Here is a 144,179-nt window from a genome sequence, read left to right as displayed (position 1 = left end):
GCCGTACATTACGATAAAGTTAGAAACCTATGCAAGAAGTCATTTACTAGCTTTCTGAAGGCCCCCAACATTTGGCATTAACCGTAAAAGCGCCCCAGAGTTCCTAGCAGCTTTAGTGGCGGCCCTCTTGATCTGCTCTCACAAAGTAAGCCATGAGTCGATCCACACTCCTAGTTAACACACCATTGGACTCGTGCAGATGTCCATATCCACAACGTTCAGGTGGAGGTGCCATACAAATTATCTCTGACTGGTAGGAACGACCGTCCCCGTCTTTGAGATTGCCAGTTTGAAGCCGTGATCTTAAAACCCCTCCAACACAATCATGACCACTTCCCGTATTTTGCCCACTCTTGAAATTTCACTGTGACATACAATGCTGTGTAATCAACAAAGCTCATCAGCTTGACCCCTGAAGGCATTTCAAGTTAGAGAAGTTCCTCGTTGACCAGGCTCCAGTCGTCAGGACTGATGGCAGACCCTTGTGCTACTCCTAACGTCAGACACCTTTTTCTTGGTCCGTCTTTCGCGATGTACTGGAGTACTGGATCCTGGAGGTAACTGTCCAGAATCTATTTTAGGTAGTTAGGTACATTTCAGTACTCTTAGGCCCTTATGACATCAGACCATTTGGCTTAGTTAAATGCATTCTTGACGTCAAGAGTGACCAGGACACAGACGCTCCTCGTTTTATTAGAGAATTTTCATGCCTCATTAACTGACTTAAGAACCTTAGACACAGTAATAACCGTCGAACGTCCTTTTCAGAACCCATACCTGAATTATTCAAGAGGCTGACTTCTTCTCTCAATCAAGTTCTTCTCAATCTATAAGGCATTTTTTAGGAGTTGTCTAACATATGTAAGAGTCAAAAAAACGACGAAATCAGAGAGAATAGTTTCCCCTGGTCTTAACAAACAAGCCTTTGAGTCCTCTACTGGTCATCGAACAGTTCAACGTGCAGTGATCTTAAAGACATCTGACAACACCCCGTTTGGACTAGGGGCCTTTTGCCCCGGCGTCTGCAAACCCCCCGACTTCAATACATTGTAGGTAAAGAAAGGTACTTGACCTGTAATTATGTCCTCCTTCCTCATATGAGGATGCTTTAAAAAAGAGACAAGAGACCATATTCTCCAAGGATAAAGGTTTTTTGGGGGTGTCGTGTCCAAATGACACAGTCTTTTTAACGCAATCTTGCAGCCTGGGCCTCACGTGTCCTTATCAACTTCAGCGATGAGATTACGCTAGCATTGGTTCTGGCTCACCTTGATCGCATTTATCAAGGCCTTTTTTGCTTATCTATACGTGGCAACAGCTATCTTCGCATTTTTGCAAGTTTTGTGTTACTGTGCGAGATGTAGTTGCAGCGCCTCTCCACGCAGGTTTATTATTTTCTTGACATCTTCTTATAGTACTGCTTCGACCTTCACTGAGTTTGTGACCTTATTCAGATCAGGCGAAGAGGGCGTGCTTACTTTGGTGCCCTGCAAAAAAACTTGATTAAGTTTTGCCATGTTTTACCCAGCAACGCGTCTTTGAATTACTTCTTGCTAGTTTGCACTATGATTCTCGCCACTGCAACTATCACGTAAAAATATGAAAAATGTCACCTTTAAAAAGACTGCAAGTACATTACAAGTTAAGGGCTTGGGCCTCCTTGAACCGTATGTAAAAAAGTTCTAGACGACCTTGAAAAAAGGACAAAGAAAAAATAAAATAATAATAATGAAAAAAAAAAAAAAACAATAATTTAAAGTTTATAGATTTAAGAACTGTAACAAGTTTTATTGATTTATTCCTCATCGCATTAATTAGTGCATATGAAGATGGTAGACTTTTTATAATAGCACTCCTTAAAACCGTCTATGCTCTATTTAATAACAGATAAACTTAAAAATTAAAAGTAAAATTTACTTTGTTTTCTAATTTTAAAACAAATTTCTCAAGAAATAAGTAAGAATAAGGAAAAAATTCTTCCCATTTGTGAAACAAACGCACAATGTCCTATTTGCTAGACAGTTGATCTCCCACTTGAAATATTACAGAGCTGTGCGCTCACTTGCATCCCAGGCTTGCATGAGTTAAAATTCATAATTTTATGAGCTATTTCTCACCTCTAGCTAGATATATCGATCATTTGACTCTAATACTCTTAAGTGAGCTTAAAGTTCAACGACCCGAAGAAGTGTTATAACTGGTTATATGGATGCATTATCATCGTATAAATAGGCGCATATGTTGATATAGTTACTTATAATATAAAAACGTTTTGAAACCATTTATGATGTTTAAAGGAGAGCTTATATAAGAAATCTACATATGCGCCAACTGATACAATGATAAATGTCTTAATATGACCTGTTACAACTCTGAAACTAATTAAATTTCTGACTCACCTACTGGTCTTGAATTTACTTTTTAATTAATCAAGCTAGAGATGAAAAACAGCTCATAAGAACAGGAACTTATATCAACCTACGATGCTAGTGAGTGCACAGTTCCTCGGTAGCTTAAGTGGTAGAGAAATTGTCTAGCAAAGAGGCTAATGTGCGTTGAATTTGCTCCTGAACAGGATATTTTACTTATTCTTACTCATTTCTTACAAATTTTTTCTAAAAATATGAAATAAACAGAATTTCAATTTTAATTTTTTGTACAATTGGTATTTAAAAGGACATAGATGGTTTTAAAGGATGCTTATTTTATAACTTCTATCATCTAGATATGCACTAATTGATACAATGACAAATGTTCGATACATGTACATTAGCTAAGAACTTAATGATGTAAGAGTTAAAACAGGCAATATTAAAACATTCAGTCATATATGCAACAATAATTAAAGTACTAAGTGTATTGATAAAAATATAACCATGCATAATAGTAATAGTAACAATAATAACAATAATAACAATAATAATAATAAAAATTACAATAAAGGTAATAATAAGGATCATAATGATGTTGATAACGATGATAATAAGTAAAATGATAACAGTAATATTAAAAATTAAAAACAACGTCCAATGGTGGTACTGTCAAATTTTGAATTTATTAAAAAACAAAACGACGCTTCGGCCGTTTGGACAACCTCCCGGCCCTCATCAGGTACAAAAATCTATGAGTAATAAAATTCTTTGCAATACAAATTTAAGTAAAATATAATAAACGCAAATTAAGTTACATGTATAACATACCTCTGACTCTTACGAAAGGGATTTAAGATCGTAATGTAGCCAAAGTTTCAAGCTAAGTTGCTTTTATACCCTGCACATACACAAATAACATAGTGCACGCACGTAATACAATCGAATAAGAATCGCAAGCAGTTCCTTGAGACGCACATAAACAGTTCATGTTTTCTTAATACTATGAATGAAAGGGGTCCTCGAATCATGTATATAAAGTTAGTCACCTTTCTTAATTGACAAAACAAAAGACCTATAACGATCTTTCAATTTTTCTGTATCTTGTTGTCTGTTAATATTATTATTAAAGTAGTGTATATTTAGCATTTCGGAAAAAAGGCGCTTTTTGTAATTTTGTTCTATGTCTAAAATTTTAATATTATCAAAATTAAAATTATGTGTGAATTCAATGCTATGTTGTGATAGTACCGATGTATTCTTTTTTTTCTCGATGTCTCTTTTGTGTTCTGTCATTCTTAACTTTACAGCTCTCGATGTTTGACCAACATAACAGCAGTTGCAATTCGCACATGGTATGTGGTAAACAACATTTTTTTTATCGAGTGGCTCAGTTACATCTTTTCCAAGTGAAAAGATCGATTTTAATTTATTGTTTAAACTGTATATAAGACCAATGTGAAGCTTCTTACAATAATATTTAATATGACTATGCAAGTGGGGAATATACGGTAATGATAAGATTAATTTATAATTATTTTTATTTCTGTTGTTATTGTCAATCATATTCATGTTTTTCAAGGTATTTAATCTTTTATTCACAAATTTGTCAATAAATCTTTGAGGATAGTTGTTAGCTAATAAAAATTTATTAATCAATTTTAAATTATAATTATGAAATTGTGTGTCTGCTAATTTAATAGAAAAGTCTACAAGTGTGTAAATGATACCTATTTTATGTTGTATTGGATGGTGAGAAAGAAAATTCAAGTATCAGCCTGAGTGTGACCGGGTTTTTGGTACCAATTAGTTAGTACTGTGTTATTTTTTTGAATAATAATCTCCAAATCTAAGAAACTGATGCTGTTGTTATTGTTACATGTCTCAACAGTGAATTGTAATTCAGGACAATAGCTATTAAAAATGTTTTTGGTATAGTAGATATATTTAGTAGGCACGCATATGAGGATATCATCCACATACCGTACGTACAATGGAACATCAAAACATAACTTATCTAAACATGAAATTTCAAGTAAACGCATTACGAGATCACACATTACTGGACTACAGGGACTGCCCATTGGAGAGCCGAAAACTTGTTCGTAAAATTTTTTGTTAAATTGAAAAAAAGTTGAATTCAAAACCAATGACACTCCTGCGCAAAATTCATTTAAAGAAACATTGATCTTGTTATTCAAGAATTTCCAAAAATGTTTGATTGCATTTGTGATTAAGGTTTCACTAGTATTAGTGAATAGACTAACTACATCTAGACTAATAAAAGTGTAACCAGGTGAAATGATAACTTCTTTCAATTTATTTTTTAATTCATAGCTATTTTTTATGTGAAATTTTGCCAGCGGAATATTCTTAATCAAAAAATCAGAAAGAAATTTAGAAAAACTATATGTGGGTGAATTCAATGTTGAGACAATGATACGGAGAGGAAAGTCTTTTTTGTGTATTTTTATCAGTCCATAGCATTTAGATAAGTCTTTTTTATGAATATCTTTATTAAATTTACTTAATTCATCAAATTCATCAAAAACACCGTATTTATCCCACTTGCTTACAAAATTCTTAGTATGTTTCATTAATTAGTATAAAGGATTTTTCTCTATTTGTAAATAATATTTATCATCACTTAACAATTCTTTTACTTTATTAATGTTAGTTTTTTTTTCAATGACAACAGTGGCATTACCTTTGTCTGCTTTAGTAATTAAAATGTGTTCATTATATTTAAGGAAGGCTCGTGTTCGCTTTAAATTGTCTTGAAGAACTCCATCATTTAAAGAAAGACGAGTAGATACATTATGTTTATTGTAATTGATAATGTTAAGAAGTTCCTTTCTAACAGTCTCAAATTCTCCAGAATATTTAAGTGAATGTTCAACATTCTTAAAAAGATGAAAATAATCAGATTTTTTAATATTAGAAACAAAATTAAACTTATCGCCTAATTCTAATATGCTTGATACACAATCTGGCAGCGGTGTATTAGAAAGGTTACATAGCCAGTTTTCTTTTATTTCACTTGTGCCTTCATTATTGACAATTTCAGGGCACCGAACCGGGCCAGGGTCACTGACACTTGTAGCTGGAAGTGTATCGTATACCCTTTCGCGCTCGGATTCTTCGTGTGACAAAAGGGCATCAAACTTTCTATCCAACTTACAACGATATTCGCGAAAACTGCTATTCAACTTTAATTCATAATAATCAATAAATAAGTTTATTACAACAGATTCACAGCCATTACTTTAAATCTTATTTCGTATTAGTTGAATTTTATTTCTTAAATAATTAGTTTTTGTGTAAAAGTCCGAAATTTCATTATTCAAAATTGATTTATGTAATTTAGATATAGTTGATTTATGTTTTATGTTCGATCGGAAGTTAAAGAAGGTAATATATTTAAGCTTGTTAGTACTTTGTGTAATATGTTTTGGGAAAATGCCATAAGCCCTACATTTAATTAAAAATTTGCACTTTAACTCACTGCTCTTAAATTTCCTCTGAACACAACTAAGCTTATAAAAAATAAAACTTACATTTCTACCAAAGCGTTGACTTATGGAGTCCAGCACCCTTGAAAGAGATTCGAACTTTCTACTCGTAAGGATGGTTAGTAGTTGTTGCAGTTTGGTGTTCTCCATAAGAGCGTAGTGCAGATGCAGATGTAGATTGAAAGGACGTACAGCTTCCACCAGCGTCCAAAAATATTCAAATAAATAATATACAGTTTAAACAATAAATTAAAATCGATCTTTTCACTTGGAAAAAATGTAACTGAGCCACTCGATAAAAAAAATGTTGTTTACCACATACCATGTGCGAATTGCAACTGCTGTTATGTTGGTCAAACATCGAGAGCTGTAAAGTTAAGAATGACAGAACACAAAAGAGACATCGAGAAAAAAAAGAATACATCGGTACTATCACAACATAGCATTAAATTCACACATAATTTTAATTTTGATAATATTAAAATTTTAGACATAGAACAAAATTACAAAAAGCGCCTTTTTTCCGAAATGCCAAATATACACTACTTTAATAATAATATTAACCGACAACAAGATACAGAAAAATGGAAAGATTGTTATAGGTCTCTCGTTATGTCAATTAAGAAAGGTGACTAACTTTATATACATGATTCGAGGACCCCTTTCTTTCATAGTATTAAGAAAACATGAACTGTTTATGTGCATCTCAAGGAACTGCTTGCGATTGTTATTCGATTGTATAACGTGCGTGTACTATGTCATTTGTGTATGTGCAGGGTATAAAAGCAACTTAGCTTGAAACTCTGACTACATTACGATTTTACATCCCTTTCGTAAGAGTCAAAGGTATGTTATACATGTAACTTAATTTGCGTTTATTATATTTTACTTAAATTTGTATTGCAAAGAATTTTATTACTCATAGATTTTTGTACCTGTTGAGAACCGGGACGTTGTCCAAACGGCCAAAACGTCGTTTTGTTTTTTAATAAATTCAAAATTTGACAGTACCACCATTGGACGTTGTTATTAATTATTTACCAACTGTCAATGGACGTTTTATTTGAATATTTTTGGACGCTGGTGGAAGCTGTACGTCCTTTCAATCTACATCTGCATCTGCACTACGCTACTATGGAGAACACCAGACTGCAACAACTACTAACCATCCTTACGAGTAGAAAGTTCGAATCTCTTGCAAGGGTGCTGGACTTCATAAGTACACGCTTTGGTAGAAATGTAAGTTTTATTTTTTATAAGCTTAGTTGTGTTCAGAGGGAATTGAAGAGCAGTGAGTTGAAGTGCAAATTTTTAATTAAATGTAGGGCTTATGGCGTTTTCCCAAAACATATTACACAAAGTACTAACAAGCTTAAATATATTACCTTCTTTAACTTCCGATCGAACATAAAACATAAATCAACTATATCTAAATTACATAAATCAATTTTGAATACTGAAATTTCGGACTTTTACACAAAAACTAATTATTTAAGAAATAAAATTCAACTAATACGAAATAAGATTTAAAGTAATGGCTGTGAATCTGTTGTAATAAATTTATTTATTAATTATTATGAATTAAAGTTGAATAGCATTTTTCGCGAATATCGTTGTAAGTTGGATAGAAAGTTTGATGCCCTTTTGTCACACGAAGAATCCAAGCGCGAAGGGGTATACGATACACTTCCAGCTACAAGTGTCAGTGACCCTGGCCCGGTTCGGTGCCCTGAAATTGTCAACAATGAAGGCACAAGTGAAATAAAAGAAAACTGGCTATGTAACCTTTCTAATACACCGCTGCCAGATTGTGTATCAAGCATATTAGAATTAGGCGATAAGTTTAATTTTGTTTCTAATATTAAAAAATCTGATTATTTTCATCTTTTTAAGAATGTTGAACATTAACTTAAATATTCTGGAGAATTTGAGACTGTTAGAAAGGAACTTCTTAACATTATCAATAACAATAAACATAATGTATCTACTCGTCTTTCTTTAAATGATGGAGTTCTCTAAGACAATTTAAAGCGAAGACGAGCCTTCCTTAAAAATAATGAACACATTTTAATTACTAAAGCAGACAAAGGTTATGCCACTGTTGTCATTAAAAAAGAAACTTACATTAATGAAGTAGAAGAATTGTTAAGTGATGATAAATATTATTTACAAATAGAGAAAAATCCTTTATACCAATTAATAAAACATACTAAGAATTTTGTAAGCAAGTGGGATAAATACAGTGTTTTTGATGAATTTAATGAATTAAGTAAATTTAATAAAGATATTTATAAAAAAAAATTATCTAAATGCTATGGACTGATAAAAATACACAAAAAAGACTTTCCTATCCGTATTATTGTCTCAACATTGAATTCACCCACATATAGTTTTTCTAAATTTCTTTCTGATTTTTTGATTAAGAATATTCCGCTGGCAAAATTACACATAAAAAATAGCTATGAATTAAAAAATAAATTAAAAGAAGTTATCATTCCACCTGGTTACACTCTTATTAGTCTAGATGAAGTTAGTCTATTCACTAATACTAGTGAAACCTTAATCACAAATGCAATCAAACATTTTTGGAAATTCTTGAATAATAAGATCAATGTTTCTTTAACTGAATTTTGCGCAGGAGTGTCATTGGTTTTGAATTCAACTTTTTTTCAATTTAACAAAAAATTTTACAAACAAGTTTTCGGCTCTCCAATGGGCAGTCCCTGTAGTCCAGTAATGTGTGATCTCGTAATGCGTTTACTCGAAATTTCATGTTTAGATAAGTTATGTTTTGATGTTCCATTGTACGTACGGTATGTGGATGATATCCTCATATGCGTGCCTACTAAATATATCTCCTATACCAAAAACATTTTTAATAGCTATTGTCCTGAATTACAATTCACTGTTGAGACATGTAACAATAACAACAGCATCAGTTTCTTAGATTTGGAGATTATTATTCAAAAAAATAACACAGTACTAACTAATTGGTACCATAAACCTGGTCACACTCAGGCTGATACTTGAATTTTCTTTCCCACCATCCAATACAACATAAAATAGGTATCATTTACACACTTGTAGACTTTTCTATTAAATTAGCAGACACACAATTTCATAATTATAATTTAAAATTGATTAATAAATTTTTATTAGCTAACAACTATCCTTAAAGATTTATTGACAAATTTGTGAATAAAAGATTAAATACCTTGAAAAACATGAATATGATTGACAATAACAACAGAAATAAAAATAATTATAAATTAATCTTATCATTACCGTATATTCCCCACTTGCATAGTCATATTAAATATTATTGTAAGAAGCTTCACATTTGTCTTATATACAGTTTAAACAATAAATTAAAATCGATCTTTTCACTTGGAAAAGATGTAACTGAGCCACTCGATAAAAAAAATATTGTTTACCACATACCATGTGCGAATTGCAACTGCTGTTATGTTGGTCAAACATCGAGAGCTTTAAAGTTAAGAATGACAGAACACAAAAGAGACATGAGAAAAAAAAGAATACATCGGTACTATCACAACATAGCATTGAATTCACACATAATTTTAATTTTTAAAATATTAAAATTTTAGACATAGAACAAAATTACAAAAAGCGCCTTTTTTCCGAAATGCTAAATATACACTACTTTAATAATAATATTAACAGACAACAAGATACAGAAAAATTGAAAACTTGTTATAGGTCTCTCGTTTTGTCAATTAAGAAAGGGGACTAACTTTATATACATGATTCGAGGACCCCTTTCATTCATAGTATTAAGAAAACATGAACTGTTTATGTGCGTCTCAAGGAACTGCTTGCGATTCTTATTCGATTGTATTACGTGCGTGTACTATATTATTTGTGTATGTGCAGGGTATAAAAGCAACTTAGCTTGAAACTTTGGCTACATTACGATTTTACATCCCTTTCGTAAGAGTCAGAGGTATGTTATACATGTAACTTAATTTGCGTTTATTATATTTTACTTAAATTTGTATTGCAAAGAATTTTATTACTCATAGATTTTTGTACCTGATGAGGGCCGGGACGTTGTCCAAACGGCCGAAACGTCGTTTTGTTTTTTAATAAATTCAAAATTTGACAGTACCACCATTGGACGTTGTTTTTAATTATTTACCAACTGTCATTGGACGTTTTATTTGAGTAATATTAACATTAGTAACAATATTAAATAAAATAAGAATAATAACAAATATCATGGTAAAAATAATAATAGTGATCACAATAATTATAATGGAAATATTTATAATAAAAGTAATTAGCCCTAAGCTCAGGCTGTCAGCGTGTCAGGCATGTTCCTTCGGGTAGAGAAAAGAGGAGACCTTTCCACGAGTAGATGGCTCTGAGTTGCTGCAGTTATATTATAGCTTGTGCCTGTGAGTGGTGAAAACAAAATAAAATAGTTTTCGTAGACGTAATTACCAACAAAAAACCTCCTGAAAAGTCTCGGGGAGAATTCCTTTGAAGCCTACAATAAGTAATGCTAATGAAAACTCAGTACCCTAAGTAATGATCTCTTAGAGGAAGCCTACTGCTAGCTCTGACTTCGGTAAAGTCCAGGTTACAGGTAGTAAGGTACAATAGCAACAACAGCAACAACAACCCTTAGAATACAGTAATGATGATAATAGAACGTATTAAAATGGAGTTAAACCTACTGTTTGAGTTTAAAGGTAGCTATAAGGAGATAAAAAGGGAGATGGAAAATGTCATAGAAAAAGCTGATTATTATGTGATGAGAAAGACGGTAGTATCGGGAGGGAAGAAATTACATACTCTATTTAATCTAGATTTTTAAAAAGCGCGCTGACAGCCATGCATATTAGGAATCCAAAAGATTCAAAGAAAACTCCTAATTCCTCTTTAAAAGAAGTAAAAAACACCCAGAAAATTTAAGAGCTTATCTTCAAGATAAAACGAATGGCAGTGACAGTGGCAAACGAGATAATGACAGAAAAAAGACGGAAAAAATTCTCGTTATAGTAACGGAAGGGCAAAGCTTTGTTGAGGTCCTAAAGAAGATGAAGATTGATTTCAAGCAAGAATAGGTTGAGATCACGGTTGAAGGAGTCACTACAACTAAAAAGAAGGATGCTGTCAACCTTGCATTACGTAGAATCCTTCATTATCCACCATAGATAATAAAAGCGATGCTACTAGAAGCAAATCAATGTATATATTATAGTTTTATAGCAGGATGACTTCAGGAAGTATAACCACAGTTATATGACTGACCATTTTTTCAACCTGGCTTTAGTGTTTTTTTCGGGTATTACGCTTATTTTTCTAATTTAACTAACCTTTCTGCTTCAATTTTTATACGGACTATTAACATGCAATGAAAATACGAACAATAAATTAATATTAACGTATAACAGCTCAAGAAAATTTTTTAAAAATCATAGACAAAAATGATTATAGGCGTACTGACAATTTTATTTATCCTAGTAGTCTGTAACTTAATTAACTATCATTTTACTGTTTCTATATTTAAAAAACATTTTATGATAAAAAAAAATAATTCACAATATTGTCATATTTTAAGTAATGAAAAATTTTTGTCAACATAAATTAGAATTTTTATACATGTATTGAGTACTTATTCGAAGGTGACAGCCTATAACTGAAATAATTTTGATATTCCTGCACCTATTTTCTAATTAAAAAGAATTTATAAAATAACTAGTAGTACTTCACCAATTAATGAACGTCGAACTTGTAAAACATTTTTGACGTTATCATTAGCTACACTTTTTCGACCCAAATAAGTTAGTTATCACGACAATCAGTAGTATGTTACTCTTGTAAAGTAAATTTTTCTGTACCCAAGTTAGCATCTTCTTTTCGATAATGTAATAAGTATAAATGTGTTAAAATTGAATTTTAAGTTAAGTTTAGTAAAAATAACGATAGTGATATTAGTTACTATTTTTCTGAACTGACTTTAGTGTTTTTTGGGATGCTCAGCTTATTCTAATATAACACATTTTTCCGCTGTAATTTCCATTCGAACTATTAATTTTTAATGTAACCAAAATATGCATGTATAATATGAAGGTTTTCGAAGCCGAGAAAAATTTTTCACAATGATAGACAAAAATGGTAAAAAGCGTATACTGACCTTTTCATCAATTATAGTAGCCTATAAGTTAAATAATTTTAATTTTTCTGCATTCATATTGAAAGAACTATGTTTTCACAACACCAACAATAATAATTTAGAATATTATCGTATATGGCATCATCAAAAATTATGAAATTCATAAATAGGATATTTAAATGCCAGATGATCATTTTATCATTTCTAGTAGTCAACATTTAAAATATATTCCAATTTTCTGGTCCCATTCTTCACTTACTACTTATGAACATTGACAATAAAAATAATTTACAATGATATCGTTATTAAAGCAAAGAAAAGAGTTAAACAATCATAGTTGAAAGCAAGTAAGAAATAAATTAGCGATTTTTTAGTTAACGGGAAATTAATGATGTTTTTTAAAAAAAACAAGTTTCAGTATACTGTTGCGTAGAATTCTATGGTCTTGGGGTGCGCACTAAGTAAATAGTCAAGTAACTAGTATCAACGTCTTTATTAATGCAAAAACGAGAGAAGAGCGCATCGCGTGTGTACGACCTTCATCCTTGACGGTTTCAGCCAGAGAGAGTGCTGCTCTCAGCATCCTATCTGCTTATCGCTTTACTCTCTACCACTACAATCATCTGTAGTAGGCCCCAAAAAAAGAGGGCGCTCGTACGTGTAGCTATGATATCGTACGTGACACGTCCGAAGCCGCGCCGCTATCGTCCTCAATGGCGATTTCCCTTTTTAATTTACATGTTTGTGCTAGAGTAATGTTCGTGTGATGTTGTTTATATTTTATGTAAGATTTCTAACATAGGAGTAAAGAGGTGGAGAGAAAAAAAATCTGTCCTTGTTCCTCCTTTACACAAATTCGCTAAACTGTTTTTTTTGTGTAAACATTTATTGTTTTTGTTTACGCTCTTTTCCCTTTATAATGTAGTGCATCATTGAAAAATTCTCATTTGTTAATTCATGGATTGTAATAATCTTAAAGTTATTTCTACTAGTTATTAACTAATTATTTAATCCTACTGTAAGTTATTCATGTTAAATTTGTAAAATATGGCATTACAGTATGTTATAAAGTATTGTTTAATATTACTTATTATCCTACTATGGATTCGACCATTCCTTTAATGTTTTTATGCGTGTTGTTGTTACAGTTGGCTGGGCTACGAGCCTATTAGATATTTTTACATAATGCATTTTTTTTGTTTGTAAATATGGTAACTAAATTATAACTAACCAACGTAACCTAGATTTATTTATGTACCCATTATTTAATTAAAATTTTTTTTTTTTTTTTCATCCTCTTATGCGCGAGGACGTTTCATTTTGTCAGTTGCCGACGGTGCACTTCTGACCACTACGCGTACTTGGTTTTGCAACGCGACTGGTCTTTATATGGTCTGTAGCATTGTTGGTTGCACTGTCACTGCACTCGCTGCTGCGCCTTCACTTTCAGAACGGTTTCTTCTACCTTTAGGCATTCTAGCCAAATTTAGTATTAAGGGGCTCCCCCATTTTTGAAAATCCAAATGACTTTACCGCCGTGCATAATAATATTTCCGCCACCGTCCACGGTTAACCCGTGCAGCCTGACAGTTCTCCTTGTATTTGTACTTCCTCGTATTCGTATACTGGTTGATACACTCCACCGTAATGGTTTCTTATTCCGTATATCCTCCTCTGTTCCCGCGGGTATATTCTTGTCTTTGACATCTTGTAAGAACTGCAGTAGAGAGAGTGAGGGACGAGAAAAAAGAGTGGTTGGCTGTGTTGTCTTTGTTAACGTTCTATTTTCCTATATCTACGCTCATGCACATATCTGTACCTTGAAGGTGCTTTACTCGAATATGACGCTACCCAATGCATTATACCGTTCAAGAACCGTGTGCTTATTTTCAGTTGCGAGTGTGGCACTCTCTTTACAGATATCTGTTTTCTCACACGCTATACAGTGTACATAAATCTGTTTCTCGCTATTTTACTACGACTACGCTTCCTTGTTGCCACATGCCTAATGTTTTCTTACTCTGTCTTTATTTTTATGATTTTTTTTCTTTTATATTTTTCATTTTTGTTAGTAATACAATAAGTACACTTTATTAACACATTTAATTATTATTATACTCCAACAGAGGCAAGTCCACGAAGATTGTCAGTCTTCTGCCCGAGGCTCAATTGGCTTACATTAGTCTGTCCAATTTTCTGTTCATAAAATTTTCCCGCTCCCTTCCTTCTGTTCTTGTGTGTCATGTATGGAAAGGGAATTATGATGGAGCCTTATAGATTTCGATAATCCGACAGTGCTTGTGCCCATTCACTGCAACTATTATTTTCCACTTTCCCTTTTTGCTAGCTTGTATTGTGACTTTTTATAGATTCATACACTTCATTTTGCGTGACGTAGCCACTATGTTTGCCCGGGTTGGTAACTACTTAATTATTATTCCCTTTTTTTTTTATTTTTTTTTTTTTTGTTTATTTTTTTCTGCTTTTTTTTCTTCTTTTTTCTGCAGTTCCTAGTAGTTCTCCGTCACCGTAATCCCCGCGGGTCTTTGGTATGCCCCATGCCATGAGGTACTGGACGGGTTCATTTTAGCAGAAATCGTTGGGGTTGTTTTCAGCAGCATTGCTAGTTATTTCTCTAACATTATTCTCGTATCTAAGTAATCCGTTTTGTTGATTTTTTTTGTTAATTTTAATGCATTACTTGCTTGTGCTCTCCCAGATACTAGCGTCAGCTAAGGGAGTTCACTGTGCAGTCTATGGGCCTCTGTCGTTCACGAAAATTATTTTCAATAGCTCCAGGTACCTGCTGGAAGGATCTTTGTGGAATTGCTGGGAGTAGTGGGATATTTTAGGATATCTTCGAGGAAGGAAGGGGTGGTCTTAAACGCCGCGAATGTGATTGCTTTAAGGGATCACACTGTTCAGCAACAACAACAATAAGTCGTGTTACCTAAAATCTGATTAACATTCTTTTCGGACTCTTCTCTGCCTTTTAATTTGTTTTTCTTTGTCTATTTTACCCTGTATCTTCCATGCTTGCAGCCTAATGTTAATATTTTTATACGTGTTATATAATTTTTTGTTGATTGTAGCTCCTCGCTTTTGTTTTGGTAATGATACCTGTTAATTACCTTATTGTTATTTTCATCGTTATTATTACATAACTCTTCTTTCTATTATTATTATTCTTATTATACATTTTTTTTGTTACATTTTTCGTTAGAGAATGCTACGTGCCCATCTTGTATGCTTTATTTTTTGTTCTCATATCGGTCGTATGTTACTTTTATAACTCCCTGCCTTTACCAGTGTGCATATATGTGTTTCCGTTTTTCCTCGGTTCTAACGTTATTGTTTATCTACCTGCCTCCGTCAGCTTATTTTTTTTCACGGCGCGTCTGGGGGACACGAAAATTTAAGAAAACTAAATTTTTGTAAGTATTTTATCAATATTCTTTCTTTACAAGGGGGTTGGTTGATTGTACAAAATATCTGTTGGTTACGCAGATGTCAGTAATTTTATATTTTTTCAATTATATTTCAATAATCAATTGTTATTTACTCGTGGCTCGTCTAAGGGCCACAAATTAATAAGAACTCACGTTTTTCCCCATATGTATTTATACACGTATGCTTCTGTTCATTCTGTCTTCTATACAATATACTATATCAGTGTACTAGCTTTATTATTCTTACATTCTGTATTGCTTCTGTCGTCATTATTATTCTTAATATTACAATTATTATTTTTAACATTATCAATATTGTTATTACTATCGTCGTTGTACTCTTTTCAGTCAATGGCTTACAGTGGCTTTAAGGGTCTGGTGAGGGTTGTGGTTCAGATGGGGGCCTTATGCGCTTTTTGTTGGGTTCTTACACGTCAATCCTTATTCCCGGCCTTTCGTCTATATCTCACCTTCTTACGTTGATCATAACTTGCGCCCGCAGTTCGTCTGATCTTCTCTCTAACAAATTGTGTATATCCGGTTCCTTGTCTGCCTCTGTTGTTGGAGCGAAATTCGTTTCTGCACTCACTGAGAGCTCCGCTGACCTACGTTCTTCTTCTTCCGTGTTTTGTGCCGTTGTACTATTTGACGTTTGTGGCGTATCACAATTAGCTATTATTATTTCCTTCGAAGGGCTCATTATTGTCGGCGTAATCGAAAAATTTGGCTTTGGTCTGTTTAATATATCCAGTTCTCTCTTGCGCAATTTTCGTTTTCTCCTCGATTAGTACTGCTACTGGTGTACTCGTCGTTTATAGTCCCCTTCAAAACCCCAGATCTTTCATAATATAACCTTATTTCCCGTCCGTCATTCCTTGGGTAATAGGATCATCCCCTGCCGTATCAATTGGTCTCGTCATTTTTTCAACTTCATCATCCAATGCATCCAAACCTTTGCCTTCTTTTTTTACATCGAGCTTATTTTTATTCTGTCCCTCATTTAATTGTTTTTTTTCCTCCCTTTTATTACATTCATAAGTAACGTCAGTGAGCGGCTCATTTGCTGTATGCTCGTACTTAGGTGTCTCTCCTTCGCTTTTTTCTTCCTTCGATCTTTCTCGTGCTTGATTCGCTCTCTCCGACGCTTCAACACCTGCCTTCAAAAACACCTTTCTCAAATGTTACGGTGCTTCCAGCTACCTTGTTTGCTTCCGTTAACTTTCGGGTGCCTTTCACTCTCCTCGCCTCTTCGGCCGCCAAGCTTGCTTGTATCAGCTGCCAGCCCCAATCATCGAGTTCCGTACCGTGATTTTCTGATTCGCTATTCATTATTATTGGTGTTCCGCAATTTGCAACAATAACGTCTTTTGACGGAATCTCGTTGCGTTCCGTATCTGTTTCTGTTTTTAAATTGCTAACTATAATATTCTTTCTTAGGCGACCTCTTTTTCCCACTGTTTTCTTTATTTTCCTGTTTAATTTTTCATTTATTCCTACTTTTTCCTTGGATTTAGAATCTCCCTCATCATCAGCTTGACCATCTATTTTCGTTTCATATTGATTTCCTTTCCGTCCATCAAAATTTTGTATTTTTCTCTGTACTTTCTTATCCGAATCCTCTGAATCAAAGTAAATAATTTTCCTCTTTTTAGTATTTCTCTAAATACGCTGTTTACGGGTCGCTCGTATTTTAAAAAAACGCGCTGGAGGCCCATCGCTATCGGCTAGTCCTTCTTTCTCCTGTTCGTCTGCCAGCTGATACTGTTCTTGGCGTGGCCGCTCAGTGTTTATTTCGCCCTCTTCTATCACTAGATTTCCAGAAAGTGCGCCGGGTGCTTTGTTTAAAATGCCTGGCCGATATACAACGTCAAATTCGTAGCCTCGTAGCTCCGCTTTTAGCCTATTAAATCTTGTGTCGGGCTTCTTTGACGTATGATAATGTTTTAATGGCTTATTATCCGTGATCACTGTAAATTTGCGCCCAAGTTAGTACGGCCAAAACTGTTCTTTTGCAAACACTATAGCCAGCAGTTCCTTATCATACGTTGGATAGCGTAATTCGCTCCCTCGAAGGCATCGTGAAGCATATTCACACGGTCTATCTTTCCCCAATTCGCCTTGGCATAATATTCCTTTTTTTACGTAGTCTGATGCATCTGTTGTGACTATAAAAGGCTTGTCTAGATTAGGTGCAATAAGTACCGGCTCACTACATAATGCGTCAACTAATGTTTTGAAAGCTTGCTCCTGCTGCTCTTCCCATTTCAACTCTGTTTTTTTTCTGAAGAGTTTGGAGAGCGGCTGAGCAATTTTTGCATAATTCTGGATAAATCGTCTATTTTTTTTTTTTTTGGATCTGTTTTCATTTGTCCGTTTCCTACTACGTGTCCAAGTACTTTCGCTTTGCGTTTTAAAAATTGGCATTTTTTTGGCTCAATTGTAAAGTTTGCTTCCGAAAGCCGCTTTAAAAGTCTCATAAAACGCCTCTCATGATCTTCGAGGTTTGGAGCAAACACCATGATATCATCCGAATACACTTCGATTTCATGACCTCGTAGACCCGCCAACGCAAGTGACATCGCTCTTAAAAATGTACTTGGCGAGTCCGTACGCCCCATTATCATTCTCTTATACTGATAATGACCGTCTGGCCCAGACAATGCTGTTTTGTGTGCGTCATCCTCATAAATTTCTATTTGAAAAAATCCCTGTTTTAGATCGACTACTGTAATGTATAGAGCTGACACTAAATGCTCGAGTATATCACTTTGGAATGGTAAGGGATGGCAACTTCCTACAGTAATTTCGTTATGCTGCCTAAAATCAGTTACCACGCGCCAACGCTTCTCCCCGTCCAGCCCCGCATGCTTGGGTACAATCCACATGTAAGAATTGTACGGCGATTTCGAAGGCTCGACGATTCCTCGCTCGAGCCATTTCTCTATCTCTTTTTTTATCTGTTCCCTTAGTACTGGTGGGTACCTATAGCGCTTTGCCATCACGGGCTTGTCCGTCGTAGTTATGATGCGGTGTTTTAATATATGAGTTGCTTTCAGTGGTTCTCCATCTAGGCCAAAAACAAACAGATTATACTCTATGAGTTTCTAATCGTGTGATCTTTCTTCTTCGTTGCAACTTGGAACATCAATAACCTGCATTATTTTATCAATTCTCACTTTTTTTCCTCTATCCGACAATCTACCTAAATTGTCAGTGTTCTTGAAATCACTATTGTTCCCGCTACTTGTATGATTATTTGTAACGCCATATTCAACTATGTTCATTTTTCTCCTTTCTCGGCCATCTGCCTCAAAAAGTCTTATAATTGCCTCATTAACGCCCCGAGCGTCGTCCCTTTCGACGCTAAATGGATCGGCCTCTTGCATCACTTCGCATTCTAATAACTCTATTTCCGGTACAAGTATGCTTACTGTTTTATTTAGTGTGTTTATACACTCAGCATAAACTTTTCCACCATTATTTGTGGCTATGAAATTTCCGAATAAAACTCCTTCCCTTGTTCTTTGCAAAGGAACCCACCCTACTTTTATTTTTTCGCTATTTACCCCGACGCGGGCATATATAACTTGCCTTGACCTAGCAAGAATCTTGAGCATGTCTGGCTCGATTAAATTAATTTTCATTCCTCCTAATTCAAAAATATCTTCTGCCGCGCTTATGCGACCTTTATATAACTTGAAAATGTCCCATCCAACAATACCTTCCCCATCTATTGGGAAGTCGTGTGGGACCACATGCAACCTACACATAATGCCATTCAGTGGTATTTCAACTACACCTAAAGTGCTACGCTCTCCGTGCGTAACACTAACAATTCTTACTTGGTTCCTCACGTCAAAGAATGCATTTGGAAGAATACTGTCTTCCTTATCTAATAGAAATTTTAGCTCCTGTGTCCACGTAGAATTTTGCTTCCTTACCTCTAAGTTGAGTGCTTATCATAAATACCGAAGGGGGTGTCCTACCTGCTAGAAATATATATTTATTTTTGCTTTACGCTGAGGCTCGCTTCCGTTATTTTTTCGTTCTACTTCCATTTAAAAGCTGTTTCGAGACAAATTATCTCTCCTTGTCATTATATCAACCCTCGCACTCGCAGCTAGCGACTCTCTTACCTCCACGCTTGCCATTTTTCTGCTGTCAAGTGTTTTTGTTATCTTCCTATCTACTGGGGGATGCCTGACGCTTGCAGAGCGCAACGAGCATCCTGGAAGTTTAAATTTTCTGCGCGTGACCCATCTGTTCTCGTATTTTTCTTATGATTGTATTGATTATTTTGGTTTCCTCTCTGATTATAGAGGTTGTAATTGTTGTCCCTGGGTCTATAGTTATTATAATTATTTTCCCGTCGCTGATAATAATTGTTGTAATTGTTAATGCCAGGTGCGTGATTATAATTGTTATTTCGTCGCTCATACTAATAATTATAATTATTACTGGGTGCATAATTATTTCCCCTATTTCGACCATTGAAATTCCTGTTCTCTTTGAATGGCCTTTTATTGTTCCTGTTATTATTCACCGGAGGGTGACTGTTGTTGCCATTGAAGTTTCTATTATTATTGTTATAATTATTATAATTGGATGTGTAGCTATTATGTTTGTTATGGTAATTTCTAGGGTCAGGGTTACTGTACTGCACATTAGGTGCCTGATCATCGTACGCAGGTCTTCCTTCATTTTTGTCCCTTATCTCCGTTAGTCTCTTGGGTGGTTCTGTTTCAGGCCTATCAGGGTCTTTTATTCTTCCGTTTTTTGCGTCCCTCCATAGCTTTTGCACCCGCTCCTAGAGTGCAGACAGTGCTCCTGACAATATGAGCACCACTTAACATCTTTGATGCCATCCCATCCGTCCGTATCGCTCTTTTCCTTTGGGGCATCGCTGGTTACCATGCCTATCTTTGGATTCCTCTTACCAAAACAGCTCTCCCGTGTTGCATATGTGCTAAAATCATTAGGTGCCATTTGACGTAAACCTAACTCATTATCTACATCTATAGCCGCTTCAATGGCCTCCTCCAGTGTTACAGGTCTTACCCCAGCCACGTTCCAATTGTATGGCGCTTTCAACCCATACATAAACTGTTTCGCTGACTCTCTATCCGCGGATTGTTTTGGGGCAGTTTTCTGAATCTGGGACAGCTGTGGGTTGGCGTCATGATTCATCATTATTCTATTATGCAACTGTTGCACCCGGCTGCAGTACTAAATAACTGACTCGCTGTTCAGTTGAGTCAGTGACTTAAGTTGGGCTAGATGTGTATCTATGCCTCCCATGCTCCCGAATCACCGTGACAGCGTGAGTAAAAATGCCTCTACGGTATTAAAAAGTGATAAACGGGTGCAAAATTGATCTGCCGCCATCCCCCTAAGTTTACCGCCTAATGTACCTATTAAGTATTTTCCATATTGCGGTGGAACTGCTAGATTTTCTGTCCTTACCATCTCTTCAAAAAGCGGAAAGCTTATTGGATCTTCGTTGAATATAGGGATGCCACTCGCCGCGCTGTTGACATGGGACAGTGCATGCTGACAGGGTACGTGTTTTCCACTTGCCGTTGACTCATGATAGGGTTTATGTAAGTCGGATTTGGCTGTGCTTGATATTGCTGCTCTCGCAAAATGTATTCCCCGTGCATGTTATTATCCCGAAACGGCCAGTCAGATGACGGTGCTATCGGTTGGCCTCTCACCCTTTCATTTATTGGGCCTGTGGGTTCGTAGCTGGGTCCAGCGTCATGCATCCTTGCGTTCAAAAAATTTGGGAGTCCCGTTAGCTGCCCCCCATATATTCTTATCTCTTCCGACGTCTTTGACGGTAAGTTCCAATTGTTTTTATGGCCAAATACTAATTCCCTACAATTTTGTGTAAGTGCTTCCTCTGAAAACTGTGTCACACATTGTTGTGCTGTTTGCTGCGCTGCTTGTTTTTTTCCTCGTCTGAACGCATGTTAAAGCGTATCCTGTGTATCTTTACTGTCGAACCTATCTTTCGAGTACGAGTTTACGTCCCTCGAAATTTCGCTTATCCCATTTCTGGCTGTATAATCTGCATTCTTTAAAGGTGACGTACTCGCTGCGTTTTTTCTTACGGTGTTTGAATATTCTGCACCCGCCCCAATTATGCATGACGTTGTTTGTAAAACTTTCTCCCTTATCACCCCTGGTTTCATTTTTTTCAAAAACTTCAACATTAGCATACGCTGTTTCTTACCCATTTTTTCCCATTCCATTTGAGTTTTGGAGCTGTGCTCTAAAAATACGGTCAGTATTTCTGACTCCGACTCGTTTTCCGGATACAAGGTAATTTCGTCCTCCCTAACACTTACTACATCACTGTGTGCTTCATCAAAGTTTTCCATCGTAGATTCTTTATCATTTTTTTTTTTTGAAATTCTTTATTTCTTGTCTGTATGAAAGCGCTTAAACACTTATAAGTAAATTTCTGTACGATTCTTTGCGTTCCTATCTCACGATGACAAAACCGCTTCACGTTAACATATACCGTGTGTCTAATTTATTATTTATTTATTATTTCCTCACTTTCAATCTGGCCAATTTATTTTCACGGTCCAAAATTTTTCTGACTCACGATAAATTACCCAAATGACGCACCGCCGATACTATGAGGAGGATACTGAACGCAAAACCGATGTAGCAAAAAAATAAATTTATAACGCACTAAAAAAAATTTAACAGGACTCCTAGGACAGTTAAATATATTTATTTATTCATAAATCTCAAGTACTTACCATATGCTCCCAGCTAGAATAATGGCAACTAAGATCTTTATTATCCTTGTTTGCTTGATTTCTATCGTAGTCCCGGGTATCCTCTGCCTTGGTCCTTGATTGAAGCTGCTTTTTTTTCGTACTTCAGCAACTCCTCGCTCCGCTAATTTCTCTCGTAGCAGTTCCTAGTTCACTTTGTGGCACGACACTATGTGAGTTACCCCAAAATCGCAAGAGTCGATACTTTATCGTCGACAAAAACAAAAAAAAAAATTTATTTTTATTTAATCGCGATGACCATCCCACTTCTGATACCAAAACTGTTGTGTAGGATTCTATGGTCTTGGGGTGCGCAAGAAGTAAATAGTCGAGGAACTAGTATCAACGTCTTTATTAATGCAAAAACGAGAGAAGAGTGCGTCACGTGTGTACGACCTTCGTCCTTGACGGTTCCAGCCAGAGAGAGTGCTGCTTTCAGCATCCTATCTGCTTATCGCTTTACTCTCTCCCACTACAATCATCTGTAGTAGGCCCAAAAAGAGGGGGCGCACGTACGTGTAGCTATAATATCGTACGTGACAATACGTTACAGTATTGATAACTTGTTTAATAAAATAAATGGATTAGTAGGAAGTGCTCATGAAATTATAGAAATAACAGTGGTGGAAGTAAGAGCAGCATATATAAATATCAAAAAAAAATGTATTACCACTTGCAATATAGTGGTTGACAAAAAAGATAATAAAGAATATAAAGAGGTGTTTCTCATGAGAATTTTTTTAAAAATAGAATAAGAAGTAAAGCGTAACCTAATTAAACGTTTACATTTAAGTTCTTTGGATGCATACAAACCTCAAAGAGTAACCATGGCTTATAAAAATTTCTTAATCATTAATTTAATATTTTTTGAATGCATTAACTCCAAGTATCAATATTGCTCGAAAAAATTCCCATAATTAAAAATCACCACACAATTTTGTACGTGATTTTTTGACAAACAATGGCATGAAAAACGTTTGTTTATGTATGGGTGGACTTTTAATTGAATAAACAGCAGAAATGCTTAACAGTCAAAGTTTTCGTATCTTAGACGTACGTTTATCGTCTGTTGTTTTTTTTTTTGATGTATGTAAAAGTAAATGGTTGCAATTAATGTCAACGCAAAACTAGTGTTTAAAAGTGTGCTATGGTACTTCTTTTTAAGTGAATCAATAACAAACAAGTATTTGACATGGTGAAAAAAACAAATAATACATTTCATAATAACAAGAGACTGTTAGATGTATTCATAACAGTACCACTTTATGCCTTATAAAACTATACAATTATACATGCGATATATCATATTCATGTTGTTTTAACGGGTAAATAGTTAAATTTATTTATAGAAGTCTTGGTAATCTAAAAATACGTATGAAATTTTTCTGATTTTCTTAACCATCTTGATTTTTTAAGGCATAGTCCCATGATGAAGTAAGTCTTCTTTGAAATGCCATCTAAAATATGATAAGAATCGTGAACTTCAGAAATAATAAGGATCAATTTTTTTTCCTCTTTTTTTTTTTAAATAGATGGTCTGCAAGAAACCCTTGTAAGGTACTCACCTTGGATTTTCATGGAACTTCAATGATAGTTGAAGTATTGAGCGGAACTTATTAAAAACTAAATTATACTTGTTACACACGCTTGCATTTAAAGATCTATAATTTTAAAATCTGAAAATTGTAAGAATAGTTTACTTAAAAAAATTAAGGGTTAAAATCTTTCAAGGTTAAATTAATTATCGTATCTAAGCTGTAGACTACGAAAATCAATAAAATGGTCAATAAGCCTTCAACAATTTTTGTCTATGATTCTTGAAAATTTCTTTGGAATCCAAATACGTTTACATTATAAATTTGCTTTGTTTACATTGTAAATTAGCAGTTAGTAAAAAGTGGGGCTGGAAAAATAACTGGTTTTCAAGTTTTAGGCTACTAGAATCAATAAAATAGTAAACTGGCATCTAAGAATCATAGTTTTTGATTTTCAAAATTTGTCTTGAATACTTATTCAATAACATTATAAAAAAATTGTGTCTACATTGTGAATACACAGATTGTAAAAACGAAAAGTAGAAAAATTGGAATATTTTAAGTTGCAGACCACTAAAATCCAGAAAATAGTCAATACGCCCGTAACAACTATTGACTATGATTCTAAACGATTTTTCCTGACTTTCAATATGTTAAAAGTGTACGCATCTTTTATGTACATTGTAAATAAAAAATTTGTATAAAACTAACAGTGGGAAAATTTGTATGATTAAAATCTAATAAATATATTTACAGTTACTAAAATCAAGTCTGAAAATCAGTGAATTATCTCTTTGCCGTTTTTTTTTTTTTTTTAAATTAGATTGTAATCTAATTATATCATCTTAATCTTAACAAACCAGCTTAAAATGAATGCAGTGTAGGGGTTAAAAAGCCAAAGAATTTGGTGTTACATACTAAATATTATAAAAACTAACGGATTAAGGTAAGAAAAGAGTGGATGTTAATTGTGTCAAGTATTTTTCTGAAGCTCGATATGTATGAAATGGTAACGTAACATTTAAAATTTTATAAGCCTTCCATAATAACTTATAAGCACGGAATTAGCCAATTGTACTAAGTTATAGGATGTTATGTTTAATTGAATATTCAATGAGCACATAAAAATTATATTTTATGTTGCCAGAAGTTTCCCTCAACTTAAAATACAATAATATTGTAATTTTTTGTTTCTTATTATAAATAATTAGTTTGTAGAGTATGAGAATAAGAAAATCACAAATATTCAAGTTGCAGACTATTAGGATCAATGAATGGTTGATTCAACTATAACTGCTTTTGTCTAAGATCCTTATAAGAACTTCTTTGACTCTTAATATGTTATTATTGTTAGTATTTCTTAAGAACTACTTATTGCAGGTTAAAAAGCAAACAGTTATGTATCTGCAAATAAATTTTTTTCGACTAAAAATGCAATTTAACTACAGCGGTACAACATTTCTTCCATCAAATTAAAGACTATGCGATTTGTGCGTCATAAAATCGATAAAATATAAGTATTATAATAATTAATTAAAAACTTATAAAAAAAAATTTAAGAACCATAGAAAAATGTACGCATAGCCCAAAGCTGCAAAAAAAATAAAACAGTCAAACCTGTTGTATGGATGCAGCAGTTATGATTAACACAAAAAAATTTCAAGTTTCTGGCCCCATGTGTTGTTATAAATAAAAATACAAATAAAAACATTGAAGAGAAAATTAACAACAATAAAAATGCTAAAAATAAAAATTGTTATGAAAATGACACTCAAAATGATAAATCTAAAAATGTAAACCATAAAAGCTGTACAAAAAGACACTGCTAGTAAAAAAGAGATGGTGAAAAAATGTTATAATTATGATGATGAAAATGCTAATGACAGTACTGATAATAAAAAATAGATAAGGAATGATAATAATTGTAATAATAGGACTGACTGTCAAGATGACAATAATAACAAAATAATAATGGTCATGCTAAGAATGAAAATCATAATAATGACTGTTAAAATAACGATAACGACGATGATGATAATGATGATAATAGTAATGATGAAAACAGCAATGAAAATGGTAATAAAAAAAATAATTAGGTTAATAGTGACAATCATCTTAATAATAATCAAACATTAAATTACAGAGTTACATGTAACATTGATGAACATAATTAACATTAAAAAAATGATGATAATGATAACAAGGGTGATAACAATAATTATGATAAATTTTGATCCAAACAATATAAAAAAAAATGTTAATTATTTACAAAACCCATTCTCACAATGGTAAAAAAAATTATAATAACGCAAAGAAAATAATAACAGTTACAGAGATAGGAGTGATAATAATAATAATAATAAAAATAAAAACTGTAACAATACTAAGAACAATGATTGTTTGAATAAGAAAATGACAGTAACAAAATAATAGTTATAATCATAATAATAATAATAATATGATAGTAATAGCAATAATGATAATACAAATATGATGGTAATGATAATGATAATATAAATGACAATGATGAAAATGATAACAAGAGAAGCGATAATGATGACAATAATGATAATAATAATAATGACGAAAATGATTACAATAGTAACAATAATACTCATTTAAAAATAGCAATGATAACAATAATTATAGGCATAAGAATAATTTTTAATTTATTATAGTAATAATAATAATAATTTCAATTATAGTAAAAATAATAATAATAATTATGGTGGTAATAATAATAAAAACAATAATAATAACAATAATATTCATATCTATAATTACCATAGTAAAAATAATAATAATTATAATAATAATAATAATAATAATAATAAGTCCCAGGCAAAGGCAGTCAGCTTGTAGTAGGGCACGTGCTCTTTGGGTAGCAAATGGAAGAAAGCTTACCACAGGCGTACGGTTTCAAGGCACTGCAGTGCTCGAAGGTTGTATTTACGGGTGGTTGGAACGAAATAGAATAGTTTCCATACACCAAAATTCTGAAGAAAAGATCTTGTAAAAAATCTAGGATTGGTTTCCAGATGTAACCAAACATGGGTGATGCTATAGATAACAACGTACCCCAGGAGGTAACCTGTTAGAGAAAATCCACCGCCAGTTTCAACCTAGTGAAAGCCTGGGTAGCTGGTATTGGCCTTACGTATTTTGGGAAAGGCCACAAAGGCGTCCAGCACAAAAGTGCTGTGCTTTCTAACATCCACAAGCAAAAACAACTGAAAGTTGGTTAATCGATTAGACCAACGAATTACAGGATATAGACCAGAATAGCCAAAATAAACATCAGCTGGCACTGGCTAAATCAACGATATTCGCTTACCTACAGAAAAACCTAAGTAGCACTGAAGAGAAGAAGAAAAAATACTAGTTAGGATGACAGACATCTTACAAAGTATCAAAAAGCAATTGACAGGCAGCTAAGCGTTAACAGTACAGTCAAGGAAGCCAGAGCTCACCTGGAAGTAATCTGTATTCTTTTGAAGAACCTTGAAGGCCACTGCCAAAGAACTGGGGGAGAGATGTTAGTGTTGAGGATACCTTTGCTAGCTTGTGTGATTAGACAGCCTCCGAAAAAAAAGGTAGAGACCATGGCACTGCCAAGGATCAGAGTGCATAGAAAAAAAGTGAGAACGACGATGACGACGAACTGTGAAGGAAAGTCGTGAACAAAAGAAAGCAGGCCCTTGCGAACCGCAAGGAGCAAGTAGCTGCTAGTAAGAAGCCATATGTGGAAGAACTGGAAGCATTTCGTAACGCTGTCGACTAAAAAGACTGTGATGCAGAAGTAACCCAAATATGCAACACAAAGGCTGGTGGTATTCTAGTAGAGCTCATCAAAAACACCAAAGACAAGAAGAAGTTGTCGCAGGCCATCACACTGGCTAATGGTACCGCAGGAAAGGTACAATCAAGAAAATCCAAAGTTACCGTGGAGGTACTAGACTTAGACGTAATCACTGATAAAAGGAAAGTAATAGCAGCTATCAAAGAGGCTGCTCAAACTGGACAAGACCCAGGTGAAATTAAAGTGGCTATGCTACCGCCAAATCAATGGCAAGAGAGAATGGCGCTGTTTGAAATAGATGAGGCTGGCGCTTTATCCCTTAGACCCAGGCAATTATGTGCCTGGATCTGAAGCGTGAAGGGCCTTTCGATAGGCTCTTAATATAAGAAAAAGAAATCTGGCGTAATGCCAAGAATTCTCAAAGAAAACATGAACAGGGCAATTGATGCAGACGCCCTTCTGCCAAAAATACTATGTGAAAGAAGAGTAAACATAGCGCCCATGAACAAGCAATACAGAAACTGTAAGCCGACCAAGTGGCTCAGCAACGTGGCAAATATGTCGGCAATTTTAGTTCCTAGACCAGACAAAATCTACCAAGATGCAAGTGGATCAGAAAGATACTTTGTTTGCTTAAAAAAGGAAGGCATTTTATATGTAAGCTGCTACTTTCAACTAAACACTAGCGTAGAGAAATACAGAAGAAAAATCAATTTCCTTGACAATACCATCAGGAATGGCATGGAAGTCAATCTTACAGTTTCTGGAAACTTCAATGCAATAGCAGTTGAATGTGGAATGCCTGCAACAATTTCTAAAAGGCTTGGCTGTCCTAGATATGGCAGCAAGGCTAGTACTAGTCGTTGTAAACGAAAGAAGGACCATGACTTTCCGAAGGCCGAGATTTGGTGAATCAATACCAGACAATACTCTAGCTTCGCAAAGCCTTGCACCAAAAGTGAAGAAATGAAAGGTAATTAAGGACGAAAATGGTAGCAATCACCAACATATCGTCTTCAAAATCACCGATACAATGTACAAAAGATGCATTGCACGCAAAACTGTAACGAGGTAAAATTAGTGCTGCTAATTTTCCCTACGACCCTGTGACGCCTCTTTGCTCTGCTAAAACTCAGGCATGCTTAGCTATCTTTGTCTAATTACATCATGTAATTGTTGTTTTGCGGGCCCGTGCGAGCTGGACGTGACGACGAAGACGCCAAGCCGGATTGGTGGAAACGACAGCGGCTGCAGTGGAAGAAGTAGAGAAAGGCGTGAAAAGTCAGCGTAGTGCAGTGGAAGTCAGAGAAAGGGCCGTCCCGAGAGCTTGGGAGGGGAGGCAGTCTTGCTCGAGCCTGGCAGCGTAGCAGTCGAAGCGAGAGCGTGTCGCGAGTTCTTTCTTTTTTTTTGAATTCTTGGATAGAGTAGAGAACGCGTTCGATATCGTTGAGTTGAGAGAAAAAGAGTACGAAAACATTGGAGAATCGAGGTGCAAGAGTTAGAACGTGGGGAAGAGCGTGAGTCAAGGACAGAGGCCAGGGTCAGCATCGAGAGGAGTCAGCTAGGGGAGGTCGAGCGAGCCAGCCAAGGAAGTCAAGAGAGGGAGCCGGACGGTGGACGAGGGCCGACCCGTGAGAGAGAGAGGAGAGATCCATCCAGAGGCCGAGGGTCAAGGAGCCACTCTAGAGGCCGTAATAACGTCGGAACAAGGTAGGGTGTTCTTATATTTGGGAGCAGGTGAGAAATAGGGGACTGAGTGTGCCAGGGCTGGAACCGGTCGAGAATCGTGCAGGAGAGTGAGAGTGAGTAGAGCTGGGGGACTTGAGGAGCTGGTCCGAGTAGTGTGGGCGCGTATGTGAGAGCTGTGAGAGAGGGATAGAGAAAGGAAAGTGCGAAGCTGGGCACGAGCTGGGAAGGGCATAGTGACTAGGTATAGGTAGGAAGAACCCGGATGCGGGAGCAGAGAGATCGAGAGAGAAAGACTGTTGACCTAAGGGCAGAGTGCGATGGTGGTGGGACTAAAGGCGTGTGGACTTATACTGTAGGACGTGGGTGTCAGTCCGCTAAAAAAGCGTACGTGCTCACGCAATCGTGGTTGACGTCGTTGCCGTGGCCACTGAATCGCCAGCATCCTCGATTGGTGTTTTGTAACAAAAGAAAAGAAGAATATAGTGCTTAATTAAACCTTGATCCCGCGTTAAATCTATTAATCCTAATTGTTTTTCCCCCTTCCTCCCAGAGCGAGAGGAGCTTGGCGTGTACCTCCTTTTGGTTAAGAGATGGTGGTGAGGAGAGGTACAACAGCGAGAGAGCAGGAGAAAAAACTTAGTCACCTGTTTCCGGGCCGTGAAACTCCTTCATGGAAAGCAGTTTGTGACAAAACAGTGTGGAACGTTAAAAATCTGGACACAGAACGATCAGCAGAAAAAGTCAAGAATGGCATTGCTGCTATTTAAAACAATGAAAAAAACCTGAACTTAGTGAAAGAAGTACAAAAGCTCACCAAGGCAACCATGCAACTACTAAAAACCGCATGTGAGGCCTCCATGCCCAGGAAAAAAAGATAAAATGGCAAACGCTCAACTTACTGGTGGAACAAGGAAATTGCGAAATTAAGGCGCTCATGTTTCAAACACAGACGCCTCTATCAAAGTGCTAGAAACAGACCAGAGACCAGACTAAGGTACGCCGAGTACGAGCTTACAAGAAAGACAATCCAAGCTGCTATTAGGAACAGCAAAAAACAGTGCTTGTAGACTCTATACCAGGAAGTAAATAACGATTCTTGGGGCAGAGCACACCAGATAGTGATGAAAAAACTGGAAAGACTGGCACCAACTACAAATAAAGACGTGGAAACCATGGGGTATATTGTGGATGCGCTAATCCCAACGCATCCAAAAGTCAAAGATCAAGCAGACTTAGAGCTCATAGAAGATGTACCCCTATTTATCCAGAAAGAACTGTAGCTAGCAGCTGGACCGCTTCAAAATGAAAAAGCCTCTAGACCAGATGGCATACCAGCAAAAATCATTCAGACTTATGGAGGATACGACGATAAAAGCACCTTATAGAGCAGGACTCAGAAAGAATGGAGGCCAAAAAAACGCCCAGAAAATTACCTGGGAACACTGGCAATATAGGTGGCAAGAGAAAACTAGAAGAAGATAAAAGGCATACCTGATAAAAGATGTCAAGAAATAGATTGAGCAAAAACGCAGGGAAGTAGATTACTATCTTACCTTATTCCTCTCAAATCGCGGATAATTCTGCTCGTTTCTCAACAAGATGCAAAAAACACAGACGGCTGCTCGTAAGTACTGCGACTACGACAAAGATGACGCAGACCATTCTTTCTTTTACTTCACCAAGAGGCAAGCCAAACGAAACGTGTTGCAGGAAAGGATCAGAACTTTGAACCCTGACAACGTCATAGACAAAATGCTACTCAATGAAAAAAGATGGGCTGCAGTAGCCCAACACATACATACAGTTCTCTGGACCAAAGAGGAGGACGATTTTCTTGACAACTGAGTGGAAGTGGTGCTCGCGTGGATCTGGTGCCATCGTGAGGGAGCGGGGTAATATTTTTGCTGCGGCACTCGAGGTGTTTAAGATGGGTGGTGGTGTGGGATTGGGGGTTGGGCCGGTGGGGCATGGACGTGGGGTAGTTGGTGAGCTATATGGGGGCCTGCGTGGGTGCTTTAGGGGATGTAAACTACCTTAGACTACTTCGCTCTATCACCTTTCTTCTAAAAATTGGCTGCGGCTTGGTGACCCATGTTCTTGGGTGCTTCGCTTGCACTACCCTACTTTTTTTTTTTTTCTTCTTATGTGGCTGAGCTTCCAAGGTGTGGCTGCAGAGAGGTTGGTGTGCGGTATGGAAGCTGGCGTAAGTGCTTAAATGTGGTAAGGCTCCTGTGAACCACTTAGTTATATTACATTTCTACTTATAATGGGCTGTACTTAGCAGCCTAAGTTTCTGCCCCACAGATTCTGCGGTGGGTGCGCTCCTCACGCCTTTGTCGAGGGTGGCCAGGTCTGGGCTGATGCTAGGAAGCGTTTGCTTATTATTTTGCTCCTTCTATTTAACTAAATGAAGTGGAGAAGCTTAAGTGCATGACGAAAACGAGAAAATTTTCTATACTACGCTAAAGTTACGAGAGGTATTATTATTGAAGCACTTAAAAAAGCCTCTATCATGGGCTAAGTCTTCATGGTCTGGCTTAAAATTTAAATGCGAAAACAGATTCCGAGCCACGTGTCCCACGAAAATATCATGCCAGTTAAATAGGTATGGTTAAAACGAGTCCCCTTACAGAGAAAGGTTTGTACACCCTTTTATCGTGCATATAGCCATTCTAGACGACTACGTAAGAAAAAAAGAAATGAAAAAAAACATAAAAATAAGAATAACAATAATATAGTTATCATAAAAATTTTGATAGTAATAATAATAATGACGATGATAGAAATAAGAATACTGATGGTTACGGCAATAACGATAATAATACGCAAAGTGATGGTGATAATGATGATGATTTAATGTATAATAATCCGGAGGATAGTTATATTTATAATAGTAATAACAATAATTATAGAAATTATGACAATAAATGTAATAATGAGAATAATAAAAATAAGAACTAAGTTAATGATAATAAGCAGAATGAAAGAGATAAAATTAAAAAAAACTCATTATAAAAATAATGGAAAATTATCAAAACATAATAAGAAGAATAATTACGATGATATAAAAAATAGTTATTATTACAATGATAATAATGATAATAAAAATAACAATTATGATAATTGTCGAAATAACAAGAATCAGAACCATCTGCGTTTCAAATATCATACAATTTATAATAAACGTAATAAAAATAATAATTGTTTCAAGTATACTGTTAATTTCATAAATAATGATAGCAATAATTATGATAAAAATACTTATTACCATAATTATATTGATGAAAATCATTGAAAAAATAATGTTTAAAGTATAATGATGTCAATAACGATGACAGTGATGATGACAACGATAATGATGACGATAATGATAGTAATTTTAGTGGTACAAGTAATAATAATAATGATAAAAAAGATTATTATGGTAATAATGATGATAATAATATAAATAATGATAATAATGATAATTATTGTATTGATAATGATAATGTTAATAACAATAATAATTATAATTATTAAAACAATAATAATTAAAAGAATAATGATGATGACAATGACAAGAATGATGATGATTATATTGATAATGATTCTGATAACAATAATGATAATCATGATAATAATAAGGCTAATGATAATAATCATAATAATGATGACAATTGATACGATAACAGTAATGATAGTAAGGACTTTTATAACATTAACGATGATAATAAAATTATGAATAATAATAATAAATAAAATGGTCAAAATGATAATGATATTGATTATGATAATCATAATAATAATAATGGCAAAGATGATGATGATGATAATAATAGTAATAATAATAATAATAATAATAATGTGGATGATTAGAATAATGATGATGATAATGATAACAATAGTGATAGTAATAATGATAATAATAATGCCCTGGGCTGAGGCAGTCAGCCTATGGGGCGCGTGCTCTGTGGGAGGTGAAAGGAGGCAAGCTTTCCGCAAATGCATGGCTTTAGGGTAGCGGTTAAAGCTTATACCTGCGGGTAGTTGGAACGGAATGAAAAAGAACTTGTGGACCAAAACGCGGAAAAGATAACCTCGTGAAAAAAATCAAGGGTTGGTTCCCGAATAAAATAAAACATTGGTGACTTTAATAAAAATAAACATACCTCAGGCGGTATCCTCTGAGAAGAAATAGGAAATCCGCAGCCAGTTCCAACCTGGTGAAAGTTCAGGTGACTGGTGTTGGCCTCATGGATTCTGGGGAAGACCACAAAGACGTCTAGCACAAAAGTGCTTTGCTTTTTAACATCCGAAAGAAAATGACAACTGGTGGTTGGTTCAAAGATCGAACCAATGAATCACGGGATGTAGACCAGTATAGCCAGAATAAATATCAGCTGACACTGGCTGAATCAACGGTAGTTGCTCAACTACAAAAAACCTTGAACGATACAGAAACGGAGAAGGAAAAAGTTTTAGGTAGGATAACAGACGTCCTACAAAGTATTAAAAAAGCAATTGACAGGTAGCGGAACGTCAGCAGCACAGTCAAGGAAGCCAGAGATCATCTGAAAAAAACCTATGGGATCTTGAAGGACCTTTAAGGCCGCTGCCAGAAGACTGTGGGGGAGATGTTCGTGTTGAGGACATTTCTGCCAGCTCGAGTCATTAGACAGCCTCCAAAAAAAAAGATAGATGTTGCTACCAAGAATTAAGGTGTATCATTAAAAACAAGAACAACGACAACGATGACGAACTGCGGAGAGAAGTTGTAATTAAAAGAAAGCAGGCACTTGCGAACCACAAGAAGCAAGTGGCTGCTAGAAAGATGCTGGCAGGTAGCACACCAACTTTAAACAAAGGTTAGCCAGAAAAGAAAACAAAGAAGCAGAGAAAGGCAAAGAAAAGGAACGAGGCCATCCTCGTAAGGTCAGCAGAAGGAAAGTCATACGTAACAGTACTGGGAGCATTCCGTAACGCGGTTGACCCGAGAGACTGCAGCGCAGAAGTTACCAGAATACGCAGCATAGAGGCTGCTTGTATTCTGGTGGAGATTGCCAAAAGCAGCAAAGACAAGGAGAAATGGATGCAGGCTATCACACTGGCTATTGGTACCACAGGAAAAGTACAATCAAGAAAACCTGTAGTTACCTTGGAGGTACTAGACTTAGAGGCAGTCACCGAAAAAGAGGAAGTTTTAGCAGCTATTCAAGAGGCTGCTAAAACTGGACGAGAGCCAGGCCAAATTAAAGTAGCTATGTTACCACCAACCTGACGGCAGGAAAACAAGGCGCTGGCTAAAATGGACAAGGCTGGCACTTTGTCCCTGCTAAGAAAAGGGACGATAGCAGTGGGTTGAATCCAGTGCTGACTAAGGCGCACAACTATCGTTCAGCGATGCTTCAGGTGTCTCGGATACATGCACACAAGGTGCGACTGTAGAGACCTGTACTGATCAGGCCATTGCTAAAGATGCGGTAAAAATAAACACAAGCTAAGGACTGCAAGGCCAAACCACGATGTGTCCTATGCAGTGAATCCCCGCACACAAAAAAGAGCACTAATCATGTTCCTGGATCTGAAGCGGGCAGGGTGCTAGACAGGTCTTGGACAAAATAAAAAGAAGCCCAAGGTCATGAATAGAGTTCTCCAAGAAAACATAAACAGTAAAATTTACACAAATGTCTTTCTACCACAAATATAATGTAAAAATAGGATAAACGTAGCGCTTATGAGCAAGCAGTACAAGAACTATTAGCCACCTAAATGGCTTAGCAACGCAACAAATATGTCAGCTATTTCAGTTTCTAGACCAGATAAAATTTGCTAAGATGCAAGTGGATCAGAAACACATTTTGTTTGGTTAAAAACTGGGGGCATCACGTATGTCGGCTACTATTTTTCACTAAACACTTGTATTGAGGAAAACAGGATAGAATAAATAACCTCACAGAAACCATCAGGGATGGCATAGAAGGTAACTTATTAGTCGCTGAAGACTTCGAAGCTCGAGCAGTAAAATGGAAAATGCCTATAACAAACTCTAAGAGCCAGGCAGTCCTAGATATAGCGGCAAAGCTAGGACTGGTATTAATAATATCGATGAAAATAATAAACGATAGTTATAAGAATAAAAATTATAAAGATAATAATAATAACGATGGTAAGAATCATTATAATGGTGATAATAATAATTATAACAATAGTGATAATGACAATAACCATGATAATAACGATGATAATAATGATGATTATGATGATAATCATGATAATTACAATGATAATAATAATAATGATAATAATTATTTAATAATAATGATAATAATAATGATAATAGTGATAATAAAAATGATGAGAGTGACGATAATACTAAAAATAATAATAATAATAATCAAAATAATAATGATGATTATAGCTCAAATAGAAATAGTTACAAAAATAATAAGAATAAGAATTCCAATAGTAATAATATACAGATAGTAAAAATTATTATGATAGTAATAATGATGGTAATAATAATAATAATGATGATAATATTAATGATATTGTTGACGATCATGACAAAAGTAAAGATTATAATAATGATGATGACAATAATACTGATGAGTATACTGATAATAGTTATGATAATTTTGACGATGATAATGGTGGAGATGAAAATGACGATGATAATGATGTAGACAACAATAATAGTGATAATGATGATACTCATTATGATTATGATGATAATAATAATCATAAAGATGCTCATGATATTAATGGTTAAAATGAAAGTAGTGATAATAAAGATTATTATAATGATAATACTAATGATAATAGAAATTTTGGTAATAATCCCGATAATAATGATAAAAATTATTATAATAATAAGAATCTTAATAATATTTATAAAAAACAATAATAATTGTCGAGATAACAATAATAATAGTTAAAATTATTATAATTTTAATAATGATACTTATATTATAATTAATAATAAATAAAAAAAGTCATTATAAGAATGACAATAATTATAATAGTAATAATAATAATAATGGTTATGATAAAAATAATAATGATTATGATAATGATAAAAATAAATATATTGATGTTAATAATTATGTTGATAATAATAATAATACCAATGATAATAATAATAAAGATAATAATTATGATGCTAATCATAAGAATGATAATGATGATCATAAAGACGATAATGAGAATGATGATGACTATAATGATAATAATCATAATGGTATTCATGATGACAATAATAATGATAATAATAATAGTAACCATAATAATGATAATCATGATGATAACAACAATGATGAAAATGATCATAACGGTTATAATGATATTAATGATAATAATGATGGTAGTTATGATATTGATAATAATGGTTTTGATAATATCGATGTTAATAATGATGATTATGATGATGAGGACGATGATAATGATGATAATGATAATGATGATGATGATAATTATGATGATGATAATGATGATTATAATAATGATGATGATAATGATGATAATGATAATGATAATGATAATGATTACGATGATGATGATGATAGATACCATCATTCTTCTAAAGGTACAAGAAAAAGAAGTAATGACGAAGGTTTTAATGAAATACCTAGCGGTGACGCTAGATAAAAACCTTACTTTGGAGCTTATTTTGAAGCTATCTTAGGCAAAAAGCAGACAAGGTGGTGGCGAGAGTAGCAGCATAAGGCCGAATCATGCCGAACGTTAGGGGACCAAAGCCTGCAAAACGCAGGCTTTTTATGTCTACGGCCCAGTCTATTATTTCTTATGGGGCTGAGATATGGAGAGAGGAGATAAACGTTGGAAAGAAGAGGGTTAAAATCAGTCAAGTTTAAAGAATAGGAGCGTTGAGGATACCCTGCACCTATTACACAATCTCAGAGTCTGCGGTAATGGTGATAGCGGGCGTTATCTTTATAGTCCTTTTTGCAAGGGAGAGACGATTAAAGCTCTTAACGAAGCAGGACCTAGGGAAGATGAAAGATGTCAAGGAATAACTGATCGAAAACCTGGGGAAGTAGATTACTACCTTACCCAATTTTTCTTAAATCTCGTGTACTTCTGCTCTTACCTTAACAAGATGCGGAGAACACAGACAGCTGCTTGAAATTACTGTGGCTATGAGAGAGATGACACAAAACTTTTGGTTTCTGACTGCATCAAGTGTCAAGCCAAACAAAATGTGCTAAAGAAAAGGATCGGAACTTTTAATCTTGACAACGTTATAAATAAAATGCTACTCAACAAAAAAAAACTGCAGTATCCCAATACATACATACAGTTTTTCGGGTGAAAAAGAAGGATGGTTTTCTGGACAAATGAGCGGAGGTGGTGCGAGCGTGGATCCAGTGCCATTGGGGGGGGGGTATGAGGTAGTGTTATCTGCTGTTGTGCTGGAGGGGTTCAACAAGAGGATGATGGCCAGTTTTCAAGAATGGGGCGTGGCCACTGGCGTTAAGTGTGCAAGATAAAGGCCTGCGTGAATGCTTGAGCGCGTCCAGACTTTTCTTAGCCACTTGGCTCTATTACCTTTCTACCAATAAGTGGCTGAGGCCTAGCGGCCCATGTTTTTAAGTGCTTTGCTTTTACTGCCTTTTTTTTTTTTTTTTTTTTTCATGGGGCTAGCCTTTTTGAGGTGTGGTCGTGGGGAAGTTGGTGTGCAGTATGGGGGCTTTCGTCCATGCTTGAATGTAGGCAGGCTCCTAAGAGCCACTTTGCTACATCACCTATCTTACAATGATTGACTGTACTTCGGTGACCTAGGTCTTCGCCCAACGGGCTCTGCGGTGGGTGCGTTCCTTGCACCTACATTCGAGTTGGCTGGGTTTGGGTTAACGTTAAGGAGCATCTGGTTATTATTTTGCTCTATCCCTCGAAGTAAACAGAAAAGAGCAGCTCGTATGCATGACAGGAACTAGTAAATACTCTAGAGGACGCAAAAGTTATAAGACGCGTTAGTAACAAAACACTAAGAAAGCCCATATCAGGGGCTAAGCCTCCAGGGTTCCTGCTTGAAGAGCAAATGCGAGAGCAGTTTCCAAGCCAGGTGTCTTAGGAGAAAAGTCTTGCCAGTTTAGTAGGTATTGTTTTAAAGAGTCCCACACAGGGGAGAGTTTGTCCACCCATTTATCGTGCATGAAGGCACTCTGGACGACCTCGGAAAAAAAAAAATAAATGTTAAATTTAGCATAAGAATTCGATCATGATCATTATTTTTTTGATTAGTGTTAATATAGCTTTTTTAAAATTAACATATTTGTCATTATTATTGTCGTCAAAATAAAAGTTTTTCTTGTCATTATAACTCTTATTCCTAGCGTTATAATTACTATCACTATTATGTGCTTCATTATTTTTATCATTATTATTATTATTATTTTTGTCAGAAACATCATTATCAGTACAATGATTATAGCTATTTTCATCCTCATAATCACTTCTTCTTTGCGAATCTTGATCATAATCATAACCATAATTATCACCTTCTTAATAATTATTATTGCAATCATTATGACCATTATTAACTCTATTATTATAATAATAACAGCAAAGAATTATATTAGCAGTATGACATAACCTTTTATTACCATATCTTATACAATTGTTGTAATTATTTCATCTACTTTTAGCATCATCAACTTTATCCTTATAATCATAATTAGTGTTATTATCATCATTATTATCATCACTGTCATCGTCATCGGCATTATCATCATTATCATTATCATCATTCTTGTCATCATCATTTTTGCAACCATATTTATTCCTACACTCAATAACTAAAGCATAATAAATACTGTCATTATTATCTTTATTATTTTTATTATTATGAGCATCATTATCATTCAAATCATTTTCATATTTACTTTAATCATTATCATTGTTATTGCCATGATCATTGATAACATCATGGTCATCATTATATTAACTTTTATCATTAAAAATCATTAGTATTACATTTATTCTGTGCATAATCAAGGTCATTATCATTGTCTCTCTTGTAATGTACACTTTTGTCAACGCTAAAAAGAAAATTATTTTTGAAATCATCATCACTTTATTCATGAGACTTTCAAATTCATTTAAACCTTAATTCAATATGCTATTTATATTATCATAGTCATTTTAATTACAGTTTAAAACATTGTTGTTAGTATCTTTATTATCGTCATTATTAGCATTATAATTACAGATATCAGTATCTGTTTTTAAATAAACATTATTGTTTACATAATTTTTATCCCAAATATCACTATTATCCTTATTATAAACATTATTTTTGATATTATCATAGTCATCATGATAAAAAATATATTAATTGACTTATTCTTATTATTTTTAACATTTGTATTATTATTGTTATAATTATCATTATTATCACCTTGTTATTATCATTATTGTTCTTAAAACTATCATAATTACTATTATTGTCATTATAATAATAACTATTATTAAGGACATTATCATGATTCTTACGATCATTAGCATTATTTTTATAAGTAACATAACCTGTTTTATTATCATTATTATTATTATTATTTTTATTAATAATATTCATATTATGATTATTTTTTTTATCACAACGATTAGCATAGTTATTATCATGACTATTATCGTTGTTGTCTTCACTATTGTATGAATAATTATAGTTACTTAAATCCTTATAATTTTTTTGTTGTCCTAAATATAATCGTTATCAGCATCAATATTATTATAATTATCATTATTATAATAATTATTATCAGGATCCTGATCGTCATCATAGTCATTATAATAACAATCTCTATCATTGTTACCATTATTAATATTATTATCAAGATCATCATCATAATTATTATTATAATGTTACAATTTTTTATAATTCTCATTACTATCAGTAGCTCGATGTTTATTGTTATTATTACCATTATAACTATTGCTATCACATTTATCAACAGCATTATGATCGTTATTTTTGTTATGATTGTTGCTTTTTTTATAAATATCATTATTAAAATCATCCTTAATATTATTATTATTATATTTGTTATTATTACTGTCACTAAAAAATACTATTATTATTATCACAATTATTACCCTTATTGTCATTCTCGTCATTGTTATTATTTTTTATATGATAGTCAATCTCATAATAATAATTGTTAAAAATATCTTCATCGTAACTTCTATTATTGCTATAATGATTATTTTTATTATACGTATATCCATCAATCTTATACTTATTATTATTTTCATTATTATAATGAGCATTATCGTTGTGGTCATTATTATGATTATAATTTTCATCATCTACTTTAATACTATCGTCAGGATTATAACTGTTTTCATCACAATTGTTTTTTTTTTATCAGCAATTTTAATTTTATTATTACTATGATGATTTTTATTTATATTACTATTATATTAACTACTCAAAGTGACATTAACATTTTTTTTTTTTTCGAAGTCGTCCAGAATGCCTTTATGAACGATAGGAGGGTGTAAGAACCCTGCCCTGTGTAAAACTCGTTATAACCATACCCACTTAACTGGCAAGACCTTTTTCCTGAGACAGCCGGCTCAGAATCTGCTCTCGCATTTACACTTTTAGCCAGGGCCATGGAAGCTTAGCCCCTGATACGGGCTTTCTTCAGTATTTCGTTACTAAGGCGTCTTGTAACTTTTGCGTCATCTAGAATATTTTCTAGTTTCCATCATGCATCTTAACAGCTCTTTTTTGTCTACTTAGAGAAAAGAAGCAAAATGATAAGCAGATGCTTTTTAGTGCGAGCCCCAACCCGGCAACCCCAACAAAAGCGCAAGGAGCGCACCCGACGCAGAACCTGTGGGGTGGAAACCTAGTCCACCAAGGTACAGCTGTTCATCGGTAGGAACGTGATATAGCAAATCAGTCCTCAGTAATCTACCTGCATTTAAGCACCCATGCAAGCCCCGAAAAAAAAAAGAAAAATACTGCAGCGGAAGCGAAGCACTCACAAGCATAGGCCTCAAGGCCGCAGCCGCTTATCGCTCGGAAGGTGATAGAGCAAAGTGGTTTAACGGAGCCTGCATGCGCTTAGGAACCTACACAGGCATCCAACTTGCACACTGACTGCCCAGCAGCCACGCCTCAGTGGCCCCATCCCCAAAACCCCACCACTACCCTTTTTTGGACCCCTCGAGCGCTGCAGAAAAAACACTACCCCACGCCCCCACAATGGCATTGGATCCACGCACGCACTTTCTACTCAGTCGTCTAGGGAGTCGTCCTTCTTTTTGGCTTGGTAAACTGTATGTATGTATTAGGCTTTTGCAGTCCATCTTTTTTCGTTGAGTAGCACTTTATCTATGACGTGGTCAAGATTTAAAGTTCCGACCCTTTCTTGTAGCACGCTTCGTTCGGCTTGCCACCTGATGCAGTCAAAAAACGAATGTTCTACGTCATCTTTGTCGTAGCCTCAGTACTTGCAATCAGCCATCTGTGCTTTTCCCATATTGTTAACGTACAAGCACAAATACCTATGATTTAAGAGAAATTGGGTAACATGGTTATCTCATTTTGCGTGTGTTCGCTCAGTCCACTTCTTAACATCTTTTACTATGCATGCCGTCCATCTATCTATAGTTTTCTCTTGCCATATACGTTGCCAGCGATCTCAGATAATTTTCTGAGCAGTTGTCTTGGCCTCCATTCTTCCTAAGTTCTGCTCCATAAGGTACTTTAATCGTCATTTCCTTGCAAGGAGGTCAATGGGTATTACGCCTGCTATCACCATTATCGCATACTCTGAGACAGTGCGATAGTTGCGGGCTATCCTCAAAGATCCTATACTTTGAGCTTGGGTGATTTTCACTCTTTTCTTTTCGATGTTCATCTTATCACTCCATATCACAGCCCCGTACAAGATAATAGACTGAGCCGTAGGTATAAAAAACCTGCACTTTGCAGGTTTTAAGCCTCTAATGTTTAGCATGATTCAGCTTAATGCCACTACTCTTGCCACCACCTTGTCTGCTGCTTGCCTGAAGTTGATCCTAAACGTAAGCTTTTCATCCAACGTCATCCCTAGGTGATTTACAGCATCCTTCGTCATGACTCTTACTTCTTATACCTTAAGAGGGATGATGGTATCTATTTTTTTTTCGCCAAAAGTACCGTCTTCGTCTTCCCTGCTGCAACTTCGAGTCAATGGTTCTTCATCTTTGGGGCCACTTTTCGCATAACCTGGTTGAGTCGTATCCGGACAAGTTTCATCGTGCGTTTAACGATCACTACAGCAGCATCGTCCGCGTATCCAACCAAGAACGTTTCCTCTGGCATTTTCTGACAGAGCAGTCCGTTGTATCACTCGCTTTAGAGATTGGGTCCAAGTATGGATCCCTGTAATGCCCCTGCAGATATTTTCTTCTTTGTTTTGCCTTCTGTTTTCGTATAGGTCAAGAAGTTGTCCTTGACATAATCTCTTAAAACTCTTAAGAGATGGTCTGGTGTTTTGAATGTGTGTTTCAGAGCGTGAAGCATGTCCTTTCATCTTGCTGAGTTAAAAGCGTTATTTACATTTAAGGTCACCAAAAGAACGGGGTCCTGCTCCATAGAATATGTCTCAAGTGCTCTTAAGAGCTTTTACTACTTCTTCTACTGCTCTTATGGTAGACCCTGCTTTCCTGAATCTGTACTGCCGGTCATAAGAGCCTTCTGCGTTTTGTATGGCCTGTAGAAGATGGGCCTTAAGCAGCTTTTCGTAGAACTTTTCAGGCGTGTCCAGCATGCATAACGACCTAAAAGATGACGGAGAGTTAGGCTCTCCCTTGCCCTTATTAATAAGTACCAGCCGGACTTTTTGTCAGGGGACTGGGAACAACTTCTTCTGCAAACATGCGTTGTATAGGTTTAAAAGCAGCTGTGGGTATTTTGCCACCACTGTCTTACTGACTCTTGCCTGTATAACATTTTGTCAAGGTGCTCCACCATTTTTAAGCGATTCAGCTACTAGCTCCAGTTTATTCTGGGTAAACAAAGGTGCATCTTATATGAGCTTCAAGTCTGCTTGATCCTCGAGTTCTGGATTCGTCGGGAATACCGTTTCCACGATATGCTTTATGGTATCCACGTCTTTGTTTGCAGTTGGTGCCAGTCTTCTCAAATTTTCCATTACTATCTGGTATGCTCTGCCTCAGGGATCGTCATTTACTTCCCAGCACAGAGTCTGTTAGCACTGCTTCTTGCTGTTCTGAATAGCAGCTCTTATCGTCTTTCTTGTAAGCTGGTACTAGAAGTACCTTTGTCCTGCCCCCGGTCTGTTTCTGGCCCTTTGTTAGATGCGTCTACGTTTTATACATTAGTGCCTTCTATCCGCAATTTCCTTATTCTACCAGTAAGTTGAGCTATTGCTGCTTTATTTTTTTTTCTGTGCATGGAAGACTTGCATGTGGTTTTTAGGAATCGCATAATGGCCTTGGTGAGCTTTTGTACTCAGTGATGCCATTCTTCACTTTTTCCGCTAGTCGTTCTGTGTCCAGCTTCTTAACATTTCATTCTGTTTCACGTTTTATGCCTATTCTGTCTAGTTGTATAACTGGTTTTGAAGACGATGTATTGGTAATTGTTACCATTTTTGTCCTTAATTATCTGTTATTCCTTCACTCTTGGCCCAAGGCTCTCCAATGCCAGTGTAATTTCGGGGTTTTTTTTTGCCAAATTCCGGCCTTCGGGAAGTTGCGATCCTTTTTTCGTTAATAACGACCAGTTCTAGGCTTGCCACCATCTCTAGGACGGCCCGGCCCTTAGAATTTTTTCTAGACATCTCCCATTCTACGACTATATTGCATTGAAGACTCCAGCGACTATAAGGTTACCTTTCATATTATCTCTAATGGTATCTTCAAGGTAATTTCTTTTTCTTTTGTAGTTCTCAATACAAGAGTTAAGTGAAAAGTAGCAACTGGCATACGTAATGCATTCACCTTTCGACTAAACAAATTGACTGTATTACTATTACTTATATTACTGTCATCATCATGATCATTATCATTTTTATTTTTGTTACGATTATCTGTCTTGAAATTGTTAATATTATTATGAACGTGTCTATTATCAAGACTTTTACTCTTATCTTCATTATTACCTTTATTATCATAAAAGTTACTTATATCATTGTACTTTACATCATCATTTTTAAGAATATTATCTTTTTTATTACCATTCATGTTATCATCATCAATAATATCATTATTAGTATTATCATGATCATCATCAACATTATTACAATTGTCATTCGAACCAACATCATTATCATCGTTATAACTATTTTCATTATCATTAACATTAATACAATTATTACTTTATTATTATTATCATCATTGTCCATATCGATAATATCACTATCATTATAATCGTTACTAAAATTATTAATACAATTGTAACCGTCACTATCATTTTTATTATTATTTGCATTATGAACAACGTTATTATTTTGATTCTTGTTAACGTTATCGTTATCATCCTTCTTACTATCATTATACATATAATTATAGACATCACTATCACTACTATTATCAACATCATCATTTTTTTTATCTTTAAGTTTATTACTATTATTATTCTGTTTTTAATCGCCATTATTAGTTTTACCAGGTTAAAAATTATTATTATAATATTTTATATAATTATTATAATTACAACTCTTATTACTGTCGCAATTAACATCGATATAATTATTATTTTTATTATCATCATCATTTTCGTCGTAATTAAAATAATTATAATTGTCATTATTATTATCATCATTATCATTATAGTAATTATTATTCTTATCATTATTATTATAATTATTACTACTATTATTATTGTTATTATCATTAGGATTTTTATTTACATTATTATTATGAACAGTACCATTATAACTACTACCATTTTTAATAATATTAGTATACTCTTCACCATTATGATTATCTTAGGCATGATCATAGTCGTCAATATTATAATGTTTGTTATTTTTAATATCATTATTGATAATAGTATTTTAATTATTTCTATTATTAACATCGTTATTATTATTATTATAATTTTAGTTATTAACATTACAATAATCATGTTCACTATTAATATTTTTATCATAATTATTATAAAAATTTTCATAATTATCAGCATCTTTATTATCAAAATCATAATTATTATTGATGCCATCATCATAATTAATTTTATCGTCATTAAAATCATGACTACCAACATCTTTATTCTCCTATTAGGAGCCCTATCACCACTACCATACTATTTTTACTCGTATTATTCGTAATGTCGTAACCAATTATGTCGTTCTTTTTAATATTGTTATAATTGACGTTGTCATTAGTGTTATTTTTATTATGACGATTATAATTTTTATCATTAGCATAACCATTATCATCATTATCATTATCGTTGTTTTTATTGTCGTATAAAATCATTTCCTTAATTAATATCATAATCGTCTTTATTATCTTCCTTATTATTCTTAACATTTTTACTTATATTAATATCATTAGTTTAACTATCATTGTTATTATTATTATTATTATTATTATTATTATTATTATTATCGTTATAGTGTTAATCACTATTATTTTTATTTTTATTATTATGATAAAAATAATATCAGCATTATAATTTTGGCTTTTGTTATCCTAATTATTATTATCACGACATTACTTAAACTGTCATTCAAAATCTCTAATATTATTGTTTTAACGATAATCATCATCTTTACCATCATTGACATCTTTATTATTATCATTTTTATCATTTGTGTCACCATAATCATTATCATATTTAATATTATTGTCGTTAATATTGATGATAATATCATTGTTAATAACAATGACAACGTACATATAGCATGATAGTTATTCTCATTGTTATTAACAATATTATTATCCTCAATATTAACGTTATTATCGTTATTATTAGAATTATTATCATATTTATTTTAGTTACCATTATCATTATTGCCATGATACACATTCTCATTATTATTATCTTTTTAAACGTTACATTATTATCACTATTACTGTTATTATGCGCATTATTATCGCCTTATTATTATGATTATTATTCTCATTATCAACCTACTTACTGTTGCCAGGATAAAAAACATTCTCTAATTATTGTTCAGAAGCACTTTTTATTGTATTATAACTGTTATCTTTATTATGATTAGTGAAATTATAGGCATTATTACTACTAAAATTTACTTTAGTATGATCAACATTATTATTATTATCATTTTTAACGGTATTTTCATCATAATTTTTGCTATTGATATTACTATCATAATCACAGAAAACATATTTATCATTTTATTAACATTATTATTTTTATCATTATTTACTTCATTATTTTTAGTATAATTATAACCAGTATAATTTTAATCATTATTATCGTAATTTTCATTATTATCAACACCACTAAAATTATTATCATCACAATCATGTTTATCAATAAAACCCTTACTATTGGTATCATCATTACCTTTACTCTTTACATCATGATAATTCAAATCCACAATTTCTTTTTTACTATACAAACCATCATCTCTATCATTAAAATAATGTTTATCAGTATTACTATTATTATGATCATTGTAATTATCTTCAATAATATCATCAATAAAATCCTTACTATCACCTTCCTTCTTTCTAACAACATTATTATTTTACTAGGATAATGATGACTTTATTACTATCATTGTTTTTATTATTATTATTTTTATTCTTTTTGTTATTATTATTATAACCATCATCAACATCATTATTTTCATCACAATTAATACCATCATTGGTTTTATCATTATTATAATTATGATCATCATAATCAGATTGTTATGATAATCATTATCATTATTATTATTTACATTGATTTTACTCCAATTGTAGTTATTATCATGAATATTATTATTTTTACTATTATTATCATCATTATTATCATCATTAGTATCCCTATTATCGTTATTATAAATAACTTCATCTTAATCATACTTGTCACTATTATTATCATTTTATTTGCAATTATCATTTGTATCATAACTTTTACTATTATTACTTTTTTTACTTTCATTATCATTATCACGAAATTTATTTTTATCAGTTGGACCATTATCATAAGTACAATATTCATAGTTATCATTATTATTGTTATTATTATTATCATTAATATGATAATTAATTTTATCATCATTGTAATTAGCAATTTTATCAGCGCTTTTCTTATTATAATAGTTATTACTACCATTATAATTACCATTGCCTCCTTTTTTGACATTACATTCATTATTTTTTAATTCTAAGGTCGTCCAGAATGCCTTTATGCATGATAAAAGGTGTACGAACTCCCTTCTGTGTAGGACTGGTTAAAACCGTATCCACTTAACTGGGAAGACCTTTTTTTTAAGACACCCGGCTAGAAATTTGCTCTCGTATTTCTCCTTTAAGCTGGAGCCATAAAGGCTGAGCCCATAGTACGGGTTTCCTTCAGTGTCACTTTTTTAGGGCGTCTTGTTACTTTCACGTCGTCTAGGATATTTTTTAGTTTGCGTCATGTATCCAAGCTGCCTTTCTCTATGAAGTTGGAAAGAAGAAGCGAAATAATAAGCAGATGCTTCTCAGCACAAGCCCAGGCGTAGCCACCCCCAACAAAGGCGCAAGGAGCACACCCACCGCAAAGCTCGTAGGATGGCAGCTTAGGCCACCGAGGTATAGCCACTATCGGCAGGAAGGTGACATAGCAAAGCGGTTCACAGAAACCTGCCTGCGTTTAACCACTCCCGCTTGCCCTAATTCCGCACACCAACGACCCCGCTGCCACATCCTGGAAGCTCAGCCCTGAGAAAACAGAAAACAGAAAAAAAAAAAAAAAAAAGTAGAGCAGTGGAAGCCAAGGACCCAAAAGGATAGGCCACCAAGCCACAGTCACTTATTAGCATTACAATTATCATTAGTACCATAATAATGATTGTTACTTACATTATAATAACTATTTTTAATCTTATTATAGTTAGTCTTGTTATTTTTATAATTATTATAATATCTTTGATACTATTATTATTACCGTATTGAGTGCAATTATCATTATACTTTTTATTAACATTATCTTAATTATTAGTTACTGCAATACTCTTACTATTGTAACTATTATGAATTATATTATTATTATTATAGTTATCAAGACTATTGATTATCATCATTATAATTGTAATTAATTTGGTTTTTATCATTGCCAAAATAATTATTATAATTATCATTTTTGTCTTCATTATAAAAATCATCATAATCAATATGAATATTACTTTTATCATTATCATCATTAGAATTATCATGATTATTTAGATCATTATTATTATTACGATTCTTATTACTATTAGAATTACCATCATCTTACTCAACATTATCCTTATAACTATTTTTCTAACTACTAGAGTCTCCGACATCCTTTTTATAATATTTTTTATTGTAATTATTATTATTACTATCTTAAGCATGTTTTTCATTATAATTATAGTTTTTTTTTTTTAAGCACCATTATTATCATCCTTATCAAAAATTAATTTAATTCATGTAGGTTTTGTAGACTGTCAAAAAAAAGGTCTGAGCATCTCGTTTTTAATGCTGAGTGGCCTTTATATTAAGGCAACATTTCAGATTTAATATGGCTGCCTAAACACCCATGTAACACACAAATTTTCTTTAATAAAACTACTTTAAATCTCGTAACATGGACTCTGCACGGGTAAAAAAAGGCTAAAATTAAAAATTTCAAGCTTCTTTATCAAAATAAGTACAGAAAAATTTTTTTTGCTATAAGATCTAAAATGGCGTCGATAACACTTAACCAACAGCTTTAAATCTCACAGCATAATTCCTACAAGAGTCTAAAAAAGTTTAAATAAAATGTCTTGAGCTCTTCTATCAGAAGATGTATAAAAGAAGTTTTTTGTCTGCTATAAAATCTAAAAGGGCGACAATAACTCGTGACCAAGAGCTTTTTTTCAAGAAAACTCCTATCAATCTCGTAGTAAAACCCTACAGGGGTCTAAAAAGGCTGGAATGAAAAGTCTTTAGCTTATCAATCAAAAGATGTATAAATGGAATCTTTTTGTCTGCTTAAAATTGCAAAATTAACCATTCATTATTTAAAAACTGTTTCTAGTTTTATGTTTAAAAACATAAGTTCTGTTTTATATTAATATAGAAATATCTGACAACAGTTAATAAATTGGTCAAGGAATTTCAAATACAACTCGTTTTTGGCCATGATTTTGTTTGAAAGACTATTCAATAATACTTTTTATTTTGAATAATATTGTATGTCCTCCTCCTGCTACTATTCATATTAATAACTTTGAAAAAATGTTTGTGGAAACGCGTTTTATACCAAAAGTACTAGTATAACGTGGTTAATGCCACTATATTAACAATGAATGATATATTACACCATAAAACTATACCATACTTGGAGAATACATCTATTTGTCCGTAATAAAGCTTTAATACATCATTGCAGACTAGTAACGACATGTCAAGTTTGAGATCACAGGAATTATATATTTTTAAAGCTTACATTATTGTCATACATAATGAATATACATAATAACCCAATGACCCCTGCAGGCTCCGTGCCACAAGATTTATAGTAGTTTTTTCAAAGAAAATCTGTAGGTCACGTGGTTCAGGCAGCCAGATTGGATCAGGAATGTTTAATCAATGTCTAAGCCACTTGGCATTAAAAACAAGATTTTCAGCCCTTTCTTTTGACTACTTACATAACCTAAATAAATTAAACCAATTTCGAAGAGGGGTCATTTGTTCCCAAAGAAAACTTTGTATATATATTTCTTCTACCAGGTAATTACAACAGCCTACTGGCCTAGTCACCGAAGCAACTCACTCATCACCTATGTGTGAGGGTGTTACCGCACTCACTTCCAACCCTTTTTCCTGATATCATACCTGAAACCATGGGTACAGTGTGAGTATCTCTAGTGGTCCTTGCCAGTTAACTTAAGAAGTATTGGATCCCGGTTTATTAGCATTCCCGGAGAAGCATCATGCTCCAGGGACCACTCCTTGCTAGTAAGGCCAACGATATCTGTCCAACGTCTGGCATAGAATCCACTTATCCCTACCTATAGCTCTAAAACTGTTTCGCATTCACTTAGGCCCGAAGACCTGTAAGAAAAAAAAAACCCTTAAAACAGTTTTTAAAAAAAAATTTGCATTAACCGGGAATGAAACCCTCAACCCCTAGAACAGCGTTGCATTAGTCACAAGCACGCTTACCACTATTTGTATTGTTATTATTATCATTATCACCATTCTCATCATCATAAATACTATCAACATTATTGTTATCGCCACCATCAAAATTATCGTCATGACCGTCATAAATATTGTTATTATAACTATCATCACTATGAGGATTAATATTATCGTGATTAATCTTATCACTATTGTTTTTTTAATCATAACTATGATTATCACTATTATTATCGTCAGTTTCATCATTCTCATTATCATAATCAGAATTAGATTAATCGTTCTTGTTATTATTATTAACTTTGTAATCATTGTTATTATTACTACCATTATTTTTGGCAATTTTAATAATGACATAAATAAAAAATTTTTATTCATAACACAATAACCACAAAAACTCAGAAATAAAGCAACGTGTTAATTAAAAGAACTCAATCTCATTTTTAACATAAAAATATAATTATCATTATACGTTTTATTATGCGCATTATTATTGTCCTTATCATTATCATCACAATTTTTATCATTAACATCACTATTATCGCTAGGATAAAAAACTATTTCTATAAATAAAATTACTCTTTTTATCACAATTTTTGATTTTATTACCACAACTATCATCTTCTTCAATATTATTCTTACAGCCATTATTATTATCAACTTGAACATCATTACCGTTGGCATTGGTTTAATGATCATGATTGTTACCACTAAAGTTATAAGTATTAGCATTAAAATAAACATTATTATTCATAAATCAACTATTATCGTAATCATAGATATTGTTTTTAACTTTAACATTACTATTAACATTGTCATCATCATCATTTTTCTTGTTATTCTAATGTTAATTATACTTATCATTTTTATCACCATTTTTGTTATAATCATTCTCAAATAAATTACTTTTATTATAATCATCGTTATTGTTATTGTTGAGATCATTATTATAATTATAAACATTATAAATATTCTTACTATCATTACTATGATTATTATTATTCATCTCATTATCGTTATCAATGATATCATTATCATCATTTTAATCAACATAATTAACATCATTATTATGATAAATATAATTATTATTATTATTATTATTAATATCATTGTTATTATAGTTTTTATCGTTATTATCCCCATTATAACCATTGTCATTAAAACTATTATTACCATTACAACCATTACTTCTATGAATATTATAATTTACATTACTTACATCATTAACATATATATCCTCATCATCGTTAAAATAAAAATTTTTATTGCTACTACTATCTAAAATTTCATCATAGACACTACAACTGTTACTTTTATCATTGATCTCATTACTATCATCATCATTGTTAGTACTTTTGTTTTTATAATCACAATTATTTTAATCATGATTATGATTATTATTTTTATTCTCATTATTATTATTATTATTATTATTATTATTATTATTATAATTCTTATTTTCATTAATATTATCATTATGATCATAATTCTTATCATCATTAGCACCATTATTATTAAAATGATTAGGATCATTATCATTATTATTAATATCAATATCATAATAATTATAAGAACTATATTTATTATCTTTATTATTATAAATTCCTACTATCATTATAGAAATCATTGTCATCCTTACCGTTATAACTCTCATTACTATTTTCGTCATAAAAATTATTGTAATCAAAAAAATAATAATTGTGTTAATCCATATCATAAACTGTCTTATGAACACCTATACAATTATCATTACCATAATCATCATGATTTTTATTAGTATCATTGCTATTATCATCATCAGAATAATTATTATTGTATTATTATTATTCGTCTTGATATTATTATTATCAACCTTATAATCATTATTATTTTTAATTATTATAATCTTAAAAAAAAATTTTCATCACAATTTTTACTAGTATAACCATAAAAATTATCAGTAGTATACATGTTGTACATAATTGTATCACTTTTAACATCATTATAATCATTACTATTATCACTATCTATAGTGTCCTTATAATCATGATCACTTATATAATTATTTTTGTCATCTTACCTTTTATCTGTAACATAATATTCATTATGATTTTTTTTTTTTTTTTTTTTTTTCAATCGTCAAGAATGCCTTTATACACGATAGAAGGAAGTTCGAACCTTCCCCTGTGTGGGACTCCTAATGACCCACTAAACTGGCAAGACCTTTCTTCTGGGACACCTGGCTCAGAATCTGCTCTCGCATTTACACTTTAAGCTGGTGCCACGGAGGCTTAGTTTCTGGTTAAGGCTTCCTTTAGTGCTTCGTTACTAACTTGTCTTGTAACTTTTGCGTCCTCTAGGATATTTTTTAGTTTCCGTCATCCGAGCTGCTTTTCTCTGTTAACTTTAAGGGATAAAGCAAAATAATAGGCAGATGCTCCCCAGCGTGGAGCCTAAACCTGGCTACCCCCAACAAAGAAGCAAGGAGCGCACCCACCGCAGAGCCCGAGGTGCAGCGATCCGGGCCACCGAAGTACAGCCACTCATCGGTAGGACGGTGATATAGCGAAGCGGTTCTCAGGAGCTTGCCCGCATTCAAGCACCCACGCAAGCCCCTATGCTGCACACCGACCGCCCCGCAACCACACCTCAGAAGCCCAGTCAAAAAAAAAAGAAAAGAAAAAAAAAAAAAAGTGGAAGCGAAGCACCCAAAAGCATTAGCTACCAGGCCGCAGCCACTCATTAGTAGAAAGGTGATAGAGCGAAGCGATTTAAGGGAGTCTGCAAGTGCTTAAGCACCCTCTGAGACCCTTATCCCACACACCAACCACCCCGCGGCCACGCCCCAGTGGCTCTCCCCCTAAGGCCCTGCCACCCCTCTCTAAGCCCCCAGGAGCCGCAGCAAAAAACACAACCCGACGTCCCTCCCAATGGCACTGGATCCACGCTTGCACCACCTCAGCTCAGTCATCCCGAAAACCATCCTCTTTTTTGGCCCGGAGAATTTTTGTATGTATGTTTTGGGCTACTGCAGTCCACCTTTTATCGTTAAGTAGCATTTCATCTATGACGTTGTCGGGATCAAAGGTTCTAATCCTTTCCTGCAGCACGTTTCGTTCGGCTTGCCACTTGATGCAGTCAAAGAATAAATGTTGTGCGTCATCTTTGTCGTAGCCATAGTACTTGCAAGCAGCTGTCAGTGTTTTTCACATCTTGTTGAGGTACGAGCAGAAATACCCGTGATTTAAGAGAAATTAGGTAAGATACTGATCTCATTTCTCATGTGTTCGCTCAGTTCATTTCTTGACATCTTTTACTATGCGTGCTGTCCATCTATCTTTAATTTTTTCTTGCCATCTACGTTACCAGCGTTCTTAGGTAATTTTCCGGGCAGTTTTCTTGGCCTCTATTCTTCCATCATTATTATTATATTTATTATCATAATCATTATAGTTTTTATGATTATTATTATTATTATTATTATTATTATTATCATTAACATCATTATTACCATCTTTATCAAAATTAACATAAATATCTTCGTCACAAACATAGTCCTTAATATCATCATCATTATTCTTATTGTTATCATTACTATCATTTTGTTCATTATTATCCTTACCATTATTATTATCATGGTAATGATTATTATTCCTAATAATATTATTTTCATCATTGTCAGCATCATTATCATCATTATCCGCGTCATTTTTTTTTAAATCATTATAATTATTATCAATATCACCATTATTTTTTTTCTTGTTATTGTAATAATCAATATAACTATCATAATCATCGTTGGTAACATTATTATCATTTATTTGAAGGTCATTATTATCGGCGTTATTAATATTACTGATATTCAATTTATCTTTATTACCATTATCATCACTGTATTAAATGTCAGTATCATCATACATAAGTGTCGTTAAAATTTGTAATATTTTTGTTAGAAGTACAAATTCAAATTTAGTTCTTATTTGTGGTATTAGAAATAGCTCAAGTTATTTGTATTTAACAATTTTTTATGGTGTTGATGATAGCAGGCACCAGTTTTCATAACACCATAATATAATCGGGATTGAAGAAGCACTAAAGAGAATTTTAAACAAAAATTAATTTTTTTTAATAAAAAAAGTTCCAAGATACTATAAGCATTACAACTTCTGATAAAAAACAGAAAATTGTTAGTATTAGATATTTTGAAATATAGTTCAATATAAGTAGATTAGACAAAAATGTGCTAATAATTGAAACAGATTTTTTTTAAAAGTTAATAACGAAAAACAATAATTTATAAGAACAAATTGTTTTGGCTAAATGAATGTTGAATATGAGTTTTGTTTCGTAAAATTTTAGCAAAGTAAAAGACAAAAAACAAATCGTTGTAAACGTGGAAGAATATTTTTTGCGGCTGTCAGTCTGTATCACAAAAAATTACAGCAACTATTGGTAAGCAGGGAAAATTTAAGATATTTTATTAGATACAACAATAATCTATTCTTTTTTGCATTATTAAGTTTAAATGTCTCCCTACTATGTTCTTAATATTTGATTTATTTGTAAAACCATTGCATATACGTATCTTACTGGAAAAATTTTTTTTGTAATTTTCTTGTATAATTAATCTTTTTATATACTTATATTTTCAATGGTTTATTCATTTTTAGAATTATTTTGTATACGTATGTTATTGGGACTCTTCCATTTCAAAGGCAATACGTTAATGTAATTGTCACAAAATAAGGATATTTTATAAAAGATTTTACTTATTTAAACTATGGCTGTGTGATTTATTGTTATAAAAAGAGTTTAAATCAAATTAAATTACTTTCTCATATAATACAAACGGCTAAAATAAAATATTATCCGTATTTAATGTAATTGTTAGTAAAGAATTTATTGCTTGATTCTTTTCCAGTTATAATTTTTTCTTCAATGTTACATTTGAATAATTTACTTACGCTATGTTAAGTTGCATTGCACAAGCCATCAAATGAACTTTAGTTTTTTAGTAACATAATACTTTCACCCAACTTTAAATTTAAAATATGTGGTGCTTCTTTCTATATCATTATAAGTTCTTCTTGTAAAATTTATATTGATATTTGTAAGTGTGCAATTACTACCTTCATACTTCACATAATTTATTCTACGAGGTAACTTTGATAAGGTCATTAGTAATACCATCTTGATCTTCGTACATTTTTCACAAAATATTAATAATTTTTTATTGCTCATCAGTATTAAGAGATTTTATTAGACAAGAAGCCAATAATCCAAGAATAATTTTTTTTAAATATAGTTAAATTACATTCAATAAACTTTCTTAGACAGTTCTTTGTACAAACATTTTGATGACTTATAAAACAAGGACTATATTTATTGTAAGGTGCAAAAATTATGTGTTTAATAACAGGTTTTCTCATGTTATACTTATGTAGAATTTCTGCCAAAATGTAGTCGTCAATATCGGTAGCCGTGAATAGTTTATTATAAGGACGTAACGTAACAATAATGTGAGCATGGAGTTGTCCTCTTGTTTTAAATTTGACAAAGTAAACTTAAGAAATAGCTTTTTTCAAAATATTTTGCTTGCTTTCATTACCTTAGGTTTGTACATTTTATGATCAATTATTTGGATACATACATAAGTTATAATTTTTAATATTTTTTAATTTTAAAGCAGTAAAAGCTCTACATTCTGCTGTTCCAGGTTTATCGTACAGATGGTTTTTATTGTTATGTTTCAGTTAAAAACCAGTTCAAAAGTTTTAAATTGTTCTCTATGATTTGCAATTTTTCTTACATGTTTAATTTTTTTGCATTGGAATTTTGTTACATTATTTATGTTAGTAATTTATAGCTTTTCTTATTTCTAGCTTTTTTTACTTGTGACATTTGCACTCAATCATGCAAAAAAAAAAAAAAATTAATCTTGTATCAAATAAAATACCTTCAATTTTTACTGCTAAGCAAAAGTTGTTATAGTTTATTATGATACAGACTCATAGCAGTTAAAAATAGTATTCCATGTCAACATCGATTAATTTCTTATCTTTTACTTTGCTGAAATATTAAAGAACAAAACTTACATTCAACATTCATTTTGCCAGAACAACTTGTTTTTATACATTTTGTTTTTTTTGTTATTAACTTTTTCTATTGTTTCTGTTTTAATTATTGACATATTTTTATTCCGATCTACTGTTATTCAATTTTATTTCACTACATGTAATACTACAAATTTTTTGGTTTTCAATCAAAAATTGTTATGGTCATAGTGGCTTCCAACTTTTTTTATTAAATTAAACTAATTTTTATTAAAAACTTTCTTTATTGTTTTCTTAATCTTGATATTATTATGGTGCTCAAAATACTAGTGCCCACTGTCATCAATACAAGAAAAAATTATTGAATAAAAATCACTTGAGTTATTTCTAATACTATAAGTTAAATTTAGATTTTAATATCTAGTTGTAACAAAAACATTGTAAGTATTAACATAACTCTTTAATTTAACTTCTCATCTTAAAAATTTTATTTCTGAAGAGGTAATTATGGTTGAAAAAATGACCTAACTACCGTGCGTTGAAAATTTTGACTGTTTTTTTGTTTTGTTTTTAAGTGGGAGTTGTTTAACTTCATTTTCAAGCGATAAATTTGTGTTACTTCCTTATACTATTCCTGATTAAAAGAACAATCAGAATAGGATATATTCCAGATTCATGCATGGCTAATTAGAAAGGAAATGGATTAATTATAGGGATCAGCACATGGACTTTCAAGCAATAGCATATCATCTTTAACAATAAATATAATGCTTTTCATTGTATATTGTAATACAAAATACTTAATTGCAATAAAAATTACCTTTTAAAGTATGAGATCACATGATTTAATATTAAAGTTTTAAAATAAATTAGTTATATTAAATCGCACAACGCTTGTTTTTAGTATTGAAAGTTAGCATGCAAAGTGAGCAGAACGTAAAGCCATATATATATACATATATACCCGTATACAAATTCTTTTGTGTTCCATAAAATTAATAAAGAAATATTAAATTGCATTTTAAGCAATAGGTGGACGCCTAATTAAAGACTAATCAAGTCCTTTACGCATACCATATTTCCCTTATTTGATTTCGTTCTGTGTTACAGATTAATATGTAGCTCACTACTATTTTAGAGACTGAAATTATTAAAGTGTAAGTTTATATCTGTACAACTTTTAAATGATTCTTTATGTTGTGCTGAATAAGGTAAGTTAACATCCGTACCGTACTCTGTTCATTTAGGTACTGCACGTCAGTTTCATATCATTACGTTACCTAAGCATGGTCCATAGCCATACCCAGAAAGAACTGCAGAATTGTTGGGAAATCACTATACAATATTTTGATTTCGATTTGCATTTGCTGTAACAAGTTTGTTAAACTTTTTTAATCTTTTTCCTTAGTTTTTGTTGTTGGGCTTAGAATTAGAATATTATTGTCAAACTTTTGTGAAACTTTTATTGTTTATGTAAGAAACTTTTGCAGTTTTATACCTAAATTTTTTGTACTTTAAAAAAAATTTTGAAACAAATTTCTTAACTATAAATAACTATCCATATTGTATAAAAACAAAACGAAATTTTAAAATAAACTGTTTTTCAGTAATTTTTAATGTAATTTTTCGTAGTTGCAAGAACATCAAGTACACGTCTGACAAACGAATGCTTTATCTGTACATATAAGTAAGTAACGGTTGGTCAGTGACAAAGAAAAGTGTCTCAAAATAAAATACAAGTGACTTAGTTGTACATCATGTTTTTTGGTGAAAACGTTGTGGTATTTATAAATTTCTGTAGTTTTAGTGTTATTAATAAAAACGTTGTATCCATGTTACTATTGAAGTTGCCAAAAGCCGCATGGAAAGGACCCCGCACAAATTTTTGCGCAAAATTTGTGTGGGGTCCTTTTGACGTTGGAAAGGAAACTACGAATAACTTTCTAAAGATAGTATTTTAAATTATGTTATAATTTAATAATTAGTTGGCAAACATAATAATTTAAAATTTTTTAAATAATTTTTTAAATAAATATGTAAAACTTGTGAATTTCATTTATAACATCAGCTAAATATGTGCCTTCTAAGATTATTTTTTTGAAAAAATTTACAATTGACAGTTATCAAACTAAAAGTAAAAAAGGGAAACAATTTATTGAGTATGCACGTTTTTTTTGGTGACAAATAATTAATCCCTAAAATAGTTGTCTTTTCGAAGAAAGTTTCTTTATAGACTTAGATCTAGTGGTTCTTTTGATGCGTTAAAAAACTTTTTAAATGTAACTTCACTACACATGCAGCATGCTGTAAGTAAAGTGACTGTTTGCACATCCAGCGGTGTTTTTATGGTTAGCATAGATGAAAAATTGCACTTAGCTAATATCCAATCTTCTTGTAGACACTCATACATCTTCTCCGTAGTGTCAGCAATGTAGTGCTGACGATATGCTTTGTTTAAGGGATTTATACACACATCACCGTGCTTAATGCACTTTGATAAATTTTGGATTCTTATTTTGTGATTTTGATTTATCGTCATCGTTGTCAAGCAGTAATTTTAATACTCGGGTGTTTTGACAATATTTGACTGTTGCATACCATCTCTATCAATGATAACGGTATGTGTCTTCTCCAAATTATTAGAAGCGCTTAATCATCGTACAATAACACCAGCTTTTTGACAAAACTTTTTCGGTACGCTTTTAATAACCTTGGCTTCCTGTCTCTCCTTTTTACGACTTTCTTTGTCCTCGTTGACGTCGTCGTTAGAGATATCGCTTTTTTATGTTGGGAAATGTGCTTTACAATTTTTTCCAGCTTTCTTGAGGCACAAAAATATTTTTTTGCGTGCTGTATGTTTATTACAGCATCAACAACAACGTGATAAATAGTGAGCCAAATGAAGGAGGTAAAAAAACAACGCAGTTAGCAGAACGCTTCCTTCAAGAATGTTGAACGCGCAATTGCAAATGAACTTAACTACCATCGTATCAGCTTTGCGTTACAGGGCCCTCTGTTCTTTCGTAACGAGATAAGGAAGAACTTTCTAAATGGCAACGTACTTTCAACGTAACAGAAAACATAATTTTTACACCGTTACAACGATATGATTAGAACTTGGCTTACTAAGTTGCTTCCTTTTATCTATTTTTAGCCACTCATACGCACAGATACTTATTGTTCGAAAAAATACTAGTTCAAAATTGATCAATATCTTAAGAATTTTGCTTAAGATCCAAGAAAAGATAGCCAAATGGTTACAAAGTAGCATCCTAATAGCTTCTTACTAGAACCAAGGACTTTTCTGAGACACATGTGTTGAAAGATGTTGTATTGGTCCAGGAACTCATAAATCTCGAAAGATGACAATATATTGAAAGGTTAGTACTGTATCATGCTGGCCCTTACTTTGATAAATAATATTTTGCGAGATAAAGATCATGCTTAAATTGTTATGATGACTGCTTTTGGTAAATAAGTCAACGATACCGCCACTACCAGATGATTCGTGCATCAAATCGTCAATGATGACCCATTTTGGTCTGTGGGTGCTACTTTATGCATGCATCGCTATTGTTATAGCAACATGTACGACAAAGTGAAAAAATTCACTTGTTACACATTCTTACTGGTACCACGGGATGATATTAATTTTTCTATAGTAGCACATCATACATGATTAAGCCATTTTTAAGGGATAAAGTATTACTGTCACTAATAATTCTTTGATACTCTTTTTCAACCACGTACATCAATGGGTGACCAACGGAAAAGTTACCACGTTTATGAATATACGGGTAGAACAAATAAAGTTCGACGAACTTTTTTTTTGTATCCCTAGACATTCGTACTTTATAACTGTATTTTTAGTATGTCCTCTAAAAAGCGCATTACTTGGGTTGATAGATTTTTGTCTTCGATAAGTGTCACTTTCTTGAATAAAATTTTGAAGGTCCTTGTTGTCACAAATTTTACCATTAAAAAGACATTTCTGTTTTCAATCAGCTGATGTGATGATTGCATGCTGCGATTTTTTGACTGTTGGCACAGATCCATTTGTATTTTGTATCAATTACATCGCAAGTTATTTAAGGAAAGTCCTTATACTAGGTATATTTCATTTAAAACATCGTTAACAACTATTGCAGAAGTAACTATGAAACTATCATATAATATCTCGATGGTAATCTACACCAATTTGTGGAACGCAGTAGCCATCAACAATGATACCATCTAGTCATTGCTTTTCTTCGTGTCGTACAGTATGTTTGATGAGTCAATTGGATACATGTTTTTTTATCTGACACTGTCGATTCCGTGCTTCTTTAGACTAATAATTCACTGATCTGTAACCTCTTGGTGGTATATTACCAATGTGACTTATCCTTAAAATTTTTTGTTGTTGACGCGCACACATGTCGAGGCTATTATTGTAGATTCAATGAAAGGATCTACTTAGAATTTTGTAAAATTTTTTCGATGAGCTACACAAGCTAGTCTTTAAATTGTTACATTTTGCTTACACTGTTCAACTATTTTCCGTTAAAAATTAAATGTATGGTTGTTTTCTAATTGTTTATTGTACCATTTCAGAAAATGTTCTTGCCGTACTTTGAGGTGTAGAAAACAAATTATGCTTTCTGCTGGGTGTAATAAAATTTATGAGTATTTTGTAAGTTGTTTTCATCCTGCACCTACCTGTAGTCAACAATAATTCGTGCAGATTTCTCTTGATGATTACTCTAATTTCTCCCATGTTAAACGAGATAGCCTGTTTAAGGTAGTTGCCATGGCTAAATCTAATACTGTTGACCCAGATAGTATACCTATGAAAAGCTTCAAGGACTGTCTTCCAACGATACTTCTATATCTGTTGCATATATTTTACTGCTCTCTGTGGATTGGTGTGCCTCTTAAAGCGTGAAAAATGATATTTGCACGTGTGGGTGCAATGCAATGGCAAGCTTAGGCAATTAATGAACTGAAGCAATCATCGACCTACTGGTATTTTGTTGGCTACTCCTAATGTCCTGAAAACTATTACTGCCAAGCAAATCACGGCATACATTTAGTGTCATGGCCTTATCAATCCTTTACAATCTGGTTTGAGAAGACATTATAGTACAGACACTGCACTTATAAGAACCGTTGATGACATGAAAAAGGCTGCGGATGGTCAGCTAATACTCTACTTTTTGCTGTTGATTTTTCGCAAGCATTCGATCTGGTTGAGATCAACTTACTTGTGGAGAAGATAAAAACTGGCATTGTCGGAGAATGACGTGAACAGCAGGTGGTGATAGACGATAGAGGTAACAGGTTGACTCCATTGTATCTAAGAACAGGGGCCCCCCAGGGTAGTGTGTTGGGCTTTTCTCTATTCTCGTTGTACATTAATGATGCACCTTCTGTGCTAAGGCACTGCAAACACAAAATCTATGATGATAATTTTACTTTATATTTACAGGGACACTACAGTGCCACGCCTCGTTTACTTGAAAATACGAATAAGAACCTTTGCACGCTTGATCTGTAGGGCTTTAAATGTGCTCTAGAAATTTAGTCGAGAATAACACAGGCTGGGTGATGTGGCTCACATGGAACTGTCAGCTTTTTTCGGGATTGAGATCCTCAAAAAGTTTGGGTATGTGGTGTTTTTTTTGAAAATAATGATATTGTTCAGGTCCTGGAGGTTGTCCTAAACGGACCTATAACTATAGCGCAGCATAATACTAAAACTGGCAGTAAGTTTTTCGCTGCTCTTTCTCCACTACGTAAGTGTTAAGACTCTCTTGTGCCTGTATTGCGCTTACATTTTGTGAGATCGTTCACTTTTTTTATACTACGACGATGCAGCGTGCTTGTACCTTTGTTTATCGTAGGTACACATTCAACGTCCTCTGAATGCAGCTGTTTGGTTTGGGACAATACAAAGTGACATGTTCATGTTAGACAGCCTACGTTAATTTAGTTAGACATGAATACATAATTGATAATTGATTCTAGAGTAAATCAAGGGTGCTCTTTGCATTGGCACTAAAAAAAAAATTATTGGAAGCCTTGTTTTGAAAATAAAAAAATTATATTTAAGAATATGGACTGAATCATAAAGAGGTTATTTTGATGACGTTTTTCGTCAGATTTTAAGGCAAAATACACTTTAACATTCTTATTTATGTGAATAGACTCTAGCAAGTGATTTATTGAAAAAGCCCATCATGCCCCACATATCGTATCATAATGACATAGTAAAGTCAGTCATAGCATAACCACATTTGCGATCAAACACTTATGCCAAATCTTTGCCGTATTATACACATGCTTAGTAATATGGCAGTGCCACAGCATGGGGTGTAGGTAACACAATCAACCAACTTAAGAAGTTCCCCTCAAATCAACTAGTAATAACTTTACAACTCGATTTAAATAGTAAAAATAAGGTATCTGCAAACAAGGGTAGAAAGTTATAAGCGCCGTGTCCTGGTATTGCAGAAAAACGACAGATATCTGTAGTTTCTAGGGGGTTATAAGGGTAGCCAATTACGAATTTCACGACACCTAACATCCCCTAGGTACCTGGAGCCCAAGGTAGAAAGTATAAACGCCATCTCCTGGAGTTGCAAAAAAACGACCGATGTTGGTAGTTTCTCGGAGGTTTTAAGGGTAGACGATTATGAATTCCACGTTAGATAGCGTCTCCCAGGTACCTGGAGCCCAGGGTAGAGAGCATGAAGGCCGTCTGCTGGAGTTGCAGAAAAACTACCGTTGCTGGTAGTTTCTTGGGGGGTTTTTAGGATAGCTGATTACGAATACAACGTCAGCTAGCGTCTCCCAGATACCTGGAGCCCAGGGAAGAGTGCATTAACGCCGTCTCCTGGAATGGCAAAAAAACGACCGATATCTATAGTTTTTCTGGAGTTTTTAGGGTAGCCAATTAGGAATTCCATGTCAGCTAGCGTCCCAAAGGTACCTAAAGCCCAGGGTAGAGAGTATGAATGCCGTCTCCTGAAGTTGCAGAGAAACTACCATTGTTGGTAGTTTCTTAGGGATTTTTTAGGATAGCTGATTACGAATACAACGTCAGCTATCGTCCCCCAGGTACCTGGAGCCCAGGGTAGAGAGCATGAACGCCATTTCCTAGAGTTGCAGAAAAACGACCAATATCGGTAGTTTTTCAGTGTTATTAGGGTAGCTGATTACGAATACCACGTCAGCTAGCGTCCTCCTGGTACCTGAAGCCCAGGGTAGAGAGTATGAATGCCGTCTCCTGGAGTTGCAAAAGAACAACCATCGTCGTTGTCGTCGTCGTCATCATCATCTTGTTGTGACTTCTCTGTGCTCCACTTGAGCTATAATAGCTCTTAAATTTGAGATTACGCTATAAAAAATAATTAAGTAATGGTATTATATTACTATAAATACCATTAAGTGAAAGTCTTTAACAGTTTAAGGAGAGCCACCCCTAAGTTAAAAATGACAGTAAAAGCATAAGCCCCACCAAGTTAGGAACGCAATCGCTGAGCAAAATATTGGCAGCCATCACTAAAACACCTAGCATAGGAAAGCAAGGAAAGAATTTAAGCATAAGGGGGCCTACTTGTTCTACAATCACCACTGGGTCTAAAACAGCCATTCCAAAAACGGCAGAAATTAGAGGCAACCTGTGCCAAAATTAATGGTGGAACTAAAAGAGCTTTTTCTGAACTGGCATGGATATCTACTACAATTCACTACTCCTTCTGCAGACAGTAACGTTTCTCTGTTATAAGAATTTAATATTTTATTACAGATTCTTATTCCTTCAATTTTGAACAACTTAAGTTATGCAACTGTGTTCTTCGTAACGTAGCCAGACTACCAGCTTCTGAAGTGCATATTTTCTTAAAAAATATTAATTATGAAACAAAAAATTTTTCTCGATTCATCTAGACGTCCAAATTCAAAAAGTATAAAAGTAAAATTTGCAGATCATTTTATTGAAATGATCGATAAAATTCAAACTAATTGTATTCTATTTTTTCATAAAAATTAAATTTGAGAATTTTTAAAGGTCCATTTTTTGAGTCTTCATAGCACTTTCAAGTGTTGTACTGTATTAAAAAAAGGAGCTAATTGATAGTAACTGTCAGTATAAGAGTATTCTGACAACCACATAAGTACTGACTTTGATACGCTTGCTTGGCGAAAGACAAACATAATTAACTCCAGATAATCCCACTTCGTCTAGGGGCTTAATCACAAAATCCAAAAAAATTCATTTTTGAGCCAAGAATTAATAATTAATAACTCTATTAAACGTTAATATATAGGGCTAAAATTAACTCATGTTGTAGCTTTAGTGATCTTCAATAACTACACCCAACTTTGAATGCAGTTTTAAATAAAATTTTTTTGCAGTAGCATATTTTTTAGTACTTACTCTACAATGTAACAAAATATCTTTTTTCTTAGTGTGGAAGTTGGTTATCTCTTTTTGAGATACCGTTATTTTCAAGAGAACTCCCAGATTAATTGTACTCAGTCGATAACACTAGAGTCAAGCTTCAAAGAGCAGACGTTTATAGCCCCTGTATCATTGGCTATGGCAACTTATTGTCTCTTACGTACCGTACTGCCGTGCGCAGAAAATATTCATGCGTTTATTATTCTTCAAACTACTTTTACATTGCAAAAAAGCTCGATACTTTGGTGAGTTTTAGAGTAATTATTAAAGAATATGATTTCGTAAAAAAAGCATCTAACGTTGTAAAAAACTTTTTTTTTAAACGTTTTACCAAAGCACCTTTTTCACATTCAGCTACGGTTCACAAAAACTATCTATTCAATCCTGATAACATTTGGTAAAGTTATTAAGAACCACTGAAGCTCTAACTCTGCTGAATTTTAGCCCTTGTTGCTTATGCAAGAAAGAGTTATCAGTTTTTAAATATTTACTTAAAACCAAGGTTTCTTGCATTTTGTGGGGAAGCCATTTGACCAAGTCAAATCAACCACAGCTGTTTTTGTTTTTTCTTGTACCACGCCTACTTCTCTCCTTTTTTTAAGCTAAGCGCTAGTTTTCAACAAACCCTGTATACCATTTTGCCATTTTTTTGAGCCTTAGATAAAAATATTTTTGTTTGAATTTAGTAAAATTTATTGACTTTGTAGTATTTTCTACAATAATTTTTTTCGAGCTACTCTGCATTTCCACAACTGAAACCGTAACTTCATTCCACTATTTTATGGTAGTTAACATACGTATAGTTGTAATGTGTGGAACTATTACATCTCTATTTTAATTATCAAAAAGTTAATTTTTTTCTCACTAATAAAATACACTAGAAAATTTTTTAAGTTAAGTCTTAGGTTTTTTGCTTAATTATTATTACCTTAAATAGTATTTACAAATTATTGTGACATAATTACCACATGTTAAATCGAAAAAAATATTTTTAATCTATTAATCAAGTATTAATTAAATCTTATCCCTTTCGAATTATACGCTAAAGCTAATAAATATGTCGCACAATTAGACATTTTTTGACGGTTTTTCTTAAGCAAGAAGTATGATAAATATTTTACGGTATAATGTTATTCTATAGTTATAACAAAAAAGTAAAAGATTACTATTAGGAAATCAAAGTATAGTGTTCACTTATATTATTATTTCTTATTGTATAATATTTATTCAGCTTCATCAACTACTCAACATAAAAAATTACTCTGACTATATGATACATATACTAAAATTATGCGTATGAATACATTTCTGTATAATCATACATACATGTCAGTATGTCATACGCTAATCTGCACAAAAAAAAAATTGGAAATTTTTAAGCAAATGTTATGCCTATGCAGGCTCATCTGTGTCAAAATAAGCATCGTATTACAAAGCCACTAGAGGCCAGGTCAGATGTAAAGTTATGGCCAAGGTACATAGCGTTGTAACTGAGGTTGGCCCAAGATTTTTGCCACTTTTAAATTTTACTTAGGCATCAATCAAATAAATTACTAGGGGAAAAAAAAATATTGTTGAGATACGAAACAGTAAAAAAATACAAAAATCTTAAGTTTATGAGACAAAATGAAGATTCTAATAAGTAATTGAACATACATTTAAAATATTTTTGATTTTTTATGACTAGTAAAAATTGATGACGAGATACATTAATAATAAGTTTACGTTAATCAACCTCAAAAAAAAGAAATTTGTGGAAGAAATCGATTTGATTAATTTAATAATAGAACAAATAGCTGTCAAATTATTAAATTTATCAGAAATTCGAAGCGAGTTATCGCTATTCATCAATGACGGTAGCAAATAAATAACGAAGTTTTCTTTTTTACTTTTTAAGATATCAAAAGTGAAAAATCTCATATACAGAGCACAGCACTCAAATAATTTTTTTCTCATTCAAGGTAACGTTAATAATAAGCGAAATACCAAGAACACAGAAAGTTCTTTTTAACTTTTCATACAAGATTTTAAAATTAAATTTTTAACCGTCTTTATTCTGTTTATTATAACTTTTCTTAAAAGAACAGTCAAGAGCCTCTTAATAAATTTAAATCTTGTACTTAAAAAAAGCTATTATTTTGCTTTTACAATGTCCTAAAAGATAGTCATTATTAGTAGCCACGAGCATTTCAATCTTAAAACATAAGTAAAAATTTCACATTTCTTATACTTTTGAGTTCTCCTGTTTTAAAAGTTCTAAAAAAGTTATAGCACAAACAAGATTTGTTCTAAAACTTTTTCACGCTATTTAAAACCAATAGAGTAAATAATGTTAACTTCTTCTCAGATATAAGAGTTGCAATCACTTTCATTTAAAAAACCGAGAAATAAGTCAAGTTAAAGAAATTTAAAGAACCCTCCTTTATAATTGACTTTTAACATACACATAACTTTTAAGCTAGAATCATGCATGTTTTAGAACCTTTAAAAAAATGGAAATAAGCATATTTGTTTTACAACATGTGCTTTACAAATCCGTTTGAAAATTCCCAGGTAAGGACATGACAGTTCTTTTAATAAGCTATGATTTTTACTTTAAAATGTTAATAGTAGTGCTTAAATTTACAAGTACCAGCACAAAAAAGCTAATCAATTAGAAAAATTGTAAAATCTTTTCTTATATCTTCAGTTTTGAATACTTAAAACTTTTAAAACTGACAATCTTGTGAGAAATCATGAAAACCAAGTTTTAGCTTTTCTTATGCTCTTCATTTTCTCTATAGCAGTGAATTCAAATGCCCCATAAGAGCAGAGTTATATTTAATTGTTAAAAAACAATAGGCAATATATTTTTCGAACTCGATATTAAAAGTCAAAAAGAACGATGTGAAAGTACATGCCAAGACCTAAATCTTGTGTTGTTATTGTATTATTTATTACTGACGATACGTATAATAAAACAAAATGTAGACCAAATGAAGACAGTAGGTAAAAAGGGCGGGTTCTGGCCTACGGCGAGTCCCCACCCGGGAGCTGAAACAATCTTGTATTAGTGTCCTAGGACAGTTGAGGGCCAGTCCCCACCTGTGGGCTAGAACAGTGCCAGCTTTGAGCCTTAATATACGGGAGCTACTACTAAAGTTGATACTGGTCGGATGATGCGACATATCGATCTTCACCCTGAGGTTTCTAGCGAGCTTAACGTCTAACTGTAGTTTCTTTTATAGTGATCCACCCCATTACCATCTTAAAGATTACATTCCCACCACATTCTACATAAGTTTTCACCATTTCCACTCAATGAACTGTACTGGATATTGCGATCATGTAAAATTAAGCAATAGTCTGATTCTTTGAGTCTTGATCCACGGGAAGTCACATGGTCCTCCTTTTTAACCGTATGCCCAGTATCTTCTCTTTACTATTGAAATGGGTAGCACTTCTGCTATTATTACAGTATACATTCCTCCTCTTCCCTGTAATGATGAGAGCCCCAACCACGCTCTCATCTGTGAGGTACAGCTATTGTTTTACCTCTCCATTCAATCTTTACACTCAATCCATTAAGTCTGCTGCTAGAATATAGTGTTTAAATAGCTAAACGTTATGTAGAGCACAATTTATTTGATATTATCTGTTATGGTTTTTACAAACTGTCACAGTTTAAATCTCATCAATCGGTGGATAACTAAACTCCATATTATTACAAACATGAAATTCAAATCGCTCTCACCATTTTTTTGGTACAAAACCTCCTACATATACCTTGCATGTTTGAACAAGATACTTTCTGAGGATTTTACCTATGATATTATGTGGTTGTTTACCTGTATTCCATGGTATTCCATGATAATTACATTGCAGCCAAGTGTTTTCTATTTTGTATTTGTCAGTGAGCCTCTTCCAAGGTAATGGTTGCTTAAATGTAAACGCAATAGGTTCAACGTCTCCAGTTGATGGAAGTATAGCTAACTCTTTTAACACAAAGTCATTGATAGGCTGTTCGAAACCCCTGCATATTAACTAGATAATCGATTTATTTAAATTCTTTATAACTTTCTCGATCAGGAACGGATTTTTTTCTATCTAAGTACTTTTTATCCACTAATTTTTTTAGCTAAGATTCTTTTTTTATCATCATCATCCTCAGATAATTCATATTTCACACTGCTACTAAGGTTACAACTGGTTGGCTTATGTGACATATTGATCTTTACCCTCAGGTTGCCAGTGAATAAATGAGCTTAACGTCTGACTCATTTTTTTTTATAGTGCTCTTCTCCATTACCATCTTAAAGATTATACCCCCACCACATTCTACATTAGTTTTTCAACATCCCCACTTATTAGACTGTACTGGATAATGCAATCGTGTAGAGTTAAGCAATAGACTGATGTGTTGTTAAAAAAATTTTCATGAGATTCAAATTCTAAACGCACATCTACTGAAGCATTCCTAAACGATTCATTTTGCTTAGAACAATCAATTAGAACAAAAGGTATGTGTGTCAGAAATCGATATTTGCTTAACAAAGGGACACGATCTCTACTATAATATAAATTTTGAAAATTAGCGTACAAATCATACAACAATGTTTAATGATTGTGTCTTATATCAAGATTGAGATCACCGTAAGAGTACTATTGCGAATTAAGATAAAATTTAATATTTCTCATGAAGCATAGTTAAAATTGCTAGCAGCACTAGCTCTCTGGTTCTTTTGATTCGTTTAAAAAGCTTAAATAACATACCGTGGCTTTTCCAACTGATTAGAAGTCTTAACTGTCCATGTGCGTTTTGATGTGGTAGGTAGTAATAGATGTTCATACAGCTCCCAAGTTAGATAACTTATAGATACAAATTTATTTTTTGAAGATTATTAAGTAAGCGAATTTTATAAGAATCTGACATTACAACGTAGGGCACAAGCCATTCTAGCTTTAATATAACTATCTTAAGCTCTTCCCAAATTGCTGCAGCATTTACATCCACAACAGTAATTTGTGTTTGCAGGACTGAATTTAAATCGTTTCTAGATCTCGTGAGTATGAGTTCATACTTTCAATTAACAGTGATCTCATGATAGTCTTTAGCAGAACCTAATATTATACTCAGAGGAAGCAGAATATCAAAATAGCCATTATTGTCAGTTAGATTAAAATTATCAGCCCCTTCTAAATCAAGCCAACCTGCATTCTCACTCAACGGATTTCGATTAGGACTTAGTGCTAGCCAATTTTTAATAAGGCTAGTCATAACAACATTTTTACATTCGTCTATCTCTGTAGCATTTACTTCATTTCTTATTTTCCGCAATAAATGACAGATAGTGTTGTTCATTAATTTAGTATTAGTCGCAACTGTATTACCATCTGCCTTAACTTATTTTTATGAATATATAACGAACTTTAGGATAATAACAAACATAAGTCTTGATGTTGAACCAAAATACAAATTTCATCACTATTACCATAAGTTGATGACGCGTATGGTTGATGAGCTTGAATCTCATAATGTACAATAGACTTATCAAAGAAGACAGGAGACTGAATGTTTACAATCTCTTCCATGTTAAACGTAACAAAAGAAAAAGAATATGCACTTCACTTTTCACTGCGGTCCTTTATTTTTAGTCCAAGACTTCCTAAAAACTGATTGTTTTGATGTGTTAGCTTTGGACGCTTTCGATGTTTTTTTAAATTTATCAGTAGTTTGAATGTTTGTTGAAGACTATGCATTGAAGTACATTTAGAACTGCTTACATAGCTTCTATGATAGTATACGATTTCCATTACACTGACAATTCGATATGTAACCTTACCGTTATTATCTCTCCACGAAAATTAACTAACTCACCGTAATAATCCAAAATACGTAATTGTATATAGTCAACGATTCGGCTAACTAGAGGTAAGTAAATAATTTGTGAAGGGACTTCAATAATTTTATATCCTGGTGGTACAGCTGCAAAAGATTCATGAATGGTATGTAGTTTATGATTACTTATATAGGCTCCACTAGTGACTTTGCTCTCAAGTCGTAGCGCGTTAATCTTAAGAATAGCTACAGGTAAGACTCAGGTATGGGTGAAGTTATCTTGGAGAATTTGTTCAGTAAAACCTAATAGTCACCCTATAGAATTTTTTGATCTAAAGTCAATGGTGTGACTACACTTAATAACGCTGACGAGCGTATCATTGTTTGGCTTAATGATGATACCTATATCCTGTAATACTTTAACTAGAAATGACTTAACATCATCAATTTCATAGCTGCGTGCTGGTAATACAACCACTTTATCACCTACATAGAATTTATTATAACCTTTATTAATATTTGGAATTGAATGAAACGTTACCAGCTCAACTAGGCCAAGAGCGTAGCTACGTTTCAAGAATAACTTGACAGGTGAAAAATTCTTCGATTCTTATATGGAAAAAGTACCAGACATACTAAGCGTGAATGTTTCTTCTATTACTATAAAAAAGTGAATGAATAATCACATGATAACATTACCTTACATAATTTGACAATCTTTGTGATAGGAATTTTAAACATAAATGACAACAGTTGTGAGAATCAAAATTTGAATATCTTTCGTGGTTGTACTTTATCTCAACAACTCCTTAGTACAGCATTAATTTGGTAAGTGGTGGTAGATCACGAAAACTGTCGAAATAAACAATATTATGACCATATTTTTGATATGCTACCCAATGAGTTCCAGATCCATTCTTATCATTCAGATTTACTATTGCAGTTTCATAATATCGCGGCCCATTTACAGGTTAACTGTTTCTTATAAATACCCCACAAAAATGTGGAACTCTCAGAATTCTAGCTTACTTTTAGAAGTCAACATTCGTTAAAGCTCTATCAGGTATTTCATCTCCAACAGCCTTTTTTTTTTAACTTGTTCCAGCATATGGCTTGAAATAAACACCTAATCCAGTTTTATACTGTTTTAGACAACAATATTTTTCTAAGACAATGTCATCGATAGTTTCACTATGCCTTTGACTCTCTTACAGCTTTTGCTTAGCTGCTTTAGCTGCATTTATACTTTTTAGTATTCCTATGAGCCCATTTTCTAGGATGCCAGTTGCACTCAAACCAGCAAACAAGGATGTTAGGGGTAAAGCACCTCCCGTTCTAGCAGGGAGGCTAAATATACGAGGTATTTTAATGTATTTTTTACCGCCTGCTTTCTTAACTGCACTATAAGCACCTTTTAAATCAGAAGTTATAACTTTGCATGCATTTTTTGATTTTTGTATTGATTCTTCCTAAGGCGGCAGCATTAATAATTGTGTTGAAAGCAGTGTACGGTTTTTTTTCTTTCTTTACATTATTTTTTATTTTTTTTATTTCTTAAACCCATACCTAATTTACTTTTGAGCTTCATAGCATTTGTTATTGCTAGAGCAGCAGTTTTTTCACTAATACTTGAATTAGAAGCCCTCACTCTTTGCCAAGCTATCCGTGCTAAAAGTTCATCTACCTTATTTTTTACTTTGACGTTTTCTTGATTCTGTGAATAAGCTTTATCATGCTCTTTGCACGATGCGTCTAACAAATTTACTCCTGGATCATCTCTCGCGTTACGTTTTACAAGTCTAGTACCTGGACCATAATACTGATAGCCTGGTATGTAAAGAACTATAGGCAAGCTTTTAGAGCCTTGTTCAAAAGACCTTGTTCTCTCTTACAATGAATGATCGTTGCTGTTTAGAGGTTGGATCATGATTAATCGCTAGAAAAGAGAATTGCTGTATTTACAGCCCATGTGTCATTAAATATTATATCTAAGTAGCCATAATTATATAACTAATTATAAAAGCACTGTCTTTATATCCTGTACATAAGTTGTAATTGAACTATCATACGAAGCAGATATAAAATTTATATTATAAGCTGGGAAATAACGGGTTCCAAAGTCTGAAATTATTGTGCAACAGGAAAAGCATTAGAACCGACATGGTGAATGACTTTTTATTAGTATTCGAGCAATATTCTGTGGTCCATCTAATTGTGGTAAAACAAAACTTTTGCTACCGCTTATTGTGAATGCTAATGAATTGAGATTTGAAAATGTATATGTATATTCTAAATCACTTAACTAACCAAAATATAAGTTTTTGAAAGAGCTGTAAGAGCCTAAAAATGACGTGCAATACTTCCCTTTCAGTGAAAATGAAGCAGTAGTATCTTCAGATGACGCTCTACCTAATTCTATTACAACTTTCGATGACATGGCATGTAAAAAACATGATAATGTAAGAGCTTTTTACTGTATGAGAAGACATAAAAATGTGGACTGCTACTATCTTTGTTAGTCATATGCGCAAGTACCAAAACACCTTATGAGAGATAACGTTAATCTTATAGCTGTATTTTGCTAAGATAAAGTTAATCTAAAATGTGTGTATGATGATCATGTGAACTCTGAAATGTTCTATAACACGTTTAAAAATCTATGCTCTAACTATTGGAATGATGATAAACATGGGTTTGTTGTTATAGAAAAAGAAAGACAAATAAATAACGGTCGCTATAGAAAAGGCTTCGACAATTTTGCTTTAAATGTAACACGTACGTAGCAGACTGTATTTAGTCTACTATAAGACGTTACAACATCAACATGTATGAGCAAGAAAAAGATATACTCAGCCAACTAGTGAAAGCAAGAGAAGCAGTAATAGAAAAGTATAGATTATTAAAATTTGGAAAAGATAAAGTTAAAAGGGTACTCAATGAAAGTTTCAAGCCAATCATAGATCCTTTTGAGGAAATCGTCACTGAAACAAAAAAAAGCCATGTAGGGATTCATGAGTATGTTAAAAAACCATACACAAATAATAACTTATTCGTAAAAAAGAGCTAAATAACAGAATTATAGAGATAATGACGCAATTTTTGAGTCTGCTGTCAGCCAAAGCGATGTAGAAGCGATATAGAAAACAAAAAACTGTGCAATATGGTAACAGCTATCGAGCTTAATGATGCTGTGAATATTCATTCTTTTATTAAAAAAAATAAAGTTGTTATGGATGAGCTGCATGAAATAAATATAATGTATAATTATTCAAAAGACTCATTCATTGCGAAAATAGTAAACTTGGAAAAATAAATTAATACTATAAAAGAGGCACAGAGGCAATGAAACATGGCAGGCTGATCTCGTTGAATTGATACCTTACTATCGAGAAAATAAAGGTTTTAGGTACATGCTTACTGTACTAGATGTGTTTTTCAAATACGTATGAGCTGTACCAATTAAACATAAAACAGGTAATGATGTCACTGCTGCGATGAAATCTATATTTTGTTAAGGTCGCGTACCTAAGAATTAGCATACTGATAGAGGTAAAGAATATAATAATAAACCTTCTCAAGATCTTCTTAAAAAATATAAGATGAATCTCTATTCTACATACAGTAATCCTAAAGCATCTATATTTAAAAGGTTTAATCGTATTCTAAAGAACAAGATGAGCGTTAAGTTTAGTCTAAACGGTAATTCTGAGCGGTTTAATTTGCTACATAATTAAATTAAAGATTACGATAATAGAAAACATTACACAACTAGTATAATACCCAAAGACGTTACATAAGATAACCAAGCCCATTTATTAAAAAAGTTTTGCTTGTAAGGTAAGAAATCTATAAAGAAGCTAAAATTTAAAGTAAATGATAAAGTACGCATGCGTAAAGTAAAACAAGCATTTGAGAACGAGTATGCACCAAATAAGTCTACTGAGATATTTACAATCGATAGAATATCTTACGCAACACCTATTACCCACCATTTTGAAGATTACAAAATTCAATCTATTGCTGGCGGCTTTTACGTACAAAAGCTCTTGAAAGTTTAATATGCAGACGTATATCTTATAGAAAAAATTGTAAAAAAATGTGGTAACAAAGTTTATGTTAAGAGGTTAAGATTTGAAGATTCTCATAACAGTTGGATGAATAAATCAGATATTTAATAAATAATAATTAAAGAGAAGGGATAAAAGCCCCAATCACTACTCACATCTGAGTGGCTCAACCACTATGTTACCACTCCGTATCCTTCTTTATTAATTTATAAAAATTCCATGAACACTTTTACAAACAAGTTTATTTATAAATATATTTATTATATTTACAAGTACATTTATAAATACAACTATGAGAACTCAAATTTACCATCACCTTAATATTCAATGAATAAACTTAGTTTATTAACCATTTCGCATAGTTCACTAAATAACTTCTAATCACTTACAAGAGATTTTTAAACTTGATCAGGGAAAAAGAGCTGAAGAGACTCTTTGTTGATGGTAATGACTATCTTACGACAATACATTGTGGTAACATGCTAAACATTACTCACTGGGTGGATCTTTTTAACTTCTAGATCTGACAAATTCTTCGCTGGTAGGTAAGTATTGCCCACAATACGGTAAAGTGATATAAAATTCATTTTCTGAGACAATGATTATACATTTTTTAAAACATAACCATAAGGTAGTAAGCATAATACTTACAAAAAAAGCGATTTTTGAAGTTTTAGATGCTTTCAGGGAGACTGTCTGTCCTTAAGCTTGCTGGACAACCGAATGATCTCTGGAGCTGAACTGAGCTGCTTATCTATCAACTTGAGTCTTTTCCCTACTTCTTTATTTTCTTTACTGATTTTACCGACTATTTTACCTTCTATTTTATCTACCTTTTTTTCATTGACTTTTCCCACAATTTCCCCTTTCTCATTGACTTTCCTCACTTTTTCCCTTTTCGTGGGTATCTGAAACATTGCTCCATCTTCGTCATCTGGAAGAAGATGACACTTGTCAAGTGATAAAATGAGCTCAGCTGGATAATGAAGCTCTTTTTCCTTCTTCTCTTCTCCTTCTTCCACTTTTTCTACCTCCATCTCTTCTCCCACCGCGTTTCACTCCATTTCTTTTCTGACCTTATCATCTAGAGAGATAAAGCCCCATGGTAGCGTATCTGTGCTGTTCGGGAGTAACTGACGTTTGTTATCCAGTGGGCTAAGAGTTAGTTTCTGCTGTTGCTGCGTATAGACAATATGTAACCTAGAGCGGATATTGCTTTGCTGACATATAACTGTAGACAAATCAAACAGACAGTGACAGTAGTCTTTAAAGCCGATTTTGGTCTCCACAACAGCTGATTTAACACCCTTTGCCTTCTTAATCAACTTCTTATTTGGCACACAGATGCAATACATCTTACTTTGTAATCCAATGAATTCCATCATGATGTTGTCGCAACATTTATCCTTTATCAGTCCAATGACTATCTTGTTTATCAGGGGTAGATTGAACTGATTATTAGCAACTTACATTTGTCAAATTATTGACTTATATATGAATAGTGGAAGTCGTATGTAAGAGTCTTTGGAGTATCGAGTACACACAAACCAATATATATTGGTTTTTTCACACTAATCTCCGTGCGTGTAAGTTGAATAGCCAGAAGATTTTCTGCAAAGATTTAGCAACTGTGGAATTTTGGTCGAGCAATGAGTGTTTCCGCACTATAACGCCCTTCCCACTTGTTTACTAGCTTGACATCTACTCCTTTACGCTCATTCTTCAGAATCTTATCATACACGGCGTTAATCATAAGTTTGAAGAAGAGCTTTTTAAACCCATTTTTACTCTGCTTCCTCCTCTCCGTATTAAGATCTACGTACGGTTTGAGCCATAAACTTTCTCGAAAACGTAGAGCTCTATGAACTTTCTTAAGTACTAGTCCATCTACTATAGATTGCTTTAATGCTTTGTAATGTATGACGTAGTGCTCTTTACTATAAAAAGTCGTCATGAGCTTTTGCTGCTTTGAGTGAGGCGGAGCCATATATTGTGGACAAAGAGGTAAATCCTTATGATCATTATAGATAGCTGTTGAATACCCTCAATCTATTTCCACTATGTATCCATAACAATTATTTGGTATATTGAGAAAGTTTGACTCTGTAATGTGATCAACCTATGGGAAACTTCCTTTGGGTAATGCATATGTCATCGCCCACCTAATACAAGTTGTTTGCATCAAAGTACATAAGGTATTTGTCCCTTTTCTCAAGATTATAATCTTTTCCTTTGTATTGGTTATTAGCTTTGGCATTACAGCATTTACTTACACCTTCTCTGATGCCCTTCTCTATAAATAGGAGCATGTCTATGTCAGTGAGCAGCTCTCATTCGACTTGAGTGAGCTTCAACATGGTGTCCCATGTACGACCGAATGTGGTGTAGCAATGTGCAGGGTTTAACTCGTATGCTGCCATGCAATTTGAGTGAAAGTTCTCAAAGACGTCTACCAAAAATAAAACGTCAGTCTTCAAATTCAGGTCAGAGTACACTCCCAGCGTTTGAATTCTAAATCTTTCCCAAACATTCTGTGTGTGCTCATAGTCGGCATCATAAATTTCACTACCGTTAAACTTACTATAAAAATCATCTTTAGATGGCAGCACTCTTTCTTTTGGCTTCTCTAAACAACTAACATAGTCGTAAGGGAATACACCCTTCCTCAGCAAGAGTTTTATCTGCTCCTCACTGTTTACACGAGAAAACTCACTGTTAGTAATCTCACTTTTATTTAAATATGATGTCAATTTTTCCAAGGAGGAGGGTATGAATCAGAGTGAATCGATAAATCGAAAATTAGTATCACTGCCCTTTATGTGCTTCATAAATAAAATGTATTTTTCCTCATTTTCAGCAATAAGGTTGACTCGTCCTTCAAAGTCTTCACTAATGGTCAGTTCCTTGATAAAAACGTGTGAGTCGTAACCTGTTAGGTTGTAAAAGATCACTGGTATAAATCTTGAGTTCTTGTAGTTGATGTTGCAACTTTCATGTACAGCACCTCTCAATTTTCCAGTCAGATAACAATGATCTCATACTTACTCCTGACTTTTTTTTTAATGAGTCACTACAACTATGACAAGCTTTAGTCTGTCTAAACTCATGTTCTTCTGCATGAGTCAAGCTTATTCGATTTGGATTCTTATATAATTGTTGCAAATATTCCGCACTAGCTTTCAGTTCTCGAATAAACCACTCTGCTGGAGTTTTCACATCATCTTTTCTTCAGTCACCCTTGTAAACTGATTGGCTGTCATCGAAGCTGCATTTCATGTGATGCTTCTGAAGTGTTCGTACATCATTCTCCACAGGCTTAAGTAATCATTCAAAGTCTGCATACATGACTTAAGGGGCTTTTTTTGCTGAGTTGAAATTTTTTAACTTAAGAATATTGTTTCCTTCATTTGATAGCTTTATTAGACACTTTTTTATGTTATTGCAATCAAGTTCATACATCTTGAGCTTATCTTTAGTGTAGAAAAAATGTTAACAAATGTCACAAACCCAGCATTTTTTTTTTTTCTTCGATATTTGATCTGCTACTAATCTTGACAGATTTTTTATCCATACAAAGTGATTTTTAAGTTCTGAACATTCTGATTGTCTTCTTCTTTATAATTCTTATCAATGTAAGAATTTTTCAGGTAAAGTAGGTTCATGTGAATTTTTTTTTTTTTTATGGAAGTGATGTGACATGGTGATACTGTATGCTTATCACCATATTTCCGCAACATGTACACATTAATAGAGACAGGATTTTGTTTCTCAAATTTTCCAATTTGTTTAAGAGAAACTGGGAACTCTATTCTATTGAAGTAAGGTTCATTTTTATATGCTCGATAATGACTTACTCGCTGAGCATTGTTATCCGTGGGATGTAGTGTGGTTTGTATTGCCCACATAAAGCACTTATTATCGTTGTTTTGTACATTTACACATGCTTTTCTTATCATTACATCTTTTGGTACTTCAACATACGAACTTTCCTTCATTAGATAAAATTTGTTAATATTAACTGTCAAACTAATTATCTACTGTAGTGTCCAGCCAGAATCTCTCTCTTGAAACTCTTCTATCTGAAAAATGATAGACTGTTTTATGTTTACATCAAACTAATCGTCATCATCTATGTTAGTTGACCTTAAGACTTCAACATTCTCAGTATTAAAATGCTTATGACCAATGACTTCTACATCATTCTTTTGTATTATGTGCTCCGTGGCAAGTCCAAAGTCAATTTTTAAAGCATTATGCTGTTCTAAGGCACTTCTAATTTTGCTAACCATGAGATCTGTGGTGACGTTCAGAACAAAAGCAATGTAAATGTGTCCACGATTGATTATTACACCAGTAGCTACACGGTTTTTGAATGCTGATGGTAAATCTTTCGACTCTACACTGTTCTGCACACTAGGATAATCTGCACTATTTTGTTCACTATTACTATACTGCTGTTGTAATTCTCCACCGGTCTTCCGAAGTAAACTGCTCAACTTGTTTTGAACGCAGAACAAAGTAGCCCAGATAGATTAACAGGATTGCATTTCTCCTCTAGATTATAATGTTAAGACATGCTTTCCCAACGCTTCAAGCGATTGATTGGTCAACTCCAACCATCTTAATAGATCTTTATTATCTGCTTCAGTAACCTGCCTTAAGGCTATTAGCAGAAAAGCTGTAGTGTACTTAAAGTACTCAACGTTCATAATATCTATAAAACGAAATAATATACAATGAATATTATAAGAGAGACAAAAGATAGTGGAAAATAATTCAAATAAACATACTATATGATGATAAATAAATAGGTCAGGGATTTTTATATTATCTTAAAAGTAAAAAAATTTCTTTTTTTAAGTGTAATGACGTCACAGTTTAAAAGAACATACATAAATATACCTTCTACATAAACGATACCTTTTCAACATAATGTTTACTTTCTTGATGAAATCTTCCAGTCAGGTCGATGATACTTTCTAAGGAGGCTGCCTCCTTGTCTCCAGTTCAGTTGGAGTGGTTTGTAATGGAGCTGCACTAACGTGGTTGCTTGCTTACCTGCGATGTCTTGACTTATTTTTTTAAGCTACCCTTGCTTCTTTTATATCCATTAAATGGGGAATTCCATTTTTACCTCGATCTGGCATCACCACAGCCTCTACTATCTACTGCTGCGCACGCATCTGTATGTCTTGTGAATATGCGAGGATGTAAATATGAGCAGCAGTGCTCAAAAATTTCAGTCAAATCCAAAGAGAGCTGGAGTACAGGTCATTCTTTTTCCGACCTAGTGCTTTTCACGAAGAAGACAATGAAGTATATCATTGATCTTCAAGGCTTCCTGAGGTTGCCTCACAACTTTATCCTCAAGGAGCTTGCGATTATTAACTATGAAGAAGAGAATGCTCAACCTAGAGTCTACTACTTTCAACCACCATGTTATTGAATAGATTTAAATACTAAAGAAAGTTGCACTAATAATCAGTTGGAAAAAAATTATCATGGAATTGCGTGGAGTTTTGGTATAATTTCATATAAAAGTCATACTCATGTGCTACAAGAGGCATTAAAAGATGCAAGTTAAATATGTGTCAAAAGTTCACAAAAAAAGATTGGATGGAAAAAATCATGCTCTACAAAATGTTAATTATGGATTATTTTGTAAGAAATATGTTTATAAAACGTCTAATTGTTATTTTGCAATAGCATTATAAATATTAATGACCATGGTTGCCCCTCAATCAAAAAAAATTCCAAAAGATGATTCTGTGATGTGTTTAAATCATTCTCTGTATTGGGATGGTACATGCGCTGTTAAAAGTGTGTATGCAATAAAATATTGGGTGATTCTACGTGAGAAGCAGAAGAAAAGAGAAGAAGGTAAAGGGTTTGATAAAGTGGATATTGATTATTTTCTTTAAAATATGTACATACATGGTAATAAATAAAGAAAATTGATTCAAAGAGAGGGAAATTTGAAAAGAAAAATTGAATGGTTGCTTCTTACGGGTAGGAGCATAGGTTAGAGCTCCCACTTTCTCTCTCTTTTTATTTTATACAACTTTTATTTCCTCAAAATGTTTAAGATACATAAGTGAGAGTACAATCTGTAAATGTAACTCTTTAAGTTTTATGCTGATAATAAATTTAAAAGAAATTTGTTTTGAAAAGGTAAATAATAAGATAGTTTATTTAAATAAAATCAGTTTATTTAAATTATTGCATTATTACAAATTTTTTGTTTTGTTTTAAAAACCATTATAACGTTTTATGTTTGCTTGTTTCATTCCTAAAACTACAGAATTCTTTAAAATCATCTATAACTGGCTTAGGCTTTTTAAAAATGAAAAAAAACTCCTTTGTTAAACGTATGATCCTGCATATAAAGTTAAACTCAGTAACATACATTATAAAAAACTTTAACTGCTTACAACTGACTGAAATTCAAATACATTTAAATACAAAAGTTCTCGTTAAACGTATTAACTAATAACTTTTAATGAGAATCACACCTTTATCAGACAATATTGTTTATTTTAAAGTTGTGCATAATGTTACTAAGCTTAAATTAAGCAGCATTAAAAGTCAACATATGTATTAAGAAAAAAATTTAAACACTATTAGTACTCTTAGTAGTAAGTACAATTAGGGTTAGAGAACAAGATAATTTCATTCACCCGCTAGTTATAACTTTCCTTAGTTTTTATAACGATGGTATTGCTAAATTTGAGTCATGTGTCAAGTACGCCAGCCATTCCATTGCAAAAAATTCATTAAAAAAAAAGCTAGTGTATGATATATATTTTTAACCTCACGTTATCATCTGGACTGTATGGTTTCAATCTGCTATTGTATTTTTTTTCGATCCCTTTAAAACGAACAAAAATTCACATACGTACAAGATAATACGACAACAAGAAACAAACGGTAAATGAGTTCGAGCAATCATTCAAGACAAAAAAGGATAGTTGATAAACAGAAAAGTAATAACAACGAAACAGTAGTAAGTACTTTATGGGCATCGTAGAAATAAAAATACTAAGAAAAACAGTTTGAGGTTATGGCCCAGTAAATAGTACGAAAAAACAAAATTTGCGCGAAAATCAAAAGAATAATGAAGAAAAACCAGGTAAACAAAAGAAAAAAGCCATGCACTGAAAAAAAAAATTTGAAGAACGACAAAAGTCTAAGATATTATACAAAGTTATCATTATCATGTTAAGTGTAAGCATGCGACAGGGCTAAAACATGGAAAGACATATTGTCACAAAAGTAAAATTGTGAGATCTAGTGCAAAAGACTCAAGGTTTAATAAGGATGAAAACTAAAAAAAATGAATTAGATACGAAAAAAATTAGATGTTATTAGTATACTAAAGATAAATTAAAGTTCTTCTAAAAGTTTACTCTTTTTCCTTGATTAAAAGAAGTATAGCTTTTGTAACAAAAAATTTTTGTTTTCGAGCCCGTAGCGCTTGTTGCCAGGATAAGCACCAGGCCTAAGGGACTCTGATTGGATGCACAGTAGGTGCAAACCCTGTTTCTTCTACTAAGAGAACACCCAACATTTAAAAACGCTGGAGAACGTTATTTTAGATGTAGTATTGTACATTTCAATGAAAATCTACATTAACGGTTAAGAGAAATAGTAATTGTAATGTTTTAAGGAGGTTCCATAGTGTGTGACCGTACCATTTTGAGGGTCCCAAACAGGGCACTCTATTCTTAGGAATTTATGTAGTATAAAAATAATAAGTACAGTTAAAAGTATTAAGCTGTATGAAATATTGAATATCACAGTGTAAAATGGAAAAAAAATTTTCCATGTCCCCCTCTATGGTCGCTTAGTTTTGTACGATACTGAGACAGCACAGTGGGCAATACTGCATGAGGCATATACATACATGTGCATCTATATGCACTGACGTCTTGTCTCTCGTCTGTACTGTCTGCAGCTCTCACGTTGCCGCATCTACCGAGCATGCGTGCACGGACGAAGCTCGGAAGCTTCCTTATGCATTTGTGCTCTCAACTGCAATGTTACTTCACTTACACTGAATAGTTCTCTGAATTTTTCACGTTTACGTTGATATTTCTGAGTCCCATGATAATCCACGGGTTAAGATCTATAATCAATTAGTTTTTCATTAAGATCCTTTTAGTTGTTTCGGCGTGATAGCTCAATTTGTGTGTAGGTTATACCTATTCTGTATTACGCCCATGTTAAATGAAAGTTTTTCAAACAACAATTGCTCGATACTTTCCACGTTTATCCCTCTATTTTTTCATAGCAATCAAAAGACAAATACTTTGAAGGTAGTATCTCAAAATTTTAATTAAATCTGTTTACTTTCAAAATTAACATGGAGAGGTATGGAACCTCCTTAAATAGATGTATGCAAGCTCTACTTGTAACTTTAAATATTTAGTATAAAGAATGTTTATAAGAAAATAAAAAGAATAATGATGAATAATGTTATAAAGAATGTTATATAGACTTTTCGTAGACCCATTTAGAAGTTTTTTTACATTTCTTGTATTCCTAACCTCTATTACCATCCTTTTTACCTTTTCCCAAAGTACACTACTTTGAATGTAACATCTGGACATCTCGTAAATTTTTCTTCAGATAATTCAACCATCTATCCTACTGGATACTATTAACACAGTGCAGTTATTATCGCGAGCACTGGGGTAGCTATTAAGAAATGTAATCAAGGGACTTTTTCAAAAAAAGAATTGAGCACCTTACATTATTATTTTTTAAACCAGTCGGTAATGGATTTAACAATGAGTTGATTAGTTGTAAGCTTTTAATTAAAAAAAAACCCCTACGACCCCTCAAAAGATTTTCAATGGGTATATCAACACCCTTACCTCTAAGCCTTTAAGACTCTATAATGAAATTGTATTCTTCGTTTTGTAAAATATGATGACATAATTTATTTTTAATAGCTTCAGAGTTAAATATTTTTTATTTACAGTGTGATAAATATAAAATTTATTAAAAGGGCTCTAAAAACTAAAGAAAAAAAAAAATTACAAACCTCTCAAAGTGATTGCACACCAAATATATTGTAGTAAGCTTGTGATAAAATAATTTATATGACTTAGAAACCTAACTGAAAACTGTGCTAGTTAGTCACAGGACAAACAACAACGTAGAATGCTGTGGGAACAAGTATTTATACAAATAATATTATCAATTTGTTGTTATGCACTTGAGTGGTCGAGTATAAAACAATTTTATCGTTGAACGTATGGCCATAGAAAAATTTTTCTGTTTTCAGAATAAAGATCATTATAATAAAATAAATAAATATAACAATTATAATAATTATAATCATAGTAATAATAAAAATAATAATCGGAACAAAAACAATTTGGCCTAAAAGCTTATAACTAATTATGTGAGAAAGGCGCTGAATGTATTAACAATTACTTATTTATTTTAAAAGTAATAAATAAATAATAAATAAATAAATATTTATTTAAAGATAGAAAAGCTGCACTGCTAAAATTTACTAATATTTAAGTTTTCCACAAAAACATCAAATGAAATAAATTAGTTTTTTAAACATATTATTTATTTATTGATGTTATTTATCATCAAATCAGATTACTAAATAAACAGTAAATAATATGTTATATTAAAAATAAGTTACAAACCACAGCTTAACAAGAAGTAATCTACATTTTTGTAACGGTAGCGCTCTTAGCAGAGTGGGTAAGGGCACTTGGCTAGTGCACAGGTTTTTTTTTTTTTTTTTTTTTTAAGAAAAAAATGAAAAAAATAAGATTTAAAAATTGTGGTGTGGTGTGGTGGTATTGTGTTAAATTGTATGGAGAAGACCAAACCGGAAGTACGTCATGAGGTGGAGAAGAAGGGGAAAGAATCAAGCGAAAACCCCTTCCGTTACACTTTTTCTCTAAGTCACCAATCTTAAATAGTTGGTTCACCCCCTCACAAAATGCGCCTATAGACGTATTACTTCAAAAAAACTACTACTGCTACTACTTCTACTACTGCTACTACTACTGCTACTACTACTGTAACTATTTAGAATAATAATTTATCTTATTTAAGACAAAATTTTTGGGAATCGCAATGTTTCCGAATGGACTGAAGAAAAAAAAAGCATCAAATCTTAGACACAGCTGTCTTTTAACAATAACACGTGATATTTCTAAAAAAAAAAAAAAAATTGTTCATGGTATAGCTTCAATAGTGCCTTTAACGTTAATTATCATATTCCTCAAGCAACCTCATTTTAAATAATATAGAATTATTCATACTTATTATTAGCTTAAGAGTTTTCAATAAAAAAGGGTCTTTCTCGTTTACCGTAAGGCCTTTATCTGACACATAAAAAAATTTTTTTTTAATTTTATCATTTTATATCAACTAAATATAATGTTAAAAAGTATAAAAAAATGTCACTGATTATAGCTAACTTAAGATTAAGCACATTTAAAAATATAAGTTTTCGTATAACGTATAATCTTAAATGATTTATCAGAAATAACATTTTTATTAGGGCAATAACTTTTATTTCATAGCTTTACTCAACGACGTTGGGATTTAAATATGCCAGTTAATATGTTGTAACGTATTTATAGATACTATAAAAACGTACTGCTTAAAATTGGTTAAAAGAAGTTGAAAAAATACAAATTCAAGAAAATTAATAAATGTATATGATGCCGTAAGCGGTGTGGTGTGGCAGTTTTGTATAGTGCGAAGGAAACCGGAAGTACGTCATGGAATAAGAGGCAAAGAAGAAAAAATGTAGCAAAATCCACTTCCGTCACACTTTTTCTCGTGGTCACCAATCTAAAATCGTTGGTTTGTCCCCTCAAATAACGCGCCTATAGAAATATAACTTTAAAAAATATTTATTTATAACACAAGCGCCAATTACCTAATGACTAGAGGCCCTTATTAACAACTCTATTAAATAAAAAGTTATCAATAAATAATACAAGGGCCTGACATCCCATAACCCGAAGCGCTTACTGGCCACTCTATTAACTCAAAAAATATTTATTTATAAAACAAGCTTCAACCACATAATAACCGGGGGAGGCGGCTTATTAGCCACTACACTAAGCGAATAAATAATAGTACACCCAATGATACATAATTTTGTCTAAAAGTTATGCGGATTCCAGAGTGAATCCAGGACAAAATTATTTGTTATTGGCTGTTCATAACATAATTGTATTATTAGATGAAATAAAACTGTTCTATCGAAAGGCCAGTCAGCACCCCAAGTAATCGGGTAATTAAAAGCACGAAAAATTTAAATAAATAAATTATTATTTAATAGAGTGGATTGTCAACGCCCCCAGTTATCAAATAAGGAGAGCTTGTGTTATAAATTTGTTATTCAATATTCAATAGAGCAGCCATTTAGCGCCCAAAGTCGTTGAGTGATAAGCACTTGTGTTGTAAGCTTGTAAGGTTTAAATTTTTGCGCTTGGTTGAGTACCGGTTTTTGGAGCACTGGGCCACCACTGCCGGTTGAGACAATTTTATACGTTTTATACATTTTAAACGTTAGTTATATTATTCACGTATATAACGTAACACATTCGAAGTAACGTAGTTAAATCATCCCTGGCCCTAGGTCATCGAGTGATAGCATTCATGTTATAAATTGATGTTTTATGATGAATAGAATGGCCATTTAGCGCCCCCGGTTATTGTATAATAAGCGCGCGAGTTATAAATTAATATCATTTTATTTCATACATTTACCTGTCAGCACCATAGATAATCAAGTGATAGATGCGTTTAATAATCATTAATAATTTATTATTCAATGGAGTGAACTGTACACGCCCTGGGTTATCAGGTAATAGGCGCTTGTATTATTTTGTAATTATTTATCATTTGCTAGAATTTCTTGTAAGTTCCTTTGGTCATCAAGTGACGAGTAATCGTGTTATAAATTATTAATTTTGAATGAATAGAATGACCATTTATCGCCCTCGAATACCGTATGATTGGCGCATGGGTAATGAATAATGAATATTTTATTTTATGGGAAAACCTGTAAGCGCCATGGGTTATCGGCTAATAGGCGCTTGCGTTATTTAATAATCAATTATCATTTGCCAAAGTTTCTAGCAAGTGCCCTGGGTAATCGGGTGATAAGTATGCATGTTATAAAATAATATTCTTAAATGAAAAGAATGGCCATTTATCGCCACTGGTTATCGTATAATTGGCACGTGGGTGATAAATAATAATTATTTTATGTCATGGGAATACCTGTTAGCGCCATGGGTTATTGGCTAATAGGCAGTTGAGTTATTTAATAATAATTTATCATTTGCTAGAGTTTCTAGTAAGTTCCTTCGGTCAGAAGGTGATATGTAATTTCGTTATAAATTAATATTTTTAGATGAATGGAATGGCCATTTATCGCCCTCGGGTATCGTATAATCGGCGCGTAAATAATAAATAATTAATATTTTAATCATGGGAAAACATGTAAGCGCCATGAGTTATCGGCTGATAGGCGCTTGTGTTATTTAATAATAATTTCTCATTTGCTGAAGTTTCTAGCAAGTGCCTTAGATAATCAAGTAATAAGTGTTCAATTTACGGAATAATATTCTTAGATGAATATAATGGCCATTTATCACCACTGGTTATTGTATGATTGGCGCGTGGGTAATAAATGATAATTATTTTATGTCATGGGAATACCTGTAAGCGCCATGGGATATCGACTAATAGGCACTAGTGTTATTTAATAATAATTTATCATTTGCTGGAGTCTCTAGTAAGTGCCCTGGGTCATTGGGTGATAAGTATTGGTGTTATAAATAAATATTTTTAGATGAATAGAATAGACATTTATCGCCCCCGTTTATCGTATAATTAGGGCGTGAGCTTTATGTAAATATCATTTTATGGCATAGATTCACCTGTTAGCCCTATGGGTTATCGGGTGGTAAACGCCTTCAATAATCATTGATAATTTATTATTCAATTAATTTGTCCGTAAACGCTCTGGGTGATCAGGTGATAGGCGCTTGTAATATTTGTAATGATTTATCATTCGCTGGATTTTCTAGTAAGTTTCAATGGTTATCGGGTGTAAAGTATTCGTGTCATTAATTGATATTTTTAGATAAATAGAATGGACATTTATCGCCTTCGGTTATCGTATGATTGGAACGTGGGCTATTAGTTAATATCATTTTATGGCATAGATCTACCTGTTAGCACTATGAGTTATCGGGTGGTAGATGCCTTCAAAAATCATTAATAATTTATTACTCAAATTATTGACCTGTAAACGCCCTGGGTAATCAGGTGATAGGCGCTAGTATTATTTTTCAATGATTTATCATTCGCTGGATTTTCTAGTAAGTTTCTTTGCTCATCGGGTAATAAGTATTCGTGTTATAAATCAATATAGTTTAATGAATAAATCGCCCATTTATCGCTTCCGTTTATCGTATGATTAGGGCGTGTGCTATAAGTTAATATCATTTTATGGCATAGATTGACCTGTTTGCACAATGGGTTATCGGGTGGTAGATGCCTTTAATAATCATTATTAATTTATTATTTAATTTATTGGCCTGTAAACGACCTGCGTTATTAGGTTATAGGTGCTTGTAATATTTTTTAATGATTCATCTTTTTCTGAAGTTTCTAGTTAGATCCTCTGGTTATCGGGTGTTAAGTATTCGTGTTATAAATGAATATTTTTAGATGAATAGAATGGCCTTCTATTGCTCTTGCTTATCGTATGATTGGCGCGTAGGTAATAAATAATTAACATTATGTGTCATGGCAATACCTGTTATCGCCATGGATTGTCGGCTAATAGGCACTTGTGTCATCAAATAATAATTGATCATCTGCTGGAGTTACTACTAAGTGCCCTGGGTCATCGGGTTATAAGAATAAGTGTTATAAATTAATATTTTAAGATGAATAGAATGGACATTTATTGCCCTTAGTTATAGTATGACTGGCGCGTTGGCTAAAAGTTAATATTATTTTATGGCACAGATTTACCTGTTAGCACTAAGAGTTTTAGGGTAGTAGACGCCTCTATTAATTATCAATAATTTATAATTTAATTGATTAGCCTGCAAACGCCCTGGGTTATCAGGTTATAAAAGCTTGTAATATTTTTTAATGATTTATTATTTGTTGGAGTTTCTAGTAAGTTCCTTTGGTTATCTTGTAATAAGTATTTGTGATATCAATTATTATTTTTAAATGAATAGAATGGCCATTTATCGCCCTTGGTTTTCGTATAATTGCCGCGTTAGTAACAAATATATAATATTTTATTTTATGGGTATACCTGTAAGCGCCATTAGTTATCGGCTGATAGGCACTTGTGTAATTGAATAATGATTTATCATTTGCTGAAGTTTCTAGTAAGTGTCCTGGTTCATCAGGTTATAAGTATTAGTGATAGAAAAAATTATTTTAGATAAATAGAATGGACATTTATTGCCCTCGGTTATCGTATGATTGGCACGTGGGCTAAATGTTAATATCATTTTATGGCATAGATTTACCTGTTAGAACTATGGGTTTTCAGGTGGTAGACACCTTTAATAATCATTAATAATTTAATACTCAATTAATGAGCCTGTAAACGCCGTGGAACATTAGGTGATAGGTGATTGTATAATATTTTAATGATTTACTACTCGCTGAAGTTTCTAGTGAGTTCCTTTGGACCAGGTGAAAATTATTCGTCTTATAAATTAATATTTTTAGATAAATAGAATAGCCATTTATCGCCCTCGGTTATCGTGTGATTGGCACGTGGGAAATAAATAATTAATACTTTTTTTTATAGGAATACCTCAAAGCACCATGGGTTATCGGCTGATTAGCGTTTGTGTTATTTAATACTAATTTACTATTTGCTGGAGTTTCTAGTAAGTGCCCCGGGTTATTAGGTGATGAGTATGGGAGGTATTAATTATTGATTTCAGATAAATAGAATTGACATTTATCGCCTTTGTTTATCGTTTGACTAGGGCGTGGGCTATAAGTTAATAATATTTTATGGCATAGATTTACCTGTTAGCACTATAAGTTATCATGTGGAAGACGCCTGCAATGACTATTAATAGTTTATTATTCAATTAATTAACCTGCAAACGCCCTAGGTTATCAGGTGATAGGCGCTTGCTTTATTTTTTAATAATCGATTATCTGCTGGAGTTTCTAGTAAGGGCCCTAGGTCATCGAGTTATGAGTATTAGTGGCATAAATTAACATTCTTAGATGTATGAATCGCCCTTTATAGCCCTCGGTTATCATATGATTGCGGCGTGGGCTATAAGTTAATATTATTTTATGGCATAGAATTACCTGTTAGCACTAAGAGTTATCGGGTGGTAGACGATTTTATCAATGATTAATAATTTATAATTTAATTGATCGGCCTGCAAACGCCCTAATTTATCAGGTGATAGGCACTTGTATTATATTTTAATAATTTATCATTTGCCGATGTTTTTAGTAAGTTCCTTTGATCATCGCGTGACAAGTATTCGTGATATAAATTAATATTTTTAGATGAATAAAATGGCTATTTTTTGACCTCAGTTGTCGTTCGATTGGCGCGTGGGTAATAAATATTGAATATTTAATGTCATGGGAAAACCTTTAAGCGCCACGGGTTGCCGTCTGATAGGCACTTGTGTCAAATAATAATAATTCATCATCTGCTGGAGTTTCTAGTAAGTGCCCTGGGTCATCGGGTTATAAGTATTGGGGTTATAAATAAATATTCTCAGATGAATGGAATCGCCATTTATTGCCTTCGATTATCGTATGATTGAAGCGTGGACTATAAGTTAATATTATTTTATGGCATAAATAAACCTGTTAGCACTAAGAGTTATCGGGTAGTAGATGCCCTTATCAAATAATAATAAGTAATAATTTAATTGATTGGCCTTCAAACGCCCTGAGTTATCAGGTGATGAGTGCTTGTATTATATTTTAATGATTTATATTTGCTTAAGTTTTTTAGTAAGTTCCTTTTATCATCGGGTGACAAGTATTCGTGTTATAAATTAATATTTTTAGATAAATTAAATAGCAATTTGTTGCTCTAGGTTATTGTATGATTGGCGCGAGAATAATAAGTAATTAATATTTTATGTTATGGGAATACCTGTTAGCGCTATGGGTTATCGGCTGATAGGCGCTTGTGTTATTTAATAATAATTTATCATTTGCTGAAGTTTCTCGTAAGTTCCTTTGGTCATCAAGGGACAAGTAATCGTGTTATAAATTAATATTTTTAAATAAATAGAATGACCATTTATCGCCCTCGAATACCGTATGATTGGCGCATGGGTAATAAATACTGAATATTTTATTTTATGGGAAAACCTGTAAGCGCCATGGGTTATCGGCTGATAGGCGCTTGCGTTATTTAATAATAAATTATTATTCTTCAAAGTTTTTAGCAAGTGCCCTGGGTAATCGGGTGATAAGTAGGCATGTTATAAAATAATATTCTTAAATAAAAAGAATGGCCATTTATCGCCACTGGTTATCGTATGATTGGCACGTGGGTAATGAATAATAATTATTTCATGTCATAGGAATACCTGTAACCGCCATGGGTTATCGGCTAATAGGCAGTTGAGTTATTTAATAAAAATTTGTCATTTGCTAGAGTTTCTAGAAAGTTTCTTCGGTCATCAAGTGACAAGTAATCGATTTATAAATTAATATTTTTAGATGAATAGAATGGCCATTTATCGCCCTCGGGTATCGTATGATTGGAACGTGGGCTATTAGTTAATATCATTTTATGGCATAGATCTACCTGTTAGCACTATGAGTTATCGGGTGGTGGATGCCTTTAATAATTATTAATAATTTATTATTCGAATTATCGACCTGTAAACGCCCTAGGTAATCAGGTGATAGGCGCTAGTATTATTTTCCAATGATTTATCATTCGCTGGATTTTCTAGTAAGTTTCTTTGCTCATCGGGTAATTAGTATTTGTGTTATAAATCAATATTTTTAGATGAATAGAATGGACATTTATTGCCCTCAGTTAGAGTATGATTGGCGCGTTGGCTAAAAGTTAATATTATTTTATGGCACAGATTTACCTGTTAGCACTAAGTGTTATTGGGTGGTAGACGCCTTTATCAATTATCAATAATTTATAATTCAATAGATTAGCCTGCAAACGCTCTGGGTTATCAGGTTATAGAAGCTTGTAATATTTTTTAAAGATTTATCATTTGTTGAAGTTTCTAGTAAGTTCCTTTAATTATCTTGTAATAAGTATTCGTGATATCAATTATTATTTTTAAATAAATATAATGGCCATTTATCGCCCTTGGTTTTCGTATGATTGCCACGTGGGTAACAAATAATTAAAATTTTATTCTATAGGTAAACCTGTAAGCGCCATGGGTTATCGGCTGATAGGCACTTGTGTAATTGAATAATGATTTATCATTTGCTGAAGTTTCTAGTAAGTGTCCTGGTTCATCAGGTTATAAGTATTAGTGATAGAAAAAATTTTTTTAGATAAATAGAATGGACATTTATTGCCCTCGGTTATCGTATGATTGGCACGTGGGCTAAATGTTAATATCATTTTATGGCATAGATTTACCTGTTAGAACTATGGGTTTTCAGGTGGTAGACGCCTTTAATAATCATTAATAATTTAATACTCAATTAATGAGCCTGTAAACGCCGTGGAACATTAGGTGATAGGTGATTGTATAATATTTTAATGATTTACTACTCGCTGGAGTTTCTAGTGAGTTCCTTTGGAACGGGTAAAAATTATTCGTGTTATAAATTGATATTTTTAGATAAATAGAATAGCCATTTATCTCCCTCGGTTATCGTGTGATTGGCACGTGGGAAATAAATAATTAATACTTTATTTTATAGGAATACCTGTTAGCACCATGGGTTATCGGCTGATAAGCGTTTGTGTTATTTATTACTAATTTACTATTTGCTGGAGTTTCTAGTAAGTGCCCCGGGTTATTAGGTGATAAGTATGGGAGGTATTAATTAATAATTTCAGATAAATAAAATAAACATTTATCGCCCTTGTTTATCGTATGACTAGGGCATGGGCTACAAGTTAATAATATTTTATGGCACAGATTTACCTGTTAGCACTATGAGTTATCCGGTGGAAGACGCCTGCAATAATTATTAATAGTTTATTATTCAATTGATTAACCTGCAAACGCCCTGGATTATCAGGTGATAGGCGCTTGTATTATTTTCAAATAATCAATTATCTGCTGGAGTTTCTAGTAAGGGCCCTGAGTCATCGAGTAATGAGTATTGGTGGCATAAATTATTATCCTAAGATGTATGAATCGCCCTTTATAGCCCTTGGTTATCGTATAATTGCGGTGTGCGCTATAAGTTAATATTATTTTATGGCATAGAATTACCTGTTAGCACTAAAAGTTATCGGGTGGTAGACGATTTTATTAATTATTAATAATTTATAATTTTATTGATCGGCCTGCAAACGCCTTGACTTATCAGGTGATAGGCACTTGTATTATATTTTAATAATTCATCATTTGCTGAAGTTTCTAGTAAGTTCCTTTAATCATCACGTGACAAGTATTTGTGTTATAAATTAATATTTCTAGATAAATAAAATGGCTATTTTTTGACCTCAGTTGTCGTTCGATTGGCGCCTGGGTAATAAATATTGAATATTTAATGTCATGGGAAAACCTTTAAGTGCCACGGGTTGCCGTCTGATAGGCACTTGTGTCAAATAATAATAATTTATTATGTGCTGGAGTTTCTAGTAAGTGCCCTGGGTCATTAGGTTATAAGTATTGGTGTTATAAATTAATATTCTCAGATGAATGGAATCGCCATTTATCGCCCTCGGTTATCGTATAATTGAAGCGTGGACTATAAGTTAATATTATTTTATGGCATAAATTAACCTGTTAGCACTAAGAGTTATCGGGTCGTAGATGCCTTTATCAATTAATAATAATTAATAATTTAATTGATTGGCCTGTAAACGCCCTGGGTTATCAGGTGATGGGTGCTTGTATTATATTTTGAGGATGTATTATTTGCTTAAGTTTCTAGTAAGTTCCTTTTATCATCGGGTGACAAGTATTCGTGTTATAAATGAATATTTTTTAATAAATTAAATGGCAATTTGTTGCTCTAGGTTATCGTATGAGTGGCGCGAGAATAATAAGTAATTTATATTTTATGTTATGGGAATACCTGTTAGCGCTATGGGTTATCGGCTGATAGGCGCTTGTGTTATTTAATAATAATTTATCATTTGCTGAAGTTTCTTTTAAGTTACTTTGATCATCGGGTGACAAGTATTTGTGCCATAAAGGAATATTTTAAGATAAATAGAATGGTTATTTCTTGCCCTCAGTTATTGTATAATTGGTGCGTGAGTAATAAATAATTAATATTTTTTTATTGGGAATACCTCTAAGCGCCATGGGTTATCGGCTGATAGGCACTTGTGTTATTTAACAATAGTTTATTATTTGTTGGAGTTTCTAGTAAGTTGCTTTAGTCATCGTGCGATAAGTATTTGTGTTATAAGTTAATATTTTTAGATGAATAGAATGTCCATTTATCGGCCTCGGTTAACTAATGTTGGCGCGTGGGTAAAAATTAGTTCATATTTTATTTTGTAGGAAAACCTGTAAGCGCCATGGGTTATCAGCTTATAGTTGCGTGTGTTATTCAATGATAATTTATCATTTGCTAATGTTTTTAGTAAGTGCCCTTGTCAGTAGTTGATAAGTACTGGTATTATAAATTATTATTTTTTGATGAATAAAATGGACATTTATCGACCTCGGTTGTCGTATGATTGGCGCGTGGGCTATAAGTTGATATCATTTTATGGCATAGATTTACCTGTTAGCACTATAGGTTATCTTGTGGTAGATGCCTTTAAAAATCATTTATAATCTATTATTCAAATTATTGGCCTGTAAACGCCTTGGGTTGTCAGGTAATTGGCGTTTGTATTATATTTTAATGATTTATCATTTGTTAAAGTTTCTAGTAAGTTCCTTTGATCATTGGGTGACGAGTATTCGTGTTGTAAAATAATATTTTTAAAAGAATAGAATGGCTATTTATTGATCTCGGTTATTGTATAATTGGCGCGTGGGTAATAACTAATAATTATTTTATTTTATAAGAATACCTGTAAGCGCCATAGGTTATTAGCTGACAGGCACTTGTGTTATTTAACAATAATATTTTATTTGCTTGAGGTTCTAGTAAATTCCTACAGTTATCGGGTGATAAGTATTCGTGATATAAATTTATATTTTTAGATAAATAGAATGGACATTCATCGCCCTCGGTTATCATATGTTTGGGGCGTGGGCTATAAGTTAATATCATCTTATGGCATAGATTTACCTGTAAACACTATGGTTTATCGGCTCAGGGATGCCTCTAATGATTATTAATAGTTTATTTTTCAATTGATTAACCTGCAAAAGCCCTGGTTTATCAGGTAAGAGGTGCTTGTATTATATTTTAATGATTTATCATTTGCTAAAGTTTCTAGTAAGTTCCTTTGATCTTCGGGTGATAAGTATTGGTGTTATAAATTATTATTTTTCGATGAATAGAATGTACATTTATCGCCCTCGGTAATCGTATAATTGGGGCGTGGGTAATAACTTATTATTACTTTTTTCTATGGGAATACCTGTAATTACTATAAGTTATCAAGTTGTAGACGCCTCTTATAATTATGAAAAGTTTATTATTAATTTGATTAACCTGCAAACGCCCTGGGTTATCAGGTGATAGGCGCTTGTCTTATTTTTTAATAATTTATTATCTGCTGGAGTTTCTAGTAAGTGCCCCGGGTCATTGAGAAATGAGTACTAGTATTATAAATTAATATTTTTAGATGTATGGAATCACCACTCATCGCCCTCAGTTATCGTATAATTGTGGCGTGGAATATAAGTTAATATTATTTTATGGCATAGAATTACCTGTTAGCACTAAAAGTTATTTGGTGGTAGACGCTTCTATCAATTATTAATAACTTATTATTAAATTGATTGGCCTGCAAAAGCCCTGGGTTATCAGGTGATAGGTGCTTGTATTATATTTTGATGATTTATTATTTGCTGAAGTGCCTATTGAGTTCCTTTAATCATCGGGTGACAAGTATTCGTGTTATTAATTAATATTTTCAGATTAATAGAATAGCCATTTATCGCTATCGGTTATTGTATGATTGGCGCGAGGGTAATGGATAATTAATATTTTATGTTATGGGAATACCTGTTAGCGCCATGGGTTATCGTTTATTATTAATTTGATTAACCTGCAAACGCCCTGGGTTATCAGGTGATAGGCGCTTGTCTTATTTTTTAATAATTTATTATCTGCTGGAGTTTCTAGTAAGTGCCCCGGGTCATTGAGAAATGAGTACTAGTATTATAAATTAATATTTTTAGATGTATGGAATCGCCACTCATCGCCCTCAGTTATCGTATAATTGTGGCGTGGAATATAAGTTAATATTATTTTATGGCATAGAATTACCTGTTAGCACTAAAAGTTATTTGGTGGTAGACGCTTCTATCAATTATTAATAACTTATTATTAAATTGATTGGCCTGCAAAAGCCCTGGGTTATCAGGTGATAGGTGCTTGTATTATATTTTGATGATTTATTATTTGCTGAAGTGCCTATTGAGTTCCTTTAATCATCGGGTGACAAGTATTCGTGTTATTAATTAATATTTTCAGATTAATAGAATAGCCATTTATCGCTATCGGTTATTGTATGATTGGCGCGAGGGTAATGGATAATTAATATTTTATGTTATGGGAATACCTGTTAGCGCCATGGGTTATCGGCTGATAGGCACTTGTGTTATTTAACAATAATGAATCGTTTGCTGGAGGTTTAAGTGAGTTCCTACAGTCATCGGGTGAGAAGTATTCGTGTTATAAATTTATATATTCTCAGATTAATAGAATGAACACTCATTGCCCTCAATTATCGTATGTTCGGGGCGTAGGCTATAAGTTAATATCATTTTATGGCATAGATTTACTTGTAAGTACTATGGGTTATCGGCTGAGAGACGCCTCTAATGATTATTAATAGTTGATTATTTAATTGATTAACCTGCAAAAGCCCTGGGTTATCACATGATAGGCGCTTGTATTAATTTCTCATGATTTATCGTTTGCTGGAGTTTCTAGTAAGTTCCTTTGATCATCGGGTGACAAGTATTCGTGTTACAAATGAATATTTTTAGATGAATAGAATGGCCATTTATCGCTCTCGGTAATTGTATGATTGGCGCGAGGTTAATGGATAATCAATATTTTATGTTATGGAAATACCTGTTAGCGCTATGGGTTATCGGCTAAAAGGCACTTGTGTTATTTAATGATAGCTTATTATTTGCTGGAGTTTCTAGAAAATGCCCTGGGTCATTAGGTAATGAGTATTGGTGTTATGAATTATTATTTTTCGATGAATAGAATGGCCATTTATAGCCCTCGGTAATCGTATGTTTGAGGCGTGGGTAATAACTAGTTAATTTTTTTTTCTATGGGAATACCTGAAATCACTATAAGTTATCAAGTGGTAGATGCCTCTAATGATTATCAATAGTTTATTATTAAATTGATTAACCTGCAAACGCCCTGGGTTATCAGGTAAAAGGCGCTTGTATTATTTTTTAATAATACATTATCTGCTGAAGTTTCTAGTAAGTGCCCTGGGTCATCGAGTAATGAGTATAAGTGTTATAAATTAATATTCTCAGATGAATGAAATCGTCATTTATCGACCTCGGTTATCGTATGATTGAAGCGTTGACTATAAGTTAAAATTATTTTATGGCATAAATTAACCTGTTAGCACTAAGAGTTATCGGGTGGTAGACGCCCTTATCAATTTTAATAATTTATAATTCAATTAATTGGCTTGCAAACGCCTTGGATTATCAGGTGATGGGCGCTTGTATTATATTTTATTGATTCATTATTTGCTGAAGTTTCTAGTAAGTTCCTTTGATCATCGGGTGACAAGTATTTGTGTTATTAATTAATATTTTCAGATTAATAGAATAGCCATTTATCGCTATCGGTTATTGTATGATTGGCGCGAGGGTAATGGATAATTAATATTTTATGTTATGGGAATACCTGTTAGCGCCATGGGTTATCGGCTGATAGGAACTTGTGTTATTTAACAATAATGAATCATTTGCTGGAGGTTTAAGTGAGTTCCTACAGTCATCGGGTGAGAAGTATTCGTGTTATAAATTTATATATTCTCAGATTAATAGAATGAACACTCATTGCCCTCAATTATCGTATGTTCGGGGCGTAGGCTATAAGTTAATATCATTTTATGGCATAGATTTACTTGTAAGTACTATGGGTTATCGGCTGAGAGACGCCTCTAATGATTATTAATAGTTTATTATTTAATCGATTAACCTGCAAAAGCCCTGGGTTATCACATGATAGGCGCTTGTATCATTTTCTCATGATTTATCGTTGGCTGGAGTTTCTAGTAAGTTCCTTTGATCATCGGGTGACAAGTATTCGTGTTACAAATTAATATTTTAAGATGAATAGAATGGCCATTTATCGCTCTCGGTTATTGTATGATTGGTGCGAGGTTAATGGATAATCAATATTTTATGTTATGGAAATACCTGTTAGTGCTATGAGTTATCGGCTAAAAGGCACTTGTGTTATTTAATAATAGCTTATTATTTGCTGGAGTTTCTAGAAAATGCCCTGGGTCATCAGGTAATAAGTATTGGTGTTATGAATTATTATTTTTCGATGAATAGAATGGCCATTTATCGCCCTCGGTAATCGTATGTTTGAGGCGTGGGTAATAACTAGTTATTATTTTTTTCTATGGGAATACCTGAAATCACTATAAGTTATCAAGTGGTAGATGCCTCTAATGATTATCAATAGTTTATTATTAAATTGATTAACCTGCAAACGCCCTGGGTTATCAGGTAAAAGGCGCTTGTATTATTTTTTAATAATACATTATCTGCTGGAGTTTTTAGTAAGTGCCCTGGGTCATCGAGTAATGAGTATAAGTGTTATAAATTAATATCCTCAGATGAATGAAATCGCCATTTATCGCCCTCGGTTATCGTATGATTGGAGCGTGGACTATAAGTTAAAATTATTTTATGGCATAAATTAACCTGTTACTACTAAGAGTTATCGGGTGGTAGATGCCCTTATCAATTTTGATAATTTATAATTCAATTAATTGGCTTGCAAACGCCTTGGATTATCAGGTGATGGGCGCTTGTATTATATTTTATTGATTCATTATTTGCTGAAGTTTCTAGTAAGTTCCTTTGATCATCGGGTGACAAGTATTCGTGTTATAAATTAATATTTTCAGATAAATAGAATAGCCATTTATCGCTCTCGGTTATTGTATGATTGGCGCAAGGGTAATGGATAATTAATATTTTATGTTATGGGAATACCTGTTAGCGCCATGGGTTATCAGCTGATAGGCCTTTGTGTTATTTTACTATAATGAATTATTCGCTAGAGGTTTAAGTGAGTTCCTACAGTCATCGGGTGAGAAGTATTCGTGTTATAAATTTATATATTCTTAGATGAATAGAATGGACATTTATTGCCTTTAATTATCGTATGTTTGGGGCGTAGGCTATGAGTTAATATTATGTTATAGCATAGATTGACCTGTAAGTACTATGGGTTATCAGCTGAGAGACGCCTCAAATGATTATTAATATTTTATTTTTCAATTGATTAACCTGCAAAGGCCCTGGGTTATCAGGTGATAGGCGCTTGTATTATTTTTTCATAATTTATCGTTTGCTGGAGTTTCTAGTAAGTTTCTTTGATCTTTGGGTGACAAGTATTCGTGTTATAAATTAATATTTTTAAATGAATAAAATGGCCATTCATCGCTCTCGGTTATTGTATGATTGGCGCGAGGGTTATGCATAATCAATATTTTATGTTATGGGAATACCTGTTAGCGCCATGGGTTATCGGCTGAAAGGCACTCGCGTTATTTAATAATAGCTTATTATTTGCTGGAGTTTCTAAAAAATGCCCTGGGTCACCAGGTGATTAGTATTGTTGTTATGAATTATTATTTTTCGATAAATAGAATGGCCATTTATCGCCCTCGGTAATCATATGCTTGGGGCGTGGGTAATAACTAATTATTATTTTTTTTTATAGCAATATCTTTAATAACTATAACTTACCAAGTTATAGACGCCTATAATGACTATCAATCGTTTATTATTAATTTAATTAACCTGCAAACGCCCTGGGTTCCCAGGTGATGGGCGCTTGTATTATATTTTATTAATTCATCATTTGCTGAAGTTTCTAGTAAGTTCCTTTGATTATTGGGTGACAAGTAATTGTGTTATAAAATAATATCTTTAGATAAATTGAATGTCCATTTGTCGTTCTAGGTTATTTTTAAATTGGCGCGAGGGTTATGAATAATTAATATTTTATTTTGTAGGAAAACCTGAAAGCGCCATGAATTATCAGCTGATAGTTGCATGTGTTATTTAATAATAGAATATCATTTGCTGGAGTTTTTAGTAAGTGCCCTGTGTCATTGAGTTATAAGTAGTAGTGTTATAATTCAATATTCTCAGATGAATTAAATCGCCATTTATCGCCCTCGGTTATCGTATGATTGGGGCGTGGGCTATTAGTTAATATTATTTTATGGCATTGATTTACCTGTTAGCACTAAAAGTTATCGGGTGGTAGACGCCCTTATTAATTATTAATAATTTATAATTCAATTGATTGGCCTGCAAACGCCCTGGGTTCTCAAGTATTAGGCGCTTGTATTATATTTTAATAATTTATCAATTGTCGCAGTTTCTAGTAAGTTTCTTTCATCATCGGGTGACAAGTATTCGTGTTTTACATTAATATTTTAAGATGAATAGAATGGCCATTTCTTATCCTCGGTTATCGTACGATTGGCGCGTGGGTAATAAACATTGAATATTAGATGTCATGGGAAAACCTTCAAGCGCTATGGGTTGCCGGCTAATAGGCACTTGTGTCATCTAATAATAACTTTTCATTTGCTGAAGTTTCTAGTAAATGCCCTGAGTCATCGAAATATAAGTATTGGTGTTATAATTTAATATTCTCAGATGAATTAAATCACTATTTATCGCCCTCGGTTATCGTATCATTATGGCGTGGGCTATAAGTTAATATTATTTAATGGCATTGATTTACCTGTTAGCACTTACAGTTATCGGGTGGTAGACGCCCTTATCAATTATTAATAATTAATAATTCAATTGATTGGCCTGCAAATGCCTTGAGTTATCAGGTGATAGGCGCTTGTGTTATATTTTAATGATTTTTCATTCGCTAAAGTTTTTAGTAAGTTCCTTTGATCATCGGGTGACAAGTATACGTGTTATTCATTAATTTTTTCAGATGAATTGAATGAACATTTATTGCCCTTGGTTATCGTATGATTGGTGCGTTGGCTGGAGGTTAACATCGTATTAGGGAATAAATTTACCTGTTAGCACTTTGGGTTATCGGGTGGTAGACGCCTTTAATAATTATTAATAATTTATTTCTCAATAGATTTGCCTGTAAACGCCCTGGGTTATTAGGTGATAGGTAATTGTATTTTTTTTTAATGATTTATCACTTGCTGGGGTTTCTAGTAAGTTTCTTTGGTCATCGAGTAATAATTATTCGTGTTATAAATTCATATTTTCAGATAAATAGAATGGTTATTTATCACCCTCAGTTATCGTATGATTGAAGCGTAGGTAATAAATAATTAATTTTTTATATTATGGGAAAACCTGTAAGCGCCGTGGGTTATCGGCTGATAGTTGCATGTGTTATTAAATAATATTTTATCATTTGCTGGAGTTTTTAGTAAGTCCCCTGGGTCATCGGGTGATAAGTACTGGTATTATAAATTAATATTTTTAGATGAATAGAATGGACATTTATCGACCTCGGTTGTCGTATGATTGGCGCGTGGGCTATAAGTTAATATCATTTTATGGCATAGATCTACCTGGTAGCACTATGGGTTATCGGGTAATAGATGCCTTTAATAATTATTTATAATTTATTATTAAAATTATTGGCCTGTAAACGCTCTGGGTTATCAGGTTATAGGCACTTGTGTTATTTGATAATAATTTATCATTTGTTGGAGTTTCTAGTAAGTTCTTTTGATTATCGGGTGACAAGAATACAAGTTATACAATAATATTTTCAGATGAATTAAATAGACATTTATTGCCCTCGGTTATCGTATGGTTGATGCGTTGACTAAAAGTAACATCATATTAGGGCATAGATTTACTTGTTAGCACTTTGGGTTATTGGGTGGCAGACGCCTTTAATAATCAATAATAATTTATTACTGTATTGATTTGCCTGTAAACGCCCTGGGTTATTAGGTGATAGGTGATTGTATTATTTTTTAATGATTTATCACTTGCTGGAGTTTCTCGTAAGTTCCTTTGGTTATCAGGTGATCATTATTCGTGTTATAAATAAATATTTTTAGATAAATAGAATGGTTATTTATCGCCCTTAGTTATCGTATGATTGGCGCGTGGGTAATAAATAATTAATATTTTATTTTATGGGAATATCTCTAAGCGCCATGGGTTATCGGCTGATAGGCACTTCTGTTGTTTGATAATAATTTATCATTTGTTGGAGTTTCTAGTAAGTGCCTTCGGTCATTAAGTGATAAGTATTTGTGTTATAAGTTAATATTTTTAGATGAATAGAATGTCCATTTATCGCCCTCGGGTATTATATGATTGGCGCGTGGGTAATAAATAATCAATATTTTATTTTATGGGAAAACCTGTAAGCGCTATTGGTTATCGGCTGATAGTTGCATGTGTTATTTAATAATAATTTATCATTCGCTTGAACTTTTAATAAGTGCCCTGGGTCATCGGGTGATCTGTACTGGTATTATGAATTAATATTTTTAGATGAATAGAATAGACATTTATCGACCTCGGTTTTCGTATGATTGGCGCGTGGGCTATACGTTAATATTATTTTATGGCATAGATTTACCTGTTAGCACTATGGGTTATCGGGTAATTGATGCCTCTAATAATCATTAATAATTTATTATTAAAATTATTGGCCTGTAAACGCCCTGGGTTATTAGGTGATATGCTCTTGTGTTGTTTGATAATAATTTATTATTTTTTGGAGTTTCTAGTACGTTACTTCGGTCGTTGGATGATAAGTATTTGTGTTATAAGTTACCATTTTTAGATGAATAGAATGTCCATTTATTGCCCTCGGTTATCGTATAATTGGCGCGTGGGTTATAACAAATTTTTATTTTATTCTATGGGAATACCTGTAAGTGCCATGGGTTATTAGCTGACAGGCACTTGTGTTATTTAAAAATAATTTTTTTTTTGCTGGAGGTTCAAGTAAGTTTCTACAGTTATCGGGTGATAAGTATTCGTGTTATAAATTATTATTTTTAGATGAATAGAATGGACATTTATTGCCCTCGGTTGTCGTATGATTGGCGCGTGGGCTATAAGTTAATATTATTTTATGGCATAGATTTACCTGTTAGCACTATGGGTTATCGGGTGGTAGATGCCTTTCATAATCATTAATTATTTATTATTAAAATTATTAGCCCGTAAATGCCCTGGGTTATCAGGTAATTGGCGCTTGTATTATATTTATATGATTTATTATTTGCCGAAGTTTCTAGTAAGTTCCTTTGATCATCGGGTGACAAGTATTCGTGTTATAAATTAATATTTTAAGATAAATAGAATGTCTATTCATCGCTCTCGGTTATTGTATGATTGGCGCGTGGGTGATAACTAATTATTATTTTATTTTATGAGAATACCTGTAAGCGCCATGGGTTATTAGCTGACAGGCACTTGTGTTGTTTAACAATAATGTATCATTTTCTGGAGGTTCTAGTAAGTTCCTACAGTCATCGGGTGTCAAGTATTCGTGTTATAGATTTATATTTTTAGATGAATAGAATGGACATTTATTGCCCTTGGTTATCGTATGATTAGCGCGTGGGCTATAATTTTATGGCATAGATTTACCTGTCAGCACCATGAGATATTGGGTAGAGTCCACTTGTGTTACCAATAATTAATTTAATTTTTAGTTAAGTGGCTTATATGTTTTCTGGGTAAATAAGTTATAGCAGCTTGTGTTATTAATTAATAATTTATTATTTGATAAAGTCGCTAGCAATCGATCTGGAATATCCGATAACAGGTGCTCGTATTATCAAAGTATTACTATAACGGCAATGCTGTCCAATGGTCTTTATTTATTTATTAAAGCAACGTTTACGCCATTTTTGAATCAGGCCTTTTTCAAGCACTATAAATTTCATACAAATTATGACAAAATTGATAAAAAGGTAAACAATTATACAAACGCTCGTAGTTTAAAACACTGAAACTTACAGTTATATCACAGTATACAGACTTTTCGTGATCGCTTACATTTGTCGAGATCCTAGTTAATTGACTGTAGCCTGTAAGCAACTCGAACGTAAATAACGAAAATTAATTTCTATACCGAGGACAGGTATCTATGAAGCAGGACCAATACCAATACATACATGTGCAAGAGTTGAAATGGTTAATGTATGTATTAGAGATGGCGTGACCTATATGAAATGATATTTTTGAATAAAATTTATTTAGTTATTATGCTGTTGTCTGTGACGAGGGTAAATTACTTCTGATAAATTCTTTAAAAATTGGTAATAAATTTTGTGTATCAAATCGTCTATTCAAGTTATGGATATTTCTACTTATGTGTATCATTTCTGATACCTCACGCCAACTCTTTAGATTTTCAACATCTAAAATCTGCACATTACTATATTCAAAATCTATATTGTGTCCTGAATCTTTTACATGGTACTATAATGCAAATCTGTCGTCTTTTTTCTTAACATCTCTCATATGTTCACCAACTCGTGTTTGCAGAGTTCTACTCGATTGACCTATGTAATACCGATGACAATCTAGACAATTAATTTTATACACTATATTTCGTTTGTAACGCGGTTTTTTTTTGTCTTTACCTAATTGATTATTTATGTTAATCTTATTAATGTTTTTTAAAATGTCGTTAATATTGTACTTTTTTGAAATCTTCTTTATCTCATGTTCATAGTCTTTTGAAAACGGTAAGACAATATAGTCATTATATGGGGTTATACTATGATTTTTATAACTATCTTTTTTTTAAATATGTTTAGTCTTTTTTTAATGTATGTATCAATAAATTTTAATGGATAGTTGTTGGCTGTATAGAAGTGTTCTTGTATTATTTAATAATAATTTATTATTTAATAGAGTGATCCAAGAGCGCCTCTGGTTATCGAGTGATATGTGCTTGTGTTAATCATTATTTATTTATTATTTTATGGAATTGCTAGTGAGTACCCCAGGTCATCTAGTTGTTGCTATTCGTGTTACGAATTAATAATGTATAATTCATTAGAACAGCTAGTAAGCGCCCCGGGTCATCAGGTTATTGGTGCTTGAGTTATTATTATTTCATAGAGCAGCCATTTAGGGCCCCGAGTCATCAGGTCATATACGCTTGTGTTGTAAGCTTGTAATTGTTGAATTTTCGCGCTTTTGGTTAGGTACTGGTATTTGAAGCACTCGGCCGCCACTGCCACTTGAGGATTATTTTTACGTTTTATACATTTTATACATTAGATACATTATTCACGTATATAACGTAACACCACGGGATATCGGGTGGTATGCACTTTTGTTTTCAATAATTGATTTAATATTTAATTAAGTTGCTATTATGTTCCCTGGGTTAATAGGTAATATCAGCTTGTGTTTTTAATTATTAATTTATTATTTGATAAAATTGCCAGTTATCGATCTGGGTTATCGGATAATAGATGCTTGTGTTATTTATTAATTATTTATTATTTCATAGTGATCCGTGAGCGCCCCTGGTCATCGAGTGATATGCACTTGTGTTAAAAATTTTTAAATTGTTATTTAATGAAAATGCTATCAAGTGCCCCAGGTCATTGGGGAATTACCGTTTGTTTTATAAATTAATAATGTATTCTTCATTAGAGCAGCCAGTAAGCGCCCTGGGTCATCAGGTTATTGGTGCTTGTGTTATTATTATTTAATAGAGCAGTCATTTAGGGCCCTGGGTCATTGGGTCATAAGCATTTGTGTTGTCAGCTTGTTAGCGTTGAATTTTCGTGCTTGGTTGGGTTTGGGTACCGGTTTTTGGATCACTGGGCTACCGCTATTGCTTGAGACAATTTTCTACGTTTTATACATTTTATAAATTAGTTACATAATTCACGCCTACAACGTGTCACATTTAAAGTAGCGTAATAAGCCCATCCCTGGCCTTGGGTCATCAGATGATAAGCATTGGTGTTTTAAATTAATATTTTTTGATGAATAGAGTGGCCATTTATCGCCCTAGGTTATCGTATGATTGGCGCGTGGGTTATAAATTATTATCATTTTATGTCATAGATTTACCTTCCAGCACCATTGGTTATCGGGTGATAGGCGCTTGTGTTATTATTCAATAATTTATTTCTCTAATTAAGTGGCTATTATGTTCCCTGGGTTATTAGGTAATAGGAGCTTGTGTTTTTAATTATTAATTTATTATTTGATAAAGTTTCCAGTAATCGCTTTGGGTTATCGGTTAATAGGTGCTTGCGTTATTCATTAATAATTCAGGATTTAATAAAGTGATCCGTGAGCGCCCCTGGTTTTAATTACCAAATATTATTTTTAGATACATTATGTGAGGGAGAAGAATATATAAAAAAAAAAATGTGATGGTAATCCTATCAATATTCAAAGTACTGATTTTTTCTCGCAACAAGTGTCACTAAAAATTTCTGAGGAAACGGAGACCTCTGAAGCTTCAAGTACAATTCACTTAAGTGATAGCTTATCACAACTATCTCAGGAAGAGATAGATAAGATCCTCGGACTTTAACACCCATTCTCAAATACTTTAATGGAAAAAATATTTTGGTTATTCAAAAGCTGTCATAATCTATTTTCCCTGTAGAAAATAAATTTCTAAACGTACATTTTCTTATCATCCTCTCCTTTAATTATAGACGTCAATATTGTGCTGCATTTCTAAATTTAATTGTTATTGATACAAAGTTGTAGTCAAATAACAGTTATTATTGTAGTTTCATTAAATTTTATTCAAAGAAAAGTTGTTATTTAATATTCGTAGCATCTAGCTACTCCAAGCTAAATCAACTAAAACAGGCAAAAATTGGTAAACAATGCTCATCAAGCAACTGTAGAATAATCAGGACAGAATAAATTTTGTAATGAGTCAAAACTACTCGTTAAGACACTTTTGTGCTCAGAGATAGTAAAATTTGTATTTGAAATGTTTTTCATACATCTACTTTAATTTCTATTAATTAATCCAAAGCCAATATTCCCCTATACTCAACAAATCTATTATTATACTTATTTTTAATTTTCATCTTTATATCTTACAACTTCAGTTATTAAATATTTATTATATTTGACGATATTATTTTTGCTAATTATATTATTACTAGTGGATACCATAAACTATGATTTCAACTTTAATGTATGATTTTTATGGCATCCGGATACCATAAGCCCTTTCTACATAAAAGTTAATGGAATCCGGATGCCATAAACTAATTTGGATGCCATAAAATATTGTTTAACTGTAAAAGGATGCCATAAAACACACTTAATATATATATCTTTATATATATATCACTTTCTGAGAATTTTTTCACGTGACACTTAATTTAATGTGTTACATAATTTATAATTCAAACATTTTTTATAAATTGAAACGCTCATTATACCTAATAGCATATAACATTTAGGAAAATCACAAACTTGTCTGAGAGTAACAAATAGTTAATAAAAAGATATATGTCCAACAGTTTTATCCCACAGGTCAGGAAAAAATGAAAATAAGAAAAAACTTCTTGTATTTTGACTTTTGAAACAGAAGTCAATGGATTGTCATAGCTAGAAATAACCAGTTTTTTAACGTCCAGGCAAAAGATTAGTTAAAGAATATACAAAATAGAAAAATGCTGTCATATAGACTTTTTAAAACAAGTCGATAAACAGTTATAAACAAAGATCCTTAATTCTTGGTTACTGATATTTAATAATCTTCAGACATTAAATTTCATTTTATCAAAATAATAAGCAGCTGAAATGTTAAATCTTACAACAAATGATTGTCTTATAATTTTGATCTCGATTCGTAGTACCTATTAGACAGGGTGAATATATATGTTATTTTCAATATCGTCTGTGTAATACTTATAAAATAAAAGTCAATGGACTTTTTATACCATAAAAAATTTATTTTTACTTGCTGTCATCTGATATTTTCGTAAGCATAGCTGATCACAAGCACTTGTAGCTGTACATGATTACGTGAGGTATAAGTGTGTCCACTTACTCAAACACTTTCTCTATGGTGTAGCATTTACTGCACTCGTGCACACTTACATACACACTGACACACACGCACACACACACCCCTTACAGTATTAAAGCTACTAATGTGCATGCAAAAGAACTTTTAGGAATAACATACTTTAAAATAAGTTTTATCTAAATTCAGAATACTTTTTGGAGAAATTGGATATGTGTGATTTTTAATTTTATCTGTGTAATACTTGAAAAATAAAAGCTAATAGACTCTTTTATAGCGTCAGAAATTCATTCTCACTTGCCGTCATCTGATATTTCCCGAAGTATAGCTGATAATGAATACTTGTATCTCTAGATAATAACGTTAGGTATGAGAATGTGCACATGTTCAAACACATTCTCTGCAGTGTATCATTTACTAGATGTAGATATAGATATCTTACAGCAGTGTAGCTACTACTCATATATAGTAGAAGCGTGCACGTAACGCCAGTACAATACTAGAAGCATGGTGCCCAGACGTTTTAATAGGAAGGTTACTAGGCCATATTGTTATTGATTTTTCTAAACAAAAATAAATCGTTATAAAATTGAGTCTCATGGAAATTTTTCTACCAGCCTATTGCTTAATCTTACATCATTGCATTATCCAGTACAGTTCATTGAGTGGAGATGGTAAAAACTTATGCAGAATGTGGGGGGGGGGGTATAATTTTTAAGATGGTAATGGGGTGGATCACTATAAAAGAAACTACAGTCAGACGTTAAGCTCATCTATTCGCTAGCAACCTCAGGGTAAAGATCGATATGTCACGTAAGCCAACCAGTAGTAACTTAAGTAGTAGCTCTCGTAGACTCAAAGCCGACACTGTTCCAGCTCTCGAGTGAGGACTGGTCCTAAACTGTGCTAGCAGACTAGCACAAGATTGTTTCAGCTCCCAGGTGGGGACTGGTCCTGGACCAGAATCCACCCTGTTTACCTACTGTAGACCTTAAAAACACAATTTTCTCTTTTTTTTGTGACCTACATATGTCAGAAAAAAACAGTCACGTGGTGCTCTTATACATCTATAGTTTGTCAGAATGGCTATCAAGAAATGTGGCTATCTTACATTATATAAAAAAAGACGCACAAGCCAAAGCTCTAAAAAATTTAAGTTTCTTTAAATGATGAGTTTTTCAATTCTCAATTTTTGTGTATACAAAAATTTTTATCACTTTTAACGGACACTGGCTCCAGGGCTCTGTTACTCACACATATAAATAAAACTTTTTTATTGTACTATTAATTGATGTTAAATGTTTTGTATTCGAAGACTCGTTCATGTTCAAAACATGAGCCAGAATAGTACCGCAAAGCTTGAAATGTCACTTCCGTAACTGTTACTTTCATGAAAGGAAGAAGTGTCTCTTTTTCTGGCTTTTGTGCATTAAAACTGGAAGAAATTGTTTTTTTTATTGCTGAGATAAAACACGATATATGTTTCTTTGCATTCGAGCTGATTGGGCTTTTTTTGTAAGAAGCATTAATAATTATCGATTCGACTTCCAATACTACTAAACAAATCGTTCACTACTTCAAGCGGTCCAACATGGACTTAAATGACTGCTAAAACGTAGTTTTACTAATTACAAAGGAAATTGGATAAATTCAGTGCTACTCCTGAAAAGTTGCAAAGTTTTCTTTTGTTAATACGTGTTTTCGGAATAAATTTACAAAATGTTATTTTTAGCGATTTTTATTGCTCCTCTTTAAGCAGCTATAACTTTCGAACAAAAGCACTAAATAAAACGAAATTTTTTTTTATCAACTAGGAGGGTTAAACTTAAGCTTTCATTTCATAAGAGTTAGCATACTTTAACTATACAAGCAGCTAAGCTGTACTCATCAAAAGCAGACGTTTTCTTTTTAAAAATTGAGAAAAATTGACGTACACCCGTATATCACTCTTTTGATATAAGGTATATTTATTCATTTTGACATTGATGAGTACGCGACTTATTTTGACTTGGAAAATATGAACTTTTAGGCATTATACATTTGCAGTAATGTAGTTATTCAGTGTGAGCCCACTGGCGTGACTTAAATATATTTAAAATTTATTCTCTATGAATTTTTTTCACTTCTCATTGTATTGATAATTCACAAACTTCATATGGCCAAAAAATTTATTTATTTACTGTGAAACATAGACGTTGTTAGTTATAAGCAATTGCTATGAGAATTTATGTTTAAATTCTTAATAACATCTATAGTAGGTAAACACAGTGGGTACGGGTACAAACACCCCCTTATAATCCTGTGCTTGTACCCACGCGGAAAGGAGCACAGCCACTCTCACCAGTGGTCGTTCCTGCAAAACTATGAGTATTAGCTGTGCGCGTAGCGTTTACTGCTGCAAAAAATGCTCATGTGTTCATTCCACTCTTATGCGCGGATGAGTACTCCATTTATATGAGTGAGTGTTCTGAAATGAAATATGAAAGTTATTATATATTGAAACCCACAACTTGTTATTAGGAAGCATGACTTATTATTTACATAACTACTTACACAAATCAATATTTCGTGGCCCTACCAATGGATTCTTTGGATTGAAGATCTTAAATTATAAGCAAATAAAAATTTAAGTAAAAGTTAAACAAAATTCAAACAATTATCATTCATATACAAATATTTATAAATAAAACAGTATATACCATGTGAGTGCCAAGACATCACGTAATAGGGACACCCATGGCGCCAATATTTTCGTGGATGTGTTACATTTACTTAAATTAGTTACAATAACCATCATGTTATTTAAAATTAATTATATAATATTTAGAAAGCTTAAACCATACTTTTATCTAAAAGTCATACGATTTTTTTCGTTGTTATGATTATAAAAATGTACTATTCAGGCCTACAATTTTGTTTTTATGTTATTTTAAGCTTCACAGAAAAAATTTTTGTAAGAATTGGTAAGTTATTTTGTATCTTATTACTTATTAATAATATCGTTACATAAAGTTCTAAAACTTATTTTAAAAAATTCACGTTTATACCTATTAGGCTCTCAATCAGGGACGATTGATCTTACGAATTCTAAATCCTGCGGATAGTACGTGGAATGGCAGTACAAGGCGGACCTTTTGACCGTGCTCTTTATGTTACGTTTTTACGCTTAAATGTTTCTTATTTTGGCTGATGTAACACAAACTGCATCCATGAGCAACCTTATACATAGTGCCACTGATGTATTAACTTATTTATTGAGTCCTTTTCTAATTTGTTAATATGAGTTCAATTCTCAGAAACCGTGTATACAATACGTATTTTGTATTTGGGCAGGGCCTTACGAAGAGTTATCTTCATAGGCAGAGATGGCAATACACTCTGCAAAAGTGTACAACACCTACAACATCATGTGTGGTTAGATCTGGCATAGGCAAAGAACACCTTGCACATGAGGTGTACTTACCAGTACTTATATGGTAGAATTAGATAAAAATAATATCGATATCTTAAATATTCTGACTAGTTAAAGAAAAAGGTAGTAGTCTAAATGCATGGTAAAATACAAATACAGATACAAATACAGAATTTAACAAGTAGAAATGACAGCAAGAGCCCCCAAAATTGGCGAAAATGGCCAAAATATGTTTCTTGCGTCGAGAAGAAAACCAAAAAATCGTACATAAAACAGCTCTTTGTAGAATAAATGTGCAATTTTGTTACAGAAAAAATAAGTTGCCTTTTTTTAAAACCTAATAACTTGCGTTCTAAACAGTATTAGAACCTCAAATTAAGTCTCAAGGCAGATTTTTTTGTCAGATTTTAACATACTGACTAAGTTTAAGCTTAGTCGCTCTTAGACTTTTTTTGAGCCGCTACAAAAATCGAAAAAAGGTTCTTTCAGAAAAATCATAACCGTCAAGTGAAAAAAATCTTGCTCAAAACCTCCACAGCATGCCTGTGAAAAGTGAGTGGCCTCCGGTGATCGCTCGCCAAGCCCCTGATTACAGTGATCAGAGAGCATGAAGGCCATTTTTCGCTATTGATTTTTAAGATACTTCTAAATAATTAATACAGACGGCGTTTAAGATACTTGTATGTATGTACCTATGTTGGCCAACAAATTTTTTGTGGACACTTTTTGGAGAGGACCTTTATTGGTTTTCGCTGTGGTTCGCAAAAAGTTCGAGATTCATCAAGCTAATATTTCGTAAGTTGATTGAAGACTATATATATATAAAATCTGCATTGTTAAAAATTTTAGCTCTTAATATTGTAGAGAACGCGACTTATTGAGTTACGGAAAAATAACCTAAAATGGCAGTTTTTTGCGATTTGCAAAAAAGCAGCTACGCCGATTCAAACTCCACGAGGCTTATTTTATTCGTATTAAAACTGGATATCGTTTTATAACACACCTTTTTTCAATACAATCTCTAAGTTTTTATCTAGACGCGAAAAGCATATTTTGGCCAGTTTTGCCATTATTTGGGGGCTTTTGCTGTTACTTTGACTTGTTAGATTTTATATTATTTTGTTTTCATGCATTTAAACTACCACTTAATTTTTTGGAGTCAGAATCTCCGGGATAAAGATATTATTTTAAGCTTATTTCATCATACTAGTAACGGTAAGTACACCTCGTGTGCTAGGTGTACTTTGCCTATTTCAGGTGTAAACACAAATGTAGGTGTAGGTAAAGTACACCTCTGCAGAGTGTATTGCCATCTCTGTCCAGAGGTCAGAGGTATCCAGTGGCAAAGACCACATTCCTGTCAAAAAATTTCGGATTTACGAAGTGATAAAAAACTTCTGTATCAAATTCTTCGAAATTTTAAATGGAAGATTCCTGGAAACCTTTTCTCTGTCTATTAGAGAACTAAGTCTAGCTTTTCTGTATCTGCTTATAAAAGATAAAAGATCAGCATTATCGGCAAGGGTCTTAAGAGCCAGTCTAAAAGCTTTGTTACTTATAGAGAAAACTATGGATATTTTCTGGGTTGTGTAAGAAAAAGTTGAGTATTTAACCTCAAGCCATGAGTTTTTTTTTTATAAATCTATTGTTCCAATGGCATTAATTATACGTGTCATGTAAATTTATAAAACGGAAATAAAATTATTGACTCCATAGTCAACCGTTACCTGTATCAATGTATAAAAATTACCAAAAAGGCTTAGGACATAGTTTATTTTATCTGATTTTATTATTAACAGGCAATCAGCAAAATTTTGAACAGTGATCCTTGATGAAGAGCCTAATAGGTATAAACGTGATTTTTCTGAAGTTATTCTTATGACTTTATAAAACTGTAATATTGATTAACAATTGTATGAAAATAAACTTAAAAATATTCAATGAAAATTTCTTGGACTAGTTTAAAAATAAAACAAAAATTTAATAACAGGTTTTAGTAGTACATTTTGATAATTCAAACAACAACAAAAATCTTATATTTAGTATAAGCTGTACATATACAGTTCCACATATATCTTATATGTCCTCAATATTGGGTCTTCTTCAATGACCACTGTTTCCTATGGTGTACTTTTAGTATGTAGAAGGATCTTAATTAACGTTTGATTTTTTTTATGTCCACGCCATCCATGTTTAACTTTTGTTCTAGTTTGAATACTTTGTTTGTATTCATCTGATTATCATAATACTGATTTAAAATAACATGACGGTGACTGGAACTAAGTTAAGTTAATGTTATATGTGGACGAAAATGTAGGCACTACGGGTGTCTTTATTGCGTGTCGTCTTGAAAACTTTACGGTGTACTAGTTATGTGACTCTAAAGCTTGTCAGTAAATTATAAATCAATACGAGCAATAGTATATAAGCGAATGTTGATACATCTAAATCATTGTATCAAGAGGTGCACATGCATGGATGGTGACACTTTTAGTACAAGCACTCTATATTCTCTATACATCCCCTTTTTTCAATATCCAATATACTTAAGACTTATAATTATAAACCACATAGCTTTTTTTCTGAGAAAATTTCTTAAGAAATTAATAAGATTAAGAAAAATAGTCTCCCGGGGTGTAAATCAAACACACAACCTTTTGTTCACTAGACAGTTGTTCTACGACTTTAGCTACTGAGTAGCTATACATTTACTTGCACCGTAAATTTAGAAATAATTAATTTATAATCTATCAACAAGCATTAGAGTCAAGTTACTACTGTACTGAGCTTAGGTGAAAGACAGCTCTAAGAATTAAAAAAGAAGAAATTATTAAAAGTTATGGTGCGAGTGAATGTACACTTCTTCGGTATCTCAACTGGTAGAGCAACTGTCGAGTAAACAGGAGGTTCTCTGTTTGATCCGCACCTGAGGAGAATATATTTCTCATTTTTATTTATTTCTTAAGAAATTTTCTTAAAAAAGAATCTACGTGGCTTAGTATTATGAGTCTTAAGTATATTGGATATTGAGAAAAGGGCATGTATGGATGATATAGAGTGCTTGTATTGAAAGTGCCGCCATCTATGCATATGCACCTCTTGATATAATGATTAAGATGTATAAACATTAGCTTGTGTACTATTGATCGTATTTATTTCTAATATATGGTGTACTATTAGGTTTATAAATACTTGTATAAACTAGTTCATTGCATAACTTTTTTGAACTTTTATTGGAATTTTTTTTCACTATCTTTGTATATATTTAATCCTGTAGTAGCTGTCAATAGGATAGCGATGTATCATTTAAGTTAATAATCATGTAGATAATAGAAAGCTGTTAATTTTAACATTTTTTTTAATGACAAAAAAAAGTAAAAGGAGTACATAAAGAAATATAAGGTAACTTCTATTTGTTTTGTAACAAAATAGATTTCACAATAAAGAATTTTTACTTCACGCAGATTTGAACCACGGTTGAATGGTATGCTATCGACGGTGCTATCGGACGGATGAAAGTTACCTGTTCTAATACAGATACATTTGAAAATGGGAGCATTGTACCACACTGTCTTATCAATATAAAATATAAGTGTCTTAAGAACAATTTCAAGATAGCCATACGATTATCGGACATTGTTTTAAAGAAAACTTTAAGTTTACTCTAAGATTATTTAAAATCATTCTAAAGATAAGTTAAAGATAGCTAAATGATGCCTTAAAGTGAGCTCTAAGATTGTTTTAGTGTCACTTAACTATAATTTAAAAGTAACTAAAAACTCTAATTATACCTGAAAGGGGATCTGATAACATTTTTACGCTTATATAGCTTATATAGCAGCACACTTAATAACAGCTTTAACCAAATGCTCTTACCTAAAAAGAACAACCGTCAAATCTTACCTCTCTGAAACAAGCGTTGTCAAACTTTTAAGTTTGCTTGTTAGCTGCTGGATAGCGTTTGTTAATCGAAAAAATAATAATTCGAACGATTACGTATGAAAAGTCATCCATGATGGTAACATCCGTTCCATAAACTCAGGCGAATCTACGATAAGTTTTTTGTACAGTCTTACGTTATTATGTAAGTAGTTAGCTTTAAAGGTCCCATTATGATGCAGACAAACAGTTGCCCGTTTTGTTTTATTATTCAGAGAATAACCTAATGATGTGATATCGTAGACTTTAATTCCAAATTTCTCCAGCCATTGTTTTCTCAACGATCAAAACATATTCACTCGTCTTGCACTGTGTAGATGTTCTCAAAGAATTGTTCCTATAGTATGAGAATATTATTGTATGGGAAACCAACCCCCATGGTATAGCACAAAAACAGAATTCTAACCGTTAGTTTTTTTTCCCTGTATTTACCTGAGACTGGTTTCCATGAAAATCGCTCTTTACAAAAAAATTTTATTGTCTTACCATTAGAATGAAGCGTCAATATAGCTTATTTTTTTAGCACTTTATCGTTGCCAGGCTTATTGAAGCCTTACCTATTATTTTTGTGATTCATTGATTACTTTAAACTTTTTTACAATCTTACTTTCGGATTGTTTTTTCTCTAAAAAATTATTCTTTTTTTTTCATCACTTATTTCTAATTTCTTTTTATTCTATTAAATTATTTTCTTATACATGTCAATAAGATTTTAACAATTTTTGTGTTTTTCATTGTCCTACTTCTTCTCTGTGCTGTGACCTTGTCCAATGACGCTTTATAGATCAATGATGTCAGCAGAGTTATGCATCAGCCTTCATAGTTTCACTTCCACCTCTTTATTACTCACTATTTTCTCCATTAATAACATTCGCTTATGAGCTTGATGTTAATAAGGCAACAATTAATAAGTTAAAGAATCTTCTGTTAAGTTCGTCAACTAAGATTTTTTCTGATCATCATCCTTGGCCAGGACTTTTTAATACATTACATCGCAAGTAAATTTGTTAGTAGAACCGTACGCACGGCTTTTATAATTATACATACTAATGTAGGAACTATCCTTAAGGTCTCTGCTCATTGGACTGTATAAATTAATACGATCGTTTAAAATCAAGCAGTAGGTTCATGTATTGGCTTGAAAATTACCAAGAGATTCAAAACATTAGCACACATGTACTGAGGCATTTTTCAATGACTTATTTGGCTTACAAAAAAAAATTATAATCAAAGGCAGGAAGTTTAGAAAGTCATAGAAAGGCAGAGCAAAGGTGCAAGGTGCTTACTATTATTTAAATTCAAAGAATAAGCATACATGTCAAATAATAATTCATACTCATAGTAAGTCATATCAAGATTGGGATTACTATAAAAATAATATTGTTAATTTGAGAACATTTCTTATGCTACAGTGATCATTCGTACTAGAACTAGCAGTTTCCTGATTCTTTTAGTTTGTTTGGGAAGCCAGTATAACGTGACGTGTCTTTGACAACTGATTGAAAGTCTTGACTGCTTGTTAACATGAGTTTATGTTTTATATTGACAGTTATTTTCCGATAATCTTTAGCAAAACCTTAAATCATACTGAGGGGAATTAAGATATTAAAACAGCTGCTCTCCATTAGACTGAAGGCATGAGCTCTCTTCCTGCCTGCATTCGAACTTCTTACAAGTTAATCTGGAGTAAATGTTAAAAAATTTTTAAGAGGATAGTTATACCCACATTTTTACACTTATCTATCTTAATAGTATTTAATCAAATGCCTTTTTTTCCTTCAAATATGCGGTCAATAGCATTATTCACGAGCTTAATATTCATTGCTGTATTTTTATTTACTTTAATCAATTTTTTCTTCCTCTCCTAGCTAAAAGTATGTACCTCCTGGTCAGTCTGCTTGGCAAGAAAGAGTCTCTTTTGTCAACAGTCGAGACACGACTTTTTTTGTTTTGAGCTGAGACCAATTAACCTAAGTTTAGTGTCACAGCAGTATTTTATAGAGTTGTGTGTTTACGAATTAATACATCGTTGAGGATATCTTACAGTGACAAAATTAAAAAAGTAACAAAAAATACAACAGCGATACTCCGTAATTAATAAACATTAATCATTATTTATGTTTAACAATAGAAAAAAAAGTTGCTTTCTTAGTTTCATATAATTAAGATAGTTGTATTTTATTTTCGTTGTGATTTTGCGTCAATTCCTATGACTCCATTCTTCATTTTGTTAACTTGTGCATGTGCTTTTTGACGCCCACCCCCAACCTGCAAGGCCTTGACTTTGGCTCGGTGGTCGCAGGGTTAGTGGGCGTCAACACACACATGCATGGTAGCACAGCAGCAAGCATAATCGAGAAACGAGCAGTCAACTCGTAAGCTCACACTGGTTGCGCATACATCCTCAATACCTATACATATTAGCGTATGCTGTATGTACAGATATTATCAATTAAAAACGTACTTTCGGCAGTACTATACGATACTCGGCTGGACAGTTTAAGTTGATGGTATGCGACTTATGACGTTATCATTATAAATTTGCAGCCATAAACTCCAACTTTTGGGCCTAGTATCGTAATCTACTATTCATTAATTAGTAACGAACTGCAAGATGAAAGTAGGCATAGTTTCTGGTGAGTTGCATTGACATACGGATTTTATTGCTGTGACCTTAAGTTGTGAATACAAATGGCTGATAAGCATTAATTTTACTGTATGCTGCAGACTCATCAAAGTTGACAGAAGATAAAATGGTAAGAACTTCTTTTAAATTTAAAGCAACATAACAAAAATGTGCAAGCAAGTTTTTACCACAGCCCTTTATTTTTAATTCTGAGCTTTTTAAAAATAAATGTTTTGGCGTGTAAGTTGCCTTTGATGTGTTAACAGTTTGACTCTTTGTTGTTAACTAACAGCTCGATTGCTTATTTACTTTCTTAAGGACCTTTTAGATTGTAAACAATTCCTATTTCAATAAAGATCTTATGTGTAACCTGACGGTTATTCTTTTTCGATGAAAATTGGGTAGATAATCGTCCTGATCAACAATTCGTAGTTATATAAAGTCGATGATGCATCCAACAATTGGCAAGTAAACAATTTGTGATACTACTTTGATGACTTAATAACCTAGTGGTACAGCTGGACAATTTTGTGAATTGTATAAACGTTATGCTCGTGTATAGAATCTAGTAGTACTATCACACTTGACTCCTTGGGCATTAAGTTTAAGAATAGCTTCAGGTCAATCTGAGCTGTTGGAGTGTGCTATTTTTAAGAACACCTTTATCAAAACCTAAAAAACTGTTTCGAGAATCTTTTGGTCTAGAATAAATTGTATGACTATGAGTAATTACACTACAAAGTGTAGTATTGTTTGGTTTAACGTAAATAGAAAAATCGTTATACTATAATATGACTACTAAAAATAACTTGATATCTTGAATTTCGTAGCTACCATTTGGAAAAACGACACTAGATCAGCCACGTTAAATTTATTACTACCTGCGTCAATATTTAAAATTAAATTAAATGCTAGAAACTCTACTAAGACAACAACGTAGTAATGTTTCGATGATAACTCGAGAGGTGAAAAATATTATGCTACCAATACAGAAGAAGTTTCTGACAAACTTAGTGTTAATAGTTTTTGTATGACTGTTTCAAAGAAAAAAAAAATGTTACGCTATGACGTTACCTTATATACATTTTGGAAGGAACTAAAAGCATAAAAAAACACAATGAAAAGAATTATGATCCTTATATTTTACATTGTTATACTCTATAATGGCAACTCCCAAGTATACTATTTAATTAATTGATGGTTATAGATCATCACAACTGTTAAAATAGCCCACATCATAACCACGATTTCAATACGCCACCCAATGTATTTCAGGGCCATCCATATCATAGATTTTAAGTAAGGCAGTTTGGCGATAACAAGTTCTATCAACAGGTAAGTCATTTAGCATTAGTGCCTCTCTTAAATCGGAGATTTCTAACTTTAAACCATATGTTAATAAGCCTACATTTATCAGAGCTCTAGTGGGTAGTCTTACTTCGACCGTTTTTTCCAACCTGTACCTCCATACGGATTTGAGTAGACACTAAAGACAGTTTTATACCATTAAGGTTTTTGACCTTTTTCAAAAACAATAGCCTCCATAGTTTTATAATGATTTTGGCTTACTTGTAGCTGCTGCTTGGCAGCCTTACTTGCACTAATACTTTTTAACATGCCCACCACACTGTTAGCTATTTCACTGGCTGCACTAAAGCCAGAAAATAAGGGTATTAAACGTAGAGCACCGCAAGTTGGAGCCGAGAGAGGTGAGATACGCCTTATTTCCACATTTTTCTCACCACCTGTTTTCAACTGCACAACGTGCCCTTTATAAAGCCGTAATAATAATCTTGTTTGCATCTTCACTATTTTTTTTCCGTGATGCTGCCCTATTGACTATACTTAAAATAGTGCACAGTCTTTTTCTTCTTTTCATGCCCGTACCCAATGTACTTTAAAGCTTTATGATACTTGCAATAGCTCCAGCAGCTGCATTTTCTCTAATACTTAAATCTCTGGCCTTGACTCTTTGCCAAGCTTTCTCAGCTAAGACTTTATCTGCTAAGTTTCTAGTCTCAATGTCTTCTTGGTTTTGAAAATAGGCTATACCATGTTCTTTGCACGCTACGTCTAGTGGATTTATGCCCTTATCACCTTTAGTCACACGTTTGACAAGTTTAGTGCCAGGATCACAGTACTGGTTACCTGGCATGTGTAATTCTCTAGGTGAAGTATTTATAACTCTATTCATGGGACTACATTCTTTTGTATGATGAATCATCATCACTCTTCAGTGGTTGAATCATGACTGAGCACCTTCATCTAAGATCATTTTATTTATAGGGTATAAAAGGACCAAAAATTTAATCATCACATTATTTTTTACCAGCCATTATACCATGCAGGCACGCAGTTCAAAAAGCAAACTGTAAAATTGCAAGTTCAAAACTTTGACACTGTTGTAAAACAGGAAAAGCGTTCGAATTAACATGGTAAATTACTCTCAGATAGTATTTGAGCTATGTTCTATGGCCCGTTCAACCGTTGTAGAACAAACAATCTCGTAGCACTAATTGTAGACCTCAATGGACTAAGATTTAAAAACGTCAATTTATACTCAGAATCAATTAATCAGCTAAAGTACAAAGTTCGAAATAATTTTTCGGGCCCATAGATGTCATACAATTGTTTACATTTAATGAACGTAAGGAAGTAGTATCTCCAAATGATGCACTACCTAACTCTACCATGATATTAAATAACACAGCTTGTAAAATGCAGAATATTGTAACAGCTTTCTAGTGTATGGGAAAACAAAAAAATGTGGACTGTACTTATGTATGCCAATCATACACGCAAGTACAAAGACATCTTGTGAGAGACGGTATTGATCTCTTAATTTTTTTTTATCAAGATGAGCTGAATTTAAAACATGTGTATGATGACCTCGTAAACTCTTACATGCTATTCACTCAATTCAGGAATCTTTGTTTATCTCGTGAGAACGATAATAAATTTGAATTCATTGTAACTCACAAGCACAGATAGTTCGACAGCGGACGATACTATCAAAATATTGACAATTTTACTATAAATACAGATCGCGCATAGTGTACTTCATTTAGTCTACTCTGAGACGTTAAAGCGTCAACATGTACTAAAAACAAAAATATGTTCTTCATCAGCTGGTGAAGCTAGAGAAGCTGTCGAAGAGACATATTAACTATTGCAATTCAGAAAAGATGAGGTCTGAATTGCACTTAATAATACTTTAAAAACAATTACTAATGCTCTTTGGAAAATCATTACTGGACTGAAGAAAAACAAGCAAAAAAACTTTTCGGTAACTAATTATTATAACGGTAAATCCTGTGCACCTCAGCCACTACCCATCAAGCGAATTTAAACAGAAAAATACAGTGATGAAAACTCAAAGTTTTAATCTGCTATTAGTCAAAGTGATGATGATGGAATCAATGTTACCATTTAAACTCACATTAATGATTTAGTGCAGAAAATATATATATCTACAAAGAGTTGCTCAAAATCAAAAAGGATCATTGGATTTGGTATATGGGCTTGGAAAAAAAGATGGAAAGTACAAATGTAGTTATTTGCTAGTAAATTTTGGTGATAATAAGATTAAAATAAATTAGTGGCTACTACCAGCATATTATTTTATACGCTATTATTTATTAAAATAACCATTTTTTTAATACAATCGTTTCACATCAATTAGATTTTTAAAATAACGCGTGCAGCTCTGACTTTAAACATCGTGCTTAGTAATACTACCTACTGCTCACTAGGTGGCAACTGTTACTTTATGGCAAATATCACAAGTAAGAAAGTAGCTAATAGTACAGAAGAAGAGTTGCACGACGGCTTAATAAGATCGACTAGATCTTGAAAATACGTGTATTGCATGTATCTCTTTCTTTTAACTGTCGCAATATACAGTAGTAGTAGAAAACCCTACGCATTCAATAAACATTACTGTATGATAAAACTCTTTGCCTTCTTCTTCTTCTCTGCTTCACGCTCCTTTTTTCATATTTTGTCTCCTTAACCAAATATATATGTATACTACAGTACATGTATACCAACCAATCTGGTGGCTAGACCTCTCCGGTCTCTAAGGATTACTGCTCAGCTGCAACACACTTACGATGATCCGGACTCCGACGAAAACGACGAATCTACTATTCTCACAGCTTCAGGTGTGATCATTATTTAGTTTAAGGGAACGATTTGACACTCCGAAAAGTGACTTTAATTACCCACAAACTCCCCTTTCTGCTTAATGCCGTCCTAACACCGCTCGTAACAAAGTTAAAGTTTCCGTTGACAGTTGGATTAATGGAGCTATTTGTGATTGTACATTCTAACTCAACTCGCACAACTGAGTACGACTAGAATAAAATATTACAATCTTTTGCAAACTCAATTGCGCATTGAAAGGGGTTTTGCAAGAATGAGCCTACTTAAACCCATATAAGTAATAAATTTTTTTTGAATTATTACTTTACTGTTTGGTTTTATTTTTAGCAATGAAGGAGTATCATTATAACCTTAGTATAAAATTACTTAAAAAATGCAGTAGCAAGTAAGTTATGTACTCAGGGACAATCCATATAAGCTGGTTGATCGTCTTTGATTACTTAAAGCAAAAAATTTTCAGGAAATCTTAGCCATGACAATCACATTTATTGAAGAGTTGCATGAAAGCTGGGTAAATATACTAAAGCTAGCGAGCATTCCCGTTAGTAGCATAATGAGTATCGACGTGTCGGACGTAAGAGTAGGGGTGATAGCCAAGGTCCTCCTAGTTCTCCAGTTGTTGCCTATGAGCACACTATACATGCACAATATAATATTGACCATAAAAGGCTGTGCAATGTCGCAGCTGCTATTTATAAAAATGATGTGATAAATCTTAATACTTGTTAAAAAAAAAACAAAAATAATTAGGAATAAGCAAGGTAAAAAAACGAGCAACTACAGTAAATTGTGTGCTAAAAAATTGCAAACTTGTCATGGGAAGTAAGTAAAATAAAATAATAAGAAGTTACTATCTTGGATCTCTAATATCATTTCAGGAAAAAATCAAACTTGATATATAGAACCAATAATTTAAAGATTACAAGGATTTAAGCCTTTGAGAATGATTGAATGACAACAACAGATGTGATATCTACATTTTGTATCACAATAGGTCTCTATTCTTTTATTCTATTTTTGTTTTACAGCTTTAGAAAATATCAAAAAAAGAGATTAATCTCATAATATACACTATTTAACATAGCATTATACACACAATTTTTACACATTTATTATTGGGCTTCTGCCGCTCTCGGCAGACACATAGACTCATTTACAAAAAATATTATTGAAATAATACAAAATAACAGGCTTAATCACGCCCTACAGATTTTCGTGGAAGTGTCACGTCCCTAAAATGAATTGACAAATCGAGACTATCTTACAAAACTGACTTAGAATGAATACGAGAAGCTTAAAATTTGACTCTTAGCGATAAAGCTGGCAATGCTTTACCGGAATACACCCTATGCCAAAAGCAGAATGCGCAATCCATTAATCAATGGACGCCATAATTCAACCACTAGAGATCATGCGCTCTCTGATTAACTTCTAGGAGCCGTATCTTTTTGTTGTTTCACACCTTCTTTCTATGCACTGCTCACCAAAGAGTCTTGCACGCTTCCCGTGAGAGTTGCCTGGCTCTCTCTCGCATCAGCGATCGAATCGACAGGACGCTCCCACGAAGTTGCCGCTGCTCGATCTGCACGTCTCACCGTAGACGATAGTTTTGCATTGCCGTGCTTTCCTTAAACTGTTGCAAAGTTTGAATCTTATATTTTTTGCTATTGTTTGCCAGGCAATCATCGCTTAAAACTCCGCTCTAGCAATTTGTCGTAAGTCGCCTTTTTCATTTTGCAACCAAAATTTGGTTGATCGTTTTTGCAGTGATTCTGTGTTAAACTAAATACTGGAGCCTTTTCGAATACTTTGATTTCCCTAAGTAGTCTTTAAACAATTATTACCTTTGTTTACCCTTGTTATTATTAATATCAACTTATTATGATTTCTTTGAATGAATATTAATCTTTTTGTTTCATTTTAATTAATAGTTCAGTCGTATTCATTTCTTCCTTGATTTTTGCATATACCTAAAAGTTATTTTATCATGTTGCTCGAAGTATAAAATTGAATCAAAAGATAATTATGATTTAAAGCTATATTTATCCTTATATCATTTTAATTTTGTCCTTGATTTGCGGATTTTTTCCTTGGATTGGCTCTAATCTACCCACGAGAACACGCATCATAAACAGTGTGCAAGGGTATACATGATGGGTACGTTCTATCGAACGGCTCCAGTACTTTTCTGCACTCTCAGAAGCAGCTTTACTCAACGACCTCACACAAGATATCGTCCGTTTAATTATTTTGTGATCGTGTCGTTCAATCAAACGCTTTTCCCAACGCTAGCCCCCTCCCCAGCATCTTAACACTTTGCTAGGTTGCTATGCATGATTTGTTACAAGATTTAAGTCTCATTCACGTATCAGCCATCAATCAGGATGGATTGTTAGTAGGAAGTGGTTGTAAAAGAGCTCCAAAAACTAGTAACTGTCTACGTCAAAAGTATACATAAAAGTATATAATATTCAAAGTTTGGATGAGATATGGCAGGCTGACATTGTAAAAATAATATCCTATGCTCGTGGAAGTAAAAGTCAAAGCTTTATGCTTACTGTAATAGATGTGTGTTTAAAGTACGCATGGGCCATACCTGTAAAGAGAAAAAGTGTAGAAAATCCTCTGATTTTTTTCAATGAGTCACCGCAAATGAGGCAAGTCTTAGCCTTTCTAAATTCATCCTGTTCTGCATAAGTCAAATTCATTGAATTTAAATTTTTATATAACTGTTGTAAGAATTTACAAAATCTTATTTTTAGCAGTTTTTATGGCTCCTCTTCAAATAGCTGTAACTTATTAATGGAGGCACTAAAAAAACGATTTTTTTTTCGATCAATAGAAATAAATCCCAGCAATTATTTTGGTTGGGTTGAAACAAATTTTTTGTACTAGCAACTGAGCTTTATGCATTAGATCTAAGTTAGATACGCACTTTATCTGAGTGAGCGAGTGGTTCGAAATGTAATGAAAAGTTATTTGTAGTGTAATAAAATAAATTTTAAAATAAAAATTTTTACCTCACGCAGATTTGAACTTCGGTCTCCAGAATAATAAATAGGTATGCTATCGTCTGTGCTATCAGAGAAATAAAAATTACCTTTAATAATACAAATATCTTTAAAAGATGGCAGCTTAGTACTGCACTATCTTATCGACTTAAATTATAAGTGTCTTGAGGATAACTTAAAGATGGTGTTAGAATTTTCTGACATTGGCTTAAAGATGACTTAAACAAAACTAAAATAAAACTTAAAGATAACGCAAAGAACTTGAAAATAAATTTAAAATAACTTAAAACTAACTCTGTTTTATCATTCATATGCATCTGCAACTTACGGTCACAGCGATAAAAAATTTATATCAATTTAACTTTAGAAATCATGCCTGATTCTATCTTATAGCTTGTTACACATTGATGGATAATTAGTTGAAGCAATATTGCCTATTTAAGGAAAAGAAATAAGGTATTAGATAAACGCAACTGAGACAATTCAGTTTAATGAAAGTCTAACTGTCCTTTTAAAAAATTTTTTAACACTTGGTCCAGATTAAACTGCATTAAGTCTAAATGCAGGTTGAAAACAAGCTAATGCTCTTAGCCTAACGGAGGGCAGCTGCTTTGATGTCTTTGTTTCTCTCAACATGATTTAAGGTTTCGCTGGAGATTATCGAAAAATAGTTGTCAATGTAAAACTTGAACTTATACTTATAAAAACGGGACATGGTTTAAATGCAGTTGTTTAAGGTGCCATGCCTGCTGCAAATGCTCAGAAACAATTGACTTGGAAAAAGTTTAAACTAGTGAGACTAAAGCTCGAAAGGGATTATGCAGTAAGAAGGGACGTCAGATTATCATAAAATTCGTTTGCTAAATTATTTGTAAAAGGACAAACTGATATCTATGAGTTTGCGTAATCAGAAGCTCTATACATATTCACTCATTCTGACATCATTAAAGCATATTTGAACAGTTAAGACTTCCAGTTGATTGGAAAAGCAACGTCACATTATACTGGCTTCTCGAATAAGCCGAAAGAATCGAAGATCTGCCAGTTCTAGTAAGTTCGATCAGTGTAACATACGAAATGTGGGACTGTACTTAAATTAACAATATTAATCTTATAGTTATCCCAATTTTGATATGACTTACTATTAGTATGAATTGTTGTATGACGTGTATACTCTTTGTCAGAAGTTTTATGATAGTAAAGACCTAGCACCATTGCTCGATCGATGTGACTTTCTAAACTTCCTGCCGTTGACAGTGATTGATTGCTCTAAGCAAAATAAGTCATTCAAAAATACTCCAGTACATGTGCGCTAAGAATTTGAGTCCCATCCTAATTTTCCAGCTGATTTATAAGCCAATTGCTTGATTTCACTCAATCGTATTGTTCAATACAGTCCAATCAGCATAGACTTTAAGAAACTAGCGTGTGGCTATGAAAGCCATGTACACGGCTTCATCAACATGCTTCGTCTCAAAATTGTCATAAACAGAGGCCAAAGTAGTAACTGGAGTAAAGATCAGATTAAGCGAGGACAAGAAAAGTGGTAAAAAAAATGTAGAAAAAAACTGAGTGGATAAAAAAAACATCTGTGGAAAAAGAACTATTAAAAAAGGCTTACAAAAACTTTGTTATTAATTATAACGTGTTGCAAGCTAACTGAAATTAAATTAAATGTCAAAAAAATTTTGCCAAGGATGATCACGAGAAAAAATCTTGGACAACAAATTCAACAGAAAGTTTTAAAAAAAGCAAATCATCGTTTTCTTAACGTCAAGGTTATAAGTGATTGTAATTAACATATTACATCGTTAATATTATAGCGGTGGAAAATAAAGCTTTAAAGGCTGACGCATAAATCTGCTAACTTTATTTATCTATAAAGTATCATGGGATAAAATCAGAGTGCAAAGTAGAGATAATATCACGGAAAGTACAAAAAGTGTGAGAAGTTGATTGACATGTATGTTAAGTGGACTAAACAGAAAGAAAGGGAATCAGGAATAAGTAATGAAAAATAGCAATTTGTAAGAAAGAACATATTCCGAAAGTAGGATTGTAAAAAAGTTTGCAGCAATCAATGGATTACAATGTTAATAGGCAACGCCTTGAATAGCCTGTCAACGATTTAGTTTTTAAGAAATAAGTTATATTGCCACTTTACTCTGATGGTGAGCATAAAGTATTCTTTTTCAATGAGCCAATTCCATAGCAACAAGTCTCTGACATATACAGACGGAAGAACTTATAGTTAGAACGCTGTTTCCATAACATACCGTGAGAGTCAAAAATTCGTATTTACAAAAAAAACTTTACAATTTTCAAGTGGTGGCACTATCTTTAATCAATTTCATTTATAATTGAAAAATTTACATTTTGGCAGTCATTTAAATCTATTTTGGACCACTTGAAATACTGTATGCCTTCGCTACTAATACTAATATTGGGAGTGAAATGTATCTTACGAAAAATGCCCGATCAGCTCGAATGCAAAAAAACATACATCGTGTTTTATCTTATCAATACTAAAAAAAAGTTTTATATAGTTTCGTTTGACTTTTAATATCGAGTTCAAAAAATATATTTCACACTGTCCTTTAACTGTCTATTATAACTCTGCTTTTAAGGGCCATTCAAACTCTCTGTTACAGGAAAAATGAAGATAATGTCTTACAAGATTGTCAGCATTAAGAGTTTCAAGTATTCAAAACTTAAGATACAAACAAAAATCTTACAATATTTTGAGTTTTTGAGCTTTTTTGTGCAGGTACTTGAAAATTTAATCACTGCTTTTTATTTTTTAAAGAAAAGCTTATTCAGAAACTGTTATTTTCTTACCTGGGAAACCTTATACGAATTTTCAAAGCACATGTCATATTACACATATGCTGATTCCTATTTTTTTAAAGGTTCTTAAATATAATAGAACAAATTCTTTTAGGCTTTGACTTTTTTAGAACTTTTAAAACAGAAAAACTTAAAAATATAGGAAATGTGAAATTTTCGTTTAAGTTTCAAGTTTAAAATGCTCATAACTACTGATTATTACAGTCTTTTAGGACACTAAAAAAGAGAAATCATAGCTTTCTTTAAGCACTAAATCTTTATTTATGAAGCAGATCTCGAAGATTTCCTAGAAAAAAGTTATAATAAACAGTATTAAGACAGTTGAAAATTAAGTTTCAAAATTTGGTACGAAAAGTCGAAAAGAACGGTAAAAAGTGAAGCCCATACGTAATCCTTCGTTCTAGGTATTTTTTTTATTATTTGCGGTACATTGAATGAAAAAGATATTATTTAAGTGATATGCTTTCAAACTATTATTTTGCACTTTTTAAAAAATTAGTTTGATAATATAGAGCTATGAGAATGTTTAAAATTCACAAGTACATTAGGGGTCACTTAAAAAAGTTCTCAATCCAAATAAAGACTTCTTTAAGGATTTTCGTCTGATTTATGTCACTCTCAAAATGAATATTTCAAATATAAAGGATTGTTGTAACCTGATAAGTATAGAAATCAAAAAATAACGTTAGGACTGCTGTTACGTATGAATGCCTTGAAAACAAGTATTCGTACTAAAATCTTGAAGAAGACAAACAAGCTTTTTTTATTGAAATGCTTTTAAACAAAGAAAATTGTTTCATACCATAAGCATTTGATTAGGACCTTATATAAAGTTAAATTATTATTAGCTTGCCAAACGTTGAAAATAATTTGCTATACAACATCTTTAGACAGAAAAGCGTGATGGTCAAGTTAAAAAGGTAACTTGTAACTATTAGAGTAATTTGTGTTGGAAAAAAAAGTTCATTAAAATGCTCTTTACTATACTACCTACCCAAAAAATGTCGTAAGTATGATATTATGACGATTTTCTGAGTATTTTTAAGAGACAACTACAAAAAATTTTTAATAAATGAAATAGAACCAGCAGATTTTTTTGCATTAGTTTAATTTTCAAACAAAGATAAAAAATGATGCATAAGTGTAACTATTATTAGCTACTAAGATTATTAGATTTATTGAAATCTCATCTCTCTGTTTTATTTGTTTTGAAAAAAAAATTAAATTTGGTCATTTACTAAAAGGTCAAATAAAAAAATGCTTTTATCGCAGTCCATGGTAAGACCGTTAGTCACAGCAACACTTTGTTAATGTGGTTTGCTGAATACTATACTTTTAATAAATTTTAAATTTCAATATATTTTAATTTTCTCTACGTTTTAGAACCATGCAATTTCCTTATCACATTTGATGTTTTTAATAGTTTGATAGGTCGAGAATTGAACCAAATCACAGAATAGAGAAATTTAGAGATGAAATTTTTTTGCCTTATTGATGGCACAAAAATAAAATTTTTGCTTAAAATAACTGACGAAAAAATTTTCTAGGCATACTGTCTCATAAATAAGTTGCCGAAATGTGTTTTTTATTTATACATGGAGAAACAAAAAACAATCATTTTTCCAGAAAAGCATCTGAAACAGTATGACTCTGTGACAGTCATCATACTTTTTACCGTATTTAAGGGGTAATTCTTACCCCGGTAAAGTTTGTCTCAAAAAAATTGTTATTTTTTCTGTGGAGCAGCTGTAATGTTTACTCAGCTAGTAAGATAAAACTAGGGTCATGTAATACAGAGGAGAAGCTAGGACACAGCAGATGTCTGCTGCAGCTGCTTAACTTGAAAATTGCCACGTCTTTTATACATATACAAGCAGTGTTAATAACTACGAATAACTACAGCGTGAACATTTAATCTAAAAAGGAACAAAATTTTGTTTGCTTATAAGACAAGCCCCCTTGGCGTTCTGCTTATTAAAAATCAGACGTGTACGTAAGAGAGGTCGATAATGTAGAATCGTATGTTTGTTGATACGTGTTAGACAATTTGACAGTGCCAGGATCAGGGATGGGGTCAGACTAAAATTTTTCCTCTCATGCGTAAACTTCAGATCGCTCTGTGGAAAGACGTATCGAGAGAGGATATAAATTCAAAATGTGAGTCAGTCTTGATTTCGTACAGTCCTTCCATATCCTCGTTCTTTCAGGTTGAGTACTTACATGTTTCGTCGGTATTATTGGTTATTTAGTGTAGCTAAGTGTAATAATTTAACTCCACATTATTTATCAGTACAGTACATTCGAGTAGCTGATAAGTTAGCAAAAATAAATGAAAACATTTAAGAGCATCGTACACGTCCGTTTGTCCTTCACTTAAAGTTAACAACATTGTTATTATTACAATTACAACTATTATTTTTACTATTATTTTTATCATTATTATTGTTATTATTACTATAATTATTATTATTATTATGAATAGGATGTTTATCATTATGTAATTTTAGTTAATTATTTAGCGGTATGTTAATCCACATTATGTATTTTTTTAATGAAAAAAAACTGTTCTTATACAATTAACAATTGTTATTAACAATTCATATTGATATTGTTTTTTTTAAGATCACAAAATTAACAACGGTCCTTGGCCAGCTCTTTGCCCTCCTTGACCAGATCTTTGCCATCCTTGACCCTCTCTGTGTCTTCTTCTATCAACTTCTGGCCTTCCACCTTCACCACCTCTTGGACCACGAATACCTCTGCATCCTCTGCATCCTCTGCATCCCCCTCTGTGACCTCTATGTTGACCTTCACCTCTTACTCTTTAATTTGAGAAACCTGAAATTATTGTTACTTATAAGAACCAATAACATCGAGTTTTTTCTAATTTCACTATACCTAATAGGAATAAGCAATTCAAACATGTGCATTCTATGTTATTCTGCAGGGCACACGTAGTTTATACAAAACTATCAGATAAATCACAAATATCTTTTGAAGGAGGCTTATATCTCTTTCCAAATATTTACTTAATACAAAAAAATAAAGTATATGAATAATTACTCTATTTGAAAAAATTTTTAATAGCTGCATTTTTTTCTCAGGAAAAATACGTACAAAGTGCTATCACAAATACAAAAATTGTACATAATAGAGTTTATGTACTGCTTAATTAATTAGCCTTTTAAGAAAACTAACCCACATAGCAGTGAATTTTCATTAAAGGTATTAATCAAAACGTGATTAAATATTAAAGGCACTGTACCTACAAAACACTGCCAAAATAATTTATCAGCCAATTACTACTTTATGTATGTAAGGAGAAGTAGTGGCTTTAATTTATCCAAATCACTAGGTCTTGCATGTAAGGCATGACTTATCAACAAGGTACCAGAGGAGAAAAAGTTAGTTGAATAACAGAATTTAATTATAATATTATTTGTTCATTCGTTTTAAAACATTTTTGAAGTAAAACTTTTTATATTGGGCCGTGAACAGCCCTGCGAGGGAATGCATTACGACAAAACGTAGCCACCCACCCTGCGGCCCAAGCTCTCTCCTTAAACTCCTCTCTCACATACTCCTTTCCACACTGTCCCTCTCTCTCACAGTATGCGCTACTTAACTGTCCACCACTCTGTCTTTCTCTCTCTTGTATGTAAACCACATGCTCCCTGTCCCTCACGCTGCTACTGTACCTACATATATAGACGTATATTATAGATATATATTTTTCCACGCTACAACTAAGCTGCTGCGCCTGCTAAAGCTGATTAAGGTGTAATTATTAATGTGCAAAAGTATGTGTTAGACGGATTCATACAAACAATTGTAATAATTTGAAAAATCAGAAGTCATATCTCAAAGGCCAAGCTACATCGTACATATCCTACCTATAAATTTATTTATTTTCTATTCATCATTATGATATTATGAGAAGAATTATGACGTGACAAAAACATATATTCTTATTATTACTTTTGTGATTAATAAAAATATGTTATAAGCATGGTAGATTTTAATATTAAATTACGAATAATCATAAGATACAAATTAGACGAAAAATTACAACTTTACAATAAAAAGTTAGCTATATGTCTATTGTTTTCCTTAATTTTAATGAGATAAAGTGAAGTATCTTACGATTATAATATTTAAAATCAAAAAAATTTATTATTAGTTGGATACAACGCTTCCAACAAGAACTGACTGTACATACATGATGTGATATCAAAAGCATTAATAGTAATTATCTTTTTTTGTGGCAGACTAGCGAGAACTCTTGTTTTGCTTTGCTTTAGATGATCAACCATTAGTACATGTATTAATTTATATATTATAGCAAACATAGAGGTACTTATAATGAGCGAATTACGTAAAACACAAGTAAAACGTATAAATTTACGTATTTTATGCACGTGCGTGCTCGAGTACGTAATAATAGTAAGACTTTTACTGTTTTAGTACTGAATTCTTAAAGACCTATTAAAATTAGGTGTTATCTTATTGTTTTGGCTTATATTCTACCAAGTTTAATAACATTTGAGTTGGAAGTTTCACTTCTGCTGAGAATCTGGAGATCCACGCCCAATTTTTTTCAGAACAAAGTTCTTTATCGCGGGGTAAGATGGAATATATACTCTCCGTGTATTTTCTGTGTATAAGGATAGTTAAGAACGGGGATCCATCAACCAGAAAGTGTAAAGAAAGCGTGCACTTGAAGGGAGGGGGAAGACAGAACAGTAGTGGTGACGCAGAGAGAGAGAGAGGGAGAGAAAGCCAGCCAGCGCAGAGACCCATTGACTAGAAATTATAAGAAAAGAACATGCATCATCATTTTCGTTGGCTTAAGAAATAAAAAGTCAAATTGAATAGAATTTGATTACGAATTAAATACAAAATAATTTTTGATAATGGATGTTATTTAAATAAATGGAAGCACTTTTTTGGTCAACACGACTCTCACACCCATTTAAGCTCAAGCGCAACAATTACATAACCGTAGTGCATTGCTGGAGAATATTTAAATATTTGAATTGATAAAGTGAATAATGTTTATACTATATACACTAGTTAATATGATTTTTTTAATAAAGTACATTAACAGAAAATTTTTGCATGTACAACATATTGACGCAGATAGCCAGTATTGATGGAACGGGTATTTATAAGATGGTATAACCTGATAACCTCCAAATATTACAAAATATGCTATATCCTTAAGAGAAAGCAAGATATAGCAAAAATACTGAGTTTTACTGGTTTTCTAAAGGTAATGAAAATATCGTGACTCACAAAAACAGAGGCGTTGAGTTATGAAAAGATATAAACTTAATGTTTAATGTTGTCAATGTATCTTTATAAAATAAAGAGGAAAAATTATAGGAACTATATTACGTTAAGTACACGATTATAATAATGAAAAAATAATTTTCCATGGTCATGCGTGCACATTACCTTTAAATGTTAAAAAATATGCTATATCTTTAAAAGAAATCATGAAAAAAAAAAAAAAAAACAAGTTTTACAGGCTTCCTAAAAGAGAAAAGACATTGTAGCACACAAAAAGAAAGATGTTGAGTAATGTGGAGACATTACCTAAAATATCCGTATGTTTAATATTTTTCGATCAAATAAAGTTGAAAAATTTGTGAAAAAGTTACAGCACATTTACAAAATTGTTACAAATATGTAGGATGCACTGCTCATTTTTTTTGCCTATTAATAACCTTACAAATTATATTGAAAAATTTCCAAGGCTTTAATACATGACAAATGTACAAGGAAAAATTGAAAATACCACTGTAACCTGCGAAAAAGAATACATATTGAGCACACATATACTTACGAATCTTGTATGTTACAGCATGTATGTAATGTCTACATTCATGCGAGAACTTTGTTCTTACCAGGGGACTCCGAGTCCCACATTCTGATTTTTTATACAAAAAGTGATTATAACAACATTATGGGTCTAATTAGTTGATACAACACAAAATAATTATTATAGATCTACAATTGTCTTAAAATGTGCTGCTCAAGAATTGGATTGTGTACAAGGATTTTTTAAGCTATTTTAAAGAGGCGTTTGTCAATTACGTCGGTAAAACGTCTCTTAAGAGAAAAAAGTCACGGTGCAAGAAAGTTTTGTTCTTGTTAACTCTACATGCTTCGTATGAACAATTAGTTTAACAATTTTTTTTTTTTTTTTTTTTTTTTTGTAACAGGCAAAAACCATTTTTTTCGCTGTTTCCGCATATATTGTGCATTACAGAGCATCTGCATTGTTATGTAGAGCAAACAATAAAAGACGAAAAATTTATATTTTAATAAGATCTACATTTTTGTCTTTCAACGCCAGAGTGTTAAATGTCAATTTCAATAAAGCTTGTCTAGCTATATACCATGGGCTTAGACTTCTAACTCAAAGTAAAAGGAACACAATTTTAGCCCATTTGGATCATTATAACTTGAGTTAGTCAAGAAACTTGATAACGTATATACATACTTTATCCACACGTACATTATGTGATAAACTCAGATCACCCTTATACTATACAAATTTGTTTTATACTAAAAATAGTCAATTTGTACATGGTTACTTTTTTTTCTTTGACAGAATCATAAATCACTCCTATATGTTGGTCGTGCCTAAAAAGAACTAAGTGAAGGGTGATTTTTCTTAATTAGTACTTAATATGGGAAGAATTTTCTCGACTGCCCCAGTGCCACCGCAGACAGGCCGCGTGAGCGCAAAAGACGACTTTTTCATCTTGTCGTTTGGGACTGAGAAAAATTTTTTAAAAATCATAAAAGCACTAGTTTTGGTACACTTTTTTCTCAGATTTCTGATGGTGCTTTCAGTTTTTACAAATTTTAACTTTATAACGTATCAAAATGCAAATGCTTGTAAAAATGCGTTAAATCTCATGATGTACAACTTTTAGAATTTTTTGACGATCTAGATGAAAAGATTAGAAAATTTTACGAAATTATAGTCGATAAAAAAAAAGGTTTTTTGATATTTTTATGGATTGGACTGATGAATGTATAAGTGCGAGTCACCGCGCGGCACAGGCGGCTGCAACGCGCCCACCACCGCCCTAACGCCACCACGCACCGTGAGGCATCATATTTATTTATTTCGAGTGTAAACAAGTACGTTCAACCTAAACGCTGTACAAGACAAGTTTTGTCTTTGTATTGTTTTTATAATCTTGATTATATTTATGAGGACATTTTTTATTTTTTGCCGTAAGTTGAACTTTTCTTTTATTTTCGTTTATTTAGAAAGCGATTTGCCAATGATACCTATTAATTTTATCACAGTGAGCTTAAACAGAGCTATGGTAACGCATCCTTGAATGCCAGTTATATTTGATTGTTATATTCCACTTTTTACAATCAGCATTTAACAGGGTTGTTTGCTGTAATCCCTTGAACAAAGAGAATCATCACGTCAACAAAAGTTGAGTGCAATTTCCGCAATCGTTGAAAGAACAATTTCCATTAGTTTAAAATAAGACTGTAATATGCTTACAGTGCAAAATTTTGCCTTCTGAACTCAAAAATGAGAAAAAACGCAACAACGATAAAAACTTTAAAGCAGGTATTGCAGTGTTTATCAAAGAAAAGTTTTCATCGTCGAATGATTAGAAGGAAAGAATTACGCTGCTCACACTCACCCCAAAATTTTAGAATCGACGCAATCTGATGGAAAAATTAAGATGCACTTAAGAAAAATCTAGAAAAGCCTTGGACTCATTGAAAAATATGGAATTTTATAGTCACCTGATAAAAAGGGTAGGTGTTTTCAGCCAACAGTGAGAACCGTCTAAAAAATTTTAATGAACAAGAAAACGTAAGTCATCTAATATCAGGTATAAAAGATTGCATTCCATTGAAGCAAGATAACGGTGATTGAATAAGCGTTTAATAAAGACTTTTGCTTAGCAACTTGAACGAGTTATTTATTTTACTTAAAGTAGAAAATAAAAGTATCGAAGTAAGCCTTACCAAGTTTGTTCAACTAAGATCACCACATTGTATTTTAGCAGGCAGTAGCGATACTCGCAATGTTTATGTGTGGGTGCACCATAAGAACGTCAAATTCATGTTGGATGAAATAAAATTAAAAGACTTAACAAAACACACAGTATCACCTCTTAGAACGTACGGAGACTGTCTGAATCAAATTGTACGTCACGATCCTTCCAGAAATTGTTTTTTCGGAAACAGTTTAGATTGTCCGAATTTTAGAGGACTTAGATCAATGTTGTTGGAAAGCTTGAAAACTGAAGATATTTTTAAGGTGAACTATTCAACATGAACTTAAACTGACCGATGCACAATAACTTAAAATTCATTAAGAATTCGTAAATACTTGGATCTATTGGGAGACAAACTAATGAAGTTGAAAACATGATTCTTTCGTAATAAAATAATCTGAACTTATTAAGAATTTGAAAAATAATTCAGTTGATGGCGAGTTTACAGTCAGCTTTGATTTGGCAGAAAATTATGCGTTCATGGTTCAAAATTCAGCGCAGTCATTTCACTGGAACAATAACCAGGCCACAATTTTCACTATCACATTTTATTACCAAAAGCATGATGGAGGCAATAATATCAGATAATCCATCTTATCATACGATAGCTGTACACGTATATCAAAAGATTATAATTGCTTATTTAAAAAAACAATTTAATCAAAAAAATTTTTCTACGTGAGTGACGGCGCAGCTCAACATTTCAAAAATAAAACGAATTCTCATTTTCTTTTAAATCATAAAAATTATTTCAACATTTCAGCAAAGTGACATTTTCACGCCACAGCCCATGGAAAAGGAGCATGTGATGGAGTAGGAGCAAATCTGATATGTGGTGCTCGGCGATCGAGTTTGCAGCTCTCAGCAGGAAACCATATTTTGACGGCAAAAGATTTGTTTCATTGGGCTGAACGATATTGTAAAGAAATAAACTATCAATCTACTAGTGACAAAAATTTATGCTAAAAAAAATTTCTTCAAATGATAAATATAAAATATTTTCGACGTTGGAAGAGCGTAAGATTCTTTTGAAAATGACTACTGTTAATGAAAAGAAAAAAGATAAAGTAAATATGCTGAAGAGTACATAAAAAATAGTTAAATCTTATTTATGTTAATGTTAACAATTTACAATGAATCTCTATTTTTAGTCTTTTAATATTCCTTGATTGGAAATAAGTGTCTTGCGGCATATGACAGCGTTAGGAGCAGTGACAGGCGCGTAGCAGCCACCCGTGCCAAGTAGTGACTCGCGCAGAGCCATTCATCGGTCCAATACATAAAAATATTAAAAACCTTTTTTTTATTGACTATACTTGATTAAAACTGTCTTACCTTTCAATCTAGATGGTACAAAATAATTCTCAAAGTTGTACATCGTAAGATTTAACACATTTTTACAAACATTTGCATTTTTATACGTTATAAAGTAAAAATTTGTAACAACTGATAGCACGATCACAAATCTGAGAAAAAAGTGTATCAAAACTGATGCTTTCATGATTCTTGAAACATTTTTCTCAGGCCCAAACGACTATACAAAAAAGTCGTCTTTTGCGATCACTCAACCTATCTGCGGTAGCACTGGGGCTGTTGAGAAAATTCTACCTATATTCAGTACTAATTAAAAAAAATCACACTATTCTTGGTCTTTTTAGGCATGACCAACATATAGGAGTGCCTTATGATCTGTTATTCTATGAAAACGGGCATATGCTAAAGGCCAGAGTGGATAATCAGTTAAAATGGATTTATTATTGTTAAAAATTTTGCAACTATCTATGACAAAAAAAACCTAACATTCTATTGTGCTTTGTTGCACCTGTACAAGAACACTATTAACAAAGACGTTCTTATTTTACTCGAGATCAAAAGAAGGAACCGTAGGTTCTTGTTGTAACATTATAACTGAGATAATAGCGCTATTAACTAAAAATTTGACCGTATTCCCACATTTCTATCATGTAAATATCATTAACATTAGCTTAAGTCACTATCTACGTCAATGATTAAATATTGAACAGAAAAACAAAGCATTACGTTATCTTAGAAAAACAGAGTATTACAAGCTCTTATAAATGCGTCGAAAAATAAAGATTATGACGCTCTAGAAAGGGGATTAAACTTTACCTTTGCACTCACATCGCATACAAAATAGCTACATAGTAACCCACCACTTTACAAGTGAATCCCTTATATTTTTGTAAAGATACGTCACATGCCTTAGCGTTACGAATCTAAAAAAAAAGTCAGGTGTGGGTCTTGGGCCCCTGACGGATGTAAATCATCAAAGAATATGTTATTGGACGAATTGCTTACGAATTTAAAAATTTGTTCTTTTATTAGTGAATATTATAGATTAGGAAAAAGCAAATATTGAATTATTTTTATATATTTTTGATTCATTAACACCAAAACAACGAGAACGAAAAATAACAATACACGGCAAAGAGTATCTGTACTACCTTATTACCCATAGGTTCATACATGTTCAAAAGCTTGTTCATGTGTATTACTTTTTGTGTCTCTCTGTCTCTTTTCGGATACCGGTGCGTGGTTGCGCATGTAAATGCATTTTGTTGGCTTTTTAGTAAAGACGGGTTAAGATGGAGTTTCAATAAAGACAACTGAAAGACCCTGAAAAAACTTTGCGTTATGGTCCAATATTTATATTCTAAAGTAATCCTGTTTACAAAGAAGAAATTTTTAAGAATGGATGAGAAAGCAATACTTATTTTTGTATTAACTTATCATGTTCTACAATCGCTAAATATTAGGAAAAGCAATGAAAAATGCTTACCTGTATACGTACAATAAAAAGAGAGCAAGCGTGACAGCACACGAAAATTTTTAACCCTACATGCTGGTATTTTTATTGTTTGTGTATATTGGGCCGTTACAAGATATAAGCGAAAACGAACTTAAAAATATGATTTTATTGTTATGAGACAATCTAAAGACAATGATAACTTTTTTATTTGAAACCAGTGGGCTGAATTACATGTAATATAAAAAATGCCTAATCATCATTCAATTTTCTAATTCAGAAGATTTTTGGTTGGTATCCATTAGTACTAAGAACAGAGAGCAGATCGGCGTGCTGCGCAGTAGATGTGTATGTATGTAAATGTATTATAGCGTAATGACCTACTGTGGGTATGTACATTGTTAAACATTGACATTATCTTTTACATAGTATCAGTACATGCACATAAGTTTATTTTATTGCACATACAAATTAAAACAAATTTTTACCATTATTATTTTGTGATACTGTAAAAATATATACACGCATTTGATAATAATAAGCTTCTTTTTTTTATTCCTTAGATAAGTGGAGCCAAAGTACTTTTTATGCGTGTATTAAAAACAAACAATGAATGCTTAGCGCCTGAAATATCTTAACTATTTTCTTACTACTGTATATATACTACTTACCTGCATGTTAAAAAAATTAAAGAATGACAGTAGATGCAAAGGACAGTTCCAACTTTTTTTTGGGAATTTGAGCACCAAGATAACTTTAAAAATTGTTTTTTATGATTCAAGCTGAAAATGCACTACTTTTTACATAAAGAATGACATTTATATTTATACATTTTACCTCAGTACCTGCATCAGAGCTGGGAACATCGTCTGAGCAATAAGTTGCCGCAAAATCAGTCATATATGTAGGTAGAGCAGTTATAAAATGCAAGATAGTAATAGAAAAAGACCAATGCCTCCGTAGAACTTTTCCAAAGCTGCAATTCATGCGTTTAGGGCACAGACTGCTATGTAGTGAGACTATGTGTTAATAAATGTACTATGCCGTTTCATGCGTGTCATCCTTGGCTACAGTCCATGTGTTTGAGACACAGTATATGGCTATAGGCTGTAGATAACATGAGAACGCACCAACAGTTTCATGACCGTAATCCCCGGTTACAGTCCATGTAAACGGAACATAGATTGGATTGAGACGAAAGTATAGGCTTGATGCTTGCAACGCCAGTGACTTCTTATTGTGGATTATTTGCACATACGCTATGAGTAATATGCATGACTTATTCTTCCATGTGTTACCACAATGGCAGTCAACGACGATAATAGCGCACAGAAAATTTGAGACTATGATTTAAATTCTTCGTATTTTAGGTTACTTGAGTCACCAGTTCTCCCAAGCTTTATTATTTGTAATACTTGTAACTTTAATAACGAGATAAGGTTAGAAAAAAAATATTTGTTAAATTATTCGTCAAAAAATACGTGTTCAATTTTTTTTCCCTAAGACTATAGCGATTAGACTTTTGTGGTAATGTGGACAAATGTGATTTTAAACTTGCATAAGAATTATTGTTTTCCATTAACTTGTTACTTTAACTAACACAGTTTCCATTGTTTTTCATACGAAAGGTCTTGTTGAATGAAGAGAAATTTTTTGTTTCAAATAGTAGTATGTTAAACCCTGTTTTTTGATGCTATTTCAAGTTACCTTAAAGCTTTTTCGTGCCCAAGTTACCTTGGGTTGAAGTTTTAAAACAATTATTTTTGGTTATCTAGAACACGTAAAAACATCTTTCTCGTTAGTAATCGTGGAATTTTATACGGTAAAAAAATGAAGACTTCGTATTTGGCTTTCAGGTGTTGTTAAAACTGTAAATTTACAAGTGATACGTAAGCTTGTACTAATCTTAATCTTCCCCCTTTTTTGTCTCAAAATAAATTAATACCTTTTTATAATCTGAATTTTGTTATACCTTTAGCATAAAATATACTTTGATAACATACAAAAGTGTTTAAATTTGTGTAAATCTCATTGCATTTCGTTGTAATTAATTGCGACACAAAATAGACTTTTTTCGGTAGAATGAACCAGACACATATACGTGGGTGACTGTACCAACAACGAAGTACCTTATGTACAAGTAAATTGACATTGTATTAAAGCGTTTCGATTTGAATTTCACATAATTTTACAGAAATAAAGGATGTTGCATACATTTTTTCCAATTTTTTTATTACGGTAAGCAAGTGCTGTATTCTTAAAATTTCATGGAAGCGATCAGTTGTCGACTTGAAAGGTGATAACTTTGATAACTTCCGAGTTATAATACATTGATAATTTTATAAGAGATTGTAACAGTATTCTGCGACGGTATTAAAAGTATTATATATTTGCTGAGTATTTGACTACCTACTCGTAGTGGAGATAAAATAGTACATAAACAGTACATGTATTGTTTATTTTCTAATGATTATAAGAACCCCTAAAGCTTCATTTATTGCACGCATTGTATTCTAATATATCTTTGTTGCATGTCAGATTATGAGATCGGATAATAACTAGTATGGTTGTAAATGGTGAGTATATGGTTAGTTTAAACAGACAAAGTCAGATTTTTGTTGATAGCAGCAACTGTCAATAACCTACGACTATTTTGTAAGTGTCTGTAATGCTTCCATTTTTATTAGGAGTATATAGTCCAAAATGAAAAGGTGTTAAATGTTCGTTGTATTAAGCTAAGGAGGCTCAAACAATTTTAGCTTATTTCCTTCATGCAGAACACCAAAAAAATTTTTTTTTAATGCTTCGTGAGGGTTAACAAGTTATTTATTAAATAAGTACTAAAATGCATGTATTGTTAACATCTTACAAGTTATTTTTACTTGATGTCATATTTCTGAAACATTAACTTATTCGACTATGTATACATATTTTCTATTTTAATAATTTGTAAACTGTTGCGGATTGACTTGTGTGTCAATTAAGTGGACTGTATAATTTAAATTGTAGCCGAACTTGTAGCGAAAGGAGAGAGGAAGATGGAAGTTGCAGGTGCGCAGCACATGAAAGGAACTTCTCGTAATAACAAAACACTACACTTTTAACTAATAAAGAACTATATTATAATAAAGAAAAGAGGAAAACATTAATAATGAATTTAACAAAAAAATGAAAAGTTAATGCGGAGTCTCATCGCACGGGTACTTTACAAAGTCAAATTAACTTTAAGCGTTTTAACTATAAGCGGTTCAACTATAAGCGGTGTAACTATTAGCGTTTTAACTTTAAGCGGTTTAACTATAAGCGGTGTAACTATTAGCGTTTTAACTATAAGCGGTTTAACTATAAGTGGTGTTACTATTAGCGTTTTAACTATAAGCGGTTTAACTACAAGCGGTTTAACTATAAGCGGTGTAACTATTAGCGTTTTAACTATAAGCGGTTTATCTATAAGCGGTTGAACTATAAGCGGTGTAACTACTTGAGCGGACAGACGTGGACTAGCGGCTCGGCGCTACACAAAGGGCCGGAATAGTCGCACGCACACACGCATACATACTCTCTCTCACTCGTACAGTAGTCAGCAGACAACTGTACAACGCCGGGTTGGCAAGAGCCTTCGAGAATTTTCTCGAATCCTTAACATTCTCCCCGACCTTGCTGAACCAAAGGGGAAGCAACGAATTAAGAAACAGTCTGGGGTATCGAAGAAAATTAGATAAAGAAAAGGAAAAGAAAATACCGCACACTATGGTTAGAATTTTTAACCAATTTCAAAATAGCTTAAAACTCAAAATAATGGAAACTAACAATTTTTCTTAAGCACTAAGTGCAGTTTTACAAAAATAAAGAACCATTAAAATAAGACTTACAAAATATGATAAGAGAGCGCTTTCTCTTTTAGAAAGCTTTAACGTCGAGTGCTTCTAATGTAATGATCTCGGACTTAATAAAATCTCGGACTTGTTGAAGGGTGGGGGCAACAGTTGAATTACCCAAGAATCGCTGCCAATTACGTTTTGTGTTATTATCGAATCTATCGACTATCCAAGCAATGTATACATCGGCAGAACCTAATTCTCTATTCAAAGTAGCTAATGAATCGATTGGACTAATTATCTCCTTTTGAATAAACTTCAATTCAGAACAAGAGTCCAGCTTCATTTGTTTGCAAGAAAGAATAAGCGAAGTGTATGATAGGACGAGACGTCGCTGACTATCAAACGTGTTAACGAGGGTGTCCCAAGCATGCTGATACTGCTCTTCGGTAACAGAGATACCTTGAATTAAGCTAAGCACTTTACCCGACAGATGCGCCTTCAGGATATGAAACTTGAGAATCGATGCGACATCTCTTCTATGAACGAGAGCCCTGAATAAGTCACGAAAGTGCTCCCATTCAGAGTTATTCCCAGAAAATTGTAGCAATGTAATTTTTGGGAGCGAAGAGTTCTCCCCAGCAGAAGCTGTGGGAACTGGAGAGGCTGGAGGAATTGGAAGACTTGGATCAGGTGGAAACAATCTAGTATATTCTAAAAAATCTCCCTTATCGTTAAAGTAAGCATTAATAGTAGCATTAAACAAATCCGAAGTAAAATAAACGTGCTTTTCGTCCAACCCATCCAACTTGAGAATATTCGAATGATCTACTTTGAAGTTAAAAAGATGATATTCAACTGACTCTAAATATGAACAAGCTTTCCCTTTTGTCATATTAGCTTTACCAAGCTTCCTGAAAGTATCGAAAGCGTTGACAATTCTCTTGTGGCGCTTAAGTTGTTCGCTGTAAAGAGCGGTGTAACTATTAGCGTTTTAACTATAAGCGGTTTAATTATAACCGGTGTAACTATTAGCGTTTTAACTATAAGCG

The sequence above is a fragment of the Copidosoma floridanum genome, unplaced genomic scaffold, assembly GCF_036245765.1.
Source record: "Copidosoma floridanum isolate Cflo_tuat_1 unplaced genomic scaffold, Cflo_Japanese_pri ptg000027l, whole genome shotgun sequence".
Classification (NCBI taxonomy): Eukaryota; Metazoa; Arthropoda; class Insecta; order Hymenoptera; family Encyrtidae; genus Copidosoma; species Copidosoma floridanum.
Note: the sequence above shows the minus strand (reverse complement) of the source record.